The sequence below is a fragment of the Podarcis filfolensis genome (genome assembly GCF_964270895.1).
Source record: "Podarcis filfolensis genome assembly, chromosome: 3".
Lineage (NCBI taxonomy): Eukaryota > Metazoa > Chordata > Lepidosauria > Squamata > Lacertidae > Podarcis > Podarcis filfolensis.
This window is the reverse complement of record NC_139606.1, coordinates 62285791-62429969: the sequence shown is the minus strand read 5'-3', so window position 1 is coordinate 62429969 and position 144179 is coordinate 62285791. Positions and strand designations below refer to the sequence as shown.

The following is a 144179-nucleotide window of genomic DNA, read 5'->3' as shown; positions in this document are numbered from 1 at the left end:
CAAAATCTTCGAAAACCAAGGCTCAGCTTCTGATTGGTACAGGAGCCCCGGAAACAATAGCCGACAACTGCATCGAACGTTCAGCTTCCAAAAAACGTTCAAAAACCAGATCACTTATTTCCAAGTTTTCAGCGTTTGGGAACCAAGGTGCCACTATACAAAAATATGAAAGATGTAACCTGCCTGTTAGGATCCATATTTTCTTATTTTTGTGTGTGGGTTGTGGACTGTTGGTGTTTTCTTCCATTCTATGCCATCTCTATAAAATGACTTGAGATATGGTTTCAGATAACATTTATGTGAGGCAACCCATTCACTCCACGTACCAAACAGTATTGTAAGACAGGTCAATGAAACAGCACTCGCTGGTGATTTCTGAATAAATCAGCAGAAGATGAGAGAATTGTTTTAGTTCCCTGTGATTTCTCTCTTATCCATCTTTTTATATAATGAAGTTATATTTTATCCATCACTGTCATATTGGAAGGCAACTGCATCTTCTTTTGGGATTTGGCATACGCAGCCTACTACAAATTATATGCTTCCCAGCGAAAAGATCAATAATCAGCAAGGCATCCATTGAATCCTTAGAGGCAAAATGATCTAAAAGATAGAAAACTGACGTGCAGATTCTTATGGCAAGCACTCTGATCCCTGCTGTGCCAGTTTCACTCCATCGCCAGGACCAATTAAGTTGTCTGGTACTTTGCAGTAACATACAAGTGGACAGTTGTAGATTTCTCTCCTGACATCTTACCCACAACAATGAGGGTTAGAATCTTTCTTTTTTCCTTTTAAACAGAAGGCAAAATTTTAAGGGTTCGGAAAAGAGCTCACAGGTGACAGAATATCTTTGGAACATAGAGGTTGCTCTGCCCTCCCCACTGTAAAAGGGTCAAATAAAGCTGAGTCACTCTCATATTATCTTAAAATAGAGGCACAAAAATTGGAAATACTACAAAAAGGGAACAAGTATGGACTGTCATCAGTATGAGGAAAGGCGAGGAGAGGATATGATTGACTGGACTGGAAAGAATGACAAGGGAGCAGTTGTGTATTCTCTCAAACGGTACTGGAAACTAGAGAGCATTCAATGAAATCAACACAGAGTCCATTTAAAGCAAACAAGCCCGTTCCACCACCGATGCCTCAGTATTGGCCAGCGAGGTGCATTTGTGGCCCGTCTGCCAAACAGAAACAACACGCCCACTAACAATGCGCTATTGCTACATTCAAAGTGGAGGGGGGGCTGGCTTTCATGCCCTATATAAGGGCAGTCTGCCTTGCCCTCTGCCTCTTTGCCAGTGGCTGTACCTACCTGCCCATTCTGTCTTCCAGTGTGACATGTTGGTCACTACTAGAGGATTTAGTAGGAATTTCCCCCAATCCACAACTGGGATCATGGATTGGTTTTTCACCTATTTTACACTGAATAGTGGCAGGCAGGGGTGCTAGGTGGCCTGTCATACTGTTTAATAGGTTAATCTGGTCTAATATGATAACTTTTGGCAGTTCAGGTGTAGGAAGAGGACTCTGGGGTTCTGGGATGGGCCCCCCCTTGAAGCCAAACTGCCTCATCCACCTGGGAGCTATGGGGTCCTGGGGGGTAATGGCCTGGAAAAGGGGTATGCTGGATATCCATGCTTCTAATTCCACAAGCAGGGCTGCGTTGCGCAATGGCTACAGTTATATAGCTGAAGTTAGTTCTTGTCCTCTGCTCACTTCATGATATGTCATTTAAATAAAAGTGACCCAGTTCAACGCCAGCCTATGTATCTGTCTCTTTATTTTGGGCACCAGGCCACAAAATATAATTTTACATCACACGCAAAATACAATTTTACATCAGCACTGTCAGACTAAATGCAACTCTGGCAACCAAAATAGCAAAAGGCCAGCTGTAAGACTGCGCTCAAACAAGTTCAGTATGAAAGCTGATACTATTAGCAGCTACTCAGTTGATGCACTGGGGGCATCTTTATTTTAACATTCAGAACTTACCACCCTTACCTGAGAAAAGAAAGGAATTATAGTTCTACAAGTAGCACGTGCAACCACCCTCTTTTCCAGGACACTCCATTCCATTCCCCCTCTTCTCCATCCCTGGTTTTCCATTCCCCCTTCCCAACTGACCACAGCATTCCATGTGTACTGAGCATGCTCAGCTGTTTGTGGGAGTCCGCCATCCCTTCCCACTGGGGTTTTTGCATTTTAAAAAATGTGTATTTCTACTAACCTTCAGGTTTCCCTGAGCATGCTGACCTTTCCCTTCTTGTTTCTCAGTACCCCATGCGGACAACAAAGCCATCAAAACGAAGCAATGCATCTGAGTTTACTATTAGCATTCAGTTCTGCGAAGGAGCTAGCATTCTTTCTCACAGAAAAGTATTGGCGGCATCAAGAAAAAACAGCATTCCAGGAAGGATCTCACAAGAGCCGTACTAATCCAAGGTCACTTCAAATGGCTTCACATGGCTGAAGCCAGTTGTGGAGAAACAGAGAGGTGATGCTCCACTAAGGCCCAGTTTCTTTCTCAAACTGCCTTGTAGAGCAGTGGTGGGCAGAAGGCAGGCTGGAATCTGCTGGTAGATCACAGTCAACCAGGAATAACTTCTTCCTCCCAATGGCTTAGCAATAGCAAAAGCAAAGCAAAACACTTTGGCTTTGTACACACCATACCTTTCAAGCACGTTGATTCAAAGCACATTCTTGCCCCTCAAAGAATTCTGGGTGCTGTAATTTACCCCTCACCGTGTTGCAAGTCCCAGCAACCCTTAACAAACTGCAGTGCCCAACATTCTTTGAAGGGAAGAAGATGCTTCAAATGTGCTCTAAAGGTATAGTGTGTGTATACAGCCTTAGCTCCCCTAAATTGAAATGTGGGAATTCCTGGTGATAGATACAGAGTAGTTCCTGGGCATGCAGATCTTTTCTAGGTAGGGGTTGCAGGATGCAGCAGATCACGAGAACTTCCCCATAAATCTCTCTCTTTCTCTCTCTCTCTCTCTCTCACACACACAAACACACTATTTTAAAGCCAGCTACAGTTGGTGGGTGGGTGCGTGTAAGTGGGCCCCACAGTCTGTCTGTGCCTGTTGTAGATTATACTATGAAAGGGCAGAGTGCAAAAATGTTAAACAAATAAATCTAGTTTAAGTCACATGAATCATTGGCCAAATCTATTAACAGGGCTGTTTGTGCATATCAGCTTTGTGATTAAAAAGTCTGCAAAATGTTTGGAGGTTTTCAGTGAACCTTGACTGGGTCTAGTGGCTATTAAGGCAACTTGGTGCTTCTGTATCCAATATGCTACCAAGCACCAGTTACTTAGCACTTTCAGCCACTACAGAGAAAAAGGAGTTTTCAGGAAATCTGATGCCTCTTGCCACTAAAGCAACCCTGTTGCATCTTTTGAAAACCCTCCGCTCTTTTGTCTCTTCTGCAAGGGGGTGCAGAGCAGGGATCAAAGAGGTGGTTCCGAATCAAGATTTTATGGAGCCAACTAATGGTGGTTTTTTTGCATTCAGAATCAGACACTAAGGGAGTATCAGGATGGCAGATGCTCTTACATCATTGGCACACACAAAAAATAATTACTATTCTGATCCATGAATGCAAGCTAAGCCATAAGAATAGCCTTGTAAGCAAGGTCTGCCTTAATAGAATCATAAGCATTATGCATTAGAGTCTATTATAAATTGGTTGTAATTTTCTCCTGACACTCTGTGAATTAAACTACTTAGGATATCCCCCCCCTCAAAAAAAAATTAAAAACACACACACACACACAACACCCTCTCCAAATGCCACAAAGCAGAAAGCAAGCTCGGTGTCTGAAGGTTAATGATTGCTCATGAAAGCTACAGAAATAAATTATCTGCCTAGGGACTCTGTCACATGATCAGCACAAAAGCTGCAACAGCCAAAAATGTTTATGTAGAGAGAGAGGGAAGGAGGGGGGGAAGCCCACTGTCAGCGTCACCAAACCCTTCCCCCACTGCGAAATCCATGTCCCGAGCCAAACAGCTGCTCCTGACTGCCTACATTAAACTAATTTGTGCTGCAACACTGCAGCTGCTTAATTTTTAGGCTGAACTTTTATCACCGATAAGTGTTGCAATAACAAGTGATATGATCCTATCTTGGAAATCATATCAATCACCTTCTAAAACAAAGAGCGTTTTCTAGCACAGCTAGAGAAAGAAGGATCCTGCAGACAATACAAGTCTTTCAGTGAATGAGGCAGGGCAGCACATGAGATGATTCCTTTTGAAAAGGAACCTGTGTGGCCACATAGGCATGCGCTGTGAAAGACACAGTGCGCATCCTACATAAAAATAGACGCGGAAAACAAGAAGTGTCCACAAGATGAAGAAGCTTAAAAAGAAAAAGCTGGGGTTGTTTGCTCAAGTCCCATAAATACAACCATTTCTTTTTCTACTCTGAAGGTAACATTGTATAATTACTACTGTACAGAGAAACATCACAGAGCAAGCATCGTTATACCCCCAAATGTCCTCAGCGATGAAAAGAAGAGGAACTGACAGCCTGTTTTTTTCATAATTAAGCTTGTGTGGAGACAATAACTTTATCTGCTATATACACATCCACTGCCCCGCCCCCCAGCCCCCAATTGTCTCCACCACACGCAACCAGTTCTCCTCTTTCCCAGAATTCTTCAAGCCCAGGGCTGGGGAACTTTTCTTCAAACTGAAGTCCACATGCTCTCATGGACAACTTTTCAACAGCCACATTGGGGTCGGGGGCACAGGCAAAATGGGGACCAATGGGTGTGACTTGGCCCTTTATATTGTAGACTACATTCTACCCACCCGGTAGCTGGAGGTTTCTGCTGGTACATCTCTCCAACTGAGGCAAGCAATGGGCTTCCTCACAGTTCAAGCATGCATTAAAGCCAGGCAAAAACCACTTGGCAAGGGTGCAGAGAAGGGCTGGGGAGGACTATGGCTGGAGGACAGAACTCCTGCCTCCCCCCAAGGAATTTTGTAATTACAGTACAATCATGTGCACATAGAGTCAAAAGTAACCTCCCCACCCCCCACCCCTTTAATTCAATGGGGCTTACTCTCAGGCAAGTGAATATAGGAATCCAGGTTTATTTATTTAGACCACTGCAGAGCATCTCCAGGCACACTTATCCTCGTGAGTATTCCTACTGCCATTAAAGGAAAGGGGGGTGGGAACCAAAGTATAAAGAAAACTCCCTGTAGCAATGTTCCAACAAGTCAATAACATTTTCTTATTTTGTTTCCCCAGTTTCTTCAAATAATGTGTGCTTGGTTGTTCAGGACATTCAAGAACAATTTTATTACTCTTTTCCTTTTTTAGAGGTTTCTCTTCGGAATGATATCGGGTCCCTCCAGACTGGCGGTGCTGTTGTTTCGCAGGCACAAACTGCAACAGCTCATTGACACAATAACAGTGCAATAGCAATGGATTGATACTGAACCATCCATTCCGTTTTACTAATTGTTCCATGATGCCTCCCCACATTATTGCTGTCAGCAAAGGCACTCTTGCGCTACAGCACAACAAAAGCAGAGCCTCCCCCCTCACACACATACAAAAATAATCCATAACATTTGAAGTATGAAAATACAGGATTTAAGAAGGAAACTATAGGATGTGCTCCAAATGGAAATAAAGCAGTATCCCTCTCCAAAGGCTTTTGCAGGTACAAACTGTATTGAAAGCAGGGTCATGTATAAACACCAAGAGCCCAAATAATTATAAATGCACAGTAAAGGGGAAGTCTGGAGGGGCCCACTGACTAAAAGGGAAGCTGCTTGGGATGTGATCTCCTTCATATTATAACTCTTTTGTCTTGCCTGAGAATGATGGGGGAAGCAACTGCAATTCTGAGTAAAATGGGGGCGGGGACTGAATGAGGTGGCCTTTCCACTGTTGGAGGGTATGGTGTTATCTGATCCCTGATCCATCTGAAGGCAGCCCTGTATAGGGAAAGGGTTTTTTTTAATGTTTAATGTTTTATTATGTTTTTATATGTGTTGGAAACCACTCAGAGTGACTGGAACAATCCAGTCAGATGGGTGAGGTATAAATAGTAAAATTATTATTATAGAATAGTATGTCTCTATTTTCATCGGAAAAATGTTGGAGGGTATGCTTTTGGACTGTATCTGTAGGTTTCCCCCTCTGAGTCAAATAACTGGGGTCAAATAAGTGTTGTTTACTTTTTATAATACATGGAAGATGGATCTCCCTCAGGAGGTTCTGGACTCTCCTTCCTTGGAGGTTTCTATGCAGAGGTTGGACGGCCATCTGTCATGGATGCTTTAGCAGAGTTTCCTACATAGCAGGGGGTTGCACTACAAAGAAGACCCTTGAGGTCCCTTCCAGCTCCATGATTCTATGTTTTCCTGATTCAACAATATTTCATTATGTTCCTATCATTTTATGTAATTGTATTTTGTATAAATTATAAAAATTACAAATAAAACATGTTCTATTCACAAACAAAACATTTAAATAGCTGCCTTTCTACCAGTAGGACAGGGTATGGGGGGCACAGAAAGGAAACAAGATCAGAAGGGGGCCACAGTTGGGAAAAGGTTGGGAAACACTGCTTTTAAACACATTTTCTCCCTCACAGAATTTTGGGCACTGCACTTTGTTGAGGGTTGCTGGGAATTGTAACTCTGTGAGGGATAAACTACAATCCCCAGAATTCTTTGAGGGAAATAATGTGCTTCAAATGTGCTTTGAAGGGATAGTGTATACACAGCCTACGTTTAGCCCAGCTAAACTATACTATGTAACTGCAGGATATTTTCATCAAAATTTCTTCCTTTCTTTTTTAACTTGCAAAACACACAAGAAAAAGTGTCCAAATGGCAGGGTTCTTCTCTCAGGGGTGTGAGTGTGTTATGTGTCTCTGTGTTATTTGCATACATGTTTACTTAAATATATACAATTGTCATGGTTGTATAGAAAACAATGGCCTTTGCACTGGTATTTTTGCCTTTCTCCGTGAAATGTTCCAGCATTTCTCATGCTTTACTATCACTGCATCAGCATGAAAGCTTTTCACAAACAGGAAGTCATAAAGATGGCAGATCAACCACATTTCCTATGGTTATATAAATGGAATCCTCCAATGCAGATGCTAGCAGCGTCAGTTACCATTCAATTTGTTTGCCATGAGGGCATGTGGGGAACAAGCAAATGTGCAGCACAGAAAAACACCACTGTTCATAAACTTCAGCTTTTCATATCCTCACATTTTTAGTCTGCCCTTCCTCCAAGGACCACAGCCTCTCAAACAATTTGGTAATCTGAATCACGCTGGGAGGCTGCATGCATGCCCCACATTCAAAGCACATGACTTCCCTTAAAGAATCCTGGAAACTGTGGTTTGTTGGGGGCGCTGGGAACTGTACTCCTGAGAAGCGAACTGCAGCTCTTGGGATTCTTTGAGGGAAAGCATATTATTTAAATGTGCTTTAAATATACGGTGGGTATGCAGCCAGGAACAGGACACAAGGTCATCCAACCAACTTCATTGCTGACAGCAGACTTGAAATGGTTCTAGGTCCAAACTCTAACAGGGGAAGGTTCAAACAAGCGTGCCCTGCGTTAGAAACACACATGAAGAGTGGGTTACGGCTGATGCATCCTCTGGCCACAGACTCCATTCGCCAAACATTAGGAAACAATGAATGACTTAGGGTTCCTCATCACATAGAAGAGATGGACTCATATGACTCATTTCTCCCTGCAGATGAACATGGAGCCATTGTGGGGAATCACCAGCAAATGCAGTAATGGGGGCTGGGGATCAGCCACTGTGACTCACTCATGAGCAAAGTTGGGTGTCCTTTTTCACTATATCCCATTGTCACCAGGTGCCCAAATAGTAAGTATCTTTAAAAACAGTATGGAACTCCTTCCTAGGGGGATTATGAGAGTCGCTACCCAAGGACTCCTGCTTTTTAAAGCCTCCTTGGTAATTAGGGATTCCTAATAAGGAATCTTGAGGCTATAAACCAACCTCTTTATCGTTCCCAAAACAATCTGCTGGAACTCTAACCAAGAAGCCTTCACAACCAACTCTGGACCAATCATTTTGGACAGCAGGACCGAGACAACTCTGACACTTGACTTTTTCCAGCCTACTGAGGCATGGGACTTGTGAAAGTTAACAACCAAAAAACTGTATGTCTGTTGTAAGGGATGATTTGAAGGAGGGGTGGGGTTTTTTTTAGAAAAAAAAAGGTCCAGCTCACTCATTCATATGGTAACAGCTTGAGAGCTCTGACCTCTTCCTCACCTCCTCCCTGTTCCCCCTTGAAAACTCCCCCCCCCTCAAGTTAATAATAATAATAATAGATTCCAGCACAGTGCATAGGAGGAAGTGTTCTAAGAGGGGCTGTAAAAAAATGTTGATCCTTGAGTAATAGTAATACTGCAAACTTGGAAAATGTCACATGCTGTTCCTCATGTTTTCCTCGGAATTATTTTCCTTGTGTTTTGTGCACGGACCTTTTCTTTTCTTTTCTTTTCTGCACTGTAGCAGACACTGACCTGAACTGGTTGTAATTCCTGCCAAATATGCAGGCACTGTTTTTGCTACATTTTTGGAATTTGACTTAGTCCATGTGTTCACTTGCACTTAGGAAAGAAGAATCTTGAGGCAAAAGTACTCTCTTTTCTACACACACACACACACACACACACACACACACACACCACCCACTGTCAATTCCACAAATGTTTTGCAGAGCTGAATTAATTTTGACATGATGTTTCCATATAGCTGGTTATACAGTATATGCCTATTAAAACTATTGCTCATGTTAACCAAATTGTGGACAATAAGAGTGTCCAGAATACAAAGAGCTGCTAAGGCTGTGTACACACCATACTTTTAAAGGACATGCCTCCCCTACCCCACCCTCAAGAATCATGGGAACTGTAGTTTGTTCGCAGTGCTGGGAATTGCAGTTCTGTGAGGGTTTTCCCCATGCCAGCAAATGCCTCCACTGCCAACCCCCAAACTCCTCCTCATGAAACTGTCATGTGTACATGCACAATGGCCGTCTCAAACCTCAGCTTTTTTACTTACATTTTCAAAGTAGGTGGGAGCTGGTTTGAGGGGAAATGCAACACACAGCTGTATTTCTCAATATAAAATATAGATATGAGTGGTAGCTAACATCATGGGTGCATGGCTTCCTATATCAATGGTAGGGAGTAAACTGGTGCCAGAGTAAATGGTAATATGTTCACAGCCTCCACAACTCCCATCAACTGGGAAGCACACTTGGGTTACCTAGTGAGTTCATGGCAAAGGTGATATTTGTAACCAGGGTCCAGGCTGTTCTGGAGGGTTTCAGGAGGTACAGAGGGCTGCAGTGGTAAGGGTGAATTGACAAAGAGCATATGCTATTCTTGGCAGGCACCTCCATTCAGTCAAAAGCCTTTCTGCAGTTGATAATAAAAAGTGGGGAGTAGCATGGGAGAAAGCACTGATGAAGACCATTTTGGCTAAAATACAGAAAGCATTGGCCAAGGTCCTCTACTGCTGCTATTGGACTTGGACTAAACTGTACAGAATAAAATCTTCAAATATCTCCCCAATGTCAGCAGGGGTTGGCAGATATTACCACATGTGCCAAAGGTGTTATTATGTCAGAGTTTGGACGGAGATGATATTTTGTCCTGTTCTCACCAGGTATCTGAGCAACCAGGGGACTACCCAACAGTAATGCCAATGCAGATAGCAACCAAAGCATTATCCAGGACTGATCCAAGCAGGGTGCATAGCACAAGGTCAGGCAAGAGGCAAAGCCAGAAACAGAGACCAAGCAAGCAGAATTCACAGGGGTCAGGCAAGAGGCAGGATCTGTTTTGGCATAGGACAGAGACTCAGTAGCAGCAGAGCACACATAGACAGTGTTCTAGCAGATCTTCCAGCCTGGTTCTGGGTCTTTGAGCAGGAGTCTCAACTGATTCCTATCAACTACATCTTCTTACTCCCAAAGAGACCTTTACTCCTGAGTTCCTTGCCTGTAGTCGGGAATTTCTCCAGATGGGTCAGATTTCCATCAGGCATCTGATGGGCTAGGGACTGATTCAGCCTTCGTGTCAGAAGCTGAACTCACCCTCAGTGCAGACAGACGCTCCGCAGCCTTATTCCAGGATCCTAGCTCTTCACCCCTCAAATGGAGCCTGATGCAGGCTTCTCCAAGCCTCCGTGGTCATTCTCTGGTGAGGATTTCTATGGCTGAGCCATGACAGACCTTTGCGGAAATCTGCCATTATGGGACAGATCACGATCCCTGACCCGGTATTGGCACAAATGTTAATTAATACAGCGGAAGACTTTATAATAATCCATAACAAGTTGGTGATGCTGTTGACAACTGCATGTATGGAAACAGTGTTCAATTGGAAAGCTGCTGATTTTTTTATAAAAGTCTGGACAGATAAGGTCCATGACCTGACATTGTCATAATAGCTAACACAGCATAACAGGGTTATTAGGGGGTGCAACCAAAGGAGATTATTCTGAGACTGTCTGGGTGCCCTTTTGTCTTATGTCAATAGACAAGGCCAACCACATATTGATCTACTAAGTCAATATGTGGTGGAGTATGATACAAAGCAGGAGTGAAGCCATGAGTCGAGGTATTTCCAGTAGTATGAGAGATACCACATTGACAAGTTTACAATGCACTTGATGGTTTTCCTTCAATGTAATATATACAACACAAATTTGCACCCTAGATATATTAGTACTCTTTAGTTATTGCTATTTTCCTTTTTAATATATTGTACAAATACTATTGTACAAAGCCTTTTCACAGGTGGAATGCCAGCGCTGGGTTTCATCCTGGGTGAATACAAAGAGTTTTGTGTAGTGCTGAGGGGCACCTCAATGAAGAGTTTGGATTTGATATCCCGCTTTATCACTACCCGAAGGAGTTTCAAAGCAGCTAACATTCTCCTTTCCCTTCCTGCCTCACAACAAACACTCTGTGAGGTGAGTGGGGCTGAGAGACTTCAAAGAAGTGTGACTGGCCCAAGGTCACCCAGCAGCTGCAGGTGGAGGAGCGGAGACGCAAGCCCGGTTCACCAGATTACGAGTTCACCGCTCTTAACCACTACACCACACTGGCTCTCATGAGCGAAGAGAGCCAAAGATGGGGTCAATGAGCGAAGAGAGCCAAAGATGGGGTCACAGCCAAAAATACACGCCATTGTTGGCCTGACCTCAGATGAGGGGGGCAGTTAGAGAGGAGCTTCTGAAGATGACCTCAATATATTGTCAGGTCCCAAAGTGCATAGGCCTTTGTAAGCAGGTCCCAGCACCTGGAATTGAGCTTAGAAAAAGACCAGGAACTAGTGGGGTCCTTTAAACCCCCGTGAGATGTATTCCCAATAATCTAGGTACATTTTCCACTGACCACATTTCTTGGACTGTCTTCTAGGACAACCCCACATACAATGCATTACACGAAACCAAACAGAGGTTACCAGAGACTGTGGCGAGATTATATTTATCCAGACAAAGAATGTTTTTGTAGGTCTCTGCATTAGGTGTGTATCCCGGTAGTGCCAATAGCCCTTGAGGCATCATTTCCAAATCTCAATCCCTCTGCATGAGCATTGACTTCTCCAATACACACACATGTCTTGGAACACTGGAGTCAATGGGGCTTGCTTCCATATTCATGATGGAATGGTAGTCAGGCTCTTAAATTTCACTTGAATGTGAGAAATCAGTTATTGTGACTATTGCCGAGGTGTTATGATTGTGTCATTCATTTATTGTGGCCTGCCAGAATGAGGCTGTCTCTAAAAATGATGCCAATATCAATAGCTGTGACTACTACCATATGGAGGAAGTTATTCATGAAGACATCAGTGCAGAACTGAATATTAACCGCCTTGAACATTTGTTTGATAATTCAGCTTCTGTACTGCAGATGGTGGCTTTTTCAAACTGATTTCACTAGCTTAACATTTACAGTTCTATTAATAAACAGTGGAAAGTGATTTTAAGATGCTAAAATCAAGCAACTGGTTTATTCTCTTGGACTATTGTCATAAACTTGACACACTGCCAAAATCAAGCCCCTCCGTGAGACTCCCAACAAATCTCCAATTCCTCTTCATTTGTGAAGAGCCTGTGTGGGTTAAGAGGACTGCAAGACTGGGCATCTGGACCCACTTTGATGAGGACACATGATTCCCCCGCCCCACCCCATATGCTAATATTCATGCTTGAGGGGGAGGAGCCTATGTGCATAGATTTTACCTTGTCATGCAACTCAGTGTGATCAGGATCCCATCATCTGGGAAGCATGTGAGCACAGAGAGCTACACTAGGGTTGCTTTATTTCTACACACATAGCTTCCCCTGCCTTGGATGTCCACACCAATAAGTGGATAGTGGGTTCAAGGTCAGGGAGAACCACACATCCCATCATGGGGGCTGGGACTGGAGGTATGGCCCCATGGTCCCATTCTACCCCCATTGTCCTTTCATGTGAGTAATGTATGATTACTGAGTGACTGAACAGGAGGCCTGACATTGGAAATCATTCTGACTAGCCATTCTTCCTGACCAATGCAACATCTCTCCTCTTTCAATTTATCTGAGCCATCTCTCTTGTTAATGAAACAGTATTCAAAATGCATTGATGAGTTTGTCCCCTGCAATAGTATCCAAAATCTGCCAGGCTTTTCCAGGGAATGTAAATTGAGAAGTCAATGAACATAACAACCAATCATTGTGTACATTCACCAATCCTTCCATCATGAGGGAATGGTGAACATTTCCCAGTCAATACACATAACATCCAATAGGCTATGGGATATGGGCCTATATTAACTGAATGCTGCTCATTCTCCAGTGTTTATGCATAATCCCCACCAGGTATTGGGGGATGTGCCAATCAAGTGTCCAGGCCATGGATACATGATACAACTTGGAAATACAGCTCAGAATATGGAACACCCAGAGACAGCCTATGTTGTGGAACTTTTAATATGCTTAAAACCCTTTTTATTATTTGTAATGATTTGCTGGACAACATGCAATGTAAACATTTCATTATTTTCCCCTTAAGAAAAAATCAGTTTCATTTTCCCAGTTTATGTTAAGAATATCAGAAAAGTTCACAATTGTCCATTTACAGCCAATGAAAAACAGGTTCAACATCATATGAGGCTCTGAAATCCAGACCTCATGTTGAACAAATATTGCCTTTATCTCCTCGTGATATCTGATTGTTAATATTCCTCTTAAGGCTGAGTCCAATAAATGAAGATTACCTGTTGTAAAAATGAAGCACCAGCTGTTTCCTAGGAATCTAAAGGCCAGTCCTAAAATCCCACATGTGGACAACTTTTGAAACACAGCCAGTATTGTTTTCAAATGACTTTGATTAAATAAAGTGGCAGGCTGCTTTATTTTAAATATTTGGATTATAAAGCAATGCTTGTATGCCTGGCACCAGCGGACAATAGAGCTAAAGATAGTGCCACAGTACACACACACACACTTCCACCAAAATGAGAGTACACCTTCTCACCTTTGGAGTCATGCTACTTGTGAGCTGGACAGTAAAGATGGTCACCACACGAAACCTCTTTCAAGGGAAAGAAAAAATGGTGCCAGGCCTATTCTGAACATATTGATTCATGATGTGTTCCACTGCCACACTGAGGGTCATTTTTTGTGAAGAATGGGGGACAAACTCAATTCTATTTGTAAAATGTATATGTTAGGCAAAATGGCAAACAAACACCTGAATATTAGGTGAAATTCACACTGAAATGTTCATGAATTTTCATGAAGACAAACTGATGTGGAAATGAAGAAGCTGAAGGGGAAACTCAGAGAAACTGAAACTGACGGATTCACTTCTTCCTACTTCTATTGTTATATTTCACGTTCATTGATAGATTATTTTAAAGCGATCAACTGTTCACCTGCTTGCAGAAATATTCCATAGGGATTAGCCACTATGCAAAATCACTGGAGTTGATCCACAAACAGAACCTTAAAGAGTCCTGATCACAGGTCTGTCCAGAAAATCGTACAGTCCCCAATATTACAATTTCCATATAATCACTTTCAGAAGCCTATCTCATGCGCACTAAGAATTGCATCAGTAACTGCTCTTCATGAACTGTTCAGGAATTCAGGATTCCTATTCAGAAAAATAGCTTGAGTAGCATTAGACAATCTGGTGCTTTAAAAGGTCTACTGCTGTCATTAATGGCTATCAGAATGGGGAAAGGAACCTCTCATTGAATTATGTTAATGGAGAGTAATAAACCCAAGATCCCATAAGTGAACAACTGGGGGAAAGCGTATAGGCAAGGTGGCAAATAAACATCAAGATTTCAAGAAATCTAATCAATGTCTGATTAGGCTAATTGAAGCCTGGCCACTGAAAATTAATGATTTGGAAAATTGCTGTAGTGGCAGGGATGGTGGCATGAAAGGGCAAAAACATAGACTGTCAAAGCCTAAGCGAGATAAACAAGTTTACAAATTAAAATATTTGTGAAAACCCTCTGTAGATACCTGTAGGAATACTATAACAGTGTGTAGAAGTACCAGCTGTACATAACTTCAAACCAAGTTGTAGAAGAGTTTGAGGGACTGTTAGTTGCAAGAGCAAAGGGCCAAATGTAGTATAAAAACCTGAAATTGTTATGTATAAAATATAGCTGTTTTGTGAAAATTGGTGACTTAATAGGATTGAAAAACCAAGTGGTTTTAGAACAAAGCACTTCTGTCTTGAACATACATAGCCGCTGCAATAGAAACATTTGAAACATAGCATGTTCGTCGCTTTTAAGCATAAATCTAACTATTGGATAAATATTACTCAGACAGGAATATGGTCACATTTTCATATTAATTACAGAAGGATGGTGCTCACAGAGAAAATTGTGGTTAAAAATAGGTTTTTAATTTAGTAAATCCCCCAGTATTACTCCGTATAGTGAATAGCTCATTCTGCTGAGAAGAAGATCACCCCAGGACCATTTCATTCTTTGTGGTGCATTAGTTTAATCGCTTAAAGAGACTTCCAGCAACAAACAATGAAATCTGTACAAGGCAGGAACTTTTGGAAGAAGACGTATTCTGTCCCGGCACTGGATAGCATTAAACAGCCTAAATACATTTTATTTTCAGTCACTTCATATCTTTGGTCCTTAAAAATTAGAATATTATGATCCCAGTATGTCCCCGACCAGAGGTACTACCCGTTCCCTAACGTCCCATGCACTCCTCTTTTAATTACTTATGGTGTGATCTTATGGTCCCTGGGAGGGCATCCCAGGTGCCAGAAGGTTTTGCATATCTCCCTTTCTACAGACAGAACAGGAGGTTCACCAATGGAGACTCCTCATTCTGTCTTCAAAATCTCCAGGTCTCTGATTCCAGTAGTGGAAAGGGTAAAAAGGAAGTGTTCCAGGGGCTTGGTTGGGAAGGCTTTAGAATCAGTGGATACAATAGCCTTCTCTTGCCCTAAGATGCCCCAGCAAACTGATGGGAATTAGTAAGAGGATATATTAATTATATTTAATCTTCTACAGATCCACATGTGTTGGTTAACAAACAAAGGGGGGAAACAGCTGTTTTTAAAACACACAGGGCTAGCACACAAAGAGCCCCAGTAGCAGAGTACTAAGTACAATCATTAAGAAGATTAATGAAGCATAGGACTGGGCTATTAAACCTTCTTTCATTCTGTTCAGCTGTGTGAAGCGGCTGACCTCCCACTCTACTCTCATGCAATGAAGTAGACCACACTCTGAAGTAAGTTTAAAAAATGATTTACTTACTTAATTGACGTCACAGTCGTGCATTTTCCTTTGTACAACAGAAATAAAACAATGCAGGTAAAACATTTGAAATTCAGCAAAACTGGGAGCTAAAGTTGAGGCACTGCAGTGTGTCAGAGAGAGGGGGGTTAATGTGAATTCTAGGGATCAAATTATGTGATAGAGGAAATTGGAGCTTTCAAAGAAACAATGTGCATATTGATTTTGTGTTCTATTATTGAAATTCAACTAAGTTCATTGATTTCAATAGGTCTGCTCTGAGTATGATTAACATTGGATATTGGTCTGTAAACAGAATGAAGGTGGAGTGCCATATTTTTCGCTCTATAGGACACACCTGAGCATAAGACGCACCTTGTTTTAGAGGGGGAGAACAAGAAAAAAAATCCCCCCCTCTCTGCTCAGCACCCCTTCAGTGAAGCGACGGGAGAAACGGAGCCCCTTTCATTTCTCCTTCCGCTTCGCTGAAGGGGCACTGTGCAGCTCTCCCTCTCTGCTGAAGCCAGGAGAGTCTTGTTCTCCTGGCTTCAGGAAAAGGAACCCGAAGCCTTCGGAGCACAGCGGGAGTTCCTGCTGCACTCCAGAGGCTTCAGGAGAGCGAGAGGGAAAGCTGCGCACCGACCCCTCTCGCTCTCCAGGCTTCAGTGAAAGCAATTAGAAGCCTCTGGAGAGCGGAGGGAGCGCTCCCTTTGCGCTTCGGAGGCTTCACGTTGCTACTGCTGAAGCCAAGGAGCCTGCATTCACTCCATAGGATGCACACACATTTCCCCTTCATTTTTGGAGGGGAAAATGCGTCCTATAGAGCGAAAAATACGGTATATGGGAAATATAGGGTGGAAGGTAGGGTCTCATCTTGCATTTCTTGCTTAGGAAAAGAACCCTCACCTGGTCCTGTTGTTTTCAGATATGGTGGAGCAAGCTTTTGCCCTTTTACTTTGATAGCTTTGCTTAGTTTGGTTCGTTCTGACAATCCTCACCCTATTTTAACAGTCTACAATGAAAGTATACAATGAAGGATAAATTTTATCAGCATTTCCTCCTTGAAGTCTTATTGCCATTGCGGAAAATCTGTTCAAAGGCAAGTCATAGATGATGGACAAGAGTAGCTCTATCCACACATACAAGATCCAGATGTCTGTGTGTTAGAGGAGGGGCATCATGTTTACCTCACCTACTGAAATGTCAAAGGCTAGCTCAACTCTTAACTAATGGATTCTTTTTTCACCCCCTCAGAATTTGATGGGATGATTACTTTGCAGATGAAGTCATTCAACACCCTTAAACTTCTAACAGATGTAGCATCTGCCTCATAATATGTGCATTTATATTATATATGTTGATAACCACATCCTGTTTTCCCAATGGCTACAAAGAGATATGGTTGATCCCTGTTACTCTTTTTTCAAAGAAGAATTAAGTTAAACCACGAGCCATCCTACAAGCACAATTTGTTTCCTCCCCAGTCCCCTGGTTCCGGTGCTCATTGACAGAAAGAGCATCGCCTTTTGTCCAGTACTGCTTCCATAATTATCACTGTAGGATGAGAAACCAGACATGGCATATCACTATGGCCTTAGAGCAGGGGTCAGGAACCTTGTCCAGTCTGAGGGCCACATTCCCTCATAGTCAACCTTCTTAGAGCCACATGCCTGGGTGAGTGTGGCCAGGGGTGGGCCCTTTGTACAATGGTCTACAGGTCTGGAGGCTGTTGAAGGATGGGCAGCAGCTAACAGATTGAGGTTGAATCATGACAAGATGGAAGAGCTGTTTGGGGGGGGGACGGGGGTGGGGGGACGACTCCCTGGTCCTGAATGTGGTAACTGTGCCCCTGAAGGACCAGGTGTGCAGCCTGAGAGTCATTTTGGACTCACAGCTGTCCATGGAGGCACAGGCCAATTCTGTGTCCAGGGCGGCTGTCTACCAGCTACATCTGGTACGCAGGCTGAGACCCTACCTGCCTGCAGACTGTCTCGCCAGAGTGGTGCATGCTCTAGTTATCTCCCGCTTGGACTACTGCAATGCACTCTACGGGGCTACCTTTGAAGGTGATGCAGAAACTACAAATAATCCAGCTAGACTAGTGACTGGGAAAGGCCGCCAGGACCATATAACACCGGTTCTGAAAGACCTACATTGGATCCCATTATGTTTCCAAGCATAATTCAAAGTGTTGGTGATGATCTTTAAAGCCCAAACGGCCTCTGCCCAGTATACCTGAAGGAGCATCTCCACCCCCATTGTTCAGCCCGGACACTGAGGTCCAGCTCCAAGGGCCTTCGGGCGGTTGCCTCACTGTGAGAAGTGAGGTTGCAGGGAACCAGGCAGAGGGCCTTCTTGGTAGTGGGGCCAGCCCTGTAGAACACCCTCTCATCAAGGAAATAAACAACTATCTGACTTTTAGAAGACATCTGAAGGCAACCCTGTTTAGGGACGTTTTTAATGTTTGATGTTTTATCGTGTTTTTAATATTCTGTTGGGAGCTGCCCTGAGTGGCTGGGGAAACCCAACCAGATGGGTGAGGTATAAATTTGTAGTAGTAGTAGTAGTAGTAGAATTCAGCTAAGCCTGTTATTAAATGTCTGCATGACTCTGAGCCTTTATTTCTTAAAATGCGAGTGAATTGTGGTTTGAGTGGCTGTTTCTTCTACCAACATGAGGAAGAACATAGCACAGTGAACTGAATCAAAAGCAGGTTGTAGCATAGTGCTCTTGCCCCCTCCAATTTCCTGAGCTTGTTGAAAGTATAATGTACAAGTGCCGTGATCCTTCATATTCTAATGTGTGGTTAAGTCCCCCTGAAGTTAATGGGATGAAATATGAATAATTGTTTACGGAACGGGAGCCCAGGATATATAAATACCATTATTTATTTACATTTGTTTGAAACTGTAGAGATATTTAGTGACATGAAAGCACTGAAAAGCCTTAATTAGAAATCGGAACAAGATGTCAAAGTAACTAATAGGGCATAGTAATAATGCACTCCGCAGTGTGTAGGTAAGTGGGAGTTAAGAGAAGGGCATGACCCAGACTTCAGTGGGTGATGTTCTCAGGAAGATCTCTAAGTAACAATGTGCACTCTGGGAAACAGAACTTGAAGGGCTTAAAATGAGCTTAAAAAGCAAAACGAAGGAGGGAAGAGCCTACACTAATTGCACAAACCATGTACCCATGATCACATTAAAGTTACTAAATCCACATTTGGGACTAACAAGCGGAAACTGCTGAGCGAATGATCAAACAGATCTCAGTTCCCAATTATCAAACACAAAGCTGGAACTATTTTTATGTCTCGACTATTTTTGGAAACCCTCTATTTTAACTTGCATTCAAACTATGTAGATCGCCACTGAAAGGAGCCACAATGTGATGCTAAGGCTTTCAACTCGTTAGGACAAGGAATGTTTTTAATTCTGAAGGGAGAAGGCAGAGAAAGACAACATCAATTACAGGAACATGAAACAACTCCCGAATTCAATACAAGGGATATATTATTAATTTAAGGAATCATGCTCTTTCAACTTGGGACGATTGCCGAGGAGATAGTTGTAACATCTTAGAGATGATACATGTGTGCTGTTTTTACAAGAGGCACTAAATTTCCCTGGGTTTCAGTTTTCTTATCAAGCCTTAGCTCAGCTGTTGGGAATGGGCTATAGGATAGTGCTCTTTGTCCTTCCAGCAACTGAACAAAACAGCAGTTAACACTTAAACCAGGACATGAAGCTGGGGATGCAAACTGATTTCCAATCCTGGTTAAGCACACACCCCAGTGACCTTTAACTGCAGTTAATATTGTTGTCAACATAATGCTTAACCATAGTTAAGGAGTTAGGGGGTGAAACAGCTGGAATCACGGTGTCCACATAGTTTAAGCACATGGTTAAGCAATCAAAAGTGTTATGCCTACACTGGGCCAAGAGCGAAAGTGTTCTTCCTTGGTTGTGCTGGTGTTTCATAGATGCACATTACAGAGGATCCAGGAAAACCTGATACGGTTATTACAAAAACTCAATAGGAATGATGTACAGTATGGATTACATGTTAGATCCGGACACACTTGCCATTGCCATGATTGAGGCTGCAATCCTATTATTTCTGTAGTGTGTGAGTCAAACGTTGATATATTGCATCTCCAGGCAGTGAACAAACAGTACTCAGAAAACAACCAGTATTCAGATGTACTTAAAACCACAATGCCAGCTATTACAAATCAGCCAAAGCAAAGGCAAACAAAAGGTCTGCAACATGCATTAGAAGTGTTAGAGTGATGGTACATGCCTTATTTGGGGGCAAGGGCAGGGGCTATTCCAGAGTATGGATACCACCACAGAAAAAGCCATCTTCCTAGCTGTTGCCAGACAGGCATCTGTAGGATACAGCAAACCCAGGAGGGTCTCTGAAGATGATACACGCTCACCTCTGCTCAGCTCAAAGGGGCTTTTGAGGAGACATGTATGGGATTGCACTGTGGAAAGAAAGAAAACAAAAACCTAAATATATGGGTAAGCTTTAAGTCTACTCCGAAGAGAACATTAGACTGTTCCTCCAGCCTTGAAGAGAGTGTTCTGTCCCCTGTTTGTCCATCAAGTTGGGTAAGTGGGAATTTTATGGTCCATTTATGGTGTATTTATTGAACACAATAAACGCATATGGGAATTTGTACTCACTGGCTTAGACGGCTTTAAAGGGGGATTAAAAAAACCCAAGGAGGAGACATCTATCCATGACTGTTAGCTAAACAAAATCTCCAGGGTGGGAGGCATTCTCTGAATGATGCTAGCTGCTGAAGGACAGCTACCTCCATTGTCAAAGGCAGTACTGCTTCTGAATACCTGTAAACTGCAAGAGGGGAGAGAGCTGCTGCTTGAGGTTCTGTTTGGGGGCTTCCCACAGGCATTTGAGTGGCCACTGTGAGATCAGGGTGCTGGACTAGATGGGCCTTTGGCCTGACTCAGCAGGTTACTCTTACATTCTTATGACAAACAGCATTCTATTCCTTTGTTAGGGGTTTGCAGAAGCATCTGGATGGCCATGGCTGACTCATCTTATGTTTTGAATGTTTTGAACTGGAATAAAACAGTGCTAGTACCAGGAAAGGTGAGATAAAAAAATCTAGCTTGCCCTCTCTGTTCCCAACTTCAGGAAAGAGCATTTCAGGTGCAAGGCCCCCCAAGATGGCAGTTCAAATTATTATTATTATTATTATTATTATTATTATTATTATTATTATTATTTGTATCCCACCCTCCCCGGGCTCATATTTGTGTATTTTACTTTATTTGCAATAAAAAAAAAATTAAAAATCTATACCGCCATCACCAAATGAGCAGTGCTAAGAAAGAGTGCATTTGAGCATGTACAAAGCACTCTGCAGCACTAGTGAACAACTGCAAGCATTCCTTGCTATTGGGGATAATGGGCTTCCCTGCTGTGACTTTTGGCATGCTTGAGAACTTAAGAGTTTCAGCAGTATACGTTGCCTCTAATTGTTAAGCACTTTAATAACCTATTCTTTGGCAGTTTTACAACTTTGTCTCTGAAGAAAATTATAAGTCACTTGCATTGCAGCAGCCCCTCCCACATTAAGCCTGAGTCCCACCAAAAAAAAAGCCCACCTATATGCAGCAATGTGGCACAGCCTTCCCAACCTTCCTTTTTATATAGATTGTGTTTTGTTTTGTTTCTTTAATTCTCTGTGTTTGGTTTCCATGGAGGGGAACCAATTGTGGGGAGTGTGCAAAATAATGTCAGGCCAGAGAGGCGTTTCGTTTTATTTTGCTTCAGACTTTTTCTACAGCCTGATTGGTGGAAGCAGCCTGATTCCAAGAGCAAGTTGCAGAGAGACCACGTTTGGAGCGAGGCCCGTTGGGCAATGAACATTGCGGGCTATTAACCCACAGCCTGCAATTTGTAAATGTGCAGGATACTGAGTCAGTAGAAAAATAATTTTAAACATCTGTGGTATTCTTCAATTCCAGATTAATTACACTGCTCAGAATCTAACGTTAGCCAGAAATTTCAAGCCTCTCCACTGCTATGCTGGGAATGTTGTAGTTCCCTTTGTATTTGTCACTCCTTTCTTACAGCATGAGGGTTTCTTTGCTATCCCTTGGCATGCATCTTGTTTCTCTTGCCCTAATTCTCTTCTCTCTTTCTTTCTTTCTTTCTTTCTTTCTTTCTTTCTTTCTTTCTCACTCACCAAGGGTTATTTATTACAGTTTCAAGACTAAATGTAGGGCACAGATTGTTAGCATAGAGACATCGGAAGTTCCCTTCTACCGAGTCAGACCATTGGTCTATGAAATATACTCGGAGTCAAGGGTGGATTTCATGCTCTTTATTCAGCTCATAGTGGTGAGGAGGAATGGATGTTTCCCCAAAGTATCTGCATTATATACATTATTTACACAATGGGCTGCACGTGATTGGCTAATTCCGGAATTCTCCTGTAGGCCAATCAGGCTGTGGAATCACTTCCATCTGGAGCTGGATTGGGTGGCTCCTGCAGACCAATCATACTGTTGCATTGTTCTAGGACCAATCAGACTGCTGCATTCTGAATCCTATTGTTCTAGGGCCAGACTGCTGCATTCTGAATCCTATTGTTCTAGGACCAATCAAACTGCTGCATTTTGGATCCTATTCAACTCAGTACATAACAGTCTATCTAGCTCAGCTTTGTCCACACTGACTGACAGCAGCTCTCTGGGCTTTGAGGCGGGAGTCGTTCCCAACTCTACCTGGAGATACCAGGAATGTAACCTGGGACATTCTGCAAGCAAAGCAGATGCTCTGTCCCTACTCTGCACATCCCCTTCCCCCTTGCTGTCGTTGTCTTAACCAAACGGAGCATGATCAGGGGGAGACATGTTTGGTGAGGACAGGAGAGAGGGCCTTCTCAGTGGCTCCTCCCAGATTGTGGAGCCCCCACCCTACCTTGCTCTGCTTTCATTTCGCCTGCAGCAAAAGGCTTTTTGTTCCGATATGCCTTTGGCCACTAAGTGGCTGTTGTGGCAGGGACTTCTAAGGGTGGGTGTTTTCAGTGCTGTGTTTATTTTATTTAAAAAATATTTATATTTGTTGTGTGCTTTTAGTTGTATCCATTTTAATTTATGCTGTGAGCCACCTTGGGTCCTGCTTTGGGAGGAAAGACGGGATATAAATAATATGTTTTTAAATAAATAAATAAATAAATAAATAAATAAATAAATAAATAAAGGAAAAGGAAGGGGCTGCCATTTCTCCAAAACAGGCACTAGTCATTACCATTTCTGGTTTCCATGAACTCATGAAAGCACCGGATTGTCCAGACAGTGAAAGGCCTCTTGTTCCCCCTTTTTATTGTTTCTTCTCTCACATCCCAGCATATCCTACCCCTGCAGAGGTGGTGGAGCATGGCAGGACATTTCCAGGTCCAACCTGTGTCACCTTCATAATGCCCCCCCCCCATCTTCTCCTTCCCACTCAATGCCAAACAAAACAAAACAAAACCTGTAGGAGCTTGAACAGTCTACTGAATACCAATTCTTTCCACACAGCAGAAGCTTCTGGGCTGTTCAGCACACTATTTCCAGTTTTCCCCACATCAGAAAGGGGTCTGGGATATCTGCAGCCAATGTGCATTATCTGCATCGTTTCCCTGTCCCTGCAAACCCACCCACCCCACAGAGTCCCATTCATGAAGCTGCCATCTACGCAATGGCTTTCTCAAATGTACACATCTCAGCTAGACTGCAGAGTGAATATGGATTAAGTTTTCCTTCCAGACTGAAGCTGGTTTGAGGGGGACTGCATCGAACAGTAGTATTCGTCTAGAAGCTACGGGCTAGCCCTGCATCATGGGTAACTGTGTGTGTACACAGACTCCAAAGCCAGCAGTGGGAGCACCCTGGAGCCAGAGTAAACAGTAATGTGTACACAGCCAAGGCAAGAAATAGTCATCAGGGCAGCTGTTCCTTTTCCTCCTACCACCCCACCCACCCCACAGCTGTTTTTCTTCCTGTAGGGGGAAAAAGCTGCTTAAGATTTTGAGCAGAAGAACAGACAGAATGAAGGGGGTTAAGTAGACCTTTTTGTGCTTTTCCCTCTGCCCTACCACTTCACTGTTGAAATCTGCAGACTCTGAAGGTCTTTCCCTCCTCCTCCTCCTTTCAATGTTTGATGTTTGAGGAAAATATACACACAATTGCAAGCCACATCTAGTTGGGACCAGCTACAACTCTAGACAGGAGAGGATCCATGAAGCCATGGTTTCAAAACAATAATCCAGGGCAATGTAGAGGGCTGCATCTCTCTCTCTCTCTCAAAGCTATTGCCACTATTCTTCCACCAGCAGGAGCACAAGCCCTATCTGGTTTTGTTACGCACAGAGTCATACGTTCTTGCGCTGAATGGCTGCCAGAAATGCCAATCAGAGCCTTTGTTTGGCACCACCACCAGCCGCTTGGGTTGCCAGTAGCTGCTTGTGGTGAGGGCATCACTGGCAGTCAATCAAAGGCTCTGGTGAGCATTATTAGCAATCAAGCTGAGGTAATAATCTACATGTGGGTTGTTTTTAATGGTCCAGGGTTGGATTTTCTAGAAAGCAATTGCTGCTGCATCCCACACCAACCGCAGTCACTTCGACAACCAATAACAAAATGAATCCGGGAAGCTGAAGCCTCTTGACTACAGCCAGTTTTATTTACTTCTCTTTTTTAAAAAGTTTTTATTTATACTTTTCAAATTTATACATTTCATTAGTTTTACAATCCATTTAACATTTCGAAATTTGACTTCCTTACCCCTCTTTCTGCGGTTCCTTAAATTTATTTTTTAACATCTTCTGCATATCCAAATTCATTTAACTTGCTCATTTAATTATCTACTGTAAATATATACTGTTACAAAACTGCAGATTATTACAACAATCCTGCTAATGTTTTTATCTGTTTACAATTTATCTGTAAATATTCAATAAACCATTTCCATTCTTTTATAAAAAGTTTGTAATCTTGATTCCTTATTCTTCCGGTAAGTTTCACCATTTCTGCATATTCCGTAAGTTTTTGTATCCTTTCTTCCTTTACTGGGACTTCTGCTTCTTTCTATATTGGGGCAAGTAACATTCTTGCTGCTGTAGTAGCATACATAAATAAATTTCTATACAATTTAGGTAGTTCTGTCCCTATAATTCCCAAAAGTTTTATTTGTTGATTTATTTTATTTGAAAGATTTCTTACTCACCTTTGTTATGAAGTCCCAGAACAGGTTCCACGAATAGCATCATACAACTATAAAAAAATAAATAAAACAATTCCAAACCAAAGCAGCAATATGTAAGTTAAACAGGGAGGGGAGGGGACAGAATAGGTGGGTCCCACAAAAATAACATAAAGGTCAGGGCAAAGAGGTGTATCTTCAGTATATGGCAGAAGCTGTACAATGAAGACACCAGAAGCATCTTTGTGGGAAGAGAGTTCTACAATTTAGGGGCTGCCACAGAGAATCCCCTCTCCCAGGTCACCATTGAGGGTGGTGGACCTACCAAGAGGAAGTCTCAGAACAAAAAGAGCTTTTAAGCTTGGCATGCCAACTCCAGAAGACTAGGGATCCTGGCAAAATCTGGCAGCCCCACAAGAGCTTGCAATAGCATCCCAGAACTGGTGTGTCAAGAGGGCCTTGCCCTCCGAAGCAAGGCAGAGAGCTCAAAAGCACTTTTCGTGCCAGGTCCACTTGGGCTACCCAGAACAATAAGAGCTTTTAAGCTCTCTGCCTTGCTTGGGAGACACCCAACATCTCCAGAAAGCTAGGGGTGCTTCCGCAAGGGCAGTGCATTTTTGAATATACACAGAATCTTCGGGTGGACCCGAACCACCACATAAGATGTGATCATACTGTACGGTGCCTATGCAGCCTGACTCTTTGGGTGATCTTTATTTCACTTAGTAGGGTGGGTCTACTGAAACTGATGACCTATCTACACATACTAGGGAGTTTCAATGTGCTCAGTGGGGCCTATTTCTGAGCAAAGCTGTATAGGACATATTTTATTACTGGATATCTGTGAAAGCTATACAGGAAGCGAAATGCTAAATTTTGCTACATGTGTAAGATTTTCAGCACAAACCTAATAAAAATGTTCAATGTTCTTTTTCTTCAGGCAGTAGTAGTTTGTTCTGATAGATCAGAGGTGGAAAGAATAAATATGTGAAAAAGAAAAATAGAAAACTGGTCGGAACTGGGGGGGAAAGGCAGTGCCATAAAAGAATAATGAATGGATCGGAGCATTCATTAGTAGAAAAACATAACAACGTTATTCCAAGCAGCTCTAGTATTCAAAACAGCATTTTTGTACACAGTGGAGACATAACCCGTGCAGTCACTGAACTTGGCAGTCTTAAAAGGAATACTGTTTTCCCAACGATGAATTTTGTCAACATATTGGTCACAGATATGCTTTCATTCTTCAGCACAAAATGTCTTCGGGTTCCCCATCATTTTGATTTTAAGTTATCTGCAGTGGACAATTCTATTTACACCATTTCTAAAGGAGTACATCCCATGGAGCATCGTGTGCTAGCTTTTTTGTAGCCAGTTCCTTTATAGCGCAGCAGTCTGACCACTGCTGGTAGCAAGCCCTTAAACTTCATGGACCAATGATTTGATCCGATGTGGCAAATCCCATGTTTTCATTCCACCCGCTTTGATGTCATTCTGGTTCTTTCTGTTCCAAGTGTTGTATTAGTCACAATTAGAGTGTAAACTTCTTGCAGGGGGAATTTTTTGACATATTTTTTAGAACAACTTGTGCATATGTCAAGCTCTGCAAAGCAAAGATGTGGGTGTCCAGATTTAGGGAAGTGTATGTCTCATTAGCTGGTTTCACATCTGCATTCTTCTATCATTCTAATTGGGGCTTTCCAAAATGTGCTGTTTTTTTCACAGGAAATGCCAATTTTTCCTTTTTTTTGTGGAAGGGGATCCAAACAATATTCCTGGAAATTCTGCTAGCGCTCAAGCCAAAATCAAAAAGAATCTTCAGCAAAGAATGCCTTGTACTACTAAGTAGCATAGAGCTGGTTCACAAATTAATTTCCAACATTTAACGCTGGGGTTGTCAGCATAGTTCCCAGCCTTTAAGAACTTCCTCTGGTGACCCCACCCTCTTGCTCCCTTCATCATGTGGTGGCAAGGATGGTAACTTCCCCCTCCCCACTGAAAACTACATAGAGCCAAAGGAGGAAATTTGAGGAGTGACACTCTTTCCTGCTTCCTGTTTAAGCTCTGTTTTTCAAGGCCCCATTTGGCATCTGGGCAGCTGAACCAAAAGCTAAGCAACAAAAGGAATAGGAGGGGGGAAGTCGGAGTGAAAATTGAGTAATCCCGGAGACTGGAGAAAAGTAGATAGAGTAGCCAGCGTTCAGAAAGTGGGAGACTACAAGAGTTAGGGGGAAACAGAAAGAAAGAGACAGTGGAGAAAAAGAGAAGAGAAGATGGAGTGCCAGAATAGTTTGATTGGAGGGGGGAACCAATTAAAATTATGCAGATATAGTGGTACCTTGGGTTACAAATGCTTCAGGTTACAAACGCTTCAGGTTACAGACTCCGCTAACCCGGAAGTAGTACCTTGGGTTAAGAACTTTGCTTCAGGATGAGAACAGAAATCGTGCGGTGGTGGCGCAGCAGCAGCAGGAGGCCCCATTAGCTAAAGTGGTACCTCAGGTTAAGAACAGTTTCAGGTTAAGAACAGACCTCCGGAATGAAATAAGTTCTTAACCAGAAGTACCACTGTATTTTACAAGCCATGTAACTTGGGTACAATTCTTACTTGTTTACCAGGTTTTGTGCAAAAGCCTCTACATGTTGTTTTGTTCAGGGTTGGGGTTTCTGTTTGCTTATTTGTAGTTCCATGTGTCTAATTCCATGCGCCCCCCTCCCCGCAATCCAGGAACTTCGGACTTTGCCATGTGGCAAACCTCTTTTGAAACTATTTCAAAAGTGATTTGTGATAGATACATAGTGGTTGTCTGTCTGTGGAAGTAAAATGCCATGGGGCATCTTTAATCCCATGGTTATACCTGATGGTTCTTGAGTTCCTGGCCAGTGGTGTGTTTTGTTCTGCTTCTCTCTGCTTGCTTTTGCTGCAATATACAAGTGGCCAATGCTCTATTCTTCCCATACGAAATCAAATTCATTTTATGAGCACTAAAGATCTACCCTTGATCATTATTAAGCATCTGCCCAATGTTAATGAATAATAATAGTGCATGAATAAGCCCACTGATGATTAAATTTATATTTATCTGGATGTAGGTTATTAAAGGAAGATTACATGTGATACCTACATTTCACTGAGTGATTAGGAAATAACTTTTTTCTTCTTGCAGGTACTGTCACTTCCAGTGAGGCAAGGGATACTAATAGGCCCATTCATCACCGCTTCTTTAGAAATTATTTGGCTTGGAAAATCACTTAGGAGCACTAATTTTCCTACAGTGATGTGGTTTCTGATTGCTGGAGAGAGAGAAAATGCAATGTGAAATTTCAAGTGCATTCAACAATGTTTAATTGGTATCACCATGTAATCTTTTATAGGCCTAGTGAAACATCTTCATTTATACTCAGTGCTTCTGCATTCTACTTTTTAAAAAATGAAGTAGGAACATCTACCAGTTATTCAGCCAAGCCAGAAATATGAGAAAACACATGTGTCAAAGATGATCCATAGGACTATAGATGAAGGACATGTTGACTTGAAGTATATCGGGTATACCAGCTGAAATAGAAAGCAGTAGAAATCTTGACCAAGGGATAGAAAATCACTGAAATTCTGGGTGGCATTTGCAAGAGAGTCCTGTATGTATTTTGATGGATGGATTGCATTTCTATCCTACCTTTTTCTCCAAAGAGCTCAAGGTGGTGTACATGGTTTTCCCTTCCTCACTGAATCCCCACAACATCCTACTGAATGTGCCTAGGATTACAATCTGAGTCATACACATTGGGCTGTATTCAGTTAACCTTTATTGGGCCTAATATGGCCATGGTTATTAATTTCAGTGACTCTACTCTGAGTAAAAGTGAACCGACTACAACCCGTTATTATGGCCTTTCCCAAGTTTTGCCCTTCAGTGCAATCCAGTAAACCAACATTACTTAACTGCAGACCAAACCAACAAACTTGTTGGCTGTTCAGTTGCCAACAATAAGCTTACTTAGCTTACTCACACAAACCATTCTCGTTCCTGTGTATTAATTTATGCAGAGTGACAACTTCTTGCTTTTATCAGTGGAGCCACATACACAATATGGAAGCTGAAGAATGCAGATGGCCTCCGGATGCTTCAGTTTTGTGTGCATGGTTCCCCTGATAAGAGTTTAGAAGCGATCACTTTTGCATACATGAATGTGCAGGATAAGAACGCACATAGCCTTGTGAGAAGAGTCAAGCAGGAATATGGGTACAATAAAATAGAAGTACTCAGGAATACAGGAATGAGCTCTGGGTGTAATTTTAGGCAGTTCAGGGCTTGAAGGAAGGTGGCTGAAAATGACTGAACAAGGTGGGATCAAGAGGCAAGGCTGCTGGACAAAGTTCGGGATCCACCAGTTGTTCGTAGTTCATCAGAAAGATGTTCTTGGAAGTAGATTCCACGAATAGTTGCATATTTTCAAATAGTAATGTTCTTTTCTTTTCCATCTAATAAACCCTATAAGGAAAAAAAGGAAAGGAAAGGACAAAAGGACTGCCAGTTTACTTTTATTATCACTTTATCCTGCTGTTCGGGGTTTTTTTAAGCCTTGCAGAGTGGCTAATGGATTAAAACATGAAATAGCAATCAATTATGTAAAAGCAGCATAAAACAGTAACAGCAGGAGGAGAAAACAAAGAAATCAGTTTAAAAGAGCATTAGAAGTCAACAGCTAAAGCACCTGAGCAAATAAGAGTAATTCACCTGATGGTGAAAAGACATAAGACTTGGCACCAGGCTAGCCCCCCTGGGAAGCACGTTGCAAGATCAGGAATCACAACGGTATGATCATCTACAGTACACAGATACATCTGAAAGATCTGCCACCTAGAACATTTTCAGGTGCTACAGAGGTACGGTATATCTCTTCTTGTCTGCTGATGAGTCACTATTCATTTCCCTTGTTTGACAAATATGCTTTGTGTTTTTTTGTATGGCATTAGAAATTAGTAAATTGAGGAAATCCAGGAAGTGTAAGCAGACTGCTGGAGCCACTCTAGGACACCTCATATTAACAAATTGTTTATCTTTGCTTTATTTTTCAGCTCTTCAATTTGCACGTTTAAGTTGTCAACACATTCTTCATTTTCTTCCACTCCCATTCTTCAGAATCTTATAGCTAAGTTTGTTTTCTAAAGCATGCAATTTATTTTTTCAGTTTTCTCATTTCATTTCCACCTTACTGATCTAAAGACTTGATCTTTGATCAAGTGCAGAATAACCTATCAATTGTTGTTGCTGTTGTTGTTTCCATACCACCCTTTGACCAAGAATCACAGACACACACCAGTTTAAAAGGTCATAGATTGTTTCATTAGCCAAAGGCCTAGGAGGAGGAGCATGTTACTGCCCGGCACCAGGTAAGCCTCCCTGGGGAAAAGTGGAGAGCCACTGCAGAAAAGGCCTGCTCTTGTGTTGCTACACTTTGGACCTCTTGTGGAGGAGGCACACAAAGAAGGGCCTCCGGTGATGATCACAGGTGATGATCGCAGGGTGCAGATCGCTTCATTTGGGAAGAGCCAGCCCTTGACATTGAGTGACATCCAATTATGTCCACCCACCTGCACAACAGAAATCCACTTGCACAATGGGAATTCCAGGTTCTCTCCATTCACCTTCACTCCAGCCTGAGGAACTTTCAGGATGGGGTTGCTGCCATGGACATTATGTGAATGTCTATTTTAATGAGCTGAATAGAGTGGAAGATTATGAGTCATGGGGGTGTGGAGAGTGTGAACTTAACAATGCTTGATTTATTTTTTGGTTGCTATTTTGTTAATGTTGTTAATATTACTTTATAGATTATAAATGCTGTATTGATTTGTTAATTATATAATAGAACTTCTGCTTTAATTGTGGTGTTTAGCTTGTTTTTAGCTTGTTGCTTTGTTAACAGTGTTTTATAGATTGTAATTGTTTCATTGGTGATTGAATTATTCTATGTGATTCTTGCTGTATTTGTGATCGTCTATTATGTTGTATCATGTTATCATTGTTTGTAAGCCACTTTGGGATTCATCTGAATGAAAAGCAGCATAGAAATATAATAAATCAAATAAAGGATGCATCACAAGGAATCTTCAGGTTCATCTGCTACTGGCACAGTCTGCATCACTGGGTCTTTTGTTTGTCTTGAAATTTGCTCAGAGGAGTTCTGAATGTTCTCCTTTGCCCTGAGTGAACTCATTTGCCCATTATAAAGCTGAGCAGAGAGTGGAAGATCTACTGTCTGGTTTATCTCAAGGAAGTTGAATGCCTCCCTATTTTCACAATGCCTCCTACACTATTTACTAACATTTGGGGTCTAAGCTGCTTTAGCTGCTGCTGACAAGCCTTTTGAGTTTTTCTACCGAATAACAACAGGACTGATAGAATTATGTTTTGGGCAATGCCTCCACCTTTTCCCAGATCATAATATTCAATTTTTTCTGCTGTGAGAGGCCATGTGTTAGAGACATGTGATACTCACTGGGCCCTTCTCATGTAGTCCCCAGTGGTTCCAGAGGTAGATTGAAATGTTGTAATTTGGCAAATTTGATTTCTCTTCAGCAATTTATTAGTGCGTTCTGACAACAGAATATTATGTGTGTGTACATGTGTAGTTACATATAGTTATATCAACTTGTTTGGAGTATTTAACAGATTGATGGGAGTTTGTTTACTTTTGTTAAGTCTGATTAACCGAGCAGGATATGAATTGTTGTAACTTTTTTATTGCTTGACTATGTCATACTGTGTAACATGTATTAACTCTATGGCAGTGTGTTGTTTAATTGAGAAGGTTTAACTATTCATGGTTAGGGAGAAGCTAAAATCCCAACTTATTTTCTGATAGCACAGCTGCTTGGCTGGTATAACAGTGAGGATGCTACACTTACAGTTATATCTCAAGGATAAAAATTCATGGAAGTAATGAACAATGATACAACTGAGAAATATCTCTCGCTGTATGAGCCCACTGACCAGTTGAGATTCAGTCATTGACCTTGCTGTCCATTTCCCCCAGCTTCCCTTCTCTCTTCAGAGTCCCCTTCTCCTACATATCTTCTTGCTTCCCAAACTCACCTACCCACTTTTTTCATAACTCCTGAAGACCTTTATATGCTTCCTTCAGAAAGACTTCACATCATTTCCCACAAAGTTTAAACAGACGGATTTGTGCATGTATTTGTCTGGTCTGATTGCTCAACTTTTGCAACCCTCCTGTCATGCCAGTAGGAATATTAGAAGGCATCGTTTTGTTTTGCCATGTATTTATCTCTTGCAGCACTGTTTCCATTCCACTGCAGTTTGGGGGGGAAACTACATTATTCATCCCAATGTCCACTGTGGCAAAATGACACCATGTAAGTTACGCTACCATCTTTCATTCGCCTCATTCATTTCAATGCAAAGGAAACAATGTAAACGGATGAAGATAATAATCAATTACATAGTGTTTGCAGACTGAAACCACGGCGAATTCCAATCATATTCACTGGATTTATTTCCTTTCCAGACATGGGACAAATAAGCAGACACCAGCAATTTCCACTCCCTTGGAAATTATCCAACATCCTAATATTCCATGCAAGGTGCAGGAAGACAGAGGCAAAATGTTACCAGGAATCACTCTTTTCTTCTGTGTGGATAGGTTTTGTTCCCTTTGAAGAGATCACCGATCACCTCTGAAAGGAAGCGAAGACCAAAACAGATGCTCATCAAAAGAGTGAAGTGCACACCAACCCACCAGCATTGCATATATACTGATACAATGGGCCCTGGTGCTTTCAGTTTCCCATGAGTGATTTTTCTAGAAAAAGAAAAGAAAATAGGTGCCAGTCTGCACTAAGCAGTGCACTTCTCAAGGAAAGGTTTATAGAGTGGAAATATTTACTAAGAATAGCTGACCATGAAAATTCACTAGAGCATCAAGACAGTTCTGTAGTTTGGGGAAAAACCTTTAGAAAGCACATTTTTAAAAGCAACAGAATAGACGATAGCTTGCAGAATGCAATTGTGCTGAAAAGAAAAAAAGGTACAGTCTTCTAAAGAGTGGAAGTAATGTTGGTATTCTGCATGATAAACAAAGTGGGAGCAAACGTACATTGCTACTCTTTAGGGCCCTTTTTGCTTGATCAACATGCTTCCTACTGCTTTTTAGCCTTACAGTCCAATCCAAACAATATTGATATTGGAATATCTCCCTGACAGTGTGAACCAAAGGATGTCTACTCAGTCCAATTAAGTTCGATAGCATTTACGCACTTACATATGCACATTTATAGTACTGCAGACTGAATACTGGTTCAAACTGCATGGAATAGAATAGATGATTATCAATGGGACAAGAAGTAGCCTTCAGACCGTGAAATATCCATCAGACATGGTCTACTCTGTAAAAAAAAAAAGTTTGACATCTAGCCTATTTCTAACAACACGGTCTATTTGGGATAACCCATGTCTCATTATAGAAACCAGGCAGTCAGGTGGTACTGTCTGTATATAAAACTGTTGTCATATGCTAGATAGGTTTAGTCTAAACATGGCAAAGCTGCTTTCTTAAAACCCTACCCATGAAGGGTTCCATGTGTTCACTGCTATGTTTAAAGTGTCCAGTTCTGGGTGCCACAATTTAAGGATACTGACAAGCTGGAGGATCATGTGAGGTTCAGTTGAGGAAGTTGGGTATGTTTTAGCATGGAAAAGATGAGAATGTGCAGATCTTCAAATATCTAAAAGGCTATCACATGGAAGAGGGAGAAAGCTTGCTTTCTCCTGCTCCAAAGGGTTGGACCCGAATCAATGGCTTCAAGTAACAAGAAAGGAGATTCCAACTAAACATCCGGAAGAACTTTCTCACAGTAAGAGCTGTTCAACGGTGGAATGGACTCCATTGGAAGATAGTGGATTTTCCTTCATTGGAGGTTTCTGAGCAGAAGTTGGATGACCATGTGTCATGGATGTTTTAGTTGAGATCCCTGCATTGCAGGGCATTGGACTAGATGATCCTCAGAGTTCCTTCCAACTCTATGATTCTATGAATATGAATACATCAACCCAGAGTGTTCCCACGACACAGCTGCCTGGTATTCTTATGTGGCATGATGAGCAGTTGTCAACTATTCTGCTTCAATGTGAACTGAAGTGCATGGATATGCTTTTTTAAAAACAATACTTACCTGCCATATGTTTAAACCAGACCCTAGTATAATCTATGTTCTTAAAAGTACTCTACAAATGACTGCTCACTAGACGTTAGAATAAATAAATGAAGTTAAATAAGCTGTTGTAAAAATATTAATACAAAAGTCTATTTCAATGAGAACTGGTTCTCTGTTGTTTCTTTGTGTCATGTTAATAGGTGTTTAAACTGAGAATGTTAAATGAAATGAATTCAAGTGAAAAATCTAGCTATTTGAACATCTCATTAAACTACATCTTGAAGATGCTTTTTCATCTGAATAACAGACAGAACTTACATTGTACCAAAATAGAAATACAGCACCTAAAGCTACTGTTGCCCATACCTTCTGATTTATCAATCTTTTCCATAGCTCTGTTCATGTGGAAATTACACTTTTAAAAAAGCTCCAGATAAGGACTGTTGCTGGGAGAGGTGAAGGTCAAGAAGGAGCCAGACAGTGGCTCCTTCTCAAAGAGAAATAGATGTCCTGCTTCTGAACTTTTTATTCATGTGAATGTTGCCAGAGTAGAATCTGCTCCACTTCTTCCCAGCATATTAACTTAACAAGACAGTGTTAGCTGTGGGTCAGGAAAGGCCCTAGTTCAAATTTCACCTCAACAACAAACTCTTAATCAGTAGATTAGATGTGCAGTCCCTGTCCATAGAAACAGAACCTTGCAGAACACCTTTCCCCATATGAGATCTGATCATCTACTATGTCCAGCAATCCAAAAGATGGCTATTAGAGAAGAGCCTTTTCAGGAGTGGCCCTCCTGTCTATAGAAGTTCTCCTGCAGTTGACCTGGACATATTTTTGGTGTCAGGCAAATTTATTCTTCTCCCAGGCATTTGAAGGTATTTCAGGGGTGCTTGAGTTTATGTTGGAGAGTGAGTAGAGGGATTGGTTTTATAGTCTGGCAGCTTCTCATCTGTATTGTATCAGTTTTAAACATTGTACTGATGTTGGGAGAAATTTCCACTAAAATGCTGGTGCATTTTCCATGAAGACTTTGTTTTTCAAAAAAGCATTGCAAGCTGAAGTGGAAATGTGAAAAACTGAGCTTATGATTGGAAAAATGAGACTGACAGAAGCTGAAAGTGACAGATTTGCCCACCCCTACACAGGAACAGAAATCCTCTTCTAGACTGGGAATGAAGAACCAATACCAGCTGTAAGGACATGCTTAGTCGTATAGCCTCTGACCACAATGCAGCTCGCTCCTTTCTTTCTAGGTCATCACTTACTAGTACTGGCACACAGGCAGCTTTATGAAATGGAAGCAAACAGTGTGAGAAGGGCAAATTGGTCAAGGGAGTTAAAGTTCATTTTAGTTAACCTTATGTAATGTGTTGTCCATTGAATACAAAATATTGGATTTGGATGTGGGCAATTCAGGCTCAGATTCCAAATCAGTCACAGCTTCACAGGGTAGGGAAATGACTGACACTTTAAAAAAATAAAATAAAACATTTTAACAGATCTGTCAGGGAGGAAAACCCTGAAACACTCTGGTACAGCTATCTCCTTCTGACATAATACATGCTTTCGTATGTGACCATAGATCTAATAATTTAAAACAATGCAATGTGAGAATCAGCTCTTGAACTAATCTAGCTGTGCAACTGTAGCAGACTGAATACTTTAGAGGGAAAGCATTTTGATGCTTTAGCCTCTTGATTAACCAGAAAGAATAGTTCTAAGAAAGGCAATCTTTTATTAACGCCTTCAATTTGTGATAGTTATGAACTGTTGTTTTCCACGCCAGACTATCTGTTCTAGACAAGATAGATATGAGAGGATTATTTTCAAAAGGGTGTTTAAAAAGAGAGTGTGTGTCTTTCATTATTGAGACTACTAGTATTTTTGTATTCAGGCAGAACAGTACAGGAGTGGTTATAACTGATTTATGAATATTAAAAATAGAGGCACATGGATATTGGGACAGATGCATTTTGATTTTCTGTAGTTCTAAATCAAGAAATGCAGCAACTTTTTAAAAATGTCACATACTTACATTGCTATATTTTTTATCATTAAGTAACTGGCATTCATATGACAGATAACCCAAGATTCCACTGACCTTGGCAGCATTCTAGAGCAATCAGTCAAGAGATAAGCATGCAATGTTCTTGAACAATTGCCTTAGGCACTGAACATACTTTCTTCAATAGTAGGCTAAAGCATGTTTTTGTTCCTTCCCTTATTTTGAACATGGACTTTTTCTACCTTAGTGGAAAATGTCATGCTTTATGTTCTACCAAAAAAAAAAAATTTCAGATCTCCAAGTATTTAATAATATTCTGCAAAGGTGGTATCTCTACTCCTGTTTTAGCTGGTTGTATCTTTTAAAACATGTGGAGAATCTGTAGACCTCCATATGTTGCTGGTCTACAAGTCCCATCAACCCTCACCATGAACCAGTGCTTGGCTCATAAAAACATATTTTCCCTCTACTCCTGCTGCACGCCCTCTAAATTTGTTCTAGGGGTCCCCCCCCCAACCCTCTGGAGAAGATTTGGTGAGGGCATGGATAGGCATGGGGCAGGGAGGAAGTCCCATTGCACAGGCAGAAATCCTTGCACTGGCAGGATGCATTAGAATCCTGCTCATAATAAGACACATGTCATTACTATTTTTGTCCATGTGAATGCACATAACTTCTAGTAAAGTCACTGGAGCCTATGTATGCAACACACACAAGTAAAGTTATGTTCCCTGAAATTCATGACATACGTATGAAGGACATTCATATGAAACAAACATTGTTAGAGGGCGTTACAGATTAAGCCAGTATGTTCAAAGACAGCACAAAATTTGTAATGAAGCTGAAGCAGACATTTGTCATTTTGTCATTTCACTCACTACATCATATTTACCTCTTCGTTAAAGTGTGGAGGACTCTAGCTCAAGTCATCACACTTGTCCACATTTGCTGGGAGGGCTGATTTTTCCTGCCTTGATGTAAACACCAAAGGGTCCCAAAACTCTGTTCAGAGTGTCAAAGGGAAACAAAGTTTTCTTGTTTGCTAAGAGGAAGCCACATCATTTGTTGCTCTTTCGTTACTTCCTTCACCCCCTCAGGATTATGTAAATGGCACACATGTAGTTGCACTGACTTATGTCAAGCACGACTAGATCCCTATCCATGAAGTCTAATGTGTAGGGCAATCAAGCATAGAAGGAGTGGGACTGTGACACTGATCCCACCACAGATATCATGTGACAAGGCTAGACACCTTTGATGAGTTTATTTATTACTTCCATAATTTATATACCACTTAGCACAGTGGTGGCCAAACTCAGCCCTCCAGATGTTTTGGGACTACAATTCCCATCAACCCTGACCACTGGTCCTGTTAGCTAGGGATCATGGGAGTTGTAGTCCCAAAACATCTGGAGGGCCGAGTTTGGCCGCCACTGACTTAGCACCTTAGTTTCTAAGTCAACAAACCTTGACTTCCCAATCGTGGTTTGTTTGAGAGAAACAAACCAGCAGCTCTGTTTTGCACATAATAAAAAGTCAGCCTGTATTATATAAGCTGTTATTCCCCACTTCCCTTATTTTCATGTTAAAGAAATAATATATCACCCTTTGGTTCGGATAAGGTCACATTCATGTCTATTGATAGAACCAACAAAACTTGCATTTTGAACATTACTCTTTATACTCATTACTTGCTCAGAACTGAAATATCACTATTCAAAATACAGTATGTTTTGAACACACAATGGGTGGTTTTTGTAAAAATGAAATGTGTAGCAGGCATGAACAGGCACAATCCTGACCTTAGGAAACATCCCACTGGGTTGTCTTCAATAGGAGTCAACACTAATTTACTCATTAAATTACTTCTGTAATTATTAACACAGCATTCCTTCGACATACATTGCTTCTAAGCAGCTAAATAGTGCACAAAAACCTTGCCCAGAGTGGTTCATTCATATTATACCCAATTATCAAAACAATGTGAGAGCCAACCATAGTGCAATAGTGCAGTGGCAGCAACTAGCCCACTAAAATATCATATAAATTGGCCCTTATATTGGGATATTAGATCAGCACTGCAAATCAGAGAATTAGCACAATAATTCTCATGATAAAGTGCTGACAAAAGCCATATCTAGGTGCTTCCCATAACATATTCCAATGGTGACTCCAACAGCCCCATGGAAGGGGATGCACTGGTGTGACAATCTTCTACACTGTAGCACCAATCCATGTGCCTAGTCTCTAAAACATAGAACTAGTGTGCTAGTTTTGTCATGCCGAAATGGTTTCTAAGCAGCAACCCAGTTAAACATACGGGATATATACTTGTTCCTTTAACCTTTCCCCATATAATATGGCTTAGGCCCAGGCTATCTGAAGGACCATATTCTCCCATTATGAACATGCCTGTGCTCTGAGATCTTCAAGCCAGTCCCACCACCCTCACAGGGACATTGGGTAGGGACGCAGGACAGGGCCTTCTGGGTGGCTTTGGAGCTGCCTTCCTAGAGAAACTAGACTGCCTCCCTCATTGTTGTCATTCTGCCATCAGAGGAAGACTGTTTTATTCTGGCAGGCTTTGGAGAACTGACTACTAACAAGGGCTTTTAATAGTGCTGTGCTGTTTTCACTATCTGCATCTTAATAAATTTGTTTCTACATTATCTTAATTCTATTATAGTTTAATTACTTTTTAACTACATGTTTTTAGCTATCTGTGTTTTATCCATATTTGCTTTAATTTTTCTGAGCTCCCTTGAGTCCTGGTTCTGGAGAAAAGGTGGGACAACAACAACAAAACCACAGCTTGCCTTCAGGAACTTGATTCCTCCGAGCTTTCTTTTATCAACAATTTAAGTATTTATTGATCATGGTCATAAAATATATTCCCCACTGAGGCCAATAGGACACTCAAGGACTTGTTCACATCAACATTAGCAATGGGCAGCAAGGTAAAGTGTCTCATTAACATCTCATTACATCCCTGCTGCTGCAATAGATTGTGTAACTGGAGAAGCTATAGTTTAATTTCATAATTGCTTCTAAGGGAAAAAATAACTTTCACTCAAACGTGGAATTATTTGCTATGGAGCAAATTGACCCACAGCAAGTTATACTTACATACTTCATCTTCAGAAGCAAGAGTGATACGAGACTAACAAAATATTTTCCCCTTAGTTGGTAAATCAGATGTTGTCAAGGTTTGTACAAATGAGGAGTGTCTTCTTCTAACAGTGTTTACCGAGAGGTGCTAGTCTGCATTGTGCTCTAGCAATTATTATTATTATTATTATTATTATTATTATTATTATTATTATTAATTGAATTTATATACTGCCCTATACCCAGGGGTCTCAGGGCAATCAACCTGCAAAATAATTTTAATAGGAATATAATGCAAAATAAATTTGAATCTATATATATTAAGGCAGCAATCTTCAACATATTCACCCCAAATAAGCACTCTCCTTCAATGGGACTACTTTATAGGTAAATGGCCTATAATAACCCAGTGTTCATATATCAAGGAACTAAAAATGCAATAATTTCTTGCTATATAATAAAAACATAAGAGGTATGTCACGCTGCAGCTTGCTTGACCACAGAGAGGGGCTGCTGTAAACTACAGTGTGATGACAGTCTTGGGAGAGCTGCTGGGCCATCTCAGCTACAATGAAGGACAGAAGCAGGCAGCCCAGGCAACCCATGAAAGAACAGTCAGGGTAGTTCCTCAGCAATCATCCTGCTCTGCTGCAGCCACCATGACTACATGCCTCACTGATGGTGTTGTTTCAAATTTCCCCCACAAGGAGGACAGTTGCTAAGGAGCCACCCCAGCCTGTTCACCAGGCCACCCACCACTACCTTCCTCTTTCTTACTGGAGAAGGGAGTGAGATGGTTTCTTCACAGCTCGTCCGGGCTTCTGCCACCTGCCTCCTCCTCTCAAAAGGTTCAGAGAGAGTCAGGTGTTCCTCTACAGGCTGCATGGGCACCGCCTCCCACTTCCTCCTGGGAAAAGGTCTAGGTTCAGCAGGAGGGAAGCCTCACCATGCCTTTCCAGTCTTTCCCTCATCCAGGTAACAGCACTCTGTTAATGGGAACTCTCCTGTTCTCTGCCTCGGCCAGCAGCTTTGGAATCTGTACCAATAGCAGCAGGAGAAAAAGGAGAAGATCTAATGGGTTACTGTGGGGGAGAGACAAACAGAGAGTGAGGAGGTGGGAATCAGGAGGGGAGTACAGTATGTGGGATTGGTGAGTAAAGTGAGCAGGGGCACAGCACCTAGTAAATATTATATTAATTTCAAAAGTAACATTACATTTTCTGCATAGTAAACCCAACTCTTTTCCCTTCCACCCATTCATGATGAAAAATACAATCACCTTTTGTATGACAGGAAACTAAATCAAATATTTCAAAGTCAGAAACCCTCTAGTCACTCAGAAAAGATGGTATTATCTTTTCCCCCCTTTTGTCCTTCATAAAGAATATGTTCCTTGTGAGACTTTTTCCCCTCCTCTGAAAGACACACATACCGCACACAAAACTCTAGGAGCAAAAGGGGAAGATAAGAGCTCAGAATGAAGCAAGATAGAATATTAGCATTAGGAGATAACTACAGTGAAAGCATTTATTCCCACTGCATGGGGATATTCAGGTGATCAGACAAGAATTTTGCCCATGAATGCAGACCCATTGCAGCACAAGAAATGGACACACTCCTATTAACTATAGCTTCCCACTTCATCCAGTTGTTTTCATAGCCTACTTTGTTCCAGAGTTTGGTAACCATAGTTTACTGGGTGCTGATGAAACTGGAAACTATAGGCAATAAAAAGCTTCCCGGCTTAATCTTGGTTCATGTGAAGAGAGAAAAGGGGTTTGAAGAAAGAACAACAGTTGAGTAAGGTGAGATATAATCACTTAAACCAGCTCAATGTCTTTATTTTATGCAATACAAGGCATTTTAATAATTTTACTTGCTCTGTGTTGTAGTTTGTTTCAAACATTTGTACCCTGCTCTGATGGTGCTCTGATGGAAGGGGGGCATGAAAGTGTATGTTTGGAAATCAACCCACTGTATAAACATAAATTACATTAATTGCTCTGCCCACATTTGTCTTTGGCTCCATCCACCACTGTGGTTCACAGAAAGTTGCCCGGAAGTAAATGAAGGTCTTGAGCTGAAAAAAATCCTGCCCCCCAGTTGCTCTAATTCATTCCTATAGGGCAAATTAAAATGGAGGACAGTGTTGCACCCGTGACATAACCCCATCTACTACCCATCAGACTGAGTGGCCTGTCCCTGAGTGGCAGGTACCCCACAAGGAATATAAAATGTGTCTGAGCACAGAGAGGTCCTTGAGATACAGAAGATCTTCACACACTTCTTACTGGACTAACTGAAATGTGGTCTCTGCCTGCCTCCAAGATATATGTCAAGAAATCTGTTCACTTCCACAGAACTCAACATGCAACATCTTTGGGAAACTACAAGAAAAAAAATGTATTTATTTTACAGGAGCAAAGTCAAATTTGGAGATTTTCACCTTTGTTTTGCATTGTAAAGGCTTCCTAAACCCTGATCTATGATGGACTCCTTAACTGTATAATCCTATCTGCTTAGAAATCATATCACATTGGGTTCAATGGAGCTTATTCTTAGATAAGTTGGTATAGAACTAGACATTCTTCCCTAGCAAATTCATGCCACTGCTGGCATACTGAAAACAGTAGCATAGGCAGTGCAAGACTGAAGAACATGCCAGCCTGTGGGCAAAACTGATTTGAGGGTCTCCCCAGGACATTACAGTAACTTCCCATCCCACAGACACAAGCAGAGAGGTCATCTGATGGGAAAACAGTCTTTAATCACTCACTTTCTACCCCAAACAAGTATTCTGAACAGCCTGGCCATGTCATGAGTCAGGCCAGGTGTGCAAGATGTTGAATTGCTGCCTGGCCTGCAGGTCACAGCAGCTTTTTGGTGTCTTCATGAGAAATTCAACAACTGAGCCTTTTCCCAGCAGGAAAAAAAAATTCCCATTGGGAATTCCTACCTGCAGTGTATTAATAAAAGGCAAGAGGAGCCTTGCTTAGAAGCGGGTGCTCCCCCTCTACTTCAATCGCGGGCGGAGAATTATCATAAGAAGGGGCACACAGCAATCGAGGCTGTGAATGCAAACTATATTCAGGATTCATGAATTTGGCAAATGAGGACCAAACAACACGCACTTTACATGTGTGCCGGAATCGGATTAACGACCTGCTCTTCCCTGCTCCACACACACTCCAGTAAATCCTGGGAAACTTTTCTCTTCCCCGCCCCCCTTTTTGCCCAGAAACAAGCCCTGTGAGCAGCTCTTCTCTTTTTTGCTTACAGACCATTTGGCCTGCCACCCCTTCCTCAAGCAAGCGCTCTTCGACTGCGGTTGCCTGCAGACTCGACGTGTCCTACGTGTCCTCTGCACAGCGGTGCTTTCCTCCTGCCATTAGCAAGGATGCTGATTGCCGCCGCCGCTGCTGCTGCTGCTGCTGCAACCGCGAACATCTGCTACTGTTACACAACGAGTCAACAAGGGAGCGAGCAAAGGGCGGGTGGCAATTGCATTGCCGCCCAGGAGCAGTTGCTCACAGTTCTTGCTGATATCTTTCTCGGCAGAGAGAGAGAGAGCTAGTTTAATAAAAAGGAAAGCGCCCCCCGAAGTGTAACATGGTGCAAATCCCACCCTACTCACATATAGGACAGGGAGCCTTCTAGTGAAGGCAAGATAAGGAGCAGGAGGAATGGGAGGCCGTGAAGGATTATGGGGAGGAGGAGGGCTGTGGCCACTTTCACACTCAGGGGAAAGGAGCTGTACATTTGGGGAAGGGAGGCTAATGGGGGTAAAAACCTAAGCTTTTCTGTGGGAAGGAAACAGTGTATAGGAACTCTTGGCAGAGCTGCAGTTGAAAGAGGGAGAGATTAGCTGCAGGTTTTTAAGGGTATGCAGTGCCAGTAGTCATAGGTATATCAGTACTCTAATCTGAAATGTTAAATTGTGTTATTAGTGTTATTATTGAAAAAATGATTAAATAAATTAAAATAAAAAGGGTATGCAGTGCCGGATTTACATATAAGCTAAACAAGCTATAGCTTAGGGCCCCACTCTCTTGGGGGCCCCCCAAAAAAATAAAGGGGGGAAACTTTATGTGCATTTCCAAAATATAATACTTCTTAATTGTATTTCAATTCAACAATTGCTTTGATAAAATACATATTTTGTTATGTGCAAATGGCTTTAAATACATATTAGGTCCATAAATTACCATATAGCATATATTCAACACAAAAAAACTGACAATTTGTTGTTGACAAAGGACAGCTGGACATATAAAGGGCCCCTTTCCCTTCAGTAGCTTAGGGCCTCATCAAACCTAAATCCAACCCTGGATATGAGAAAGGCGTTTCCGCCCCAAAGAACTATCATTTCTTATTAGATAAGAATTCTCAGACCATTTTAATGCTTGAACCTTAAGGTGAAAACTGGCAGCAAGTGAAGTGCTGAACACCCTTCAATCCCATTCCCAGCCCTGTATTCAGAAGCAGCTCTTCCTATTTAATGTGACATGGGATGTTGTAGCATCAAAACATAGCATCTCGTTTGGCCCTAAGCCAGGGTGTATTTTAGAAACATTCATTGCCAATCTTCACTTTGCCGATCAGGATCAATTTTTTAAAAGTGCCTGTTAATTTGAAACAAATGCAAAGTTAAAAAAAACTATTGGGGTTCCCTAGCAAAATAGTCCAACTGAATTCAGTGGGATTCGAAGTAGGAGTACAGTGGTACCTCGGGTTAAGTACTTAATTCGTTCCGGAGGTCCGTTCTTAACCTGAAACTGTTCTTAACCCCCACCGGAGCATGATTTCTGTTCTCATTCTGAAGCAAAGTACCCGAGGTACTATTTCTGGGTTAGCGGAGTCTGTAACCTGAAGCGTATGTAGCCTGAAGCGTATGTAACCCGAGGTACCACTGTATCTGCCTACATGAAAATCAAGCACCGTTGAAAAATGTTTGCAGTATTTAGGGGAAAGATGTAGGAAAGTATGGATGGGATCTTGTGGATAAAGGAGGGAAAGAAATTGTTATATAAACTGATGCGCTTAAATGCCATGTATTTGTCATACTGCAAGAACCTGCCGTATACTAAGTTGGCCCTTCTTGCTACTGTTGATGGCTTTTTAAATTTTACACATCTTGATGGTGGTATCACATTGTTTTTATTGTGTGTTTCCAAGATACAGTATGTTCATATTCCTAACTCACCACTATATTTTAGTATTGGGAAGCTACATTAGTATACAATCTTAAATAAATAAATGGCATTTAATTGTTGAATTTCAGCCCACCTCTTTAGCCATAAGACCAAGTTTTCATTCTTTCTTACATCCTAATCCTAAATAACATAAACCTGTTGATTTTTAGCAATAATTTAAATATGCCTTTATGAGAACTCATTCACATAAACAGTGTGATAATTCTAGGGATTTGCATTTAAATTTAAAAGAAGTGTTTCCCTCATTATATACTCAGAAAACTATACTCTTGCTTTAAAAAACATTTGTGTTTTAATTTGTTTTAATTTTAATTTTATTGAAGGGATTTCAGTAGAGTGGTATGCCAAACAAAACAATTACAACAATGCAGCTACAGTGATAAATGTTAACTATGAAGTAAGCAAGGATTCCAGTTATGCCCATCCTTCCCTACTCAATTTCCCATTCCTTTTTGCTTCCTACCCCTTATTCAAACAGAAGGGGGTGGGGATGTAAAAAAGGAAGAGAGATGAGAAAGGGAATGAGGAAATTTAAAAAGGGTGAAATTAATTAACTTACTTGTCAAGTTTGCCTGAATAAAATCTTGTTAAAGTTCAGAAATGTTAGCCAGTTACCTGTTGCAAAAATATTAACCTATTTACTTTAATTATGTAATTGAATGTTCTCAGTAAACATCCTAGCGTTAAAAGAGATGAATGGCAGTTCTTAAATAATTGGGTAAGCTTTCTTATTAAAGACAAACTGTCCAGTGGTTAAAGAAAGAGACAAGGTGACGAAGTCAAAAATTAGGGTAGTGTGTTGCATTGAGAGCATCTCAAATGCAATTTGCTTCTCACTAGAACAAGCAGAGCTAATTGCCCACCTCTCACTGATGATGGAGAAATTAAAATGCTTGTTCATCTCTTAATGTTTGCTTCCAGGCAAGAGCAAAAATCGATCACATGAGTAGCTCTTGTAAATTCTAAATGGTGAATCCTATCTTTTTCCACTTCTTAATTGAATGACACTTGTGAACATTATCTCTGGGACAGATACACAATTAATTCATGCTCACTGAGAACCACTTGGTACACATAAAGGATGTGCAAGTGAGTTGTGCATGTTATTTCCTTGTTTTTGTAGTGTCATGTGAAGAAAAAACTCATGCCTGGAATGGATGCAGCTCATTTATCTCCTCAGTGGGGAAGATACACAAATTTCCCTTTAACACGAGACTCTGAGTGTGGAAAGGAGAAGATGTACATATTCTTTTTCCACATCATAAGCAAACATTATCATAAAGGCTTGTGATATAATATGTCAGGTAGGGACTCTGTTAAGATCCATTAGCTTTTAGGTGAAGATGTAACATTTTTAGAGCAGCAGAGATTCTCTGTGTCCCATCCAAATGTACCTATTTCTTTCCAGATCTGAGCTTGGGGGGGAAATGCATATTCTAAAATATCAATGCGATACTATCAGTGCACAGTTCTAATTGACTTTCCTTCCTCACTCCAGATGTAGCAGTCCACCCAATCCTCATAGCAGGCTTGCAGTTCTAAAGTTTCCTTTCTTAGCTGTTAATATGATGAACAAATATATAAAGGTAAAGGGACCCTGACCATTAGGTCCAATATATAAACCTTTATAAATTAAGGTTAAAGTTTTAAAAAAGCAAAGGCAGGTACTCTTTGAGGCATAGAGGGAAGGGCAAGATTGAAATAGAGGTTATTTCAGTTGCAAAGCCAGGAGGAAGCAGGCTCATTATTCCTGGATCTCAGGGATGATATATTTTTTAATTAATGTGTTTTCTTACATAAAATGATTTGTGGATTTTGCAGGGGCTTAGGTCTCAAGTTCCTCTTCATAATTTTATTATTGTTTATTTATTACATTCCATCCCACCCTTCTTCCCAAAGGAATCCAGCATGGTATCACAGCTTCTGCTGCTGCTTCGGCAATCACTCGTAGCTGAGTAAGATTATCTTCCATGAACACGGTTTTAACAGTGAGTCCATAAGTGACTGTGAAGGCCAATTCTGGATCCACATGTCCTTCCACAGTGGGGACATAGATTTCCGGGCGGGAGTTGATCACGGTGAGGGTTGGCGAAGAGTGCTTTTCTCGCAGCACATTTCGTCCTGAGTTCAAGTATCTTCAAAGCCCAGGACACCTTTGGTAAAGGCTGTTCTCCAATTGGAGCACTCGCAGGCCAGTGTTTCCCAGTTGTCAGTGTTTATACGGCATTTTTTTAGATTTGCCTTGAAAGAGTCTTTAAACCTCTTTTGTTGACCACCAGCATTATGCTTTCCATTTTAAGTTTGGAATAAAGTAGTATTAGCCTCATTCTCAGTAATGTATTAACAAATATAAGCAATTCAGGATAGTCCAAGAGTTCTCAAACTTTCTACCCCAAAGTCCCACTTTAGAGGGCTAGACATGACAGTAACATTCCTGTTCTGTCAGGTCTTCAGCTAATTAAACCATGTATGACCTTTTAAACTGGGGGTGGGTGGGTATTGCTTTTGTTTGTTATGTATTTTTGTATTTTATATTGTAAACCCCCTTGTTACCCTCCAATGAAGGGCAGTATAGAAATGTTAAATGAATGAATGAATGAATGTTGGCCAAATCAGCAATTTATAGAAGAATCCTAAACCCAATCCACTGTGCTGGAAATGTTTAGGCTCCATTGGCAATGAGGAGGGGGAGAAGTCCTCTTCTGCCAGAGAAGCAGCAGTATTTAATGCAGCTGCTAAACGCTTAGGTAAAGGTAAAGGGACCCCTGACCATTAGGTCCAGTCGTGACCGACTCTGGGGTTGCGGCGCTCATCTACTTTATTGGCCGAGGGAGCTGGTGTACAGCTTCTGGGTCATGTGGCCAGCATGACTAAGCCGCTTCTGGCGAACCAGAGCAGCGCACGGAAACGCCGTTTACCTTCCTGCCAGAGCGGTACCTATTTATCTACTTGCACTTTGACGTGCTTTCGAACTGCTAGGTTGGCAGGAGGCTAAATGCCTAGGTAGAAGCTATTGCTGGTGATAATCCTACCTGCAAAACAAAACTCCCTAAAACAAGGCAGAGGGCAGGGGTTGGAGGACAAGGATCCCATGCCAGTCTATCTACCAGCCATGGCTCCAGTGTGGACCTGGCACAGCAAATATTGACAGTTTTTATGCTCCTTGGCCTTGGGCTGCCATGAGTGGCAGGGCTTTGGAGATGCAGCTGTGGCTCCTCCTCTCCATTAAGCCCCGATGCTCCTGGTGAGGAGTTAAGATTGCAGCCCTGGAGATTTTCTATAAACAAGGACAGCCTGTTCAATACCAGAATGAGTACCATAACAACACGATTTCACTTGACATCCAGATGCCATAAATGAACTGGCTCATGTTAGTTAAACCTGTATCAAGTTATTTTTTAACGTCTGGTCAGTGGAATGACATGGAATCCAGTGTCTCTCTTCAGCAGGATTTTTAAAAATGAAAAGCAGCCTCAGTTGGCTGTGACTCAAAGCAAAAAAAGAGTTGTCTGCCTAAAAGTCCCCACCAAACTGGGGGGCAGGGAGCGTAGAGAGAGGTAAGGGAAAAAAGAATACAAATAATGTTCAAACCACACACTAAACAGAATTTAACAGGAAATACCCTGAGGATCAATGAGAATAATTTGTTTGATAGGCTTATTAAAGAACTTCAAGACAAAGTGAATAATGAGGCAATGAAATCTTGTGGCTGCAGCAGAATAGGACAATACAGAGAGATGATAAGGCAAGAAATAAATCTACCAAAATGTTAGATAAGATTTCAAGCAGACAAATAGATTCAAATCAAACATTGGGTGAGAGCTATTTAAATTACACATAGGTTTTGAATCCATAGTCAATATTTAAGAAAAGTTTCTGTCCAAGTATGTCCAATTCAGTGTAGATACATTGAAATCAGTGGGCTTCTCAGTTGTGTTCATTGATTTCGTTGGGTATGGCTTCAGTATGACTTAGTTAGATATAACCCAAAAAACTCCACCAGTCATGCAGTGTTTAAAAACTTTCATTCATATTCTATTGAATATAAGATATCCTAAATAAAATTTATTGCATGAATAAACAAAAGCAGGGAACGCGGGTGGCGCTGTGGGTTAAACCACAGAGCCTAGGACCTGCTGATCAGAAGGTCGGCAGTTTGAATCCCCACGACGGGGTGAGCTCCCGTTGCTCAGTCCCTGCTCCTGCCAACCTAGCAGTTCCAAACCACGTCAAAGTGCAAGTAGATAAATAGGTACCGCTCCGGTGGGAAGGTAAACGGCGTTTCCGTGCGCTGCTCTGGTTCGCCAGAAGCGGCTTAGTCATGCTGGCCACATGACCCGGAAGCTGTACGCCAGCTCCCTCGGCCAGTAAAGTGAGATGAGTGCCACAACCCCAGAGTCGGCCACGACTTTACCTGTACCTTAAACGAAAGTAGGCCAAAGCATCCGTATCCAGTGTGATGACAAGACTAACAGTGTTACATTATTACTGAGCCACAGCATGTTTTGGATTTGTGCATGTCCCCTCTTCCTTCAGTGCAGCCATGAGGATTAATGCAGAAGTTCCTGCTTCTGATTTTCATTAACCAGTTTCATAAATTGTGTGGACTGCAAACTGTAGTTAAAGTTAATTATGGTTTGCTTTAAACAAGCCAGCATCATAATATATGGTGGGAATTCTGCTTGTTTCAGACAAACCATAGCAAATATTAACCACATTTTGTCATGTTCCAATGACACAACAATCTGCATTTAATCTCAACCAGAAGCACAGCTTTTGAACTACTATTCACAGAGCTGGTGCACACATAATGCTAACTAGGACTAGTATGAACAGACTAAAGAGCTGTTCATCAGTGGAACCAACTCCCTTGGGAGGTTATGGGCTCTCCTTCCTTGGAAGTTTTTAAGCAGAGGTTGAATGGCCATCTGTCTTGGATGTTTTAGTTGAGATTCCTGCATGGCAGGGGGTTGGACTAGATGACCCATGGGGGACCTTTCAACTCTACAATTCTATGATTCTGTGACTCAACGTAAATAGGCAAATGTGTGTGTTCCAGGAAAGGAAATCACACTCACTTTGCTGCTCTGGCCCTGCTACCGAGCTCCTCTGAGCAAAGCTCAGTGACTTATAATGTTCTCTGAACTTGGACTCACAGTTTTTCTCCCTCCAGATGAACCGCACGCTACAACCAACATCTGATCTTGGATTTACAGTTTTTGACAAGCTGCAGGCCCAGGTTTGGACAACACACTAAGCCAATTCATCACTTAGGTCACAGCAGAGCAGCGGTAGAAGAACCAAAGGCACGGAGTGCAGTGGCAGCCATTTTCTCCACAGGAACCCTTAACCTCACATTTTTGTGCTATGTCATTCTTGTGTTACGTGTGAAGCAGCTCCCAGTCCTACTGGAGGGCAGAGGGAGGGCACAGTCCAAGGCTTGCTTTCATCATGCTGAACTGTTGTTTAGCATGGCATCTGAACATGGCCATTGCCAATTGAGTTAAGCCAAAAATGACCCCGATATACATTTCTGTCACTCTACGTATACAACATAATTACTTCATAATATATTTGGGTGATTTCAGCATGATAAAGGCATTTTTTCTTGTCTAAAACTTGTAATAATGGAAGACATGGCCTATTTTTTATTATTTGTGGTTCCTCTGATAGTACTGCAAGTAAGCCATAGTAAACTGGCAATTTAGGGAGACATTTTCAGTGAGAGCTTTCTAGGTAAAACCTGAGGACACTGCAGTCAGTGCTGGCAGGGATAATTGATTCTGGAAACTTAAAGGGAAGCAGGGGGCCTCAAGGGCTAACAGCACAGATAATTTAAGAAGAATCTGGGTGTCAAGTATCTGAAAACAGAGAAGAATAGGAGAGAGTTAGTGTGGGGAGGAATTACTGGCAAGGGTTTGGAAATGATAAATTAATTGTAGAAAGTATTTAACCAACTAATCTTCAATAAAACCAGAAGACCAATATAGTCTTAATACTTTTGCACCTCCTGCTGCTAATTATTATTAACATCTACTGCATTTCATTAACTTAAGATATACACTCCTGTATGTCAAATGATCATGGAGAAGATTTACATTAAACTAATGTATCTTTCATCCAAAAATAGCAGCAGTACTCAAAATATTGTAAGCTGTATTTATTACAATGATCATTTTTAGATGTAATTTGAACTTATAAAAATATATACAATTTAAAAGAAGCTAACAGGAGCTATATAAGGGAGGTAAAACCCATAGAATGCCCCCTGTATGTAGCACTCTGTTATTCTTAATTTTCTCTGGATTATACTGAATATACATGTCAAAGTGAGGATGTACAAGAACAAATATGTTCACTGAGATAAGAGAGTATAGAGAATGTTCACAAAGGCCAACATTGCACAAAAAGCAGATATAGAGATACATCTGTTTCTGGTCTACACCACTTCAGACTACTGGCTGGTGATGACATCACTGAATGACTCATCAAACAAGCCTTCATGTGAAAAACTAGCACATCAGGAAAAAAGCTAATAGAAACCTTCACCTTGACATCTAGCTGTCTACAAAACTTTTGTATAGAAAAGGTTGGGTGTTTTGGTTAGTATTTTCTGTCATGGGAGCTGCCACATTTGAACTTGGACAGCCCAGAAATTGGTATATTTTCTCAGCTACAAACACTAAGCCAGGCATAGGCAAACTCAGCCCTCCAGATGTTTTGAGACTACAGTTCCCATCATCCCTGACCACTGGTCCTGTTACTTAGTGATGATGGGAGTTGTAGTCCCAAAACATCTGGAGGGCCGAGTTTGCCTATGGTTGCACTAAGCCAAAGTAACAGTACAAATAGGATGCTTGGTATGTTACTTGGTCACAATGCATAAGCTCTACACCAGAAAACTAGTAGTATAAAAATAATGGGCTGCATGAAGGCATAGGGACGGGGGGGATGGGGGACACACAAGCATGTGACTAATACACCACCTCTGACAGAAACACATATTGGCCTTGTTTGGATGTTAGCTTCAATCTCTTGCATTCCATCCTCCTCATCCAGTATGACTGTCTGCAAGAAATTCATAGAATCATGGAGTTGGAAGAGACCCTGGGGGTCATCTAGCCCAATCCCCACTGCAGTGCAGGAATCTCAACTAAAGCATCCATAGCATATGACCATCCAACCTCTGCTTAAAAGGAATGAGAGTCCACCACCTTCCGAGGGAGTTCATTTCACCATCAAGCAGTTCTTACCATCAGAAAGTTCTTCCTGATGTTTAGTCAGAATCTCCTTTCTTGTAACTTGAAGCTATTGGTTTGGGTCCTGTCCTCAGGAGCAGGTGAAAACAAGCTTGCTTCTATGTGACAGCCCTTTAGATATTGGAAGATCACTATTAAATCTCCTCTCAGTCTCCACTTTTCTAGACTAAATATACCAAACTCCCTCAACCATTCCTCATAAGGCTTGGTTTCCAGACCCATTATCATCTTGTTCACTCTCCTCTGCACACATTCCAGCTTGTCAATGTGCTTCTTAAACTGTGGTGCCCTTCATTTCATTCAGGCCTTAAAAAGTAATGATAGTGCATACACATAAATACCTGAAAAGAGTTAGCAATCTCTGACGTAAATAATATATGTAATGGATTCCATTTTGCTTGTTCTAGCTTGTATGCTTTATATAGTCCTAGATGTTCTGCCCATGTATATGTCAAACGTGTTAAATAAAACTGGATGAGCTTTTTTATTATTTTCCCATTTTAATTTTGATTGCAGTTAGAAATATGACTGGTCGTTGTTGGGGTCTTTTGTTTGCTAGTTCTAAAGTTGGTTGGATAGACAACTCATAAACAGTGATCTTTCTTTCAAATCGCCTTCACTGTGAGAAAAGCTGTTCCCAGTCTCCAATTTCATACGGGAGAAGCTCTGGAATAGGGTAATGATGGCTAACCTCCAGAGGCATGAAATTAATCCTTTTAACTTTAAAGGAAGATGAAGCATTTTAAGTATGCTGGAACAAAACCGAAGGAAACAAATGGTGCAAACAGCAATGTTCACTCTGTGGTTTAAAATCAAATGTGTGCTATGCTTAACAAAAATTATAATTCAGATTCATTCCCCTTCCAGTTCATGACTGTTTACTTAAGTTTTTATCTTAGGCCAGATATCTGCTTTAATTTGGTTCAGGTTAGGTCCAAACTAAACATAACATGACATTTCTGCTCTTCCTGCCTTTTTTGTGGTTTAAAAACAGCTGCTGAGGGGTGGGGACAATTGGATCTGGGCCACAGTAATGGAGAAGAGAAGGGTAGCCCTTTTTGGTGTGTCAATTGGCTGGCTGACATCACATGCACACCCTAATCACCACAGGGACAGGCGGGGAGAAGGTGAGTACAATACAGGTATCTATCTCCCTGTTTTATGATGAGGAAAATTTTAGTCAGGGAAATGCTGTGAATGAAGAACTAGTGCCAAGTCCACCAGTACCCCCCAATCCAATTTGTTGGCCCTACAGTTGCTTTTTGAGAGCTGGACCATAAAGAAGGCTGGTCGCCGAAGAATTGATGCTTTTGAATTATGGTGCTGGAGGAGACTCTTGAGAGTCCCATGGACTGCAAGAAGATCAAACGCATCCATTCTTAAGGAAATCAGCCCTGAGTGGTCACTGGAAGGACAGATCGTGAAGCTGAGGCTCCAATACTTTGGCCACCTCATGAGAAGACAAGACTCCCTGGAAAAGACCCTGATGTTGGGAAAGATGGAGGGCACAAGGAGAAGGGGACGACAGAGGACGAGATGGTTGGACAGTGTTCTCGAAGCCACAAACATGAGTCTGACCAAACTGCGGGAGGCAGTGGAAGACAGGAGTGCCTGGCGTGCTCTGGTCCATGGCGTCACGAAGAGTCGGACACGACTAAACAACAACAACAGTTGCTTTTTAGCAAAGATTACAAACATTGGGAGATGCAGTTATAGATGTGCAGTTTGGCCCCTAGTTTAAGGATGCAGTCACACCCAACACATTCTTGTTCATCTCTCAGTGACAATATCACATAGGCACTTGTAGCTGTGAAAGAGCCCTCACTGTGCAACAGTACATACAACTTTCACATCAGCTCATACACAGTATTTTTCATTGCAGGCAATGTATATGTATGGTGAGCCAACTCTTTTTTCATTTATGCTGCTTTTGATATTTTAATAATGTTTTCCATTTTAGTTTGATGCTATTCCACTTATTAATTTTATTGTCGGGAGCTGCTTTGAGTTCTTTTTGAAGAGAAACTGTAGTACAGATCCCTAGAATAAATGTATGCATATATGAGGATATAACAGGGAAGCAATTGGAGAAAAATGGATCATTTATTAGAATTTATCCAGCTCCCAAAACAATGTTTGTGCATTGATAGTCAGAAGGTTTTTTGAGTGACAGTGAAGGCTCTTCTCTGTTCCAACTATATTTTGAGAAATGATAGCTCCCAGTGAGTCATCTGTAAAAAGGAAGAATAGGAAAGATTGGTGGACATACCTAGGCCTGGTCATCCTCTTGTTGCTCAAGTAGAGCTTTGCCCTACCAGCCACTCTCAGGCTGCTGTCCATCAAAGAAGTCCTCTGTGAAGAGGATTCCTGAAGTGATGCTGGAAGTGTCCAAGTTTCCCTGTGACTGCTGCCATTCTATCACTTTTGTTCTGATTTTGCTCAGAAATGTTCTTGGCTCCTTGAAATAAAAGTTAGACCCCTCTTCTCCTTAAAGCATGTGAGAAGACTAAGAAGGAAGCAACATTCAGGGTTGAATCCAACAAAGTAGTAAGAGTAGTAGACACAGCAAAATCAATGGACCTTAAGTCCATTGACTTCAAAGTATCCAATCTGTGTATGTCGAAGGGTGCATCTGCATTATACATTTAAAGCAGTATCATGCCACTTTAAATAGTCAAGACTTCCCTCAAAGCATCCTGGGAAGTGTAGTTTCTTAACGGTCGGTGCTCAGAATTGTTAGGGGACCCCAGCTACAATTCTCAGAGCTCTGTGAGGAGAATGGGAATCTCTTAGCACCCCTGACAAAACTGCAGCCCCGGGTACTCTTTGGGGGAGACCGTGATTGTTTAAAGTGAAATGATCTGGCTGTAAATGTATAGTGCAATTGGTAGCTAAGTTGGTTCAGCCCTTGATCAAAAAAGTCTGCAACATATTGATTCTTTCCTGGAATCGATTTGTTAACAGGCTTCTTCTAAACCAACAGCAACACACAAAATATTCAGTATTCAGAGAAAACCAAACCCTGAATTGCACTAGTTAGCAATATAAGTATTTGCAGCTCCTGTTACAAAAGGGTGGAAAGAGCCTGTCTTGGCCTTAAATTCATTCTGCAACATCAGTTATCCAATGTGATTGGCAGAATTCCAGAGAATGTAGTATCCGTGTGAGTAAATGCAGGCAACCCCCGATTTGTGCTGGAGTTGCGTTCCTGGTCTCTGTGCGTGTCAGTGGAGTGCACATAGCCCATTATGGCCCTGCCCCATTTCTACCATCTTCCAGGTCCAAAAGGATCCCCACGTGGGTGGTCGTGCGTCAACTGAATACGCGCAAAATGATCACCACCTGTACGTTTTTTAAAAAATATTTACCCTCTAATCCCATTTTACTTTCAACAATATGGTTAATGGTTTCTTTTCGTGTGTGTGTGTGTTTTGTTCTGTTGTATGTATTTTGTTTGTGAAAGCTCTTAAAAAATAAGCAGTTTTTTAAAATTCTCAAGTTAAATAGTTATTATATTTACTACAAGTTTGATTTTGTTCTGCACAAAATGGGTCTAAAGTGATTCAAAGTGTCTGGATCAGTTGTGTCTGGATCAGTTACCACATTACTTTTTAAGGCAAGTCATGTGTTAAAAAATATTTAATAAGAACCAGAACTAAATTCATATTTTAAACTTTCGATTGAATTTTTAATTTATATGCAATCTTCCTAAACAAGAGTCATGTTAAAGTTGGTTTACAGTATAGAAAACAACAACAATGCATCGACAGACACCAATGAGCATTTCAATAATAATATCAACAACATAACAATGAACTTCAAAATAATCAGTGGTTGGACTCCCTGCCCCTCACCACTTTAAACATAAATAACTCCACTGTTCTGAACTGAGCAGATGCAATAGTGATGAACAATTAATATTCTTTGCCACCCTCAAATGGACTCTAGATCATGCTGAATTAGACTTATCATGAGTTTCTGTCCACTATGGCCCCATGCATTACATTGCCTTGCAGCTCTGGGTTACTTGAGCTCCATGTAGACATGGTACCTTTCAAGCATATTTGAAGCACATTTTCACCCTCAAAATAATTCTGGGCAGTGGCATAGCGTGGTGGGTGCAGGGGGGGCTGGCCGCACCGGGCGCAACATCTGGGGGTTAGGGTTAGGGGGCGCAAATCCACAGGTTAGGGGGCGCAAATCCACGGGCTAGGGGGCGCAAATTACTTGCCTTGCCCCGGGTGCTGACAACCCACACTACGCCACTGATTCTGGGCACTGTGGTTACAGAGTTACAGTGCCCAGCAACCCTCAACAAAATCCTGTGCCCAGAATTCTCTGAGGGGGTGAAATGTGCTTTGAATGTGCTTTAGTCCAGGTATCTGAGGTAGCTGGCACATGGGGCTCCCTTCCCACCACCCGTTGTAATGAAACACTGCAAGTCCCCATAGAACAGCCATGTGCAAAGTCTGTTTCAGGGGCCTAATCCGGCCCGCCAGTCGGTTTAATCTGGACCCTGTGGCAGTTTCTTTCCTGGGGTAAAATCCTAAAACAAACCTCAACAACTTCAATCCTAAAAGAAACTCAACAACTCTAACCCTAAAAGAAGCTCAACAACTTCAATCCTAAAAAAAAGGTCAACAACTTTGGTCAGCCCCCACAGCCCTTCACTTCATCAAATCTGGCCCTCTTTGAAAAAAGTTTTGACACCACTGCCATAGAAGCAACAGGATGATGCGCCATAACACAGCTGGGTTATCTTTTTAAAAAAAATTTACAAGAAGAGACCAGTTAGCAATGCAGTTGTCGGGTCTGCTCTGTAAAAGGATCTGCAGAACTAATAATTCTGAGGAACTGATCTCGTTCATGAGTGGATCAAATCAGGTGAATTCACTTGGAGGGATTTGTCCCCGGGTCCCTAGTAAATACCTAAGTCAAGACATGAGTGACTAGGAAACCAGGAGACCCAAACTGTTGAAAGCAGCATCACCTTTCCCATCCTGTTTCTGAAGTGGCTCCCTGCTGGTGCAACCTTTATATCAAGAGACCAACCTCACAGAAAGAACCACAATTTCTTGGCCAGATTATGTTTCCTGCTGCCAGTAACTAAGCATCAATGTTGATTTCTCATAGGATCACCAACCTGGATGTCCCCAACACCATACCCCAAGCCACCTCTTGTGCAAGGAGACTGTTAGGCAATGTGACAGAATTCCTGTCTGGTACACCCAAGACCAGATAACATATACCCAAAATTGGTGGATTGCTGGGCACAATACCTGAAAAGAAAGGTGGAATCATGATAGACCCCACTGGATCTATGATACTGTTGCCAAAAGAAAAACCCAAAAAGCCAGCTAATGTAACTGGAAGAGTTAAACTACACACACTCCTGCCCTCCTCCCTCAGTGATTCATGCAAGGTCAGCATACTGATCCAAGATTAAATTCCGGAGGGCCCATTGTTTTCCTGTTTAGCAGCAGTAATAATACCAAATAATTTAGCTCTCAGCATCCCCTGGGACCAAGCGTCCCGTTTCACTGCAGTTTAATCCCCCACAACTCACGGTGTGTTCAGATGAATTCCCATATGAATACCAGAAAAATGGAAGGTCAAATAATAATAAACCTTCTTCCAGGACAAAACTCCACACTGTCAGCTTCACCCTGGTCTTGGCAAACAAAGCTCCATATTAGGAGACTCCCTGCACTCAGGACTGCTTCTCACATGGCATTTTCCTCTAAAGATGGAAAGGATGGAAGAAAGTATACACACCTGATATCAGAGACCTGAGTATCTGTCTATAACTTTGATCTGGCAATTATGCAAGATAAATTACTCCAGCAATTATTTTAGCTGGCTGACTGTGTCATTCTGTTCTATTACTTTGTAGCTGTAAAGACAAGTCAACTTCCTTACTTTAGCGAATAAGGTACTTTTTTGTAGTTAGCATAGCTTTCTCTGCTTCCCCAACTCTAATTTAGTGATAATGGTACTGACAGCATAGTCTCTGTTCTCATCAGAATCTTCTCATTCCAGCGGCCAAGTAGATCAGGGCAGCCAATGCGATACCCAACATTTGTTGTTACACTTCAACTCTCATCACTCCCAGCCATCAATGGCTGATGGTCAGGGTTGGTGGGAGCTGTAGACTGTCAACATCTGGAGGGTACAACTTTTGCTATGCCTGATGTAGCAATGTAGAGCATTAACAGAGCAATCCTATGCATGTCTACTCACAAGTAAGCCTCGCAGAATTCAATGAGACTTAACTGTCATCTTTGTGTGTATATCAAGAATGACTACCTCGCAGGCTAGAATTGGGCTCTCCAAGACCCCAATAATTTGGCAATTAAACAAACACGTTATTTATTTTTAAAAAATTGTTCTGCCGGGTTGTTGTGAAGAACTCACCAGCCCTCCAAGAATCAGGTGCCTCTGCCTTGAGTCACCTTGCAGCAGCGCCTATATTATATTATATTATAGTTTCTTTATTACATTTATATCCCTCCTTTTCATTCTCCCTTTCCCTATGTCATCCTTAAAACACCCCTGCTAGGTAGGTGAGGCTGAAAGACAGTCGCCCAGTGAGCTTGAACCATGGTCTCCCAGGTCCTTGTCCAGCACTCTAACCATTTGGCCACACTGCTTTGAAGGCCATAGAGCACAGGAAACAGGAAATAACACTTATCCCTAAGACTGTTTTGCAGCTGCACAGCACCAGACGATGAGGCTCCTTGGCATGGGAAAAATTACAACACTGTAATGGGAAGCAAAATGCTGGAAGCCCACCCCCACCCCTGCCTGGTCTAGTTGCTTTAATGTGTGTGGTGTGTGTGTGTGTTAGCTGACCCTTGTATATAAGATTACAGCCCAAGAAGGCAACATGCCTAAGTACGACAACCTTAGGAGTCCATCTGGCTTCAAATCCCTACTCAAACATGAAGCTCACCTTGGCTCGGTTACTACCTCCCAGCCTAACCTACTCCACAGGCTTATTGTGAGGACACAATGGGGAGGAAATAGGCAGGATATGCGGCAGTTGCATTAAACAAACAAATGCAGTATTATATAGGAAGGCGCATGGTGTCCTTTGCTAACTGCCACAATGCTTGAGGATGCATTTATTTATTATTATTTATTAAATTTGTATACCAACCTTCATCCATAGATCTCAGGGCAGTTCACAGCATTAAAATACAAGATAAAAATGCATAATAAAATCAAGAACGAAACAAACCAATAACACCCCACCCCCCAAAAAAAGTACTCAAAATAAGAATATTCCAATACTATCGTGGATGAATGATTGTGCACCTCATTACTTTTGGATAATCCAAAGGGAATACTGGACTTTGCTCCCCATTCTGTCCTTCTACTTGGTATTCAAGAAGCTACAAAAACATCAGTACACTATGGATTGTCTGTACCAATACTTTAGGTCGAAGTCAATACTACCCTATCAAGGATCTGACCCAAACGAACCCAGATCATTTAGTATGAGCCATCCTCAGCTCTAGAGTTGTTTTTGTGGGGTAATGGGCAGACATGCTTCCAATGGGGAAAAGTGGTGAAGTTTCAAACTTGCGGGTTAATATTTTAAGTTCACTGTGGTGTGGGTGGGTGTGGGTGTGTTGTGTATGAGAGACAGAGAGATGCGCAAGGTTGGCTGCCAGAGATGGGCTTCCGTCCCTCTATTATCAACAGTCTTGACCCTGCTAAGCAACGCTTCCAAGAGGGCGCAAGCACCACAAATGTAGAAAACATGCGGGCGGGTGAGACGTGCTTTATTCACAGAGCAATTATCGCGTAGCCTCCTTTTTACAGCCATATAAACCTGCCATGGGTGTTTGCTTACTGCAAAACCGATTGCCTCCGTAGATACCGGGAGGCCGGTCAATCCTGCAGAGCCGCCTTTAGCCCCAACCTCCCGAAGTAAGGGCAAGTATACACTGCTGTGGCTCATGTTTGTTTACTAAAAAAAAAAGAAGCGGGGAGAGGGAGGGGGATGCCTGGGCCGAGGATCGCTGGATTTGTTTGCAGAGCAGAGACGCCTCCGTTTGAGTGCCAAAGCTACCAGCAAAATGTGCACGGAGAAGCCGCGCGCCACCTCGAAAGCGTGGCTTGGATCTGGGTGTGCGTGCCCTGGAGGACGCGCTCCTCCAGGAATCCTGCAGGCTCTTTTTGTGCGGTTGTGCTTGCGCGCGCGCGCAACACACCACACCACACCAGTATGCGTGTGCAGTCGGCAAAGGGGAGAGGCTGGGAATAAGTTAGCCCTTGCTCCAAAGTAGCCCTATTGAAGAGCCCTCGCTGTTACCACGTGCTGGAAGGGAGCGCAGCCATTGTGGGAAGATAAAGAAGGGAGCCAGCTTTCTCTGAAAATGCAAGGGCTTCAGAGTTGCCTCTCTCCAGGACTGGGGAAGGACGGTGACATTATATACAGATGGCTAATAATAATAATAATAATAATACCCATATCGAATAACCCTGCAATAAATGTCCACGCTGGGAATGTACGACAGCCAGCACCCTAATAGCGTGATAGATCAGGGCGAGGGAAGGGATGTAAACAGATCGCGGCTGAACACGAAATGATGCTCCATCCATAATGGTGAGCGATGGCTCTCGCCGCGGCCAGGGTTCCAGTTCCCTCTCATCGCTCTTGCCCCCCGGCAGTCCCCCGATCCATTTCCGAGATCTGTGAAATGGAGGTCCTTAGCAAAGCGCGCCGACCGGAGGACATCAGCAAACCCACGTGTCACTCAGGCAGAAGGAACAGGATTCTTTGGATTCCTTCCAGTTCCGCCTGGCTTGTTGGGTTTTCTCCCCCCCTTCTTCGCCTGCTCCAGGTTTTACTTCTGGTTGCCTGTGAAGGCTTTCGCTCCTCCCTTTTGAAATCCTATATTAGCTGTGGCCAAAGCTGGGTAGGAAATACAGCTCATTGTTGGCAAGTGCTGATGAGAAACGCGCCGAGGAGGGAAAGCAGCGGCTCTGAGACTGGTTTATGCAGCAGCAGCAGCAGGAATAGCAATAATATAAAGATTATACTCCACTTACGCGAGCACAGAGGAGGGGAAAAGACAACCGCTTGCTCTATGCTGGGAGATCTTTACTGACTGATTTTAGCAACACGTTTGGAGCAAACAAGAGAGAGGGCGTGAGGTGAGTGGCGCGCAAAGTGGGGGTCTCTTTTTTTGACGGGGGGGGGCCTTCTTCCTGCAATGCGATCAATGGGGATGTTTGGAGGGGAGAGGGGGCCAAGGAGTGCATTTTCAGCAGGACCCCTCAATCCACTTCTTCTCGGATTGCAAACAACGCTTGCAGACTTTAAATTCCCAAAGTTGCTCTTGACAAGGAGAAAGGGAGAAGGTCGCGCGCCGCTCTGCCATTCTTATGTAAGCCGTTTCGTGCAAGGGCATGCTAAAAAAAAAATTTAAATAAAAGAAACGTACGCGGTTGGAGGCAAATGAATTCGGGTTGGGAGGAAGGGGGATTGTTGATGGTGTGCACGCTCATTTAGCTCCGGGGTGTGCACGAGTTGCGGTGGGAGGGATAGGCGGCTGTATCCTTCCCCTTTGCACAAGGTGCCTTCCTGCCTATTGCAGGCTGGAGAAAAGAAACCTAGAGCCGCCTGAGAACTGTAAGGAAACATTGCTGTCAGGAGGGAAGGACCTGTCCGGGGTAGAATTGGTGCCGCGAGGCGTGATTATCCTGCAGACGGTTTCCTAAGGAGAAAGGCAGTTTAGTGAGAAAAGCGGCGCTGGTTGCTGGCAAGCGCGCACGCACACACAATGTTTATCTCTTTCTTTCTCTCTCTCTCTCTGTAAACATTAACTTTTAAAGGCTGGAAATGGCAGACCACATGATGGCCATGAACCACGGGCGCTTCCCCGACGGAACCAATGGGCTTCATCACCACCCAGCGCATCGAATGGGAATGGGTCAGTTTCCCACCCACCACCACCAGCAGCAGCAGCAACATGCCTTCAGTGCCTTGATGAGCGACCATATACATTACGGAGGTGGAAATATGAATGCAAACAGTGGGATCCGGCATGCCATGGGGCCGGGGAACGTGAACGGGGGGCACCCTCCCAGCACCCTGCCTCCGACAGCGAGGTTTAACAATTCCCAGTTCATGGCTCCTACGGTTGCCACCCAGGGGGGGCCCTTGACGGCCAGCATGCAGCTGCAGAAGCTCAACAACCAGTACTTCAGCCACCACCCGTACCCTCACAACCACTACATGCCGGACTTGCACCCTGCCAGCCACCAGCTCAACGGAGCCACCCAGCATTTCAGAGACTGCAACCCAAAGCACGGCGGAGGCAGCGGTGGCGGAGGCAGCGGCGTGCCGGCCTCTGTGCCCCACGTCCCTGCAGCAATGCTGCCTCCCAATGTCATAGACACTGACTTCATCGACGAGGAGGTGCTTATGTCCTTAGTCATAGAAATGGGCTTGGATCGCATCAAGGAGCTTCCCGAGCTGTGGTTGGGACAGAACGAGTTTGATTTTATGACGGACTTCGTTTGCAAACAGCAGTCCAGCAGAGTGAGCTGCTGACTTCTTGCCAAACAAGATTTGACTTTTTTTATCTGTATGAATGAAAACATTCCCTCTAGACACAGTATTTCAAAGGCTTTTAGGAGCTCAAGTATCTGGGAAGCAGAGTAAACTATAAGCTTGTATAATTGTTTCCCCCCTTTTAAATTTGCTGCCACTTTTTTCTTCTTCTTAAACGTGGACACTCCATTATGCCCTCCCCTTCCCTATAATAATTTTAACTGATTCAGTCTTTTTTAGTAATTCCTCAGCTATAATTTCTTCACTGGCAACATACCAATTATTTCAACTGTTAGATATGAATATTGGCAAAGTGCTTAATATTGTGGATTTTCTATAGGCTATCATTTCAGATGACTGAAAACTGCATTCAAATTCTGAGTTGAAGGACAAAAATATTGCATTAGTTGGTTGCATGAACTTCAGGGTTGATTCCTGCACAAATACTGCCCTCTTGCTTTGTTTTTAACTATGCATTTGCAGTGAAACTATTTTTTTTTTTTTTAGTCTGCTGAACTGGAAGCTTAACAAATGTGGGCCAAACCCTCTCTGATCAGGAAAAATAGTACTGTTACTTAAACTCTGCTGTCTTCTCCCTTTCTTTCCTCCCTACCCCCCAATCTGTACAGACAATAATATAGTGTGAATGGAATGGTGTCTAGTTGTTGGGGAAAGCATTTCATAGGATTTTATTTTATTCTGGTTCTATCGTCAGCATATTTTCATTTTGGCATTGTGCTTACATAGTTTATTCAGTACAGGGGGGGCAAACTACTGTGTTGAAAGCTTTTTAGGAAATCTGACAGTATTTTTGTACAATTTTTTTGAGAACATACTTGTTAATTTATTCTATTTTAATTTGCCAATGTCAATAAAAAAAAGTTACCTGCTTTAATTTTTTCTAGACACCAGTTACCAAATTTTTTTCTTTAGAATTTTATTTTTTTCTCCTCTCCACCTCACAAATGTTTGATACATATAACCCATTTAACTTGTTGAGCTGTTGGGTTGTGTGAAACATTCTGAAAGAAAATCTACATGACACCATTGTATGCTATATGTCATGATCAGTGCAGAAAGTTTTTTTAAAAAGGATTTAAGCCTAATTATGACATCAGTCTCATAAGTAACATTGTAACATGCCTGTGTGATTTTATCTAAAGTGAAATTGCCAAGAGGCAACAACTTTGTGATTTGCCAATTTACTTGCTTTAAATGTAGTCGTCCAGAATTATGATGCATAAAAGTATTTATTCTATTTATCTATTAAACTTTAATTTTATAAATACTCTCACTTATCTTATCCATAAGACTTGATTCTTCACGTAAATATATTTGCTGTCATGCAGAAGGGTTCAACAAAAGACAGGTTTTGTTCCCTCTTTAGCATCTAACGCTGTTAGCAAATGATAACGAAAAAAACCCCTTGCATTCCATGAGTTTTCATTGTGCAGAAAGAAGGCAGAAAGAAGAGAAGTTGAACTTTGGTGGGAAATGTTTTCATTCGGCAAAGTTAAACGAGTCTTACTGTCTAGAAGGTGAATCGTGACACCAAAAATGAATAACTTCCACATTTTGGCATAGAAGAGCAGAAGCTGTGTATATACATTAAGGCAAGAGTAGGCACTATCCCCCACCCCAACAATAGCTAGGATCAGGTGAAATGCTGTTTCAGTAGTAATATGAGTAAAGGTGGTATCTTTGACAATGGATTTAATCACATTTTTTTTACAAGGTCACAGCAATTGAATGCGCTGACCTGACCCATCATTCACCAAACTCTCTTGTAGAATAAAACTGAAATACATGCAACAAGTTTAGACCTGTCCCCCTGTCTCATAGTAACTTCCAATACAGATGTGGTGGCATGTCATGGTTCAAGACTCCATGTGGGAAAACCTTCTGGGAACAGAAGAATTCTTGGGTTTGAACTTTCTTGTACCGTATTTATAAAATAGAAAAAGGTTAGCTGGCCAACCATTCTTATTACTGCATCTAGATCTGTGGCAGTCAGCTTGGGTGTGTGTCTTGGTTTCCGTACTTTTTCTGTTGTAACACAAGGCTTGCCTTTGTCGCCCATCAACATTTTTTTCTTTCCAGGTGCCCTGCACCTGTTCTCTGCCATGTGGCCTTCGGATAGGTTCCTATAGAGGGGGGAGGTGGTGGTGAAAGATCAGGTGGTTGTGCCTTGAGAGAGAGAGCAACTGGACTAGAACTTATTTTGGTTCTTCTAAGTCTTCCATACGAAGATAATTCAAAAATTTCCCCATGGTTTATGCTTGTGCATCAACAAAATCATTGAATATGGGATGGCAAGGGCAACTGAGAACAAGGGCATTGACATAAGCAAATAATCAATATTTGGGGTTGTGCATGCTTGGTTTCAAGCAGTAATTGCTTCCAGCCATCTTACCATTACATTAGGATTTTATATTTTTGTCTGCATGTACTATTTACAGGAATACAGGTATAGCTGTGTTGAAACCTTGCATCAGTTTATTTTAAGGCTCTCTAATCTGCATCTTTGACTTAGACTTAACAGAGGTCAAGTTTTGACCTGGATGGCTTGGGGTATTTGGCTAGGAAAGTGTGTGGATCCAAGATGGCTGACATTCTATACTTCTAAAAAATAGTTGCCTGGCTAATAAAGCAACTTAGGGGTCTAACATTACTTAACATGTTTTTAAACTAGAAGGCGTACTATTGGAATTTAAATACTCTGCGTGAACTTCATGGGATAGTTCTGCTTTCTTTGGTGACTGATCGAGCAAAGAACTATAAAGTTATGTCTAGGTATTTCTTTAGGTAGGAGATCCTTCAAAAATTGGCATCTCTTGATCAGACAAGGAAAAAGTTCTTGTTTACATGCACCAAACTGCATAATAAGTTTCAGTTTATCAGGTGCTACAAAGCTGTCAAACTCTGCTATCAAGTGTTTTTTTCAAAAAATATTTAGGGTTTTTGTAAATTTATTTAAAGGGAGAGCAATTTCATGTATTACACAGCCACAAGCTCAGATTTTTCCAGTGTGTACATTTGATAGGGAGTTATAGCCAATATTGGCTCTTTTGAGTTTCCGTATGATATATGACAGTTCAAAGGTACACCTACAGCAGAATCCTGTGTACAATTACTTGGTAGTAAATTCCATTCACTGCTTTTAGAATTGCAACCTTCACAGATCTTTCCATATAAAGCAACCCTAAGCTTCTAGAGAAGCTTAAAATATACTGGGAGTTGGATTACTCTAGTGTTTGTTTTGTAACAGTATATAAAGTCATAACACAGGTTCACATACAGCTGAAAAGCAACGTTTTGCAAACGTTTTCATGAACCCTGTCTCTGAGCTGAAGTTTGGGAAGCATCAAAGCTTGACTCCTCAACTTCTAGCAGAACAGATCAGGTCCGAGCGGCTCCATAATATTTTCTGTAACTCTCTCTAATAATAAAAATAATAATAACTTTAAACCACTTATTTACACTAGACCAAAGTGTATAATTATGATGTGAGCAGTGACCTAGTTTGCCAGCCATTGCCAGATTATTTTGCAAACTAGGCTAGGGGAAAGAGTGTTACGTTCCTGTTTAAGTTGCTTATAGCACAGGAAACTTGACCTCTGTACTTTGGCTCTTTTTCAAAAAGTTCTCATACGGTACATGAGCTCTACTGTTCTTTAAGCCTTGGCCATAAATAGACTCGGCGCTTTATTTGCAATGGAGATCAACGATAAGCCGTGCACAGAAGCAGCACAAGAGACACTTGTTAAGAAAATAGGTGCTGATGAATAATAAAACAGCGTCGCTCTCTTGCGGCGAGCGGTGACAGCCACTTTTGCTGGTGCTGAGAAAGACGTCTCGCTGCTGCCATGCAGCTGGCAAGAACAGTTAGCTCCTCACAGCTGTTTATGAGCTGCTCAAGGGAGGCACACTAAGAAGAAGGTGACATCTATTGTGCAGTTTATAGTCTGGGTGACTTTTACAACTGCAAAAGCCTACGCGGCGCATAAATTGATGTCAACAGTAAAGGCCAGATCCTTTAGAGCAAAATATTAATCCCCTAATCTGTTATGGGTGGTCAGCTTTGAAATGTAAACACTCTTCTTCATGCCTGAATATATTAGGCATTGGTGCCACCTTGTGGAATGTAGATCAGAATTCATGAAAAGAATTCCTTTCTCCCCATCCTCCACACAAAAGGAGCCATATAGAGATGTTAGGCAAATACCTAACTAGACTATGGTAATTGTGTGGAAAACTGGGCCTGAAAGAAAAGAAATGATGATTCTGGCCAATGTGACATTTACCTTTCAATGTACTCCTGGATTAGTTGATCACTATACTAAATTTTTAAAAAGTTCCAGTTCTTTTGGTACAGTAGATTTAGCCCATAGCACTCCGAATCTGGAAATTGGGGTTTATATACTAACTCAAAGCCAAATGACCCAGTGCAGTAATAGCATGCTTAGGAGCGACTATGCTTCTTGCTTTCTTTTTTTAACAAAAGCAGCTGTGATCTAGATTTGGGACTGCAGCACAGAATCAGGGTTGTTGTTTTTTAAAACCCTTTCTCCCTGGGCCAGGCTGCCAATCTGCATCAAGGTCCCCATGCTAGGGGTTATCAGAAAAGGAATTGAAAATAAAACTTCCAATATCATACTGCCGTTATGCAAATCTATGACGTGACCTCATTTGGAATACCCTTTATAGTTCTGGTTGCCTCACATCGAAAAGCATGTTGTAAAGTTGGAGAAAAAGTCGAGAAATGGGCCAATGAAATAATCAAGTAGATGGATCAACCCCCCCCCCCCATGAGGAAAGGTGACAACATTTGGGACTTTTCAGTTTAGAGAAATGGTGAGTTGGAGGTAAGGTGATATAAGTTTATAAAATGATGCATGGCATGGAGAAAGCAGACAGAGAAAAGTCCCCACCCCCCACATAAGGCTAGAATCCGTGGATGTCCATAGAAGCTAAATGTTGGAAGTTTCAGGACAGTATGCCCCTTGCATAGTTGTTTTTTTAAAGTATTTTTAAAAGTATTTTTATTAAGCAATTTCAACATAACAAATTATCAAACCAAATAATCACATACATTATTCCCCCCCCTTTTCCCCACCCCCTTCCATCCCTCCATCCCTCCGCCCGCCCCACCACCACCAGGAACATCCCTCAGCTCTTGCATAGTTAAATTATGGTGCTCGCTCACACAAGAGGCAGTGATAGTCACCAACTTTGATAACTTTAAAAAAGGATTAGGCAAATCCAGGGAGGATGCTTCAATCAATGGCTACTAGCCATGATGAAGGTGATGCTCTGTCTCCATGGTCGGAGGCAGTAATTCTTCTGAATACCAGTTGCTGGAAACGGCAGGAGGGGAGAGAGCCCTTTTGCTTGTGAGTTTCTCCCAGGCATCTGGCTGGCCCCTGTGATGCTGGAGTAGATGGGCCATTGGCTTCATCCAGCAGGCCTTTCGTATGCTCTTAAGAGGTGTGGCCAGTCCTAAACATGCTGTTCATGTAAATATGTCATTTGGCCTCTAGGGCTTTATACTGATGGAAAATGAGACAAGTGGGGACCCGCTCCAGAATGGCCCCACTGCTATCTGGCCTCAAAGGGCACCTCTGAGGCAAATATCAACTGGGGAGGAGATTTTCAGCAGGAAACCAATGTGAGGGCTCCATTTAAGTAAGGAGCGTGTTTTGGATTGGGGGTCCCATGTGATTGTTCTTTTGTTAGTGTTAAAGCTAACCAAGTTTACTCACATTGGATTCATTAAACTTATCTCTTATATTCATTCACCTGTTGAACCAACCATCCTTTTCCGTGTAATGCCAAACACTTCTATGACCAAGGGGCAAGCGTATGTAAATGAAGGGGTATGACTTACAAGGGTTACCTCAGTTCTTAGTGGCTCCAACTCCTTTTCTTAACACCTGTCATTTTTGAAAGACGAATCCTATTGCTGCAGTTGTTTCACCACATCAAAGACAGACACAACAGCATACCGTATTTTAAACAGGTTATTTTACTTAGCAGAACCAGGAGTTTCTAGATATAACAAAAACAAGCAAGGGAAAGAGAAACTAGGCAGGCAACTCGGGATGCCACTTAGCTTTTTGCTCATTGGTATATTAACCATTCCGTGGCTGGTTTTCTCTCACTGCAGTGGATGTTCATTAAAAACTGCGGCTTTTTCCAACAGTTGCCAAGACTGTCAGTCAAGCGTGACCCCTTTTAAAATAGAGTCTAAAGCATCATACACATATGTCAAGGAGATTTCATGAGTTCTTGGGACATTAAATCCAGAGTATCTTTGATCTCAAGTCGAGTTTTACATAGTTCAAATGAAATAGGAGTAATTTAACATGATAGATGACAGGCCATGGCTGTGCCTGTGGGAAATTTGCAGTAACCTACCTGCAGCCACTAGATGTAGCTGGCACTCTGTGCACTTTGGATTCTAACTTGGTTGTAGATTGATTTCTAATACAGTGGTACCTCGGGTTAAGAACTTAATTCGTTCTGGAGGTCCGTTCTTAACCTGAAACTGTTCTTAACCTGAAGCACCACTTTAGCTAATGGGGCCTCCTGCTGCTGCCGCACCGCCAGAGCACGATTTCTGTTCTCATCCTGAAGCAAAGTTCTTAACCCGAGGTACTATTTCTGGGTTAGCGGAGTCTGTAACCTGAAGCATCTGTAACCTGAGGTACCACTGTACAAGCCTCAATTTGTGCTGCAATGTCCTGCTCTGCCCAATTTTACCTGTGCTATTTAAAAATGCTTTTCAGCCTCTTCCACTGTTAACGCACCTGTGTGGAAGGCAGACGCTCTTGTGTCAGGTTTCTAAAATGAACTGATGGTCAGAAAAGCAGGTAGATCCGCAATCAAATTTAGTCTTCCGCCAGTAATTCCACACACACCCCTCATTTGGGAATGGCTTTAAAAGAAACACACAAACATTTTAACCTTTCCTCTCTGCATAGAAATGACTCTTTGGTGACAGGTGTGCTGTTGGAAGTGCCCAGAACAATGGTTCTGGATGATTTCAACAGCCATGCTGAGGCTGCCTTGATGACCAGGGTAGCAATGCATGGGTAACCTCCAGGTTGGATTACTGCAATGCACGCTGTGTGGGGCTGCCCTTGAGGGTGATCCAGAAACTGCAGCTAGTGCAAAATGCAGGGACTTGACCGCTCACCAGAGCAGGGTATTACTACCATGTTATGCTGCTGCTGCAAGAATGGCACTGGCTCCCAGTTAACTACAGGGCTAAGTTAAAGGTGCTGGTTCTGGTGTATAAAGCCCTATACTGCTTTGAACCAGGATACCTAAAAGCTTGTCTCGCCTCTTATACGGCTAATCCATCCCTATGCACTGCCCTTGAGTGCCTTATCAGGACATTCATTCCACGCAAGATTGGAATTGGGTTTTTAGAGTAGGAACCCCTTCCCCGTAATTATTAGACAGGTGCCGTTTCTGTTGCCTTTTCAGCACCTTCCTGAAGACCTTCCTCTTCCAAAAAGCCTTCTAAGTAAAGCTGTTTCCCACTTTGCATCTGTATCAGAATCGCTTTTAGATGTTTCACTTTATCCCTTGTGCATTTGTCCCCCTGAGCTGCTTTGGGAGGAAAGACGGGTTATAAAATTAACAAATAAATAAATATTAGAAGTCCTTCTGTTTTAAAAGTTAGAAAATTCCACTCCTTCACCACAGTCTATAGCCCAAGTTTGTTCTTGGCTGCAGATCATGGTTAAGGGGGAGAGAAATTCCACATTCGGAATCTAACTATACTACTAACCATCATCAAAATAATTCCGCATTTTAAACCACATAATTCAATAAATGTCTCCAAACAATGTAGGTGATAGTTATACAACCCTTCTATTATCTGATTTCTTTCGAAAACCTCTGCTGCATTTAGGGCGCAAAATTATTCCTAATTCTGAATAAAATACAATCTACAGTGTCTCTTGTATCAGTAATTATCATAGGTTATGGCTTGGAATAGGCTTGGAAATCTAGGTTTAAATCCCTGCTAATTCATGAAGGTTATCAAGCGACCTTTCAGTTTGCCCAACTCACATGGCTGTTTTGAGATACTTAAAAACCAGATAATCCTGCATATTCCACGCTGAGAAAGGTTGCACTAGAAACGTGGATGGATGGATTTGCTTTCACTGGGTCTGAATCTGGCTCCTTCAGCTTTGACTGATGATACATACCAGGCACCCCCAACCTTCAGCCCTCCAGATGTTTTGGACTACAATTCCCATCATCCCTGACCACTGGTCCTGTTAGCTAGGGATCATAGGAGTTGTAGGCCCAAACATCTGAAGGGCTGCAGGTTGGGGATGCCTGATATAAACTGAAATTACCCTCAATAAGTGTATCTACTCAGAAGAAAGCCCAACTGAGCTCACTAAGGATTGCTAACAGGTTAAAAGAGTATAGGATTACAATTTAAAAGTCGTGTTTTGATTTATTTACATAGTATAAAGCCTCTTGGTCAATCCTTAGTCAGTTCAAGGCTTATTTCCTAGATTTTTCATAATAATAATATCAGTGCACCTGTGGGTTGTATCTGTGACTTAATGTCTGATTACATGCCTTACCCAAGGGATACACTCACATATTCACTCACTAACTTCCTACAGACTCACTCGCTAACTTACTTGAATAGCGCAGAGTGCTGCATAAATGAAACCATAATAATTAATTCCCACCCACCTTGAAAGACTTGGGAAATTTCAGAACTCTTAAATCCAGAGCCAGTGGGAATTACTCCAGATCCTTGGAGCAGCTTTCTTACACAAATCCAACTTTATACAAGGGTTTAGAATAACATTATTTGCAATAAATCTGTCATATTTAAAAGGTTTTCTGTGTCACCTAATTGGTTCTGCAATAGTTGGCCTCCACCACCTGGGTATTGAAGAAGAAGGCCAACAAACCAAAGAAACTGTTCAGCTCATTAAAACCTTTTCAGTAATTTGATGGTGGGAAACTGGGGAAATAGCTGTTATAAAAGAAACTTGATTGGAACGTTCAAAAGATGTACATTAACAAAAGCTCACTTAGCAAAATGTACTGGTTCCTATTGATGACCAAGTCAGATTAACACAATGTGCAGAACTTTGTAGGATAAGATCTGTGTCCCTTGATATGGGACAACCTCGTGATGTTGTCTTGTCCTCCAGAGCTTCTGGGCTGGAAGATCCTTGGTAGTATCCCACATTCTCTTTCCTGTAGTGTTTTCTAGAAGGGACTGGTGCCCATTTGGACTGGTGAGAAGGCAGGGACCCCAACAATAAGTGGAGTCAGAGGCTATGGCTGGTGGAGCCAACCAATTCTACTTTTGTCCCCATCTTCCTATTGCTCTGTTCTATAAGAGTAACTGCAAGGGTAGCTGAGTTTTTGTCAATAGTATCTCTCAGAGTGGTGAATGGCACTATTTATTGGGAAGAAATTCCAATGAAAATCCTCATTATTGCATATTTTACATGGCTGTTTATTTGTATATATTTTAACATTTTATATGGATGTTTTATGATTGCCTATACTTATAATAGGCAATATTATACTTATAATAGGGACATGGGTGGCGCTGTGAGTTAAACCACAGAGCCTAGGGCTTGCCAATCAGAAGGTCGGCGGTTCGAATACCCGCAATGGGGTGAGCTCCCATTGCTCGGTCCCTGCTCCTGCCAACCTAGCAGTTTGAAAGCACGTCAAAGTGCAAGTAGATAAATAGGTATCGCTCCGGCAGGAAGGTAAATGGCGTTTCCGTGCGCTGCTCTGGTTCACCAGAAGTGGCTTAGTCATGCTGGCCACATGACCCGGAATCTGTACGCCGTCTCCCTTGGCCAATAAAGTGAGATGAGTGCCGCAACCCCAGAGTCATCCATGACAGCACCACCCCCTGGTCAGTAGGCAGGCTGGTGAAGATAGGGTTGCCATATGTCCAGAATTTCCCGGACATAGCCAAAATATGGCAGTCGGAAACAGTGTCCAGGCAAAAATTGCCAAAATTTCCAGGAAAATCCAGACATATGGCAAACCCATGTCGGAAGTCTATATCTGGTGAATTTCCTTTAGAAAAGCTTGATTTAATGTGGGGGGTTTTTTAGATTTTGGAAAAAATGTTCAACAACTTTGGGCAAAGCTCAACAACTTTTGTGTCCAGATTTTCACTTTTTGAAATATGGCAACCCTAGTGGAAACCAACCATTACTAACAGGTAAAAGAGTATAGGATTACATTTTAAAACTCGTGTTTTGATTTTATTTACCATATTTTTCTGTGTATTGGATGAGGTTTTTTGACTCAAAAATCACATCAAAAAACTGGGATCATCCAATTCGCGGATAGTAGCACAGCGGGGGGGGGGGGGAGCACCACACCGCCAGCAATTCGGTTGGCAGGAACACGGTTTCCCCAGATGCCGCATCAAGCAGGGAGTGATCTGGGGGGTGTTTCCTGCCCGCAGCTGCATTGGGGGGAGGAGAAGCTGCGCGCCGCCAGCCAGCTCTTTGGCGGGAGCGCAAATTCACCCGATGCCGCTGCGCACAGGAAGCACTCCCTCGATTGTTTCCTGTGCATGGCGGCATCGGGGAAGGTTGTGCTCCTGCAAACCAGATAGCTGGAGGGAGCACAAATTCACCTGATGCCGCTGTGTGCGGGAAACGATCTAGGAAGTGCTTCCTGCCCGCAGCTACGTGGGGGTAGAGGGTCAACAACTTTGGCCCATCTCCCCTCATTTTCTTACAATTTAGCCCCCAAAAATTGGGGGGGGTCCTTATACAAGGGGGCATCTTATAGGTGAAAAAGTACGGTATATAGCATTAAAAGCCATAGTAACTATTGGTCAATCCTTAGTTAGTTCAAGGCTTATTTCCTAGATTTCTCATCTTATTTAGAAGGAGAAAGCATCAGTGGAGGCTTATCCACAAATCGGATGCTCTCCCCAACATCCCCAGTCGGCACTATGCTTTTAAAGCACCATACTACTTTAAACAGTGGTCACTTCCCCCAAAGAATCATGGGAACTTTAGTTCCTTAAGGGGGCTGAGAGCTGTCAGGAAACCCCCTTATTCACCTAACAGGGTTACAGTTTCCAGAGTTCCCTGGGAAAGAGGGATTGATGGTGAAAGCATTCAAAAATTAGCAGCTCTGTGGGGAGAAATAGGGGTCTCCTAAGCAGAGGCGGAGCTAGCTGCTCCGGCCCCTGGAGCGGCGCACATGCTGTGTACCTGGGGGCAGGGCTAGCTGCCCACGGGGGTGGGCCGGGCATCCCAGGGGGGCAGCGCAGCGATGTCACATACACAGCCCCTCAGGGATGACACGTGGGGCAGACCGCACCTCTCGCACCCCTCTTCCTCTGCCAGTGCTCCTAAGCAGTCTCAGCACCCTTAACTTCCTGCTGCCATTTGGGAACAGCATTCTGGAGAAAGGGCAAGCGGAGGACAAGGGGCTTCTCCCTTGATTGCCAGGAAGAAGGCAATCATCACAATTCTTGGGAGCAGGGCAGCATGCTTTCAATGTACGGTGTGTGCAGAGTGCAACTTTTCCCTGCCTGTGTGTTGAGCTGCACCTGCTGAAATTCCTTCATCATTCCACACGGCTGTTAAAGGCCCAAGAGCTCTGTTCTATTTGGCATTTGGTCTTGGGAGCTCGCAGCCAAACTCTGGAGAGGAGTATTCTTGCCTGCTGTGTCATCCACTCCTCCCGCCCTCTGTGGCAGGAACAGAGGGAAAGTTTCCTATTGCTGTTGGTTCTTCCTCTCTTGTCGTTCTTTTGGGCCTCCTCCTGCCATCTTCTTCTCTTCTGCTCCTTTTTCTCTTCCCAGGTAAGTTTGACAAAGTCGATAGCTGGCAGCATGGTTGAGAGACAACTATGGAAGTTTTCAAACAATATTTTGGTGCACGAGCTTTAAATAGTGTGGGCATGTGATTTCGACTATGGGAGAAGAAACTACAGCTGCAAGCCCGTATCCACTAACCTGGGAATAAGCCCCACTCAATTCAGCGGGCCTTACATTTGAGTAGTCACATATAGAATTGCATTGTAAGGTAAATAGCCTTACCAGAGCTTCCAGTGAAGGAGACCAATGTGAAGTTGATGTTTTTGGAGGAGGGAAATTTAAAGCAGGATTAGGCTAAGACTGTGCGGTATGAGGAAACTCTTGTGTTTTCGTTGCAAAAATAAATAATGGTGGTTAAGATTTAAGCACAAAGCAAAGCAACCTATATATGTTTCTAGAACAGTTTTGGCTTGGGGGCTGTTTTGAAACTCTGACACTATGGATTTCACATCTCTGTGAATTCATTGTGCATCAGAGTGCCTTTCCGACGTCCGTTTTGACAAACTACAGTGCTTAAAGCCTTACAGAAATTGCACAACTGTAATTCTGTATACAGAAGAACCATGCAGCAAGAGCAGCACTGGACACTTGACAGGTGTGTTGTTTAGCTTTTGACAACAAACAATAATAGAGGCGCACTGTTTGCTTTTCTCTGTGATGCTTAACTTTTAAATAATCTGCACTCAGTGGCTGACAGTGTAGGCCTATACCTGCTTACTTAGGGAGTAATTCTCACAGAACATAGTGGGACTTGTTTCCAAGCACATAGGCCTAGGATTTGGGCTGTGAAATATACCTATGGTGAGCTGGCATGGTAGAATTCTATATTTGTTTTGTTGGGTGAATGTGAGGAATAAAGGCAGTTATCAAGGATCATCACTGTCATCCTTTTTTTAGATGGACTTAAAATAACTCATGACTTCAGAGCAGGTGCCATGTGTCTTTCTGTTGGATTTGAGGGGAGGGGGGTGGGAAGCTAAAAATAGGCGAGTCCTGCAAACTTCTGAACTCCTCTACTGGGAGAAAAAGACCTTGTGACAAGGAAAGTGGCACTTTCTGTAATTCATCCCTGCAATAAAGAGGAAGACCCAAAACACATTTTTAAAGGCAGCTTGCTTTTGTTGGTTGATCAGTTGTTCAGAATCTATTTTAACATGAGTGCCAAGTGTAATGAATTGGTAAGAGAAGCTTAGGAAGGGAGCTCCCTCTTGGAAAGGGAGAAAACCTTTGCTCCGACTGTTAACAAGAACACCATTGGAAAGGAATGTGTTAAATAACTGCTGTGTTTTTAGTGGTAAACAAACTGGGTTCAGCCACAACCTCCTGAAGTGGGTCAAATACAGATTAACAGCACAGGGCTTCCCCCTGTATAAACTTACTCTTTCCACTTCATTATACCTGTGTATGGGATACACTACTATCAAGCTGTGGTTAGCAAGCGGACTTAGGTGCATAGGTTAAAGCTGCACATGGCTTGCTTATTTTATAAACTAGATCAGTTTCCTTTCTGCCACAAAAGCAATATATTCTTGCATGCTACCCCAATCTCTGAGCGGCATGAGATTCCAGAGATTCAAGGCGCATACCCAGTGTTCATGTTTCCTTTTGGAAATGAGGCACAGCAGAGACTGTGGTGTCTTTAGGCTATATGGTTTATTTACACATTTATCCAACCTGAGACTACGATGGAGGCGTTCACAGCATTAACACCCCAAAAGGGTCTTGTTTCTCCCATAGCTCAAGCCTTGGATTCAAACAGAAATCAATCATCGCTCTCAAACATTGCACTGACTCTCTCTCTAGCTTACTACTTTACTTCTAGATTACAAAACTCTGTCTTTGTCTACTAACTAACTGTGAATGGTCAGCAGATCTTGAAGCAGATACGAAGATAATGCCCATGACTGGTGTGGGTTGCAGTTCTGCAGTCTATCATGTCTAAAATGGCATTTTATTTATTTATTGTTTGCATGGGCCCTACATGGGCCCACCACTTAGTAAGGAGCCTGCAGCCTTTTATTTCAGCTTCAGCCCTGACAGCCACCATTGATAATGAGACTAAATAACAATACGAGGATTCTTCTTCTGCATTGAGCTGCCCTCAAAGGCTGCTTGGTACAGTCAACCTCTTCTTACGTCCTCCTCCGCTTGCGTCCATTGTGCCCAATGTCTGCGGCAAACCTGGAAGTAACCGGCAGGTTTGCCACTGTTCACACATGCGCAGGAGTGAAGATCGCCGTTCACACATGCGCAGAAGCGAGCAATCGCCGCCTGCGCACAACGGCACCTCTCTCAGCAACCCATTTCAGCTTCTGGACAGGCCTCCAGAACAGATAGTGGTTGTGAGTAGAGGTTCCACTGTATTTACATCTGTTGTAGCACATGGGGGACTGTCTTCTTTGTAGTGACTTGGGCCCACTATACCATAAGCCTGGTGCCCTCTAGATGTTTTGGCTTACATGTCCCATCAGCCCAAGGCAGCATTGAAAATAGTTGAGAATAATGGGAGTTGTAGTCTAACAAGAAGATTGGGGGAAGCTGCTCTATGATATGTTGATCCCAGTTTCTCTCTCCTTCCTTATGTTCCAATCACAAAGCCTGTGATTTTCTACCAGCAATTTCTTGATGATGCCCTCTGTCAAAGATAAAATTGCCACAGTAAATCAAAGAGGGTTTTTTTTACTAACGTGTGCTAAAAAGAGATAGAGAGAGTCAACACCGGGCAAAATAGTGGGGCATGGCTTTTTGTTCTGCAAAAAAATAATCTTTTGGGGATTAAGGGTTTGGTTTACTAATGGGAAATGATTTCTTACACAGCAATTCATGGCAAATTACTGGGAAGAAATTCCCCTTGGTTTGAGTACTTTCAAGTTAGATCATGCATACAGTAATACATTGGATCAAACTGGCAGACAAGACATGTGACAGAATTTGAACCACAGTAATTATGAAGATCAAGAAACGTATGTCTGCAAAAATACATTGCCGGCTTAATAGAGATGACACAGAACCAGAGCAAATAAAAGACTAGATGACAAAATGGGCTCAAAATATTGGAGAAAACATACCAGTCGTTACCTGGGATATTCTGTGGTAAAAGGCACATTAGTTCTCCTTAGATATGGGAATAAGAGGAAATTCCTTTATCACCCCAGTTCAAATACAAAATATATAAATAAAAATTAGCCTCCCACACACTGGAACTACCAAAAGGAAAGAGGAGATTACTTTCATATGATGTAACAAAAATATATCTCAGGGGGAAAGAATGAGACAATTTTAAAAATCTTAAGGTGTGAAATTCCTCTTCATCCTTTGTTCTTGTTGAACTATGGAAAGTTTGGCTACGCCAGAACATAAAGAATTAGCTGTAATAAGAATAAATGTGCTGGCTGAAGGAAATTTTCTCTCTTTTTTGCAAGAAAATATTGTGATTTATTGATTAAGGAAATAACTCTTCTCAGCTTCCCATTTCTTGTACAATGAAACAGTCCTCTGAAAAGCCTTTAGGCAAAGCTGAAACAAAACAATGAATACCATGACCATGACCAATGAATCTTGTTTAGATAAATCTATTGGTGCTAAAAGAAAGACTATGGCCAAGTAGTTTCTGATTAATCGCCATTAATTGGGACAAATGCACAAAACCTACAGTTTTTCCAGAGGGCTGCAGTGAATGGCAAAACTGTTTGAATGTGTGTGGAAGGAAGATACATGAAAGGGCTAAATAAATAAATATCTAGGTTGTCTAAGATGCCAGTTAAGCTTGTGCTAAATATAATCTTTACTACTATCAATAGGCATGGCCTTCTTTGGCAGTTTTTACTCTATACTTGATTGCTGGTGTAGCTAAAAGCCTAACTTTGTCTCACACCCAGGTAACATCCCAAGAATGGAACATGACCAAAATGGAGCTGGCCCTCAGCCTGACCAGCAACCCCCACCTCCCCTAAGCAGCTCTGAAGCGCTGCCTACTGAGAATGGTCTAGAGAAACAAAGTGAAAAGTCGCCTCCGAGGCCTCTGTCCCCTGAGAACGCAGCGCATTCTCAGCCTGAAATAAAGCTGTGCGATATATCTGAGGAGCTGAGCCGACAGCTGGAGGACATTATTAAAACCTACGGGTCAGCTGCCAGCCTGGTGGAGGAAAGGAATGCTAAAGCGACAACAGACAGACCTGAGAAAGGAGACTCCTTTAATAATGAGGATGGAGAATATGAGGATGCCCATGACGAGGCTGAGAAGGAACAGGCAGCTTCTGGGGATGCGTCTGGATCAAAGGAGTCCAGCAGCCAGAAAGAACAGAAGCTGGAAAAGAAAATCCTGAAGGGACTAGGCAAGTAGCTCCTTGTGTAACTGAAATGCAGAACTTAATAGGACTCATTGGCTATGTTGGAAAAGGTGCCGCAGTGGTCGTATCCATAACATGTAATTGTTTGGTACCAAAAGTACACATTTTCTTCTTGGCTCTGGCAAGAAACCAGTTTTTATTTTTATTTTTAATATGGGATGCAATAATGGACATACATGGCAATTAACTGATGGTACAGTTCTGTACATCACACCTAGACTTGTATATTTTGTGGGTGCAATAATGCAAAGCAGCATTTACCAGCAGTTCTCAACCTGTGGGTCCCCAGATGTTGTTGGACTACAACTCCCATCATCCTTGAGCTCTGGCCTTGCTAGCTAGGGGTGATGGGAGTTGTAGTCCAACAACATCTGGGGACCCATAGGTTGAGAAAGGCTGATTTAGGCTATTATTATTATTACAGTCATAACTTGGAAGTTGAACGGAATCTGTCCAGAAGTCCGTTCGGCTTCCACAGCGTTCGAAAACCAAAGCGTGGCTTCTGATTGCAGGAGCTTCCTGCAGCCATATCGGAAGCCCCGTTGGATGTTCGGCTTCCAAAAGAACGTTCGAAAACCAGAACAGTCACTTCCGGGTTTCACTTATTTGGGAGCCAAAACATTCGAGAACTAGGCTGTTAGAAAACCAAGGTATGACTGTATTGGATTTATATACCACTTAATTGCTAAAGTGTCTTCTTCAGTGAGTGTTTCATCCATCTTGAACTTGCACTAAACAACATACTAAAAATTAGTCTGGCTGTCTGGCAAAAATGTGGAAATAGAACCACTGCAACAAGGATCACCAGCCTTTTTGAGCCCATGAGCCCATTTGCCAGCCAGAAAGCACGTGTAGCACATGGGTAACGTATGGGTAGCCACAACCAGTGTAGCACAAGGGTGCTACAGTTACCACCCCTACGCTACTACCATACTTAAAAGAAGGTCACCTAAAGTTGCTCCAGAAGCACCTGGCAGAAATCTAAAGAGAAATGTTCCACACAAACTGCTGCTAACATTTCCGAATATAGAAGCCAAAACTAATCTAAAATGCAACTTCCAGTTGTTACAAATTCTTGTATTTTGCATGAAGTGCTCTCTGAGAATGTCCTTTTTAAAAATTACTTCAGGAAAAGAAGCTACCCTACTGATGCAACATTTGAACAAGCTGAATACCCCAGAAGAGAAGCTGGAGATCCTATTTAAGAAGTATGCTGAACTGGTTAGTATAGCAGCTACGGAGAAAGGATAGAGACAGCCCCACTTTAAAGTGTATACATCTAAAAATAATATTGTAGAGCTGGTGAAAGTGCAGAAAGGAGACAGCTAAAACAACTTTTCCTCCCCTGGGGGCTTTTTAGCAAGCAAGGAAGGACATGATAAGTGTTTGAAATGATGCATGGTGTGAAGAAAGTAGATGGAAAGAAGTTCTCTCCATCTCTCATAGAATACAGTCGAGGGTCATCCAATGAGGATGAGATGTAGCGATGGCCAGCAGCACAGAGAGCTATAAAAGGGAATTAGGCAATATATTATTCACAGAATACCAGTTGCTGGGGTGCAACTTGTCCTCATGTCCTACTTGAGAACTTCTTTTAGGACCTGGTTGGCCATTGTGGGAATATTAGGAAGGGCCATAGCACCGTGGCAGAAGATCCCAGGTTCAATCTCCAGGTGGGGCTGGGAAAAGCACCTGGCCAAAACCCTGGAGAGCCACTATTGAGCTAGATGGGCCAGTGGTCTGATTTGGAACAATATGCCTTTATATGTTCTAGCATATTCCTGGACTTGGTCTTATCCAGCAGGCAGGGCACTTTGTGTGCTCTTATATGTGATGCGATGTTGGGTTCTTGGGTTACAACCTGGGGGCTGATATTATGCTTCTAAGAGCCCTGCTGAAGCAATAAGAAGAGAGAATTCCCCCCCCCCACACACACACACATATGGTTTTCCCTTGGACCTCTCATTTGACCCCTCTAAGGTCTGATGTTGGGGTCCTACTTGAGGCAGCAAGTAGAGGTGAGGGGTGAGGATGAAGGAGCAGGGCATATATAAGGAATAGACCAGCATAGCTTCAGCTCCATCATGTCCTTTATCAGGGTTCATCTTGCTTTATCAGGGTTGCAACTTGGCAAGCTGTGCTGGTCCCGGGGGGAGGTTACCGTGGGGCGAGGTCCAGGACCTGAGTCGAGGGTCGGCAGACAGTCCTCCACGGGCGAAGCGGGGTCCAAAGCGAGGAGCCGGACAAGGACAGGAACTCTGGGGGAACAGGACTGGGTGCTGGCCGAAACAGCTCTTCAACGACGTTGCTCCCACAACCTGGGACCGGGCTGACTGGCCTTTATCTTCTCTGAGGCCAGGGGCGGTCCCGGCCCCCAGGAGACCCGCCTCTCCTGGCCTTAAGGCGAGCACTCCTCCTGAGAGAAAGCAGTTCCCTCCGCCTCTCTGCCCTGAGCCTCTGCAGCTCAGGAGAGGCTGGAGGGTTATTGGACCCAGGGGGAGACTCACCTTCCCCGACAGAGCTGGGAGAGGCGCACCTGTAGGCACTGTGTCCTCAACCACCTCCGGAGCCAGAGTGGATTCACCTGGTGCTTGCTCCTGAGGATCCGGCACAGGTGCAGGCGCTTCAGAATCAAGGCCCTGCCCCAGTTCAGCCGGCCCTGGAGGCAGGGACTCCTGTGCAGGCTGGGATTCCTCCAGTTCAGCCTCTGAATCAGATTCCCAGGCCATCACACAAGCTTAGTTCTGAGACATTATATTGTTAGAGGTGTGTGGGTGCTGAATGCCTTGGTTTAGTAGTTGGAATTTAATTAGAGCTTGTGTGTTACAACCGGGGGGAAAGCCAGACTCTGTGTGTTTTAAGATAGATTCATGTGTGTATTTCACCTGTGTGCTAGACACTTCCAGTCATTAACATTAATTAATTATGCTGGGCAAACTTCCTAAGTTGTGTCTTAGGTGGTTCTTAATCCTTGGAAATCAACAGGAGTTGAAAGGTAATGGAGTCAGCCTAATTTCCTTTGAGGGGATGGCCTGGGGATAATGAGCCGCTAGCACATCAAAGGGGCAGGAACTCTCCCTAAGTTAGAACAGGCAGAAAAGGCAATAAATGCTAAGGGGAAACTGTTTGACAGGAGGAAGTTAGGGGTCAGAGAGAGGCATGACTGGTTGCTGCTGGCTGCAAGGCTGCAGTTGTTGTGAGAGGAACAGAAACTGATGCTGCAGAACCTCTCAAATCTACACTCAGGTTGTATATATGTGCAAATAAACCATATATCATAAAGACACCACAGTCTCCGCTGTGCCTCATTGTCCAAAAGGAAACACAGGCCCTGGTAAGTGTGCCTGGCACCCCCAGAATCTCACACCGCTCAGAACATTATAAAAGCAGAGATCAGGTTCAACAGACACCATATAATACAAAGAGTCTGATATTATAGAGACATACGGAATAAGCCATAAGATATTAAAATCAAAACTTTAAAAAAGCATTATCCAGAATATTTTTCAGGAGTAAATTGGGCTGAGGGAGGGGAAACAGCATTTTGGTTAAAAATGTTTTTAAAGGAGACTGTAAAAGTTGATAAGGCAGAATATTTGCTGTTGAAGTGATGCATGTCCACCCTTGTTTGATAAACTTGGACAGGAATGACTGAAGAAAGCCTGTTTTGACCACCAATGCCAAGCCTTCCAGCTTCTCCAGGGGGGAAAGGGGCGACCACAAGTCAGATAATTGTTTTCCTTTCAGCAAGTGTTAAAATTACTTTATCATTTTTTTAAAAAAATGAAAAAGGCCTGCTACAAACCTCAAACCACCTATTCTGAAATGAACAGTTACAGCTTCAGGTTACAGGAACCAGACTTTGGTCTGACCTCATATTTCCTTTGGCCAGCATCTATTTAATTTGGAACAATTTCTTTTGGAGCTGTCCACCTTTAAGTAATGCTTATTGAAACTTTGGTTTTTCAGCTGCTTTCTTTTATCATTGTCTTGTGCTGTGCCCAAGGGGGATGACAGCTTAGCAAAATCTATGCCTGGGCTGAGATGAGTGAGGTCAAGGAAGCTGCTGAAAGGTCTTGCAGTGATGTCATGGGTAAAATTGTCAACTTTTAAAGTGAATTTTAGTCTTGTGCCTCTTTACCAGCTGTGAAGCCATTAGTAGGTGGTGATGCTTATCTCAGTTCTATAAAAAGCTTTGCCTGGTGATTTCTGCATAGCAAGCTGCTGTTAAAAGGTGCAAGCTCAGGCAGCCAGGACAATTCCCTCCACTCCCAGGGCAGATGCAAATGCCGGTCATGGCCACCATCCAAGAGTTCTGCTTTCCAAAGGTAAAAACCACTATACAGCTAGCGGCCTGATTTGCTGGGAAAGTGGTTTATTAAGATCATTGTCCTAGCAACTTATCAATCAATTAAGCACAACTCTCATTTTATCTCTTCGCTGTAAAAACAAAATTAGCAGTCATGGGAGGCAGATGATTTAATGGTTCCCTGCAGCAAACCAGAACTCCCACTCAAATAAATATTAGTTTCTGTTTCTGTCCTCCCTTTACCTCCCCCCCTCTTTTATTTTTTAGCTGGAGGAACATCGTACTGAACAGAAGAAACTAAAGTATCTGCAGAAAAGGCAGACACAGCTCACAAAGGAGAAGGACCAGTTGCAGAGTGAACACAGTAGAGCTGTTCTTGCCCGAAGCAAACTGGAAAGTCTCTGCAGAGAGCTACAAAGACACAACAAAACCCTGAAGGTAAAACAGAGGGCTTATCCACACTTCCTCTTCTCCCGTTGCTTTCCCCCTGGGAAAGCCACTCTTAAACCACTCAGAGACGTGCTTTATAGGCATGGAACAAGGCCTGAGAAGAACACACTGACAACTGCACTAACATGTCTATTCCCAATCCAGAAAGTCTGGCAATTTGTAGTCCTGTGGATAAGTGAACTGTCTTTAGCAAGGAATTTGAAGCATTCTCGAATCCCAATTCAATGGTCTTCAGAAGATGTCATGACACTATTTCAAATCAGTTTAAATATATTGTGGCTGATGGCCAAGGATTCTCTTGTGCAGTGGATTAGTTTTTCAATGGCTAATCAATGTTTGGGAGTTAACTGGCAAACTCTGACAGGTTTAGAGTGTGTCTGTGTGGAGAAATGGCTGTTTTTACATTATTGGAATGGAGAGAAAAGAGGGCTGTGAATTAGCTCAAGTCTGGAAATGCTTGAAAGTACAGGACCACTTTTTGAATAGCCTGGTAGCGGCACACTGCTTCAATTTTTGCTCATATTTGTACTTTTGTAAGCAAAGTAAATGTGGGTTTACATTGCTCCAAATCCATTTTGTGCTGCCCAGGCAACTTTACAATAGTATAATGTAGATGTGTATGCCAGCAAATTTGGAAAACTCAGCAGTGGCCAGAGGATTGGAGAAGATCACTCTACATCCCAATCCCAAAGAAGGGCAGTGTCAAATAATGCTCCAACTACCACACAATTGCACTCATTTCACACGCTAGCAAGGTTATGCCTAAAATTCTACAAGGCAGGCTTAAGCAGTATGTGGACCGAGAACTCCCAGAAGTGCAAGCTGGATTTCGAAGGGGCAGAGGAACCAGAGACCAAATTGCAAACATGCGCTGGATTATGGAGAAAGCTAGAGAGTTCCAGAAAGACATCTACTTCTGCTTCATTGACTATGCAAAAGCCTTTGACTGTGTCGACCACAGCAAACTATGGCAAGTTCTTAAAGAAATGGGAGTGCCTGATCACCTCATCTGTCTCCTGAAAAATCTCTACGTGGGACAAGAAGCTACAGTTAGAACTGGATATGGAACAACTGATTGGTTCAAAATTGGGAAAGGAGTACGGCAAGGCTGTATATTGTCTCCCTGCTTATTTAACTTATATGTAGAATTCATCATGCGAAAGGCTGGGCTGGATGAATCCCAAGCCGGAATTAAGATCGCCGGAAGAAATATCAACAACCTCAGATATGCAGATGATACAACCTTGATGGCAGAAAGTGAAGAGGAATTAAAGAACCTTTTAATGAGGGTGAAAGAGGAGAGCACAAAATATGGTCTGAAGCTCAACATCAAAAGAACGAAGATCATGGCCACTGAGCCCATCACCTCCTGGCAAATAGAAGGGGAAGAAATGGAGGCAGTGAGAGATTTTACTTTCTTGGGCTCCATGATCACTGCAGATGGTGACAGCAGTCACGAAATTAAAAGACGCCTGCTCCTTGGGAGAAAGGCGATGGCAAACCTAGACAGCATCTTAAAAAGCAGAGACATCACCTTGCCAACAAAGGTCCATATAATTAAAGCCATGGTTTTCCCAGTAGTGATGTATGGAAGTGAGAGCTGGACCATAAAGAAGGCTGATCGCCAAAGAATTGATGCTTTTGAATTATGGTGCTGGAGGAGACTCTTGAGAGTCCCATGGACTGCAAGAAGATCAAACGCATCCATTCTTAAGGAAATCAGCCCTGAGTGGTCACTGGAAGGACAGATCATGAAGCTGAGGCTCCAATACTGTTATGTACTGAGTTGAATAGGATCCAAACTGCAGCAGTCTGATTGGTCCTAGAACAATAGGATTCAGAATGCAGCAGTCTGATTGGTCCTAGAACAATGCAGCAGTATGATTGGTTGGCAGGATCCACCCAATCATGCTCCAGATAGAAGTGAATCCACAACCTGATTGGCTTACAGTAGAATTCTGGAATTAGCCAATCATGTGCAGCCCATTGTGTAAATAATGTATATAAAGCAGATACTTTGAGGGGACTTTCATTCATTCCTCCTCACCACTATGAGCTGAATAAAGAGCATGAAATCACTTTGCGACTCTGAGTATATTTCACTGGCGACGAAGGTGGGATCCCGCTGAGCTGACTGCCACACACAGCACCGCAGCACCGCCACCTGCCGCACCGCTGCCTCGCACCGTGTATCCAGGCTTCAGCTCCGGGACACAAGGAACTCAGAATGGCAACCGACAGCAGCTTCTCGCCGTTCAACCCAGCATCTGGAGACTGGGAAGCGTACGCCTCCCGTTTCACCTTCCTCCTAGAAGCCAAAGGGGTCACCGATGAAGAAGACGCCAAGAAGAGGGCAATATTCTTCAGCGTCTGCGGAGAGGAGACGTTTGAAATCGCCCGGGCTCTCCTTGCGTCTGAAGACGTTGCTACTGTTCCATACAAAACAATAATGGAACAGCTGAAGGGGCACTTTTCGCCACAGCCCTCAGTGGTGGCTCGTCGAAATGCCTTCTACGCAAAGCGGCAAGCCCCTGGGGAAACCATAACTGGGTTTGTGACCTCTCTCCGCCAAGCTGCCCGGTTCTGCAACTTCTCAGAGCTGGAGAACATGCTTCGTGACCGCCTCGTCGGTGGCCTGAAGGATGAGAAGCTGCAACGACGCCTCTACGCTAAGAAGGACCTAACGTTCCAGGTCGCTCTGGAGGAGGCCCTGGCAACGGAAGCTGCCGAGAGGTCGACGCAAGAGGCACGGCCGAGCCAGCCGTCCCAACAGAGGGTCCACCATGAAGACCTCACCGACGACTCAGGATCTGACAAGGAGGAGGTGCACCGAGTACAGCAACGCACTCAAGCAGCCCACATACCACAGCTGCCTCGACGAGAAGGAGGGAACTGCGCAAGCTGCGGGGAAAGTCACGAGAGGAGGACCTGCCGTTTCCGCAACGCAGAGTGCAGGCAGTGCAGAAAATTGGGACACATTGCCCGGGTGTGTCGAGCTCGGCCCACCCGACGCCAGGCATCAGATGACCAATCCAAGAGCCCCAGGTCCCGGGGCCCAACGCACCAAGGCAACTCGACGGAGCTCACGGACTTCCAGGTATACCAGTTGCCCCACCCCAACGTAGAGAAAATTTATGTAGAGGTACAGATAGAGGGGGCCCCATGCCGCATGGAGCTTGACACGGGTTCAACTCTATCCATAATCTCGGCAAGGACCTTAAGGAAACTGTGTCCTACTGGGGGTCCCAAACTCAGGCTGGCCCCATTCACCCTCCGGGACTTCCAGAAACGTAAGGTCCCCACAATGGGGGTGGGGACCTTCAGGGTGCAATACCGAGGACGGACGCGGCAACTGGACTTGCTTGTGGTCAAGGACCCCTACATTAGCTTACTAGGATTGGCATGGTTTGGACCACTGGGGCTAGCCGTCACCGGGGTGAACCACACAAGCTTACAAGTGGACGTGGACGCCATATGCAAGGAATTTCCGGGGGTTTTCGATGGGAAATTGGGACAGTATACGGGCCCCCCCCATTGCTCTACAGCTTGACCCCGCAGTACGACCAGTCAGGCTCAAGGCCCGCCGGGTCCCGTTCGCTCTGAAACCCCGTATAGACGAGGAATTGGACCGACTCGTGGAGCAAGGAGTGCTGGAGCCGGTGCCTAATGCCCCCTGGGAAACCCCAATCGTCACACCCGTCAAGCCTAATGGTTCGGTCCGCATCTGCGCAGACTACAAATGTACCATAAACAAGGCCCTCACGGCCCATGCATACCCAGTGCCAGTGGTCAGCCATGTCCTTGCCACCCTGGCTGGGTCGAAAATTTTTGGCAAGCTGGACTTGGCCCAAGCATATCAACAGCTGCCAGTAGATGAGGCCACAGCAGAGGCACAGACGATTGTGACGCACAGAGGAGCGTTCAGGGTAAAGCGGCTGCAATTCGGTGTCAGCGTGGCACCAGGCATATTCCAGAATCTAATGGACTCTCTCCTTAAAGGGATTCCTGGTGTCACCCCCTTCTTCGATGATGTGTTGATTGCCGGGCCCACACCAGAGGAGTTTGAGGACCGCCTCCGCACCGTTCTGCACCGTTTCCAGACGGCGGGTCTCAAGGTGAAGCGGGAAAAATGTCTACTAGGAGTGCCTCAGGTGAACTTTCTGGGATTTATGGTGGACGCAGAAGGGGTCCACCCAACTGGGGACAAGGTACGGGCCATTTGTGATGCCCCAGAACCCAAGAACAGACTGAACTTCAGGCCTTCTTGGGACTATTGAACTTTTACCATTCCTTCCTTCCCCACAAGGCGGCGGTAGCGGAGCCCCTACACAGACTCCTGGACAAGCGGGCCCCTTGGGTGTGGGGCCAGCGCCAGGAGGCCGCATTCCAGGCAGTCAAGGACTTGCTGGTCTCAAACTCGGTATTGGCACACTTCGACGAGAGGCTGCCAGTGGTGCTAGCATGCGACGCCTCGCCCTATGGCATTGGCGCTGTCCTGGGACACCAACTCCCGGATGGAAGAGAGGTACCGGTGGCATACTTTTCCCAGACACTCAACGCAACCGAGCGGAACTACTCGCAAATCGACAAGGAGGGTCTGGCAATCGTGAAGGGAGTAAAAAAATTCCATGATTTCTTGTACGGGCGGCCCTTCACCGTGGTGACTGACCACAAGCCGTTGCTTGGCTTGTTTGCCCCCGAAAAGCAGACCCCCCAAGTGCTGTCTCCTCGCGTCCTCAGGTGGTCAATTTTCCTTGCCAGCTACCAGTATGCACTGACTCACCGCCCTGGGAAGGCAATGGGCCATGCAGATGCCCTCAGCAGGCTACCACTACCGGAAACAGGCCCTGACCCAGCACCTGCACAAGAAGTTATGAGCCTGGAGCTGCTTCCTGACCGCCCCATTCAGGCACAAGAAGTTGCACACCATTCCAAGAAAGATAGGGTCATCTCCCGGGTCCTGGACTGGGTGTGGAGGGGATGGCCCAGCAGCAGCCCCGGGCCAGAATTTGCCGGCTACACAACCCGCAAACATGAACTGTCGGCCCACAAGGGGTGCCTGTTATGGGGAAGCAGGGTCGTTGTTCCCCAGCCCCTCCGCAAAAGGATCCTCACAGCCCTACACGAGACACATCCAGGAGTAGTAAGAATGAAGGCCCTTGCCAGGAGTTATGTGTGGTGGCCGGGGATCGACGGAGAGATAGAGGCCTGGGTCAAACACTGCCAGGCCTGCCAAGAATCCCGCCCAGATCCCCCAAGGGCCCCAGTCCAGTCCTGGGAGTCCGCCCGAGCACCATGGTCACGCCTGCATGTGGACTTCGCTGGCCCCTTTCAGGGGAAAACATTCTTCATAGTGGTGGACTCCTACACCAAATGGCTGGAAGTCGCACTGGTACCATCCACTTCTACGTCCGCAGCCATCCGGGTACTACGCAGGCTGTTTGCAACCCACGGGCTCCCTGACACTCTCGTCTCAGACAACGGGACTGCATTTACGTCAGGAGAATTCCAAACCTTCACAGCGCAGAACGCCATCCGCCACATCCGTTCGGCGCCATTCCACCCTGCCACCAATGGCCAAGCAGAACGCATGGTGCGGACCACCAAGGACACCCTTCGCCGCATGACGCAAGGGGATTGGGAGTACCGCCTTGCCACATTCCTTCTAGCACAGCACAGCACCCCCAGCTCAACGACTGGCCGGAGCCCCGCTGAACTACTAATGGGTCGGCGCCTTGCAATCAGATTGGACCGCCTTTACCCCGATAGAGCTCAGGATGAGGTAGTGGTGGGGGAAGGCAGGAACCCCCGGACCTTCGAGGCCCAGGACCCAGTGTACGCAAAGAATTTTGGGGCAGGCCCTGCATGGGTACCCGCCACAGTCACCAGGGTCACTGGCCCCGTGTCGTACGAGGTGCTAACAGATGGGGGGCAATGCTGGCGCCGCCACTGCGACCAGATACGGTGACGATTCCCGGGAGAAAACCAGGAGGAGGAGGACAGGTCAGGGAACAGTGGGGCAGGGAGGCCCATAGAGCAGCAGGGGCAAGCAGGAGAGGCAGAATCAGTAAATACAGAGGGGACCCGTGAGGCCGAAAGGACACCGGAACCAGAACCACGACTGAGCGAGCCGGTTGCGCCAGACCAAACAGGCCCATCACAGCCAGCATCCTTGGAACACGAGCCAGAACCTGAACCCCGGACCAGGGAACACCCCAGGCCGCAACGCACACGTCGGCCGCCGGCGTACCTCGAGGACTATGAATGCGACCTCCCGGGCAGGACTGGAACTTAGAGGGGAGGGGTGTTATGTACTGAGTTGAATAGGATCCAAACTGCAGCAGTCTGATTGGTCCTAGAACAATAGGATTCAGAATGCAGCAGTCTGATTGGTCCTAGAACAATGCAGCAGTATGATTGGTTGGCAGGATCCACCCAATCATGCTCCAGATAGAAGTGAATCCACAACCTGATTGGCTTACAGTAGAATTCTGGAATTAGCCAATCATGTGCAGCCCATTGTGTAAATAATGTATATAAAGCAGATACTTTGAGGGGACTTTCATTCATTCCTCCTCACCACTATGAGCTGAATAAAGAGCATGAAATCACTTTGCGACTCTGAGTATATTTCAAATACTTTGGCCACCTCATGAGAAGACAAGACTCCCTGGAAAAGACCCTGATGTTGGGAAAGATGGAGGGCACAAGGAGAAGGGGACGACAGAGGACGAGATGGTTGGACAGTGTTCTCGAAGCCACAAACATGAGTCTGACCAAACTGTGGGAGGCAGTGGAAGACAGGAGTGCCTGGCATGCTCTGGTCCATGGGGTCACGAAGAGTCGGACACGACTAAACGACTAAACAACAACAATGTAGATGTGCTCCCTGTTTAATGTTTTTTTGAGTGACAAGCATGCTGATTGGATTGCACCTTATTCTAAGGTTACCAGATTTTTTCCCATGAATCTGGGGACACTTTTCAACTTTAGTCAGAATGGATGGATTTTGTCAGGGGACTGATTTGTAAATCTGGGGACTGTCCCCGGGAAACGGGGACGTCTGGTAACCTTACCTTATTCCCACCTCTCACATTAGGAACAATGACCATCTCCTAGTTAGTTATTAATTGTGTGCCATAATTGCAATTTTTAGGCTGTGCTATTGTTTCCAGTATTTACAGTTTTGTGCTAAAATGACTGAACGGAGGTACAGGTATATGGCCCAGATTGAGCATATGGTAAATTTACCCAGCATCTCTCTGGATTGCATTATGAGATTCCTGTTGATTTATGTATGACAGATGTGAGGAACCTTCCAGATGTTGATGGACCACAACTCTGTCATCATCAGTCATTGGCTATGCTGCCTGGGATTGATAGGAATTATAGTCCAACAGTATCACAGATGCCCATCCATTATTGTATGGAAACCAGTGTCATGTTAACAGTGCTTTTGATTGCACCTGGAGTTAAAGAAGACAGCTTTGCTCCCTGTTAAGGAAACAAATTGCAAGGCATTGAGGTGGACACTTTGTGCTTTGCTCAGTTGGGTTGCACCAGTGAAGCAAATGACAGAATTATTTGTATTGCCAGGCCAAAGTGCTTTTTAGATATTTGTGTCCTTCTTGCCAGCAGCGTTTTAGCACTGAGGCACTTCTGCAAATATCTATTGCAACACAAGCCACAGAATGTATATCCAGTCATTCAGTAAGACTGCATGCCTGCCTCACCATGCTAACTAGGATCTAATAAGTGTAGCCAATACATTTAATTTTGATAAACCAATTTGGCACTGGGAAAGACCTTTTACTTGACCCACCTCTGGGGGTTGTTGTTGTTGTTTGTATTTCCCATGTGTCTCTCTGACATAACATTGCACATGTTCAAATGGGAAGATGTTGAAACAGTGGCAATGGGGACCTATATGCAATGAATTTATGCTATGCTGCCACTGTAATGTTTTAAACGGCCAGCCAGCACATGGGTGCATAGTCTGATAACTGCTCCCAATCCTAGCTAGAAAACAAACAAACAAATGAAATACAGTGGTACCTCAGGTTACAGATGCTTAAGGTTACAGATGTTGGGAAATTCAAGCCCTTCTCAGGAGAAGCTGGCAGCAGTCCCAGGCACCCGGCTTGATTCCCTGTTGACCTCCCTGGCTGCATTCCCCAGCAGGCGCAGGCAAGGTCTCGATCGGCGATTCTTCTCAAACGTGAGAAGAACACACCCCTCTTTCCTGCCCCCCCCCCCAGGCAGGGGAAAGAGATAGACAGAAACGTATTTACATGCCTTTATTTCTGTCTTTCCAGCATTACAAAAAACATGACTGCTCTCTCCATACTCCAGCAGTGTTGTGACAAACACTTCCTGTACTTCCTGGACAGGAATAAACGGAAGAGCTCATATTTCACTCTGAGCTAATTCCGGTGCTTCGCACTGTGAATTGACTGTCCCTCTTTTTCCCATGGACAGTCCCAACATTCCCATCATATTTACTTTTCAAGCTAGGACTTTGCAGCAGCATTGCTTCATTATCGTAACAACAGACTCCACTAACCCAGAAATAGTACCTCAGGTTAAGAACTTTACTTCAGGATGAGAACAGAAATTGCATGGTGGCGCCACAGCGACAGCGGGAAGCCCCATTAGCTAAAGTAGTACCTCAGGTTAAGAACAGTTTCAGGTTAAGAACGGACCTCCAGAACGAATTAAGTTATTAACCCGAGGTACCACTGTAGCTTCAACATATTATATCAACAATCCTTCTAGTGTGTTGCAGCAGTGGAAATGGGGAGGTAATCATTCCGAATCCTATGTGTGCTTACTACAAAGGAAGGGCTGCTAAATTCAATAGAACTTCATCCCAATTAAGTGTGCATAGAATTGGAGTCTCAGCAACATTTTTGCAGTCTACACATCCATGTTTGTGCCTTTTGGATTAAATGAATTGCAGCCAAATACTGCTTTCTTAATGTATTTTTTGTCCGTTGAGGGTACCTGATACCGTGGAATGGGGACTACCTTCAGCTTAAAAGTACTCTGCTAGAAACCTTAGTCTTAATTCAGTTACTATATCTTCTGTAACAATAAATCTTTGTTTGTGTTGGTCTGCCCAGATGTAACTCCTTGCTCTTTTCAAAGCTGCTATCTCATTAGTGGATGTTTTTATGCTCATTATCTGGCATCTACAGTGCACTCTTTTTTTGCAGGATACGCTGGTGACAACTCCCATTTGTTCTGCAGCAAAAGTGAACCGTATAAGCAGCTGCCCTGCTGTTTTTGATCTTGTAATCTGAATTAAAGTGGCATCTTAAGTCTGACAAGTGAGATGGAGCCATGCAGCTCTATCCCTGTCTACTGGCCAACTGTTGTCTTGAGTACAATACAGGGCCCAGCTCCACAACCTTGCCAGTATTATATCAATGGCCAGGAGCCCTGCCAGGCACCGTGGTACAAGTTCATTGCTCAGATTCAACCCACCAGCACACGGCCAGCAGTTTTGGTAGGAAATCCTTTGTTCCCAAACCCCATGAATCCTGAGAATAAAATGCCAGCTACAGACCTGGGCTCTTAGTTACTGCCTTCTTGCTCAATGTACTGTCAGCTTTTGCCTGATTTTTGGCAGAATGTGACTGAAATTAATTGTGTGCCTCCACCTTGCTTCCAGAATAGGGCCAGGGAGGCTGCATAACATGAGAGGGCTGCTGCGTAACAGGAGAATCCCTGAAAGACATACACCCACATAGATACACACATGCGCCCGCACACACAAAATCTAGTGGAATAGAACAGATAGACCCACACACTCCCAAACCCCTTAAATACAGGAGATAGTGGCGTACAATGGTGTAGTGTTAAATTTTGAAGTGCAGGAGCTCATCAAGAAAGCTCTCAAAGCCATGTTCCCAAGAAGAGTCACAGGCATTCTCGTAGTACCCAAATTATTAGGAACACTGGAAGAACAATCCTATATAAAATTTCCAGGGAGTGGTTTCCACAGAACTCAGTGATTCTGACTGCTTGCATTCAACTTGGAAGACACAGTGAGTCTTAACAAAGATCACCAGCCTGTTGAAATGAAGCCTTTGGCTTTTTCTTGAGAAATGCAAAAGATCTTGCTAAGAAGTATTCCTGCTGAAATTGTTAGCATGAAGCCCATCAGAGGACAGAACTATCCAGCCTCTCTTTGATTGATTGATTGATTGATTGATTGATTGATTGCTTTTTCCAAATCTGCTACAAATGAACTTGTCAGCTTTATCACCTCATTTATGTGACCAGGCAAGGAGGGTCCATTGGTCTAGTATATGGCAGTGGTGGTTTTATTAATTTGTGAATTGCCTTTTATATAACTCTCCAAGTGATTTGCAATCCAACAATAAGAATCAACTAAAAAAGATTTTTAAACTATGCAAAACAACTGGAGGTGGGATTAAAAGCACTACAAATAAACACCCAATTTTTTCATATAGTTGGAACAGTTTGTAGAAACAAAAATGTCTTGTTTCTAGAAAGTATAAGTAGTGCACACCTGTACAAAGGGTGGGTGCTTGTCATATCTCTACAGTCTCTGAAGTAGGAATGGGGAACCTGTGGCCCTCTAGATGCTGTTGACTCCAACTCCCATCATTGTGCTGGCTAGAGGTGAAGGTAGCTGGAACTGCAGCAACATCTGGAGCGCCACAAGTTCTCCATCCCTCCTACGTGTCTACAAAGTTGACTTCATGGATCAGGAAAGGGATGGGTGCGGGGGGAAGAGGGGGGAAGAAGGAAGGAAGACAAATGTTGTCTTCTATGCATGTGTTCACATATGTTTACCCCATTTTTTGATCTTCGTCCTGAAGGTCGCCTTCAAAGATTTACCACTTACCATAAAATGAAACCATCAGTATTTTAAACTTGGCAAAACACAACTGGAAAACTTGCATAGTGGTACAATCCTGTGCGGGTTTCCTTGGAAAGAAATCCCACTGTGTTCTATGGTGCTTACTCCCAATGAAAGAAATAAAATTTAAGAAAGGTTTCCCCTTCCTTTTTACATATACAGAGACAACAAGGGAGGGAAACCAGTTTGTAATGTTTATTTAATTGCTGTTGCAAATTCTAAGCCCTCAAATCAGAGCAAGAAACATTTCAATCTCAATATCGTAAATGAGGCGCAATAATGAATGTGCCCCCAAAAGTCATTATTTTGTCTGCCCTCCCATTCCTGTTTGAAGGGCACCCAAATTCCCCCACCTGCAAAAGGATGCATCTCTCACTCATTCACTACAATAACAAAAATCTGGATGCTAATTATCTCCTATGGAAATAATATCATTTGTTTTTATTGGAATATTGCATTACAGGAGGAGACCCTTCAGCGAGCAAGAGAGGATGAGGAGAAAAGGAAGGAGATCACTAATCATTTCCAAGGCACCTTGAACGATATCCAGGGGCAGATTGAGCAGCAAAGTGAAAGGAACATGAAGTTGTGCCAGGAGAACAGTGAGCTGGCAGAGAAATTGAAAAGTATCATAGATCAGTATGAAGTCAGAGAGGAGGTGAGAACAACATGCAAATACTGCACAAGGCCAGATCTGTTGCCGTAATTTCTAGTCTTCTCTGTTCATTCCTCTTGCAAGTGCATTCAGCTTTTGGCAAAAAGCAGCATAGCTATTTAATATATATGCTCACCCACCATTCACTGCAGGTAAGTTTCAAAAAGCATCTCTAAAGAAATATGCAAACCAAGAATCCTTCTCCCCTTACATGCCCAGCTTTGGAGCACAAATTAGTAGCTTATTAATTTGATTATTTATTGGAGTATGCTCCATACTGGGTATACACAGGGCATCTAAAATTAAATTTTAAATATCTAAATTAGATATCTTGTTTTTAAAAACTAAACCACCAGGTTTCATTTCTGCTGGCACTGTCTGTATGCAAGACATTAATAATTTTGAAATAACTTTACCTTACTATAAAATATTTGCCTTTGGCTATTGTCACGCTGGTGACTGAGTGCACATGTGGCAGCTAAGTTTAAACAGGGTGAGGGAAGCCTGGGAAGCCAATGATCTTCCTGTTGTCATTGCTGCCACTGGTGGAATAAAGGGGGGAAATGTCCTTGTTGTTGCCGCTGCTGAGAGAAGCCCCAGAAGAAGGTGGCAGGGACTGAAGGGAAGAAAGCCTTTCTGCCCTTCATTCCCACCCTGGCAGCTCATGGCCCACAATCCAAACAGGAAGAGCGAGTGAGGAGGCAAGCAGAGGAAGTGAGCCAGGCCCAGCAGGCAGGAGGACTGAGTGGGTGGAGAAAGGGAGCATTCCCTTCCCAATATCACTGGCTGCTGCCCCTAACCAAGGCGGAAGGGAGGTGGGTGCAGTAAGTGGCAGCAGAAGCATCAGATTGCCTCCATCGCTGTACTCCCATGACTCACTCCTCCCCTTTCAGTTAAGTGTCAGTAACCCAAGAAGTCAGTCAAGCAACAGTTACAGGGAACCAGGCAGAGGGCCTTCTCGGTAGTGGCACCCGCCCTGTGGAATGCCCTCCCACCAGATGTCAAAGAGAGAAACAACTACCAGACTTTTAGAAGACATCTGAAGGCAGCCCTGTTTAGGGAAGTTTTAAATGTTTAATAGATTGTTGTATTTTTATATTCTGTTGGAAGCTGCCCAGAGTGGCTGGGGAAACCCAGCCAGATGGGCGGGGTATAAATAATAAATTATTATTATTGTTGTTGTAACAAAGAGCTCCATCTGCACCATCTCAGCAGCCACTACAGTTGGAGTTTAAGATGTTGTGTGGGGAGGAGTTCAGGGTATGGTGGGTAAGCAGAGTTGGCGAGCAAAGTGAGCAGGAGCAGAAGCCCCAACATTTAAATATGTCATGCTTACTTGACTGTTAACCCTGCTATATTCAGTTAGGCCAACCTTAGATAAATGTGCATAAGGACTGCAATTTTATACGGAATTTTTAAAATCTAAAAATCCATTATTTCTATAGGCAGGAAAATCACTACATCTGCAAACAAAATGCATTGCAATGTGTTTTCTTCCAGCACCTAGATAAGATATTTAAGCACAGGGAGCTTCAGCAGAAACTGGTGGATGCCAAGCTGGAACAGTCGCAGGAAGTGATGAAAGAAGCCGAGGAAAGACATCAGCGAGAGAAGGAATATGTAAGTACTTGCCTTTAGCTTTATTTTTCCCTTTAGGCCAAGCACAGGTCTGGAATGCCATCTTCCCATTTTAAGTAGTTGTTCCTGGTCTGAACTGAGACAAGTGGCCTCCTATCTCAGCACTGAGTGGGATCCACCCGGGTTTAAAATCTGTAACAATACACAAGCCGGTGCCACTGGGCCTGATAGGGCAGAAGGCGGGGAGTAGGGGGCGCCTGAGCCAATGGCAGGCAGAGGCAGCTAACTCTAGTTTTGCTTCCATTCTCTTCCCTGTTCCACAAAGTTGACACTGAAGGGGAAGCTGACAAGCAGTTTCACCACTGGAGTGGTTGTAATTTTGAGAGCAGGCAGGTGGGCTCAGGACAGACTGAAGCCAGTGCAAACAAGCCTACAGTTTGCTCAAGCATCTGATGCCCCCATGAGAAATTATGTTTGTTTGCCATAGCGATATCCTACAGCTCTCTGGGTACACATGCTGTTATCCATGCTTCTGCTTACTTCAGTCTTGTGATGTCTATTAGACCGAGACAGGAACTAGCCTGAAGGCACCCAGTGAGATCCATGACCAAGAAAGAGACAATTCTGAATCCAGATCTTCCCAGTCCCAGCATTCTTCACACTAGGCTACACTGGCTGTGTTATGTTTTTGTGCACTAGGGCACTTGGAAATTATAGCTATCTAAGCATGAAGCTTACCAAACACAAGACTCCTTTAACGTCTCTGCTTCTGTGCAGTCAAGTACTCCCCAACTGAATTATAACCTACCTACAAACAAATCGGAGTGAATGGTCAGTAGCCAGCTGTGTCTAACCTCTCCACGGTTTTTTGTGGGGGTTTTTGGCAAATAAATCCTGATGACTGCTCAATAAACAGGTGATCTGGAAGCAGCCTTCTTTTCAGAGGACAAATTGAGAGCAAAAAGCAAAGGCTGAAAGCAGTCGCCATCAGACAATGGAATAGCTCTGCTGCCTCCCTGTGGCATAGGGGAAGCTGTACTCACTCATGTGGCATACTGGCTGTTTGTACAACTAGTCGTGTTCGTCATATTATTAAAAACTGAAATGTTGAATGCAGTACTCTTATCCTTACAACTTAAAACATGCCTTAGGAAACATTTTCCAGGGATGCACACCCCTTTTCCTAATTATCATGAATTTCAAGAGCTCCGCAGACATTTTATCATTACAAAATTGGCAACTACTCTTAGCTGCTGAGAGAAAGACACCCCCGCCCCAAATTTCCCCAAGATAACCAGTTTAGTATCCATACAGAGGGGCTTGATCTAGCATTGATACAGCAGGTAGCCAGTTACCATCAGCATCATACTTCATCCCCAAGATCAGGTCTAGATTTAAGTGGAGGCCATGACCGCATGCATTCATCCAGATAGGTATTGCTGCCACCGAACCAGCTTCAGCATTCCCATGAAGGGGGTAACTCCAGGGAGCCAATTCCAGTTTCATTTTACTAACCCAGCTTGATGGGTCATTACTATTTTTTCTTTAGAAAGGGGAGGAGTTCCCTTTTGACGGGTTGCTAAGCGTTTTGTCTGCAGGCGTTGGTTTCACAGGAAAAGGCTGCTGGAAAATACCTGGGCAGGTAGATGTTGTTACTGGTATTGCCTCAGACAATATGTGAACCAGCAGGCTAACTTCTTAATCACGACTGCAGCACTCTTCTGGTTGTTTAGTGACTCCTGATAGAACTTTATGTCCAGAACCTTGAGGTTGTAAATTCAGTCTCAAGCATGACTGGAGGTTATAAATTCGTGAGTGGGGTGTTTGCTAGCCTTCTGAATTCATCAAGCTCCCCAAAGCAGACTTGCATTGTGAGAAGAGAAACTGTAGGTCCTTACCCCCCCCCCCATGTTGCTTATAATAATACATATTTTTTCCCCTGAGGCTCAAAGGTGCTAGATAGTCGCCACAGTTCAAAGTTCTATGCTCTTTGGGCAGCCTTGGAATCGACAGGCTCTGTTTGACCCATTGCTACCTACAGCCGCAGCAACATTTGCTCTCAACACCAGTGCTGTCAGCTTATTAGAATTGCAGATGAACTCCAGGTTCCATTGACTAATTGGCAACTTCCCTCTGTCCATGTCTTGTGAATTCCCACTTACTGAAATTAGGCCAGAGTGCCTTTCTGGAGCAATGAAAATTGTCTGTGGTCATAAGAAGTTTGGAGAAATTCTTCTGTGAAAGAGTTATTTACTACATCCCTGTCTTTTAATTAGAATGCCAGTTTAGACAGGAAAGTTCAGGCTGAAGGGAATCAAAGCAGTCCCACTGAGGCTGTGCTAAGCCTAGCCTGGAGCAGTTCAACTTTAACAAGATTATTCGGACATTTCTATAATTCTAGGAGTGGGCAAGAGCTGAAGAACAAGCTTTATGCATGTAAACTGCATTCAATAGCACTGTACTGTATTCTTTACGAATTGGTTTCTGCTTTGAGTCCTTCCTCGTTTCTGCTTCATGTTTTATTAATAAAAAAAATACCAATATTTGTGTCTGGCTGAGCAGGTTGGCTTCTGAAGATTACCTCAGGCTGTATTTTTTATTTTGATTTTTTAAAAAAAAATTCATGCTAATTTAAAACACTGCTTTGAACATTTGCTTTTATTGCAGGGTAACTCCTAGGTGTTTTTTTAAATAAATATTTAAGAATAACTTAAAATACATTTGCTACAGGACATCAATAAGACCAGAGAAGGGGGGGGGGGAACTGTTTAGTGAGCCACAACAGATTCCTGGGAAAAATTATTTCTGCCTCATCAGTTATGCTGGACTTCTTCAGCATCCCTGCTGGAATATGTGACAGTGAAGGCCTGATGAAATTTTTAAGCAGTGTCAAAACCCAGACAGTTTGCAGGATAAATGACTATCCTGAAGCCCGACTTGGCCCTCAGGCTATTCAGCATTTTGTTTCATACCGTTAAACACAACCAACCTGTAATTCTCCCAAAAGATTTTATTTTTATCTCACTTTTTTTTTTAATCACCTCTGGTGAAGGGGGTAAAAAAAACCCACACCCACCTATCATTTTGAAAGCCACAGAAAACAGCCCTTGTGTATATTGCTTCACTTCATTGTTCTAGCTTTTGCAGCAGTTGTTTGGAAAGTTAGAATGCTAACAATGGCAGACCTTGGGGTCTCAAATTTCAGCAGTGCCAAAATTTGGTGCCCCCTGCATCTTTCCTTCTGTTCTACATCATAGTTGTGGCACCTCCAAGATAGTAATGTGTGCAGTGCTTTTTTTTCTTTTTAAAAAAATGTTTAGGGGTACTCTCATTTTCCTACTCATATTGAAATACTGCCCCTCAGTGAGGCCAAACTTAGATTCACAACATGTTTAGGGGTATGCGTACCCTCAGAAAAAAAGCACTGAGTGTGTGTGTGTGAGAGAGAGAGAGAGAGAGCGCTTTGCAAGTAGATGAATGCTGGATTCTAAAGACTTTTGACTGAAATGAAAAGTCCAAGTATTCCACTGCTATTCCTTTTGTGTCAAACACAGCTACTGAACCAAGCTGCAGAGTCGAAACTGCAAGCAAAAATGCTGAAGGAGCAAGAGACAGTTCTCCAGGCCCAGGTGAAGAACAGCTGCTGACTGATGTGCCTCTTTATTTGAAGGGGGGGATGAATGTACTAAAGACAGGGGAGAGTTTAATATATGGTTGTGCTTCACGCTTCATTAAAGCATATCCTCTGCAAGCAAAGGTCAGATGAGCACGCACTTGGAAAGTATTTGCATTGATCTGTCCATAATCTATATCACATCTCAAGGGGCAGAAAGAATCAAAACATATGATGACCAGGGTCAGAGGAGTATTATTATTTTACTGTATTGGGTCATTTTCTCTTTAACTTTACACCAGCAATTATTTATTTAGTGCAGAGTGGGGAACCTGTGGCCTTCCAGATTTTATTGGACGCCAGCTTCCAGCAGACCCAGCCAGCATGCCCAGTGGTCCCTGCCCTTGCCTTGGGGGTTTCTTCCATTGTCCCATGTCAGAGGCTATTAGTTATTTCTTCTCTTTTTTATTATTTTTGCAAGCTACTTTAGGTATGTTTCACTTCATGATAGTTTTATTTCTAATGGGTGGTTAGTCCATGAGCCATATCCAGCCCTCTCAATCATTTTCTTGTGGTTTCCAACCCACCCTTTCCCCCATTTTTTTTTAGAAAAGTAATTTTTTTAAATTGAAAATGCAAAAATATTTATGACCCCCCCTCTCCAAATGTGCACTTTAAAGCAAACTAAAAATTAGCTATACTTCCTTTTATACCTTGGACAAGTCCACTTTGACATGTATCCCCTGGAGAGCTCATCCTTTGTCAGTGCAGCCCCCCAGCCAGAAAAAGTTAAGTCTCCCTTGTTTTATAAGATTATATATTCTGCTTTTTTATCAAATGATTCTCAAGGCAGCTTGAAATAGACTGTAATACCACATACCTCAAAAATGGAGGCAGACATGGGGCAGATCATATGGCAAGACGAGAGTTGTTGTTTTTTAATGGATATGTGATGTTCCTACTTCCTGTTTTCAAGTCAGTTACGCTTGTGTACCACGACCTGTCAGCTATAGAACAAGTAACAATAAGTGGAAGACTTGAGTGCAGGGATAGTCTTAATACTATTCTTATTAATGCTCTCAGACTTGGAAGTTTTCCTAGATGGAGAAGGCATTTCAAGGTTTTAATGGGCAGCAAAGTAGTAACACAATTCCGTAACTTGCTTTCATGTTTACAATAAATAGGTGAAATCATGCGAATACTACTAAAGCCCCCCCCCCTTTAAATAAATTTGTTACTGGATTAATTTATTAAGAGAGAGCCACCCCTGTTATGTACTGTGCCCTTATGACAAAATAGCAGAGGTAAGGGAAGAACTGGATTTATGAGAGATTGAAAGACATAAGGGAGAGAAGACATGATCTGTCCAAAGGGAGGAAAGAACACATTAAAAAAAATGCAAAAGTCTTTTGCCCTGACCACTAGAGGTCCCTGCCAGACCTTATCAAGCTTCAGAGCATCCAGCACATTTTATTTACCTACTTTGAGTGATGCTAGTGTTTTAACCTAATAACATATGTGTTGTTGTTTTTGCTTCCAAGTGCCTTTTTCCTATTTTTAGTTTTTGATATCCTCCTCTCAAAAGATCATTTACCCCTGATAGATTAAAATATTCTCTAAGTATAAAATAAATTATTTGCTAAAAATCACAGTCTCTTTCATCTTGCTCTCTTCCTGCAATAATTTGAAGGTTTGGGCTGGGGGTTCACCTTTCTCGTTGTGGAACTATGAATGGAATTTGTGGAAGCGACTTATGTTTCCTTTCTCTGAATGCAGCTTGCTCTCTATTCTGAACGATTTGAGGAGTTTCAGAAAACCTTGACAAAAAGCAATGAGGTGTTTGCCAGCTTCAAGCAAGAGATGGATAAGGTCAGTTAATACATTTTGTCTCTCAAATCTGTTCTGGAAGGCTTGCCATTTTGGTAGCGGAGGCCAGTGAATTTTCTTCAGGTTCACATAAGACTTTTTTTGTTATGGAATCAATCAGAAACAGGTTGACATTTTTCTGTAAGGTGCAATGGATACCATTAAGAGTCAAACTCAAACAATTGGATGCAGGGAAGTATTGATATTTAATAAATAATAATAATTAACCCTGCATTGCTGTCACACAGGTGTGTATACCTTATCACCATTAAACATTGTTGGAGCACAGAAACTGCATTTAGTGGCCCAAATATGAATAAGACATTTCATCATCAGCATCATCAATTTGTATGCCGCCTTTCCATAGTTAAAACAATGCTCAAGGCGGCTTATAACATGACAAGATTTATATAATTACCAACATAACAAAAGTCATAAGCAATAACTAAACACATCAAAAAGTACACAACCAAATGGAAAACGATTTCCACATAAATCATAAAATCTAAAACTAAGAATACAGCAGTAATATCAGTCACAATGTAAAATGAGACAGATAAAAAATAAAAGCAATTTAAAAACAAAACAAAAAACAAAAACGGAGCCCTCTCTTCCCAGCAGCAGCAGCAACAACAGTCCTTTATGGAGCCTGTCAGGCCCCGCCTTAAGCCAGGTGGAGAGAAGCAGGGCAGGGCCCTTCAGGCTCCCAGAAGGTCAGTCCTGCTGTATGATAATCTATTATTATTTAGCAATAGGTAAGAGAAGGTAACTACTTTTTGAATCCTCTGCTGTGTATGGAAAGTGTGCTAGGGAGAAGAGATTTAGATCAACTTTCTTGACATATTAGCTTTTCCACAGGTATTTACTTGCATGTCATTCTGAGCAGGCTGTCCTTCCTAAAACAGCAGCGCAGATATCTCCTGCTGCATAAGTTGAGCATTTTATGAGCTGCCTTGCATCCTCTGCCAGTACCTGCTTGCACTGCCAGAGTGTCCATGGATCCATATGACTTAGTTGTTCTGCCAGCTATCATTCATTCAGAGATTATAAATATGGAACAGAAAAACTGACCCTTTTATTTTTTTAAGAAGGTGTTCAGTGCTGACACTGTTGCAGACTATCATGGGGCAGCTTGTAATTTGTGCAAAGCACTTAAAGATTGATTTCCAAGCAGTAAATTATTTCCTGTGTTAATTATCCACAAAACCACACTGCCATTAAGGTGCTGTAATGTTTGTGTTATTCATTTGAATTAAGTGACTAATTCATTGAAAGCAAGAACTAATAGAGTAAAAGAACTATAATGGATTGGCAGTGCTATTATAGATGCGTGTTGCTCTTGCAACAAACATTTTGTGAAATCGCTGACTTGTTACCACTTTGAGGCAAGAATGTGTTCCACATACATGAGATATTGCTGTGTGCACACCTTGATGTGTGGGCTTTCAGTTGATCTCTGAAGAAAAGGAAACAGTAAATCTGACAGGCAAGTAGCACTTGGGGATCTAGTTGACAATGTCTTTTTATTCTAAGACCTTTATTTTCCACCATCAAATGTATTTTAACATGGGCAGAGTACAGTCAGAGATTTTTGTGAGCTGATCCCAAATTGATGTTCTCCCATTTTCATGGTATGATAAGTGATTACAGTTGTGCCTTGGCTCCCAAACAAATCAGCTCCTGACCACCACAAACCCAGAAGTGACTGTTCCGGTTTGGGAACTATTTTTGGAAGCCGAACATCCACGACTTCCAATTGGCTGCAGGAGCTTCCTGCAGCCAATCAGATGCTGCACTTTGGTTTCCAAATGTTTTGGAAGTCAAATGGGCTTCTGGAACAGATTCCATTTGACTTCCAAGGTACAACCGTACTGCCATAAGTCAAACTAGAACCCTTGACTATTGCCAAGGTTGGGATCAGCACTTGTTCACATGGGATATGTGTAAATGCTGGCTTGTTCCTGATGCCAACTGGATTTTTCCCTTCTTAGATGACCAAGAAAATGAAAAAGTTGGAAAAGGATACAGCTACATGGAAAGCAAGGTTTGAGAACTGCAATAAAGCTTTGTTGGACATGATTGAAGAGGTGAGAAACCATTCCTTGAACAATTTTAAATTAATTAAGCATCAATGATGCAATCTCATAAATTGTTCTGAATAATAGGTCTCTGATACAGCTTCCATTGTAAAGTTCATAAAGCATTCACAATCGCAAAGGGGCCATAGTTCAGTGGTACAGCATCAGCTTTGCATGGAAACAGTCTCAAGTCTAATACCCAGCATCTCCATGCTTGCCTGAAACTCTGAAGAGCTTGTACCTGTCAGTGCAGACAATACTGAGCTAGATTGATCAATTCAGTCTGACTTGATGTATGGCAATGCAATGGAAAAAGCAGTGGGAAACAGCTCCAAAAGCTTAAAATCACTATTTTGGGGGAGGTTTCCCCAAAAAAGCTAGACAATTTTGGGGTCTTCCTAAAACGTTTTGCAGGTGTCAGGAATGTTACATTTTGAAATATAGCAACAGAGGGTTGGGGTGGGTGTTTTTAAGATTGGTTTAAAAAAGATGGTCACCTTCTTGCAGAATGTTTTGGGAAATTAAATTCTAACTTAAAAAAGGTAAAGGGATCCCTGACCATTAGGTCCAGTCGTGGCCGACTCTGGGGTTGCGGCGCTCATCTCGCTTTATTGGCCGAGGGAGCCGGCATAAAGCTTCCGGGTCATGAGGCCAGAATGACTAAGCCGCTTCTGGCGAACCAGAGCAGTGCACGGAAACACCATTTACCTTCCCGACGGAGCGGTACCTATTTATCTACTTGCACTTTGGCGTGCAAGGTGGGCGTCAAAGTTCAAACTGCTAGGTGGACAGGAGCAGGGACCGAGCAACGGGAGCTCACCCCGTCGCAGGGATTTGAAACGCCAACCTTCTGATTGGCAAGTCCTAGGTTCTGTGGTTTAACCCACAGTGCCACCCGTGTCCCGAAATTCTAACAGTTATTGGCTAATTAGTGGCAGCTAATAAACGGGGGGGGGGGAGTAGTTTATTGTATGTGGGATGCTTAAGCACCTGAATGACTAACATAGAAACTAACATAGAAATGTAAGGCCTAGTTCTGAGATGGGGACGCTGCCAGTATGAATGGGCAGGGTGCTTTCTTGACTGTTTTGTGGCCTCTGGGCTGTGGAAGTAACTAAAAATAAAGTATCACCTTTCTTTGCATGGATGATGTCGGGTGTGGAGAAAGCTATAACATTTTCTCTGAGCAAGATGGTTCGGGCAGGGAATTAAAAATATATATACAGAGATGTTTTAACATGACATTCTACTCCAATGTGAACTTCACATTGCAGAAGTGAAAGTCTTAACAGCATATGCTACGTGTAGTTTGTAACTTCCTGACTTGACTCCCTCCCCCCACCCCATTCTGCCAGTAAATGTTTACTTCTGTAACATTTGGCCAGCTCCAAAGATTTACATAAACTATTATAAAGACCCCAGAGCCTGTAGAACCACCCCAGAGAACTGTAACTGTAAGACTGTGTCAGCAGGAAAAACACTTTGCAGAAGTGGCCAGGCCACTTCTTGATTGGGGAGGTCACTTTTCAAGCCACGTTCTTTAACCATCTTCCTGATTTTTGCTTGATCTGTTAAACTGGCCCCTCTGGTTGTCCTGTGCCATTTGTCGACGCAGCAGCCTTCAAACGCTTTGTTTGCTCTATCACAGAAAGCCATGCGAGCCAAGGAGTACGAGTGCTTTGTAGTGAAAATTCAAAGGCTGGAGAATCTGTGCAGAGCTCTTCAGGATGAAAGGAATGTGCTGTACAAAAAAATAAAAGATGCAAAATTCCCTGAGGAGAAGGAGGAGGAGGAGGAGGAAGAAGAGGAGGAAGAACAACCACCACCACCACAACTGAGTGGACAGGACGATGGTCTGAAAAATGAGGCTAGTGTGAACGCCTCTGTTGCAGACCAGGCCGCTGCTGCTGAGCTACCTGCCACTGATGAGAATATTCTGAAGGATCTGGCTGCAGCTTTCATGGTGACCCATCATGAGGGAATGCTCCCAATAGCCGCTAATGTGGACACACCTGAAGCCCTGGTAGCCACTAATGTAGAAATGTCTGAAGAACCGTGTAATCTGCAAGCATGTGGTCCAGTTTGTCCCCCAGAGCCATTGCTCCCGATGCCACAAGACACAGAGAATCTCTCCATACAGCCAGCAGCATCCACACCCACAGCAGAAAAATATGAAGGGGACACGGCGAAACAACTTGCTCAGGGTCATCCGGTTCTGCAGTTGCTGGATGCTGACATGGAAGGAGTCGATTAGTATTAATGTGATTATATTTCTTTCCCAACTGCCATCCTTTCATATATTTTTGTTCTAATTATGCGGCTTTAAAATGTTCACAGATTTGCTCCTCATAATCGTGGGACGTGTCTTGTGTCTGTGACATTGAGCCCTGTCAATAGCGATGCATTTTCAGTTTGCCCACTTTTTCATCAAATCAAAGCAAAAAAGTGCTTTCCTAAAGTGTCACAAAATGCATGGTGTTTGGTCCCATCAACCCGTTTTGAAAATCCGTAAGACTCCCTACTTTAAGAACTACAGCACTTTAATTCAACATGCTCTCACAAACACCTGAGTGTGTTAAGTTTGGTCTGAGGTGCCACAATGTCACTTCTAAATATAGGAATAAATGTTACATGGGGAAGTAGAAGCTGGAAAAGCAATAAGGTGAGGGTCAAATCTTATTCCAAAGTAACTACTAATTAGTCGGACAGATTCTCCTGACTTCAAGCAATTGTGTGTATCCCTGGGACCCTGATTCTTTTCTTTACCCCCAACGCAATCCTTTTCTCACAAGAAAGAATAGTTGTCTATGAGTCGCTAATGAAGTGTTAGATACAGAGAGATATGAAAAATAGTTAATGAGATTATTATTTTTTATTTTACTGTAGGCCAGCCTACAGGCTCCTCAGTGTTGTTGGACTCCCAACATCCATCAGACTTGATGGCCTTACTAGTTGGAGCTGATGGGAGTTGGGAGTCCTACAGTATCTGGAAGACTATAGGTTAGCTGCCTCAGCTGAACTATTTACCTATGTGCCTTGCTTTAATACTTTACCCTATGTCACTTACAGTGTCACTATTTCAACAAGTTTGGTCACAGTTGATCAATTTGTCATTAAGTCTCATTGAATTAAACTTGTAACTGTGCCCTTGGTGGACTGCATAACATAAAAATTGAAGGGGTGGTTTTTTCCCTTGTAGGATTAAATCTGTAGAATTCTATCCTGAATTTGATAATTTAACTGTTTTGCTTGCTTATCAGTAGTTTAAACACTGAATTAATACAGTTTCAATACCTACTCCTTTTCTGCTTTCCTTGTTTCCTCTTTTATTGCCTTGATTGTCCATTTTCTAACATTCCTACAAAACTTGTATTATGTACAGGGGTTCTAAACACACATTTGCTGTAGGCCTCCTAATTATCAACCTTGATTAAGTGGTTTAGAATGGACAAGCCGTATGATACATTCAGTAATGAGAAAAACCAGCCTGTTAAGGTGGGTTGGTTTTTTTTCCCCCTTTGCATTGTAGGGAGGGATGGCAATGATTGGGAATCACCAGCATATAGGCGTCATTAAGCCCAGCAGGGGTCCTAATTAGGCCCACGAGACCATTTTCCTCAAACCATATAGGCCTGCGCAACACCTAATGTCACAGGTGACATCAGGCGCTGGGCAGGTAAAGACTTGGCTAGCATCTAATACACTAGGGAAGTTCCCCATCAAGAACTCTAGTGCAGCCAATGGGGCTGCTCCCAGGACCTATCAGCTGACAGCACACCTTCAAAGACACTTTCTGTCAGTGCCAGGGTCAGCTCCTTTGAAGTCAACTGAGATAGGGACCCATGGTACCTGCCGGATCTCACCCTGATGGAGGCTTATCCGTTTAGGCCATAACTGCAGAGGGATTTGAACCAGCGACCCCTCCCTGCCTCACAGCACAAATCCTTAGCCATTAAACGACACCAATTCACCTTTCAGTGCTGCTGGCTAGATTTGGGACTCTTGGGAGAAGCCTTGCAGCTATAAACACGTTTGAGGACATGTCTCCTTTGTAGGCCTAAACTGGAGTAGACTTGTCCTTAGCATTGGGCAATGAATAAACCTGAAAGTTTCTCTGAGCAAATGTATCCGAATGACTAATTTATTTCAGAGGGCATTTCTGGGTGTGTGAGAATTGGCAAGTCTCCAAGACAGATTACAAAGGCTATAAAAGACTACAAAGCCAAAAAAAAACAAAAGGGAAAAGTTTCATGTAGGCAGAGTAACATCAAACTTTTTGATCCTTCTCACATAATATCCGGGAAGAGTCCACACAAACCAGCCAAGGGAATAATTAATGGCCTGCAAGTCTATACGTGAAGTCTGTGATTCAGCAGCCACACCTGTGATGCAGAATTAATGAAAGGCAGCAAGTAGTAAGCTTGCAGGTTTTGAAAACTGGGCACGGGTCCAGAACAATAGCTAGATGCTCATGCATACTATTGCAAATGGAAGAGACTGCACCTGTGAATGATTTTTGAGGTTTCCTAGTTGCCTTTCTTGTCCTACACACCATCTCTCATGAACCATCTTGGCCTGCATTGTGAAGTATACCTAGAAGAATACAGCAAAGTCACGTACCTGAAAGCTTCAAAGTACCAGGTGTTCTGGGAGAGGAAATGACTGTTAGACCAATTTTAAGTCTGTGGTGTCAGAGTTTTCCGCTGTCCCCCTTGACCCCTTTCACCATTAACTGCCATGCTTTTGTGCAGGCAGATTTAAACAAAACTTTAATGAAGGAATGAATGTTTTTAAAAAATGTAGAGCCATCTTAAAATAAACCAGAAATGACCAATATTATTAATGACCAACTGGAGCTAAAACAGTATCTTCATTCAGGTCTAACTTGCAGATCATTTCAAATCTCTGACCTTGCAACACCAGCGGCTTGTTCCTTTGTGCTTCTAACACTTGTTGACAGCTAGTGACCCACACACACTGTGAGCACCGAAATAGTAAAGAACGAATCTTTACTTTATGTAAAGAACGAATCGACAGTAGAAGCACATCTTATATTTTGATCTCAGCAGGTCAAGTGATTCACACCCTTGATTCCAGAAAGCTGCATTTTCCTGATGTCAGCAGAAGGGTGTATCATTACTGGTGTTAGCTGACGCTATTGTTGGCCGTTGGGCAGGGACATCCCAGCGTACACAGCCCTTACGCGAAACAAAATTAAGCTCAACAGCCAAGACAGATTGACAAAAATGGAAAGGAGCAGAATGTGCCCACGGCTAAGGTTCAAAAAAAAAGCAAGCCCCTGTCCACACAGCTAAAAGACTTTCCAGCATTTTTTTAAAAAGCAGCTTAACTTTTATTGTTCTGTTCTGTTTTCAAAAGCTATTCCTTCTGACACCCCCCCCCAAAATGGCTTAAGTGAGAGGAAATTTCATCTGCAGAACTTGTAAATGAGCAAGTGAAGATCATGAAGACTGAGGTAGATATTCCTATATTCCTAGCCAAAACAATAAAACTGGTTACTGACATATGAGACCAACACCTGCCATTAGTTTAACTTGCTGTTCCTTCTCTTCATAATACAGTGGTACCTCGGGTTACAAACACCTCGGGTTACAAACACTTTGGGTTAGAAACTCCGCTAACCCAGAAGTAGTACCTCGGGTTACAAACTTTGCCCCAGGATGAGAACAGGAGGTCCCATTAGCGAAAGCGCACATCAGGTTAAGAATGGTTTCAGGTTAAGAACAGACCTCCAGAACGAATTACGTTCGTAACCTGAGGTACCACTGTACCCTGGTAAATTTTTGTTAGGGCGCACCAGCCTGATTCTTCTTTTTGCCCCAAATTGGCATGAAGCAACAAGATGAAAGTGCTGCCTGTCTTTTTACTTCGTGTCCAGATAGCGCTCTAAAGAGTCTGCCAAATGTATTTTTGCATTTGCAAGCACTCCCTTTCCTTGGCACCTTGCCATTAAGTTACCCACATTCAGACTGACTGACATACCTATTCCTTTTCTGCAGCCTGCCCATACATAGACCCTCTACTGTGATGAAAGACTAGAAGCACATTTGGGTACTATTCAAAACATTCCAGGATGCTGATCTACCACAGTCAAACATAAATGCTGGAACATGAGCAAGAACCATTCCTTGTGCAGTGCTAGCCCATTCTTTTCTCTACTGGGGGAAATACTCAATATGTAGAATAGGAAATCTCTAAGATGCTCCATACAGGCCATACATTTAAAGTAGATTTAAAGCATACACCCACCCAAAGAATCCTGAGAACCATCATTTGTTAAGGGTGCAAGGAATTGTCGCTCTATGAAGAGTAAACTACAGTTCCCAGGATTCAGGGAGTTGTTTAGTCGTGTCCGACTCTTCGTGACCCCATGGACCAGAGCACGCCAGGCACTCCTGTCTTCCACTGCCTCCCGCAGTTTGGTCAGACTCATGTTTGTAGCTTCGAGAACACTGTCCAACCATCTCATCCTCTGTCGTCCCCTTCTCCTTGTGCCCTCCATCTTTCCCAACATCAGGGTCTTTTCCAAGGAGTCTTCTCGTCTCATGAGGTGGCCAAAGTATTGGAGCCTCAGCTTCACGATCTGTCCTTCCAGTGAGCACTCAGGGCTGATTCAGGGAGAGGGTGCTTTAAATGTGTGCACAGGCTAAAGGTACTGAGCATTTGTAGTCATAGGAAACCTCTGCCCATTCAGAACTGGAGATTATGGCCATTATATGGGAGGTGATGTAAACACCATCATTGTGGTTTTTTGCATTTGTTGCTGAAGCTATTTGCCCTGACAGAGAAAGTTTGCAAGCATGCACATGATACACACGTTTTCTCCACAATAACTTCTGTGGGAGGATTTTAATCAGAAATAAAAGCTTAGTGGACAACAGTTCTCCAATCTCCACACCCAAGTGCCATGCAGTTATTAAAACACACACACTTGGAAGACTCTAATCATAGACTCCCACATCTTGTCTGGCACCTTATTTCTGTGGTCAAGCAATTCCCTGGGTAGCAAGCAATCATAACATACTGCTTCCAGAGTAAGGGGGCTCAAAGTGTGATATCAGCAAATGAACTAATTTGCTTGGCAAGAGGAGACAGTCACAGGGATAAAGCAGAATGGAAATTCACGTCTTAAGCTGCCCTTCAACAAAGATGTTTGCATAGGTGTAAGGCCACTGTGCACGCAATAGGAAGTTCTGGTGTATAGTTTCTTCCACTGTAGCTCCCATATACAGCAAGACAACCTGCAACAGTTTTAAAACAGGCTTGAGTCACTGGGGTAGAGCTGCAACTGTGGAGAGCTCGGGGGGAGGGCAAGCACAGTGGGATGTGCAAATAACTTGTTCTTTGGCCCCCCCCCTAGACTTAAGCTGTGCCCATGTTACTAAAAACAACAGGTCAGCTGCACATCAGTTGTGTGCCAGTGCACAGTCACTTGCTGCAATTTGTACTGTTCTGTTCTCATCTGTTCTTTGGTTACCACTACAAAAGATGCATCTGCGCTGCCACATGAACAGTCTTCCTAAGAATTGTTGTAGATCAGACTGTAAATCTTTAACCACAAACACCCTCCTTTTTCCTTGGAATTGCAGGAACTGGCAGGGATCGGATACGATGGCAAAAAATCAAACAGATTATTAAGGAGACTTGGCTTTTGATTTTAATTGCCTGTGGCTGATCATCAGGGAAGGTGGGAGGTGTAGCCGAACAGCCCTGCTTTAGGCATTCCAGATTAAGATGCAGTAGATGGTTCACTCAGCTATTACCAAAATCCTGGCAGTGGCAACTGGCTTCAACAGGAAGGCTTGCGAGATCAGTTTATCTCAGCAATGCAGCTCACTGGGCTACTTACCCTCGCTCACCCTGAAGTAACTCACAGAGTTGTTGTGAGGACAAAATGGATCAGCCCTGTGTATGCTTCTTCAGCCCCTTTAAGGAAGAGTGCGAAACAAATACGAAAATAAAATTTTAAAAAGCAAGCAGAGATTGTGACACATTATCAAGGGCTAGTGCACAACATGGTGAACCTGTAATTATTTTTACTGTTGTTTCATTATTTATACCCCACCCATCTGGTTGGGTTTCCCCAGCCACTCTGGGTGGCTTACAGCATATATAAAACATAGTAAAGCATCAAACATTAAAAACTTCCTGATACAGGGCTGCCTTCAGATGTCTTCTAAAAGTTATGTACAGTGGTACCTCGGGTTAAGAACTTAATTCATTCTGGACGTCTGTTCTTAACCTGAAACTGTTCTTAACCTGAGGTACCACTTTAGCTAATGGGGCCTTCTGCTGCCGCTGCGCAATTTCTGTTCCCATCCTGAAGCAAAGTTCTTAACCCGAGGTACTATTTCTGTGTTAGCGGAGTCTGTAACCTGAAGCGTCTGTAACCCGAGGTACCACTGTAGCTCTTTGTCTCCTTGACATCTGAAGGGAGGGTGTTCCACAGGGAGGGCACCACTAGCAAGAAGGCCCTCTGCTTGGTTCCCTGTAACTTCGCTTCTCACAGTAAGGAAACCAGCAGAAGACCCTCGGAGGAAGTCCAGGCTGAGCAATGGGAGTAGAGACGCTCCTTCAGGTATACTGGGCTGAGGTACAATGACACCACACAATAATAATGAACACAATTCACTGCAATTTATTCTTTTATTACAGATAAATCACAACCAAAAAACTTAACACCACACAAAAATGGCATCATAACCAATTATTTTAAATTTCATCAACATTCATTTGCTATGTACATATTCTTTCCTCTGCAAAAGTGCAATCCAAAACTGTTTTGTTTTTTTTCCTTTTGGAAAAAAAGGCTTTTTTGACAAATGTAGCGGGGCTGGCTTTGTAACCTCACAACTTTGTCCTTGAATACCTCGTACAATAAAATCAGAGAGAAATGAACATAAACTTGCAACATGTCTTCCCATCAACAGAACACACTGACAGAATCACATGTTGCCTCAAACCTTGCTCTCAGAAATCCACCCATTTCATGTGTTAGTTATTAACAGACAAAAGCCACCATCTGACACTGTCTTAGGTAGACTTAACGGATTAGCAGGGCCTTGTTTGATTGTTGCCACAGAATCATACTAGATGAAGTCAAGCTCTACACTTTAGGGCTCTACTGGTGCTAAACATCTTAGGACTGCATGTAGATTTGCTGCGCTTTTCCCTCATACCATTTTAAATGTACTTTTACAACAGAGATGGACGCACCTGTTGCCCAATTCAAATTCCCATTAGTCCCAGTTTTGGCAGTGATCAGAGATCATGGCAGTGATCAGAGACTCCAATATCTGATTCCCAATGCCTTTTTTATAGCAATAGTAGGAACAAAACTTAGTTTATATCTGCAAGTGCCAAAAAAACCCAAACCCACCCATTTTCAACGTGTTAAGAGGTATGTGATAAACGAAGCTTTCTGTCATGTTTCTGGCATAGCTTTATCAATGTGAGTGCCTCAGTAAACAAAAGCTTCCTGATATTTTGCGGAGAAACTATATGGGCATGGAATTTAGGGGTCTGTTTTCTCACTAAAACAAATAATGGATGAAAAATAAAGACTTCCCCGATGCAATATAACCCAGGAGTTCCCAGAGAGGCCTTCGCTGCTCCCTTGCCATGAAACTGTCTTACCCCACAAGGCAGCTTGGCCACAGAGCATGAGAATCGTAGCAGAAGATTCACAGTAACTCTCAGCTTCTGAAGAAAGGATTGCTTACCAGGTACAGAAACGTGTGCATCTTCCTTGAAGGCTTCTTTTGCCAGATTAGTGCTGCTTCCTATGTGAGGCTGGCCAGGCCAAAATAGAGCAGGTAAGGAGCCACTGCTTACCTGACAGGCATTCCTCCCATCAGGATGTGTGAGCAGAGTGGCATGAGGAGGCAGGTGAGAAGTGATGCCATCATGCCTTGCACTCTGGCTGTAACCTGGAGAGCAGTCCAGGCACCTTCTGCAAACCACCAAGTTGGCCATCGCTGCCTGGAAGTATTACATTAAGCAACAGAACAAGACAGCCAGGCCCATATTAACTCAAGGACAATTGCCTTAAAATATAGAATTTCATGGCTAAGCTGGTTTCAAAACAAAAATACTCTGATCATACTAAAATACAGTGGACAATTGTGCATGCTGTTAATATAAAACTGCTTGCACCTTTTATGTGCAACATGTTACTCACATTTGTTGCACATAAAGCCACTGGTACTTTTTGCTGGCAAAATTTGATATCCTTTTTCGCACAGGCCTCTTGGTTTAGCGCCTAACCTTTCATCTGATTAACACTGTGTCCTTGCAATTTAATTCCTGCAAATACTGGTTTTTTTAGATGGTGACACACAGAGTTATGCAGTGGTATCTCAGAAAACACTGAAATTCCATCTTTGAGGGTCTCAAGTGCCACTTTCCAGTGCACCCGGGAAGATGCATTTGAACAGGGTCTGTTACGTTTTCGTCAGTGCAATCGAAGTGTCCGTAAGAAAGCCACCGATTTAAAACAACAAGGAGTTAAAAACCTTACCTAGCCTTGGATGGGCTAGACCCATAAATTATGACTCCTCCTTAAAAGGCAAATTAAATCTGGTAGTATGATCTGCTTTACCACTTTCCGGCTGGAATATTAAAACTTAGCCTGAATCTCCCTTGTCATGGTCATCTGTAGTTTCAGATACCAACTCCTACCACTCTTGTGCCACCATTACCTTAAACTCTAGGAATCAGCAACTTGAGAGTACAATCTGGCTCCCCATGGAGTGCCACTTGGCAATATAGGTGCGTGGAAGGCCTAGGAGCTATGGCAACAGGGCCTCCTGGCAGTTCCTGTTGAGGAAGCAGGGGAAGTGGAGGTCTGGCACACCCTCTGTCCCCTCCTCTCAATGGCCGTTCTGTGAAGCTACTTACTGAGCACAGCCTTCTGTGTACAAACTGCAGAACAGTGAGGCTGTTTGCAGAGGTGTGGGCTTAAGCATGCATATAAAACATGCACATTAAGTGTAAGCTCAGGGCCTCTGTGAGCCGCACACAGATTTCTTGAGGGCAACCTAATCAAAAATGCAAATTTGGAAGGAGCTTCAGGCCTCAAATAGTGAGGCATACAATGACAGAACCGCCACCATTCTTCCCTTCAGATGCAGAACAGTCAGTCAGTGCCACATGATTTGAAATCCATCCAAAATGCCTAGCTGTATGCAGTATACAAACTGGAAGATAAAATCTGAAAATGCTTATATCCACTTCAGCTGAAAACAAACAAAAGCTTAATTGCAGCTGACCCGCCTTGATTGCAGTTGTTTTGACCTCTTGATTAACAAAGAAAAATATATATGAAAGTGAGTATTTTGGGAAGTGAGAATTCTAAGTAGCATTATTTTGATCCAAAGACTACATCAGCTGTTCAAACAGTCAGAGCTGTTGCAAGGACTGGACATTTTAATATTAAGCAGAAGCCTTAGTTTACGAGGCAGCGTACTGTGTGTTATATATTCACTTTATTAGGTTTTTGCATACTTTTGAGACTGTGTGACTCATTTTAAATCCATACTTGCCTTAAGTACAATGGAGGAGTCACATCTTTGCAAACTATATTTTGCCAAGCTACACAGTGTCTATTATGCAGTAGGGAGTTTGGGCTGATTAGATCCACTTACGGTAAATTTCATGGAGCTTAAGTGTGTATTCTCATGCACTGAGGTTGTGCCAATGACTTAGGATCAACCTTATATTGATGAACTGTGATTTGCTCTTCCCATGTCATTTTCTGCACCTAAAAACAGCTCAGGGGGTAGATCTGATCAGAGCTGCAGTGTACAAGGGGGATGGCTAACCCCACTCCATCCAAATAAAACACCCAGGCAACAATGTAGTGGCCTATGTGTTCCACCGGCTACAATGACATTTCTGCTAATTTACAGAAAGTAATTTAAGCTACTTCTCTTAGGAAATTATTTTATGAATAATAGTCCCATAAAGTTTTCAAGCAGATCATCCATTTTCAATATCTGTTCCAAAAAACAAAATACTCCAGACAATCAGAATTTAAAAGATAACATATTCCCTCCTTTAAAAACCAAACATCTTGCACAAAATCATAAGGAGCCTATGATAAGAATTAAAATACTATCATCATGTGAAATTTTTGTTCATAAATCTCACTGGTTTTGATTCTGAATCTACTGGGAATGCAAAAATCAATCAGTTCATTAATTTCACTTTGGATTCCTCAACCCAATGCTAAATTACAGGTTTTACAAGTTAAGTAAAAATGCCATTTCAAAATAGGTATCCAAAAGTAGAAGTCAACTGGTTTAAAATAAAGTAGCATCTACCTTCATATTTTAGCACCACCTAGATCATGGCCAGGGTAAACAAACAAGCAAAAAGAAAGAAAGAAAGAAAGAAAGATGGAATTTAATTCCATGCACCCAAGGGGTCTTCAGGGCACTACTACATGACAAAGTGCTGCAGTTTGTTATATGGCACAAAGACCTGTTAAAACAGAAGCCCATTCTGTGATCCAAAGATGCTCTTTGGAACCTTTAGCCTGCCATTCCAAGGCATCCCAGCTGATTCCACAATTCCCATTTACACATGAGCCTACACACAATCTTAGGGCATGCTTACACCAATTCTAGTTATTTTTTAAAATGGGATGTTTGGACAAACCCTGTACCACTGGTGCATACCAGCTTGGCTCGAGTGAAGGGTTATGTTCTTTAAAATGTAGTATTTCATTTAGTTAATCTACCCTACAGGAAAATTCAGGCATCCGAGTGGACCACTTTAAGCAACACAATCCATTTGGTTTGTACCTCATTTCCTACATTTGTGCAGTAAGAGACAAAAGGGTCAAACCAACCGATGCACGGAACCTCTTAATAACAGGTTTTGCACTGAGCTCAATAATCCTTCTGAGAACCGCAAGATTTTTTTTTTAATGCTTTCAAAGAAGCTGAACTAATGCAACTAATTAAAATCTCAGTGTTTGTTTTGGTAGAAGCAACTTCCCTGACTACTAGAATTACAATGTTAGCAGAAACAGTATGATCTGTCAGTGAGAGTAGCTCCGATTATCAAATATATACTCCAGGAAGACACTATGCAAAAATAAGGGGGGTTGTTTTTTTGTTTTAAACAGTGCATTTTCTGACATAGCATTACATTCATTTGTCAAAGTTTTAAGTTCACCTCATCAGACAGAACCTCAAAGTATATGAGCTAGCACTACTTATACTATCAAGACAAGATCTTGCTCCCAGGGATGACGGTAGCAAATTCAGCAGGGAACAACAACGTGGGAGTTTCTCTTACGAAAGAGGCAAACACTGGGATCTCATCCAGCCTGACCACCAACCTCATCCAGACACAGCAAATGCACAGAGTGGATCTAAGGGTAAGATGTGAGGCTTTGTGGTTTAAACCATGGAGAGATTATGCCAACTTGAGACCCTTCAGAATGCCTCTTTCTCTTCTCAGTGGCCCACACATCACATTGGGATGTGGAGTGTATTTGAGTGCATGGGGCCAGGGCAGAAATAACGACAAAGAGCTCCTTAGCTAGGAGGTCCTATCACCCTGTTCCATAGATAATATTCCATCCATCTGTAAGGACAGTCATAGGATTTTCCATCCACTTCTTTGAGCCATTTATGAAGATCTCCCCCTTCCCTCCAAATCTACACGTACAACAAGAAAAGAAATCTATTTGGAACCAGTCGCTGGTTTCTATAACTTCTCTCCATGTCTTGAAGTTACTCTGCCCTAATTAGAAGAGAGTGGTGTTCCCCCCCTCCCTGCTTAGATGAGCGCAGAGAGCGAGAGACAATCTGTTGCCCCATCCCTTGCCTTCAACTGAGATCATGGCAAGAGGACCACGGTTTTGATGACACATATCTACATTAGGAACACATGTACACAATCACACAAAGCTGCTGCACTTTCTTTCAGTTAGAAAAAAAAAATAAGCCCCCTCCCCTCCCCCTCACAGAACAGATCTTATAAAAGATATGTAAAATAAAGGAACAATACTCATAAAATAGCTATTACTATGGCAAAGCTTTTGTCAATAAGCCTCCAGAACTTTAAACGACGAAAATGGCTTCACAAAATGGTAGTCCAAGTTTCCGCAGTGTGGGCACTGCTGAACATTGCTGTATTCAGAGAAATACTGCATTCCAATACGTACATCTATAACAGGTTTCCCACAGTGTTTACAGTTCAGTCGAGCCTGGAAGAGGGTGTGGGGAGGCAGGGAGACAAAACAAGAGATGTCTCAAAAATCATTTACTCGCATACAATTCAGCCAGGAACTTGATACAGATTCTCACTTAATTCTTTGCACTCAGGCAGACATGTGTGCCCCAGTAAGTGTGAATAGCATATATGTTTGGAGTCAGGCAGGCATGTGTTTCTTTTAAGACTTAAAACAGAGGGTTGTTGTTTAAAACTGTTTTGCCTACTTGTGCAACAGAGAAGTAAAGACATATTTGATTAAAAAACAGCAGAGGGTGGTATCAAAAGTTGCCATTGCACTTGTGCAACAGACTTCTGCTTGCACAACAGAAGTTACTCCTCCTTTCCTCTCCCCTGCAGCTCCCAGCACACCCTCAAACTCTGCTCCAGGGGGTTGGGGGGACCCTCCGGGGCAGGTTTGGGGAGGGGTGCAGGGATAAGAGAGGAAAAAGTAAGTTCTGTTGTGCAAGCAGAAATCTGTGCATGCAGTGCTGCATGCAGCCCAGAAACACCGAAAGAGAAACTGTGTCAGGATTTGTTTTGCGGGGGTTTTCCAACAAGCTTTCTACATATGCCTACCTTTCGTACTTGAAAGGCTGTGCATCTATTTTGTTTTCAGGTACATGTGCCGAAATACAAAGAAATAAAGTAAGAATCAGTCCTGAGTAGGGAGGGATTGGAAGTGCCTTTTTATGTATTCTGTCTTAGTCTCTGACCTTCTTGTTACCAAGATAATAAATCTATGGGCCCTTTTCAAGCATTCAGCTGTATAAAAAGGAACAAGGCAGGAAGGAGGGACCCACTGATGCAACAGACTCTGCCTCTCCCTCATCAGAAGGCTTTCAGGAAACCCCCATGCATAACATATATATAGTGGTTCCTTGCATCTTTTCTAATTATTGCCGCCCTCCCCTCTCCCCCACCCCCGATGCATTTTATCTAGATAAATTGAATGGAAATCTCAAGTGTCTTACTTTACCGATCAGAAATCTAACTCTTCTTCTTTTCTGCCTAGTTAGAGATAAGATAGAAACTGTAATTCTGTATACTAACCTGACAACAGGGAGACGCTGCTAGAATATCATACGTGTACATGGTTCCCAGTTGATGCCAGCTTCCATCCCACCGGGACTTGCACTTTATGCAGATAATTTTGTGAACTCCTTCTAAACAGTCTACACAAACAGCATAGAGGTGCATGAGCCTTCCTGTAAAGAGGAAAACAAAGATTTGGTACTCTGAAATACATTTTTGGTAAGAAAATGCATTCTGAAAACGTTAGGTATGTTCCTGGGTACAATAAACGAAAAAGGGGAAGTTCCAGTTTCCAGACATTTCCAGCTACCGCTCCCCAAGTACTTTGGAACTGCAATAGCGAAGTATTTCATCCATCTATGGTTAGTTTGGCCATTTTATAGTGGCAGATCTTAGGAAATTTTTGAGAAAGACAGAGAAAGATCCCATGTTCTACTTGTAAGAGACGTACACTGTGTGTGTAGAAATGAGAATGTGGTAGCATCCTGAACTCTAGAATGTACTATCATTTATTTATTTTTTGCTGTTTTTAATATTGTATTGTGGATTTTATACTTTTGTGATAAAGGCACTTTTCTTTCACCAAGTGAAGAAAAACCTCCCTGAAGCTCATTTTTGTGCCATATATAATATCTAAAAAAATATAATGCAAAGCTGCCCTTTTTAACTGTGTATGTTATACAACAGGTATGTTTCACAACAGGTTTACCAAATTTTAGGCCTGTGCTCTGAAAGTACCTTAATAATTTCTGGAAATTGTACCTAGATGCATGTATCTACTTAGATGTATCTACTGAGGTACTGCAATAATTATATACATATAAAATTACTGAGAAATACCCAGCTTTTGGCACATATAAAGGAACCCCTCCGTGCTCCTATTTGGCATGTTAAATAACGGGCACATGAAATCTCACACGCTACTTTTCCAAAAATATATGAATAACATGAAATGTTATTCTCACATCCCACTTTTTATTCTAGAATATTAACGACAGCCACTGAAGTTAACAAGGGAAATATAGTATCTTTGCCTATGGAGGGGGAGGGAGAGAGACACCGCTTCAAGAGGTTGAGAATTGTTAAAGTGTAGATGGGAGAGAAACTAGGCGGTATAGTAATAAAACTTTGCAAGATTATAAATGGCCTGTAAAGGCAGAGAGAGAAATGATTTTCTGTTTTGAAACAGTGGAGTTCATCCTGTAAAGAAGGCAGGAAGTTAACATAATCAACAGTAACTTGCAGAATAGGTGGAATTCATCATTGTGTACCATGGTGGCTATTAGCATACGAGAAGGTTAAAAGTTTATTGTAGAGTTTTAAAAGTGACCAGTCATGGTAGCCCACAGAAGAATTGATTTAGCCAGGCAGGTTTACCTCGGATACCAGCAGCTCTAGACTAGAAACGGGGAATAGACATGCCTCTGAAGTAGCCTCCAATTCCATGATGGTTGGCCGCTGGCCACTGGCCATGCTGGCTGGGGCTAACAGGATCCAACCGTAACTGGCAGGCCACAGATGCCTCAGCCCTACTCTAAACAAATGGGGGATGTCTACCCTGAGCTTGTCCTCACTCTGAGCTTCCTAAGGCCCTCTGGTTGGACCTGCTGAAGACAGGATGCTTGCCTAAATGTAGCTTTGCCATGATTTAGCATGGCTATTCTGATCTGATTATGCAATATATACGTTGAGAAATTCCATGACTGGCATAATTTGATAGGTCAGTTGCCTTTCTGTCTTACGAAAATTTCACCAAGTGAAGAAAATAACAGAACGGATTTGGGAGAAGAGGGAGGGGGCGTTGCACTGCAAAAGTGGAACGCCTTCTGTGAACAAAATGATTTCCTTGGCTAAAACCCATTGAGTGCATCCAAAGCTTGGAACCTACATATAAGCCTTTTACACAGTGGACTATAAACTATTCAAAGAGTAGCTCACACTCTGACTGTTAGTAAGCAACAGTCTTAAAACACTGGCCAGAATGTACCGGTGAAGTAAAAAAAGAGAGAGAGAGAGAGATTTTTCAAAATATTCTCATGAACTGGGTTTTGTAGGATTGTAGTTCTCAACCTGCTGGTTCCCCTACAGCCAGTCCCACCAGCAGCAGCCACTTCCTTGCTTTGCTATTAATCGGCAATTCCTGACTTCACTACCACTGTGGATTGTTCAGCAGAGGTTACTCTCTAAAAACAGTAATGTGAATGTTCAGATCTAAACATTTAATATTAGAATATTAATTTATGATTAAACATTTAAAAAATGCAAGCATTGAAGTTGTCTAAAATTAACTCTGCAGAAAATATGTTTAGCATTTATGCTACAAAAGTAAATCATGTAGATCAACAGCACTAAGAACCAACAAGTGAGCATGGTGTAGTACAGGCTTCCTCAACCTCGGCCCTCCAGATTTTTTTGGCTTACAACTCCCATGATCCCTAGCTAGCAGGACCAGTGGTCAGGGATGATGGGAATTGTAGTCTCAAAACATCTGGAGGGCTGAGATTGAGGAAGTCGGGTGTAGTAGCTAGCACGTATGCCAGACTACGATCTAAGAGACCAGAGTCTGAATTCCCACTCAAGCATCAAATGCATTGCATGACCTTTGACCTTTCTTCACACATCGATCCAAACCATAGTTGTACATGGACATAATGCACCCTCCCCTTGTTCTCCTCCTCCCGCGTGGCCAGGAAAAGGACTTCTGTGGAGATTAGCTTCCATTTGAAGGAAGAGCAGCTCCTCTTGTAGTACAAACCAGGAATCCTGACTTACTAGAAACTTTAGTAAGTTTTGAAACAAGCCAAGTTCAATCCATGGATTATTAAACTGGCTTTTTTAGCTAACCAAACTTTTAAAACTAATTATGTTCATCACCTTGAGCCCCTTGAAGAACAAAATCATGGAAGAGAGATGTAATTTCTTCCAAGCTGCTATTGGTACTACTACTACTACTACTACTACTACTATTATTATTATTATTATTATTATTATTTAGCTGCCATGAACATCTGCCAAGTTAGGTTAGTATGAATTAATGAAATAAAGGTCTTACACAGATGTCCTGGTTGGGCAGAACAGAAAATCATATAAGCCCTTAGAGAAGAGAAGTATTCAGGAAACGCAAAAAGTATCCCACTGACCAAAAAGTATGCCATTTCTCCATACCACAAAGTCACTGCTTTAGCTCAGTTCCAGGAAATAAAAGAAAAGCTCAGACCACAAGAAATGAATCAATCTGTACATGGGCTGGGTGTGTAAATATAGAGAAGATTCAAATGTGAAAGCAGGAAAGTGGTGCAATGTCTATACAATTCCACCCAATTCAGAATACCCAGGTTACTCAAACCCTATCTTCCTTCTGGAGGCTGCCAGTGTGCCCCACCACTCTGGCCACTCCAGACGGGTCCAATTCACAAACTATTTTGCAATCCTCTAAACCAGGATTGTGAGCATGCTGCAAGAGTAATCCTTGTGAGCAGATTTCATGACATACGAAGTGGGTGAACTATGGTTAACACGCAACTTCAAACTATGATCTGAAGTAGTTTTCAAACTCTGGTTTGAACACTGCCCAACGTAGATACAGGGAACCAGAGTCACAATGAACTAAAAACCACCACCTCTACCTTCCTCCTCTCTATGAACACGTAGTTGAAATATTCTCTGAACTTTCATATATCCATCATGGCATACCACTTCATTCTTCTTCTCCTGTCCCTAACCATGTCATTTTTCACTTCTTTTGCAGGGACATTCCACCCCACCCCCAGCAACTCTTCTACCCATATCACTTCATCCCTGGCAGAGATCCACATGTTTGTGAGCGTAAATAAAAGTCTGTAATTGAGGGCTGAGGCCTAACAGTAGGCAGAGAAAGAGCAAAGCAACCCATATTCCTTTCACATACTAGCCCGACTCAGGTGTTAAGAGAAATCGGAGAATATGGCACATGAAAAGGCCACTGTCACAACACTAGATCCACTTTCTTTCCATCCCTGTAATCCCTGTTGTCCTCAACTGTATGAAGCAGAGGAGCCTCTCAAGGAGACAACCCATGTGATGTCGAATCTTGAACCCCCTTTCTGTAACAAGGACTTTCACAAGTAGAAGCAGCTTGCCCACTTCAGACTTGTAACTAGCATGGACTGATGGAGATAGAGATGGATCTAACATCTTCATCCCCGTGTTCCCACTCCTGTGTTAACATTCTTCCTTTTCTCTTACACCTGAACAAGTATAGAGCTTCTCTGCAGTTAAACACAGTTCCATGGTAAGGTATATTTCTGCCAGAAATCGCAGCACAGTAAATGAGATACAAATTGCAAAGTTTTCATTAAGAAATGAAGCAACCCATACCTTGAAGGTGACAGGGAACATCATATTCAATTTCATCATGTCTTGATGGGCTAAGAAACAAGGTTCCATCCACCAAAGGAAACTGTTCAAATACTGGCAATGCCCTGTGGCATAATGCACAGTTGACAACATTTCGGTGACTGGCACTGAGCGCTGCAAGAATGAATTTCCGTAGATCTTCTCCTTGACCAACCTGGGCATCATCTTCCATCCGAACATGGAAAGTGTTCAATTTATGCCGGGGGATGTGAGCAAGAAGTTCAGATAGGTCAAGCCTCCTCAAAAACTGGACAGGGGCATCAAAATGTCCCGACCTATGTGCTTGTAGCCCAGATGCCCCATAATCAAAGTGGGCATTCCGGAACATGCCGCTATTGGCCATGTTCTTCCTGTGAGGTTCTAGATGAATCGCGTTCTTCAGAAATTCTCCTAAGTATCGTGAAGAGCGAGGCCCACTGAAATGTGTGGGGGCAAGGACAGAGTAGCCAGCGGGAGGGGACTGGCCTGGAGAACCACAGGGAGAACGGACTGGGTAGCTACTGCTAGCGGTGCCTTTCTCTTGAGAGTTCTGCCGATCCATCGAATGCCGCCGCTGGATATCGTGGTTTAAACCTTTCTGCGGTTTGTTGGCAGGTCTGCACTTCTTAACATCTTCCGAGGACTCCGAGGTTGACCTCCCAGTGCTCTTTTCGGACACAGACTTCTTCTTCTTCTCGTCTTGCATCCGTTTTACTTGGTACCAATCGGTGTCTTTCTTTAAGTGGCCTTGTCCACACCGGCAAGAGCAAAAACGAAAGGCGAGATCATATCCCTTCTTGGTCCACATGTTTTGTCGACACTGCTTCTCATTCCAACTCCTTGCTCTCCCGATGCAATTGAACTGGGCCAGAATGCTGCTCTCCCATTCATAAAAACACTGAAGATGCATCCAAGTGCTGTAGGGACAATGTTCATTGTTGCATACCACTTTCTGGTAGTCGTCTTTTTCGAGGTCAACAGGCCGTCCAAAGCTACATATCAGTGGGGTAGCACAAGCAGCTTCTGCAGGACAGAGAACAGATAAATGTATCAATTGTATTGTATGCAATCAGTATCTGCCATTGTTATTCAAAGGGTTCAAGAACAAGTTATCCTGAGACAATCCAGGGCTTCTGGTACACAAATGAAGCTGCATGAACACACTGGTACTATTCTACAAACTGAGGAATGTGTAATGGGGGGATCCATATCATTTCAAGGAAGGGAGATATCAAGCCACTTAAAGTATTTTTCCGTGTATAAGACAATGATGGGTGTCGTCTTATACATGGATAGTGAATGCAGAGAGGGGACGTGTGATTAATGGCAGCAGCAAGCAGGCAATTGGCAGCAGCAATTGGGTGAGTGATTGGTGGATACAGCAAGACCTGTTGGCGATTGGCTTTGGCTGTGGCAACTGGGCAGGCGATTGGCAGTTATGGCAAGGCAGGCAAACAATTGGTGGCTGCAGCTAGGTGTACGATTGGCAGTGGCTGTGGCAAGCATTCAGCAGTGGGGGGCAGGCGGGTGAGCAATTGGCGGAAGTGACCTCCCCCACCCCCCAAAAAAGCTAAACAACTTAATTTCTTAATTTTGGGTTTTAAAAAACAGGGGTCATCTTACACATGGGGGCATCTTATACACAGAAAAATATGGTATGTTTTGCTCTCGACAGTGACTAAGTGAAAATTCCACCAGAAGACACCAGGAATGTCTTGTTTAAGACACCAGGCTCAACAATTATTTATTTTATTTAGGGTGTTTATACAACCCACGCTGTAACAAAATTCTCAAGATGACTCACAACATTAAGTAACATTATCAATTGCAACACTGTGTTCATTGAATTAGTAACAAAATAATTTAACAAGTTCTGTGTTGCATTGCTGCCTAAACATAATGCATCCTTTATAAAAGGACCCACAGCTCATTATTTCATCCTAAATGTTTTTATTTTAGAGCCCAAAATTAATCAGAAACAAGATTAAACTCTGATTGCTATCTTCTCCAAACTGTGCATGTCATAAAGAAGTTATTCAATCAAGCCATATGGGTTAAATCCACCTTTTAAAAAACTGTGTCTACGACTAAGCAAAGACAAGCCTAAGAGTGAGAAGATGTTTTCAAGCTCTACAATACTAAAAACAAAACATGCTTGTGCATTCCAATGTCAGAATTTCCCATGGCCTTTAATACACTTGATGAACTTCAACCAGCTGTTCTAATAAAACACAGATTTCCAACAGTAAAAGTCTTTGCAATTTCACTTTCAGAAATTAGACCTCCTGGTGTGAAGAAAATTGTACCTTAGGAAGACTAAGAGGTATGAGGAAATAATTTGAGTTAAATATCTTGCATAAAAACATAAGGTGGCTAGCTCAGGTTCTACTAATTCTTCCAGATCGAGACCATAAAATCCACTAGCACCCAAGTAAAAGAAGTGCTCAGAGAGGAAACACCCCTTTTTATACAGTCCTTGAAACTAGTGAACCATTGCAAAGTTGGCAATTAAAGAAATCCAAATCAATTAAATTTGCATATGGCTCAAACCTAGTTTTGCATAGGTGCCCCAGAAGATATATTCTTTCCTATGCGAGATAAAAAGAGGAAATGCCTCTTCTAAGATTATCCATACAACTTGCAATTTTAGAAACATTTGTATACAAAATAGGGGTTTTTTTAATTTTTAAAAAAACCAGCATTTCCTGATTAGTTACATACTTTAAGTTAAATTAAATGGCTCAAACTTTCAAGTCATTTAAAGCGATCCATTTGATATAATTAATAAATTAATTTCAGCCCTACTAGGAAGGCACAGCAGATCATATATTATTTAGTAAACTTTTTACAAATGCAATTCTATACATGTTACATTTAGTTCAATGGAACTCCCAGGTTGCGTATGTATACTATTCAATAAAGACTGGTAACACCCACTTTTGCACCATGGGAATCAGCATACTAGCCATGGGCTAATGCGGAACGCATCCCCAAAAAGGTTAGCTATCCCTAATGGGCTACTAACATAAGTTTGACCAAACTGCAGGAGGCAGGAGTGCCCGGCGTACTTTGGTCCATGGGATCACGAAGAGTCAGACACGACTAAACAACTAAACAACAACACAACAAACCCCTAATGGATCAGACTGCCATGTTCTGAAACCTGTAAACTACCCTCATCTCAACTTGAAACAAAAGCAAGTAACTGCATTTGCTCACATTCATTCTTTGCTCACATTCATTGTTGCCTCTCCTGTTCCTCTTCTCTCACAGTTTGTTTTCTATGCATCTGTGACTGAGAGAGATACGTACGTGTAATTTGTGATAGAGAGACGGGAGAGATTTGTGGTGTTTATGTTGGATGGAAACAGAGCAAATTAAAGAAGACAGTAGTACCTCAGGGTAAAAATTTAATTCGTTCTGGAGGTCCATTCTTAACCTGAAACTGTTCTTAACCTGAGGTACCACTTTAGCTAATGGGGCCTCCCACTGCCGCCGCACCGCTGCCACACAATTTCTGTTCTCATCCTGAAGCAAAGTTCTTAACCTGAGGTACTATTTCTGGGTTAGCGGAGTCTGTAACCTGAAGCGTCTGTAACCCGAGGTACCGCTGTACATCTATTTAGGACAATATATATATACTGGGGAAGAGGAATATATACTGGGAAGAGGAAGAAGAAAAAGAGGGAGAAGAGGCAGAGGAACCAGAGGCCAAATTGCAAATATGCGCTGGATTATGGAGAAGGCTAGAGAGTTCCAGAAAGACATCTACTTCTGCTTCATTGACTATGCAAAAGCTTTTGACTGTGTCGACCACAGCAAACTATGGCAAGTTCTTAAAGAAATGGGAGTGCCTGATCACCTCATCTGTCTCCTGAGAAATCTCTATGTGGGACAAGAAGCTACAGTTAGAACTGGATATGGAACAACTGATTGGTTCAAAATTGGGAAAGGAGTACGACAAGGCTGTATATTGTCTCCCTGCTTATTTAACTTATATGCAGAATTCATCATGCGAAAGGCTGGGCTGGATGAATCCCTAGCTGGAATTAAGATTGCCGGAAGAAATATCAACAACTTTAGATATGCAGATGACACAACCTGGATGGCAGAAAGTGAGGAGGAATTAAAGAACCTTTTATTGAGGGTGAAAGAGGAGAGCGCAAAATATGGTTTGAAGCTCAACATTAAAAAAACGAAGATCATGGCCACTGGTCCCATCACCTCCTGGCAAACAGAAGGGGAAGAAATGGAGGAAGTGAGAGATTTTACTTTCTTGGGCTCCATGATCACTGCAGATCGCGACAGCAGCCACGAAATTAAAAGACACCTGCTTCTTAGGAGAAAGGCAATGACAAACCTAGACAGCATCTTAAAAAGTAGAGACATCACCTTGCCAACAAAGGTCCGTATAGTAAAAGCTATGGTTTTCCCAGTAGTGATGTATGGAAGTGAGAGTTGGACCATAAAGAAGGCTTATCACCGAAGAATTGATGCTTTTGAATTATGGTGCTGGAGGAGACTCTTGAGAGTCCCGTGGACTGCAAGAAGATCAAACCTATCCATTCTTAAGGAAATCAGCCCTGAGTGGTCACTGGAAGGACAGATTGTGAAGCTGAGGCTCCAATACTTTGGCCACCTCATGAGAAGAGAAGACTCCCTGGAAAAGACCCTGATGGTGGGAAAGATGGAGGGCACAAGGAGAAGGGGACGAGAGAGGACGAGATTGTTGGATAGTGTTCTCGAAGCTACCAACATGAGTTTGACTAAACTGCGGGAGGCAGTGGAAGACAGAAATGCCTGGCGTGCTCTGGTCCGTGGGTCACGAAGAGTCGGACACAACTAAACGACTAAACAACAACAACAACATATATACTGGGGAGAGAATATCAAACCGTGGAAATAAAGCGGGGGGGGGAGGAAATAATAATGGGCCACCTTTGGAAAACTCAGCTTCATAATGAAAAATGAAAATGTCTCCTCAGATCTGAAAGCTATACACACATTCATTTCGTGTATATTACCCGTAGTGTGTTATGGAGCAGAGACAAAGAAACATGAAAAGGTTAAGAACAATGAAACATGCCCTGGAATGAGCAATGCTAGGTACATCATTAAAATAAAGAAAAACTAATAATTGGACCCAACAAAGATAAAAAGTTACAGAGCAAGTGGGAAAGACTGCAAAGTTGAAACGGACACATGCAGGGCATGCGGCAAGAGAAAGCTCAGGTTGATGGAGCAAAAGCAGTGCTGGTATGGAAACCCTGCAATATTAACAGACCATGGCGACAGAAATCTATGTGATGGATGGACTACTAAAACTAACAGCAGGGTTTGTGTGGATGCAGCAAGCAAACAACAGAGAGAACTGGAAACAACTTGAAGAGGTGTATACCCAAATATACAGGTGAGATGCTTTAGAAGATGTTTGATGGAGGGAAGGATATATATGTTTTCTGTGTGCATGTGAAACCAAGGGCTGTGCATGTATGTGTAGTCTGATGCAGTCAGATGTAGTTGGGCAGAGAGGGAGTGTGGGGTGTGTTTGTGTGCAAGAGAGAGGAAGTTTGTATGCATGGGCGGTGCATGTGAGAGAGGAAGACATGTACCTGAGGTAATAGAGACATATTTGTGTGGTTGTGTGTATCTGAAATTGCTTGGTGTGAGAGACATACACACAGAGAGATGCATGTGTGACTGCATGTGCATGCAAGAGTGTGGGGTGTGGCTGCCTCGTACATTTTCCCTGGTGCAGGGAAGGCTGCTTTTTGCTATTCAACAACAGCATCATTGTGTGTGCAAAATCAGTATCCTTTCATCTCCACAATCAGGACCAGCAGGACATAGCTGACTTCCCATAGAGTCCCTATGAAGTAGGGGCTGGGGGTAGCAAAGGAGCAGTGATTGTACTGTAATCTTATTTATTTCTATGCCACCCCCCCAATGGTTTTAATAAAATCTTGTCTATAAGGTGTTGAACACTGTTATTTTATTATGTGTATTATTAAAAGTTTTATTTTATTTTTAATCGTTCATAACAAATCCAGTAGGAAAGGGAAGAAGGGGCTTGGAAGAGGGATGGAAGAGGCATTTTAAATTTTATCAAGATACGAGTGGTCCTAAGGTACAAAATACATGCGACATCAAAATTGCATAAACAGATTTTTTGCTGGAAAATTGTATTTCAAAAAGAAGCCACATTAGCAACTGGCCACTCCAGAATCTGTTAAAACCACTGAAAACTGCCTAGCATGCAAATAAACGTAAGCCATGAACTATGAAATCTGATTAAAACATGAAGCCAAATTTAACATGAAGCCAAGTTTAAAATGCTTACAAGTGTAGAACTCCAAGCTGCCAGATTCATGTTTAAATCAAGACCTCAGTCACTATGCAGTACCAGAACACCTCCTAAGACCACAATGCAGAACAGGGAAACAATTGTAGCCTGCCTAGGACCACATTTAAACTGTTCTTCAGTTATATTTTAAAAGGTATTCACTTTAAACCATTTCTCACTCCAGATTCAGCACCAAACCCAAGTACATGTGCTGCTCAGAAAAAATCAACACCAAGGCAAAAAAAAGTTAAGGTAAATGATTCCTGGATGGTTAAGTCAAATGCGACTATGGGGTTGCGGCACACTCATCTCGCTTTCAGGATGAGGGAGCTGGCGTTTGTCTGCAGACAGCTTTCCGGGTCATGTGGCCAGCATGACTAAACCGCTTCTGGCGCAATGGGACACCATGACGGAAACCAGAGTGCACAGAAACACCGTTTACCTTCCCACCGCAGCGGTACCTATTTATCTACTTGCACTGGTGTGCTTTCGAACTGCTAGATTGGCAGGAGCTGGGACAGAGCAATGGGAGCTCACCCCATCGCAGGGATTTGAACCGCTGACCTTCTGATTGGTAAGCCCAAGAGACTCAGTGGTTTACCTTTACCTCACCAACATCACACTCTAAATTGTGTAGACTACTAGAGGGGTCTATAATCCCCATTTATCATACCTGGTGGCAAAGGGACTATGACATATTTTGCCTGTAAGAATGAGACGGGATGAAGGGAAACAGATTCAGATGAGTCATGTTTCTTGCATCTATGCATGTTATTAACACTCAGTATGAGGACACACTTCTTCTAATGTGTGGAATGGTGGGAGACTCTGTTCAAGACTATGTTTTGGACATTAACCCCTGGGAACACAATAAGGTCATAGTTTCTTTACACATAGCCCTGACATCTGATCTACTTAAAAAACTGCCAAGTACTGGGGTGGGATGGGGCCAGAAAACTACACAGAGATGTGTTCTTACAAAATTATGAAGAAAGCCTAATATGTATCTGTAGCATCCTGTAAGAAAGGTGAATAGAGATTGATTTTACATGTCAACTATGCAGTAGCAATACAAGAGGCTAGATAATGATGTAAGTCAAGCAATCTTCTTACAAGAGTTATTCAGAAAGGATTTGTAGATAATATGAAGTGATATTCAACAGAAAAAATAGCTTTAGATTGGCATATAAGTTGGAAGCAATTTTGTAACATGGAATTCAGAAAACATGCAGCTCTCTGAAGACAAGGAAGCAGTGAGCTCTGGAATTTAACATTACACTATTCTTGTCTTGAACTCCTGCTTCCCAAATCTATCTCAGAACTTCCAAAATAGGTGATCTGAAGATTGAAGTAAATATTCTAAGAATTTTCTTTACCACCTTTGTTCATAAAAAGCCAAGTCTTACACAAAGTAACACTCCACATACCTGAATGATCAGATATAGCTTGCAAAAAGGTAGCAGTTGCCCATCTAGCATAAGGGGAGGGAGATTATTAGACAGTATAAAAAGTGTGTGCGTTCGAGTGTGCAGGTAAGAACATTGCTGTTTTCACTTGGTACCTTTAATGTTAGATATTTTAAACTGTTGTCATCTGCCCTTTGTGGTGTTAGGTTTATACTGTATGACTCAATAAATTAGACTTAGTCGAAACTGCCATCTTCCCAAAGAATGCTGCTGTTCCCAAACCACAGCAGCTGCCTGATCAGATTCTTGCTTATCTCTTACCACCAGCTACTGCTTCTAAAGTAGTTTGTAATCGTTCAAATATAAGTAATAGAATTGTGCCCAAATGGGACTTCTCCTGTTTTGCTATAACTTTAATCAGGATGTTAAAAAAGCACACAACATTTGGGCAGTTTTTTCAGGAATTGTGTCAAAAGGACAGCAGAAATATTAGTTCTGTGATCCATGATTGTGACCTGAATAGGAAGCCTTGCCTCTCTGTAAATGGACTTGATCTGCTCTTAGTGCAGTAAGCAGCCAAGTCTGAATGGATGCACAGGATTGTAGCATCATCACATCCAGTGATCTGATTAGGTGGGATCACATGAGGAGAGTGAAAGGGGGGCAGCTACTGAGGCAGCAAAAGGCTGATAAACTGCAAATACCGACCCAGCCATGGAGGCTAAAGGTAAAAACGATAGATTTTCAGGGTCTCCCAAATCACTACTTTTGAGATTAGAAATGAGAAACATTCAGCTCAGCTTTTATAACCACAACAGCAATTACATCTTTGTACAACAGCTATGAGGTGAAATATAGTACGTACACGAGCTCTTAAAAGAGACATAGTAAAAGGAGCAGCTAAGTACAGGCCTAATTAGGTAACACATACATTACAACTTGCAACAGCAGAGCTTTTAGTAACTATAAAGTGACAAGCAACTTTTTAAATGTTGCATTAGCCAAATCCCCTTCAATCAGATCACTCAAAAAACTCAAAACAGGTTAGTGCTTGCACAGGAGCTCTAAAAGCAATCAAGCTTCTATAGAAAGAAGGATGAATGCAAATGTATTCCATTTACAACAGTAAAAAGAAAACAGTTCTAAATGGGGTGTATTCAGGTTAAACCAAGTACTGCTGTCAATGACAAGTATTTGGTTCATCCACGTGCCTCTCTTCTCCAGGCCAGGGGTAGGGAACCTTTTTTGATCCTGAAGGTCAGATTCTATTGTTGCCATCAATCCAAGAGAAGGAGGCCAGTGATGGGTGGGGTCCAAAAGTTGGTTGGGACCGAAGTTTGCCAGACAGATGAACCATAGGCAGACACTCACACATCTGCACACACACCCTCACACACACCCCATCAGCAAAATCTCCAAATGGGCAATGCAGGGTTAATCTATTATTATTATTAGGAGGGTTAATCTATTATTATTATTACATTTATATCCACCCTTTCCTCCAAAGAGCTCAAGATGGTATATACACTTTCCCCCTTTACATTTTATCAACACAAAAGTCCTACTGCCAAGAGCGGAACAGATCCCAATTTCCAGCTTTTGATTTGGACCAAGCACTTCTTAGATGCCCACACAAGCTTTGCTACCAGCGCTGCTTTATCTCTGATCTTCAACTCAGATCCACATTAACTTACTGCTGCCCTCTCCTCTAAGATAGTGACCCAATGATAGCTGTATCTTGAGCAGGAGATGGTTCCAAGTCTTTCCACCTTGCAAACAGGCAAGCATGTGCACTTATATACACGCACCCATAATTAACAGTACAGTTAATACTGCTTCTTAGCATCCCAGCCAGAGCATGAACTGCAACAGGGAATTTTGGTGCATCCTTAGCACGTTCCTTACTGCCCATATATTGAGAGAGAAGGATTAAAAGCTGCATGAGCTTCTTCTGTCCAAGTGACAAGGAACAGTGGATGGATTTAACAAGCCGGCATATACTCAACTCAAACACCACCTCAGCTTGAACCTTCTCGTGTATGAATAAGCAAACCATGATTTAGAATTGCTCTGTACTTTCATTTTCATCTGCTGGCTCACCACTCAACTTTGAAAGTTCATTTCCATCCCCATAGTACAACAGCCTCTGGAGGCAATTCTGGGAAGTACTGTATAATGAATACAACATTTTTTCAGTCACTTACAGGAACGGATCCAGAGATAGTTTCATACATCGCAGAAATCAGCCCACGTATGGCCCAATGTCTAAGCAATCACGGCCAACCCTCCATGGCTGCCCAGCTGTTAATCATATGACATCATCTGACATCAGGGGGCTCCAATCCCAAGCAAACCAAAGCAGCTTGCATTCAGCACCCAATCTAACAGTACCAACGGCAAACCATGCTTGCTAAGGAACAATCAAGAGTGAGAGCCCCACACTTGCAGAGGGACAATCAGGAGCCTTCACTCCGAATTGAAGCAGCAACAGGCAACCTTTCGTCTGTTGATGGCTGCCTTTCTTCAGGAGTAGTATGTTGGGGACCACATGCTGCGGGCAGGACGAAAGCCAGCAGTGGGTAAACCAGAACCAAAAGTGAATCAGGTCACCCCATCTCTTTCTACTCCTTAAAGCCCAGCAGGCTGCTGAGGAAGCAACCAGGAGATCTGATCTGAGTGCTTGTAGAAGCACAGACTTTTAAAATTGGGTCAAAGGCTGCATGTTTTCCACCCTTGCTCAAAAGCAGAGAAACAGTAACAATAATTAAGTCAGAGAACTGTAAGATAGCACTGAATGGCATTTCAGGACAACCTTGAATGCAGCCTATATAAGGCAAACGTTGCAGGTCTGGGGTTGTTTTGTTGACTAGCTGAACAAACAAACCATACTTGTCAGGGATTTGTAACATTTTGCAATGCTGATTAATATCAGCTAAAAATGGCAGCTTCTGTACAACTATGAAGAAATAAAGCAAGTCTCTGCTAGCAGACTTCATTCCAAATTGGTCCAACACATTGGTAGAGCCCTCTCATGTACCTATACCACCCCTGAAAAACATCAAAACCTCCATTCATGTGGAAATCAAGGTGGCATGCTATCTTTATACATACAGAAGCTTATAAAGTGATGTGGGGTGTTTTCAAACACCCAATACCTGAATACTGAGTTGGTACAAAGCCTTGAGAAGACAGTATTACATGCTGAAAGTCGCGTGTTTGAATTAGCTCTCAGCCAGTAGAATAGGAGTCCAACTACTCTACAATTTCATTCTGTCTTGCACGTTTCTTTTAGTAGGGGCTAGTTAAGGGGATTTTTTAAAGGCAAGGGCTGCAGCTGAGTGGTAGAGCATCTGCTTTGCAGACAGAAGGTCCCAGATTCATTCCTCGGCCTCTCCAGGTAGGGCTTGGAAAGATCCCTGTCCAAAATTCTAGACAGCCACTGCCAGTTAATGAAGAGAACATTGAAGCTTGATGGATCAGTGGTCTGACTTAGTATAAGGCAGGTTTGTATATACCTAGGTATGGTATATATGGCAGGACATGGGCTATGTGACCTTCTAGATCAGGCTTCCTCAACCTCGGCCCTCCAGATGTTTTTGGCCTACAACTCCCATGATCCCTAGCTAGCAGGACCAGTGGTCACAGATGATGGGAACTGTAGTCTCAACACATCTGGAAGGCTGAGGCTGAGGAAGCCTGCTCTAGATATAGTCAGACGCCAACTCCCATCAACCCCAGCCAGCATAACCAGTGAGCAGGGGGTATGGAAGTTGTAGTCCAGGAACATCTGGACTTCCTCATCCCTCACATATGGACAATCGACAAAGTCATTATTTTTAAAAAAAGAAATCTACCCAATGTATATTTTAAAAGGAGATTCAACTCCAGTCGAGAGGGTTTTAGCAAAAGAAGTTGACAACACAATATACTTCTACAGCAGCCATGAACATTTCATGAAGATCTAAAAGCTTAAGACAACAGCAGTGACAAGTTATAGAAAACAGGTTGTGCAAAAGTATGAGATGCTGGTTGCATTTGTACGTAAAAATGAACCAGAGGTGACTATTTTTGGCCCGAGGGCCACACTGAGGATTGTCAACACTCCAAGTGTGATATGCCAGCCGTGGCCATGGCCAAAGCAGCAAAAACACGCAATCACGCTTGTACATACATATACATATGCACACACACACAGTCACTCATGTGCACACACATGTGCATGCACGTCCTCATGACACACACAAACACTAAGGCAGGCAGGCAACACTGTTGTTCCTCCCCATTACAGTTTAACCTCTCCTCCCAGCTTACTGTTGCATTAAGAAGAAAGCCCTCCATTTACTCTTGTCTTCTTCTTTTCCCTCTGGTGCAACATCATTGCAACATATTACAGCTCAGTAAACAGAAAAGAGAGCCAATTTTTGGAGGGGTAGCAGGTCACCGGCCAGATATTATCCATGGGCTTGCCACCCCTGTGATAAACCAAGAATCTTGGCTTTTAAAAACCTTACTGGACTTGAGTTGCAGGCTAACGCATGCAGCACAATTGCTCCCACTTCCCTTCTTTTGAATGTGTGGGTAAACAAACCAGGAAGGGTATAATTTAGTGTTACATCCAAATATGGGATCCTAGTTTGTTTCTCCCTAACAAGCTGGTGGGTGGGTAGCCAGCCTTGCACCAAGGTTTATTGTTGGCTTACAAATCTTGGGTTGTTAATGGAAAACAAACCATGATTCTTTTTCCTGAAAGAGCAAAGTGGGAGCATAGACTGCATATTAAGTATGGTTTATTAAGTCAAGGTTCTTGATTTATCATTATGTACAAACATGTACCTTCCCTTTTATAACTTAACAAGTTAATGGCTCATAAAACAGGGACTGAAGCTCATTGCAAACCTATTCTAAACAGCAATCTTTTGTTAAGTGTAATACAGTATAGTACACATTACAATTAAGCCTGCTGTAGTGTATAGTAACTTTGGCTCGGTTTGTTGCTGAGAAGACTACTAAGGCAAATGCAGGGCTAGTTCACACAGTATGCTCACCACTTGATGGTGGTAAACAATCGTTATAATGTGCACATGTGAACGACCCATCAGTGATCACACACAACAGGTAGAACTTCCATATTATCCAAGACACCATGATTTCTCTTTTAAATAGCATCAGTGAACACATTCATTTGTGAGTTACCAAGTGTTCTGTACTCCACTGATATGCATGTCTGGATTCCCCCATAGTCTCATTAATCTTAGCAGATCTGAATACCCACAAGTGCTTTAACAATGCAAAAAATATTCAAGGTGAGTGAGCATGATGTAGCGAGGAATACAATGCCAGGCAGAGGTTAACAGTTTCTTTGACCTCAGGACTCAGCTGAAAATATATCAGGGCCTGAAGGGTTCCAGACAATTTGCATTCACCTGCTTCTAATCTTCAATCAGATACTTATTTTCATACTACACTATACACTTAACTCTGAAATTCTTACCTGCAAATTTGAGCCAGTTGTTAAAAAACTTAATAGGAGATTTTTCTACACCATGATAGGAGAAATGTGCACACATGTTTTTATTTACTTTTTTATAGGAGTACAAACCACAATCTATTTTTTAAAACACTGTAGCTTTAGGAAATGCTTTCTGATTCATGGTGTGTGTGTGTGTGTGTGTTTACTCTTTCTTGAAGCTTTCTGTGCCATTTAAACATTTCAAATTTATCTAAGCCACTACAACAGACAGCAAGCCTTGTAGAATCTGCACACTGGAATTGTCAGGAACCCAGAAGCATACAGCAAGCATCACACCAGTGTTTTGATGACTACCAGGGAGCCTCTGGGCCATGTCCCAATATAATTTTGCTACAAAAACTGTAAGAAAATAAATCAGAAAAGAAATCCTATTAACATGAGAGCTAATACTATTGTAGGATATAGATGCTCCACAACAAACTAAGTACTGTTTGAAAAACAAATGGATTTGTGCCCCAAGTAGTGCAATAGATAGGAGGTGGAGGATGGGGGCAAGGACCACAGTACCTCCCTAATTTTTAGAAGCTTCAATAGTGTACAAGTTGCAAAGGGAGCAAATCCCACTCCTGCTCCTCTCATGTTCGCCCACTCACCCACTCTCTCTACACACTCTTTTTGAAACATGCCAGCTTGAGGAAGAGGAGCCAAAGTCTGGGAACATATCCTTATTGAGATGCAAAAATAGCCATCCTTACACACATGCACTATCAAACCTCATCCAAATCTGTCCTATATTTAGCGCAAACTATCGGGTTGCTATATTTCATCACTAGTGGGCATTGTGCCAAAAGCTACTCCTGGTGACTGCAAATTTTCTGGTTTTGTTTTGCTGGAAAGGGCACTAATAATAACAACTGGAGACAGCAGTTATTGTGCACATCACTGTAGTAGGCAGGAGAAGCAAAGCACAAATTCTTCCTATTTCCTTCAAACTCCTAGAGATGTATTCAACTCTGGTCCTGCTCAGAGGAGACCCACTGAAATGCCGTTAATTATGTCCATTGATTTCAGTGGCTCTGCTCTAAATAAAACCAGCGTTGAATACCAACCGTATTCTTAATGTTTTAAGCATGTAAATAACCATGTCTGGGTGCAGAAGTTTTACATCGCTGATTTCCAAACTTTTATTCATGGGTCTAATAGTTCTGTTTCTTTTTACAAACACCACTGAACCAAAGCAATCCAAGCACCCACCAGTACCTTTCCAAAGAAGAAAATTCACCTACAAAATAGGCATCCCATTCCACTCAAACCTGAAGGACTCACAATGCAATATCATTATGGGCACAACCCTCCCCCCCTTCCACCCAGGACCTACAGGGAAAGGTCAGGGAGAAGAGAAAGCAATAGCTCCTGTTCATTACAGATGTTGGTAGGTATGTATAGAGAGATCAATGGCACAGTGGCAACTGAGCCACACATCAGTCCTGCTGCAGATATAGGAGTTATTTAATCAATCACTTGTTCCCAGCAATTCAAACCATGGTACAATGAAGTCAGCTGGCCAAAAAGGCTCAGCAACCTGGCTAAAGCTTGAGGATCAACACCAATTGCTCAGAATCGAGGGCATGTTCAGAGTGGTCAGCTAGGTATGCACACTTGATAATCATGGACAGGATCTTTATTTATACAAAAAATTCTACCCTGCCCTATTAATACAAATCATTTTTATTCTGCCCTTCTAATGCTTATTCAGCATTCACTGTCTAACCTAGTTACTCGGCACCTAATATGTTTAATAACAGTAAGGGGAGCGCTGCACAGCATGCAGATGAGTGGGGCCTCTCTCTCCCATGCCTCAGGTAACAGATACTGATGGGCAGGGACGCCCATGATGGTGAGAGAGTCAGGACTAAACGTATGGACACGGGAATATCTACCGACCAGTCTTATTAACAAACAGCACCCCAGCATTTGCACATTTCTTTCAAAAGAACCAAACGATTCCGGCTGTGTTAAAACAAAGGCCAGCTGCCGAACTGCAGGCCTCGGAAGCGGGGTGCGCACGTGTACAGCATGCTAGTAGATGTTAGGCCACTTCCCCGCACCTCCCGACTTCACACACACACACAGCCTTGCACGAGGATGACTCAAATCCATTCATGGCGAGTCCGGCACCTCGGGCCCAGCAGTGTCTCAATACGCCACGCCGGGCATGGGAGCCGAAAAGGCAGGCCAGCCTACTTTCGGTTCCAAGCGTCAATCGCAAGCTTTTGAAAATAAATAGAGGCGGAGGGTGGCCGGGATAGGGACCTGTACAATTAAGGGAAGGAGGCACGGTCTCCCAGTGCACGCTTCGGAGCCATGTGCATTTGCAAGCCAGGCGAGCGCGGGCAGGCAGGCCGCGCACGCACTTGCGGCCGCCCTCGGAGCACCGGAGCAGGGCCCGCGCTTTCCTTTCGCTCGCCCCCCCCCCCCGGTCTTTCTTTCTTTTTTAAACATCCTCGGACTGCTGCGCCATCGAAGGCCCGGGCAGCTTCGCAACTACTAGGGCGCCGCCAGACAGAGTCCGCCCGCCCTGCCCATCCGCAGGAGCAGGAAGGAAGCGAGCGAGATGGTGCGCGCAAGAGGGAGAGAGTGGGAGAAGTTGCGCGGCCGCCCGCGCCGCCTGGCCGCCCCCCTCTCGGCCTGCCCGGGTGCCTACCGTTCTTGGAGTCTCCCGGCGCCGAGCCCGCGGCGGCCGCCGCTCCTCCGGAGCCTCCGGCGCTGCCCGCGGCCGCCGCCGGCCCGCTGGCTCCCCCCGCCGCCACCACGGCGGCCAGCGCTGCTCCTCCGCCCGCCGCCCCCGCCGCCGCCAGGGCTCCATTTTCCTGCTCGTCCCCGCTGCTGTTGGCGCGCTTGTTCTTCTTGCCCTTGCTACTCTTCTGGTTCGGCATCGCCGAGGGAGGAGGAGGAGGAGGAGCAGCGGGTCGCGGCAGCGGGAAGCCAGAGAAGGCGGAGAAGGCGACGGTGGCGGAGGCGGCGGCGGCGGCTGCTGCTGCCTCCCCTCTCGCTGTTGCTGCTGCTCGGCTGCTGGGCTCCGCCACCGACCGCAGCTTATTGCAGCTCCATTGTCAGGCGGAGGAGCAAAGGCGCCCTCCCGCGCGCTCTCCACGGCCCCGCCGCATGCACACCCACCCCAGCTGCCGGGCCGCGGGAAGACGCGCGAGCGAGGGAGCGAGCGGGAAAGGCGTGTCTCGCTTGTTTTGATTCTGCTGCTCCCCCCGCCTGCTCCGCGGCGCTCCTTTCCCCGCCCGCCGCTGCCTCCTCTTTCTCCTCCTCCTGCTTCTCTCTCGCCTGCCAGGCCTTGGTGACAGGGGAAAGCAAAGAGCAAGTGAAAGGGGAGGGGGGGAGGGAGGGAGGAAGGCGCGGCTCAGAGGCCGGGCTTAGCGGCAGCGGGGAGGCGCTTCGGCTTTCCTCCCCTCCTCTCCAAAGCCCGGAGCTGACTTGAGGGTTGTGCTCGCTGCCCGTGGGGAAAGGGGTTCCTCCAGCTACGCGGCCGGATCCGTCCCTCGAGTCGGGATGCCAAGGTCTCGTGATCACTGGGGGGATATGGTTTGGTTGTGGGCACCCTTCGTGGTGTGGACTTGATGCTCACTCCGGATGCCTCCACCCCGACCCCCAGTCCACATTTTGGGGTAAAAGCAGAACTAGAGCTCTGCGGGATCAGTCCAAAGGCCTGTCTAGTCCCGCATCTTCTTCTCTCGCAGGGACCCCCAATCGGGTGGAGATTCTGATTGCTTTGTGAGAACAGGACCAGGAGGCGTCAGTGCAGATTAGCGGAGGGCTTTAGAAGTGCGATCTTAGGTGTGCGAAAGAGGCGTTTCTTTCTCCCTGCACAGGTGAATACCAACAGAATATGTCAGGGATTGCCCCAAGCCCAGCTGGAAGCAACCAAGGCAGAATGTGCCAGCATCTAGGGAGGCACTGTGTCAATGTCTCCGCTACATGGATGCCTAGACGGAGGTGACATGGGCACACTGAAAGCAGGACAAGTAAGACGTGTGAACAGTGGGAATGAACATTGATAGAAGGAAGAGTCCTCCTAACTGATCTTTCAAATGCTTTAAAATTAGTAGGATAGAGAGCCTGAAGTTCATAATGTTGTCTATTCTTCAAAATAACTGGTTAGAAAGCCCGCTGCTAAGTCAGTTTCTATTCCCACAAATTTATTATTTTTGAAGATGTTAGGATTGCTTGCCATAATCATAGCATTTCAGAGGCGTTGCTTGTTCCTAGCCCTCTGGGAAACTGTTGTGGGGACTGAGGTGGGTTTTCTCAGAAATATGCAAAACCTTTTCCTGGATCTGTATCTCAACTTTGCTTCCAGTATTTCAACCTTTGGAATATCTGGGCAGATCTCTTGATGTTAAGGCAAGGGTTGAGATGGGTTTCCACTCTTGTAACCCAAACTGTGTATGCCAATCTTACAATCTGATACCAGTCTTGGGAGGAGGTGTAGGACTTGAGTTGTGTTTTGCTTTATTGTCTTTCAAAAAACATGGTATGGTAGTCTAGCTGGCATTCAGACTTCAAATGTAGAATCAACATGTGTTTCAGATTTCATTCTGATGTCTCAGTGTTCAGTGACTTGTCATGCTACAAAGAGCCAAAAAGCCACATGGCCAGTGGTACGGGTAAAGAGAGCTGGCTGTCATCTGCATAAGAATGTCATAGCTCTCCAAATCCCCAGAAAGCAACAGCTACTTTCATATAAATGTTAAGTAGTGTGGGGCACAGAATGGAAAACTGTGGTACCCACCAGGCCAGAAGCTAATGGCCAAGCAGAAATTCCTTAATGCCACTGTTTGGCAGCAGTCCTGCAGATAAAAGGAGAAACAATATAGCTTTATACCTCCAATTCTCAATCTGAAGAGCTGTTCCAGGAGGATACCATGGTTGGTGGTATCAAAAGCCACTGATATAAATGAAAATGAATAGAGTTGCACTCTCCTCATCTCCCACTCAGTATAGGTAACCAACCAGGATGACCAAAGCCATTTGACTGCTAGCCAGGAGTTGTCAAACACCTTAGGGTTCAGAGGAGGATGTCTTGAGAAGGAACTGCACCACCATCGCTTTCATAAAGGTTGCATCTCAACCCCTCACACAAAGAGGTCTCTACTAGCCTCCAGACCCAGGCAGCCAAGTATCACTGGCTAGTTCTTGGTCAAGAAAGACAAGGATCAGGAATGCAAATAGTCCAGAAACTGATCCCAGTAAACCTGACAAAATATCTTGGACCGGTTCTATGGACAACCAGCTATTTGCTGCTGCTAAACCTCAGTGATGCTAAGTGAATCACTGGTCTGGGCTGTCTAGAAAGACGCAAGCCCAGAGTAGTGAGTCATGCAGAGAGACACAACAGTTCCTTCTAGAGTGGGTGACTCTGTCATTTCTTTGCGCTAGGAATGATTAAATGGCCCAGTCATTCCCTCTACTTCCAACCTTCAGTGGGAGAGTGCTGTTGCTTACACAAGGATACCACCTTGTGTAAAAAACTGTGAAGGAAAGCAGAAGCCACCCAGTGGTGGAGGCTCATAGTGCAATCTTTTGGGGGGAAATTGTGAAGAGTTTGCCAGTCACACACATAATGCATGAACAAAACCAATGTAAATACAGTTTATGGAGGTAAAAAAACCATGCAACAGGCAATTGCTTGTGATGCAGAAAAAGACAGTGCTTCACGTACACCACACCCTGACCGCTAAGCTCACATAGTCCTGAAGATAATGTGAGCAAGCTGTTGTGTGGGTTGATTGATGCCAGCTGTGAATTGGTGCTGCTGACATGCTGCTCAGCCCTTCATTTGAATCTTTGCCACTGTCCAGGCACAAAAGCTCTTCTAGAGTTGCCATACATCCTCTTTTTCCAGGATATGTCCTTTTCCAGGACACGTCCTCTTTTTCATGCGTATGTGAAATGAGAGTTGTCATAGCAATTCATAGTTAAAAGTAGAAGTCAACAAACGTGTACTATTTTTTGCTCTTCAAAATATGGCAACCCTATAAGTAGCTGATGTCTTGCTGTTTCTTTCCATTTGAGCATCCCCAGCACGTTCAGAGATAACTGGTAGATCTGGAAAGCACCCTGTCATCTTGCCTACATGTCAATAACACATGGCCATCTGGTGTTTTGAGTCCATAGCTTGGGTCCCAGTTGCAGGAATCCATGTAGCACAAGGGCCATAGTTTCTGACATCCACAAGGTTGTCCGGGGCAAACATATGCACAGGTCTTTGGACTGCACCTGATGCTGATTGTCAGGGCCCTACAATCAAGCAGAGTTGTTAGCCTCCTGTTCTTTAATAGCTTGGCAAGTTTCCTTCCAGTTGTGGAATGTGGTGTGATGTGTTCTGTCAGGAGAAAACTTGCAAGGCAACAGTCTCAGTCACCCTAAAAAAATCAGCTTGAATGCATCCTTTGTTGTCCTGACCATCTGCTCAGACTGGCAATTCAATGCTGAATGAAAAGGGGCTGCTGAAGTGACCTGTCGGATCAGTCCAATAGGCAGAATTCCACAAATGTGGAACTGGGCCCCGTTGACTGCGACAATGGTGTTTGGCAGCCTGTGTGTTATGAAGAGTCTGCATAATGCCTTGACAACAACACAGGATGCCACTGATGAAACAGAAACCACTTCCAACCATTTGAAGTATGAGTCAACAACAATCAAGAAGGGGCATGAAAAGCTAATATGAAGTCATGAGCATGGCATTTTTGTTGATTCCCATTGTTTCACTGGAGCATGTAGTGGCAGCAGTCTTGAAGCCTGACACCCTGTCCATCTTAGCTATGTCCAAAAGCCATAGGGAATGAACTGAGACAGTTCCAAGGCTGGCATAGTTTGGGCCCTGTTTGGAGAGGATCAAAGGATTCTGCAGTTCCATAGACTCTGTCATGTCCTAGTGAGAGACTCTATTTCAGCTCCACAACCTGCAGAACACCACTAGCAGGAGAGGAATGGAGAAGGAGCTTTCTACCACCACGCTAGGAGGTTTCTCCAGTGCCTGGCCTCCCTCTTTGAGGGTGGGGCAACCCTTCTACTACTTCCTATGTGGCCCTCATCTGCCCTCTCAGGGAGCATAGGATTACTTTTTGTTTAGAATTAGTATAACACTTAAATTTTTCATCTCTTGCCTTTCCTTGTAGATCTTTGGCTTCACTGTCTGTATTTATTATTTTTTTCAATTTCTCTTGCAAATACCGGTAAACGGGTCTCTGTTTG

The 144179-nt window shown here is 43.1% G+C and overlaps 3 protein-coding genes across 3 annotated transcripts; 2 read left to right on the top strand and 1 right to left on the bottom strand.

The window, feature by feature from the left end:
• Positions 1-60635: 60635 nt before the first annotated feature.
• On the top strand, positions 60636-63677 carry CITED2 (Cbp/p300 interacting transactivator with Glu/Asp rich carboxy-terminal domain 2). Its single transcript, XM_083607843.1, has 2 exons — positions 60636-60987; positions 61669-63677. Exon 2 carries the CDS (start codon positions 61676-61678, stop codon positions 62387-62389), a length of 714 nt encoding a protein of 237 aa, XP_083463969.1. The 5' UTR covers positions 60636-60987; positions 61669-61675; the 3' UTR covers positions 62390-63677.
• A 9769-nt stretch (positions 63678-73446) lies between these two features.
• On the top strand, positions 73447-107337 carry TXLNB (taxilin beta). Its single transcript, XM_083607775.1, has 10 exons — positions 73447-74234; positions 78128-78583; positions 79728-79819; positions 83175-83345; positions 94712-94906; positions 96404-96523; positions 100036-100110; positions 101871-101963; positions 103952-104047; positions 105687-107337. Exons 2-10 carry the CDS (start codon positions 78142-78144, stop codon positions 106290-106292), a joined length of 1890 nt encoding a protein of 629 aa, XP_083463901.1. The 5' UTR covers positions 73447-74234; positions 78128-78141; the 3' UTR covers positions 106293-107337.
• Positions 107338-112686: 5349 nt separating this feature from the next.
• HECA (hdc homolog, cell cycle regulator) lies at positions 112687-140267 on the bottom strand. Its single transcript, XM_083607785.1, has 4 exons — positions 139618-140267; positions 123677-124717; positions 119339-119493; positions 112687-118280 (listed from the first exon to the last, which is right to left on the bottom strand). Exons 1-4 carry the CDS (start codon positions 139847-139849, stop codon positions 118116-118118), a joined length of 1593 nt encoding a protein of 530 aa, XP_083463911.1. The 5' UTR covers positions 139850-140267; the 3' UTR covers positions 112687-118115.
• Between the last annotated feature and the right edge of the window lie 3912 nt (positions 140268-144179).

Coding starts and splice junctions, on each gene's coding strand:
- CITED2 (XM_083607843.1), top strand. CDS start 61,676: ATGGCAGACCACATGATGGCCATGAACCACGGGCGCTTCCCCGACGGA.
- TXLNB (XM_083607775.1), top strand. CDS start 78,142: ATGGAACATGACCAAAATGGAGCTGGCCCTCAGCCTGACCAGCAACCC. Junction 78,584..79,727: donor GAAAATCCTGAAGGGACTAG/GCAAGTAGCTCC, acceptor AAATTACTTCAG/GAAAAGAAGCTACCCTACTG. Junction 79,820..83,174: donor TTAAGAAGTATGCTGAACTG/GTTAGTATAGCA, acceptor TTTATTTTTTAG/CTGGAGGAACATCGTACTGA.
- HECA (XM_083607785.1), bottom strand. CDS start 139,849: ATGCCGAACCAGAAGAGTAGCAAGGGCAAGAAGAACAAGCGCGCCAAC. Junction 124,718..139,617: donor GCCGGGAGACTCCAAGAACG/GTAGGCACCCGG, acceptor TCTGTCCTGCAG/AAGCTGCTTGTGCTACCCCA. Junction 119,494..123,676: donor TGTTCCCTGTCACCTTCAAG/GTATGGGTTGCT, acceptor TCCTCTTTACAG/GAAGGCTCATGCACCTCTAT.